This window comes from Mastigoproctus giganteus, chromosome 2, assembly GCF_048544385.1.
Source record: "Mastigoproctus giganteus isolate SK-2022 chromosome 2, ASM4854438v1, whole genome shotgun sequence".
NCBI classification, from domain to species: Eukaryota; Metazoa; Arthropoda; class Arachnida; order Uropygi; family Thelyphonidae; genus Mastigoproctus; species Mastigoproctus giganteus.
Window position 1 is genome coordinate 156,178,025 of NC_143576.1, and position 121,896 is coordinate 156,299,920.

At 38.6% G+C, this 121,896-nt stretch overlaps 1 protein-coding gene across 1 annotated transcript; it reads left to right on the plus strand.

The window, feature by feature from the left end:
• The first annotated feature begins 60,490 nt into the window (after positions 1–60,490).
• Positions 60,491–119,600, plus strand: LOC150089682 (homeobox protein MSX-2-like). Its single transcript, XM_090368729.1, has 2 exons — positions 60,491–60,652; positions 119,148–119,600. The coding sequence occupies exons 1-2, from the start codon at positions 60,565–60,567 to the stop codon at positions 119,564–119,566; spliced, it is 507 nt and encodes a 168-aa protein (XP_090224855.1). The 5' UTR covers positions 60,491–60,564; the 3' UTR covers positions 119,567–119,600.
• Positions 119,601–121,896: the final 2,296 nt, after the last annotated feature.

Genomic DNA, 121,896 nt, shown 5'->3' on the forward strand with positions numbered 1-121,896 from the left:
AAATCTCCTCGAGGAGCCAGTATATTGTGCTTTTAATATCTTGTATTACTCGATCTGTTTCCCGTTTGTTAGACGAAACCACCCTCACGTTTCTTAAAGATCGAACCCTGCAACACGCAAGTCAAACGTAGAACTGGTCAGCTATCACCGACCGCAGTTCTATAAGGCATCTCTGAGATGCTCTTATGAGAAACTGCTAACTTCCAAGTGATCTGAAGGTAGACTATATCCCTTAATGACTAGCAATTAGTAGACCATCTACTTTTGCTAGTTCGTCATCCATGATTTGTGTATGGGTATGCATTATCATTTTGCCATTAACTGTAATTACTGAAATTTCCTGTCTATAGTACCCATTAAAGATCATCTACTTAAAAAAAAAAACACCTTTCTGTCAAATATTTCCTCTGATTGCTGCCGTCTAAGTTTAGTGAATCTGTTATCATGAATGGTCCATGAGTAGTTCAATATGGATCCATGATAACTGCAGGCGGATTAGTAGAAGAATATTCATAATTTTAGAATGTCCAACAGACATATGTTAGCACACAGAAGACCTAGAGTATTTAGATCTCTGTAGCCATTTCATATTCCGCTAAAGGACCATAAGGAGAATCTCTGCGAGGACATTCATTATCGCCCTTAAATACTAGGGACAAGTTCCTCTTACAAGAGGACCATGATCTCATTTTATCTTACAGCTGAAGACTTTTAGCGGAAATACATGAAAACCTGCACCGCCATTTACAGTTATTCCAGCTTACACTATTACACTACCATAACCAAACGTGTCTCCTTTTGTGATTTTAGTTGAATAGAATAGTCTTGCTCTCAAATGAAACTGCGTCGACAATCGACTATCTCGCTACTCATCAGTAAGAAAATCAGTACGGCCGGTTGCTATTGGTCCACATACTGTTCGCACAGTTTCTTTCGTATATGGGATTGAGGGAATATATATATATATATATATATATATATATATATATATATATCTTTCGTATAAGGACAACTAGTCGATGTGCATAAATATCCCTCCAATGAAGCCTTCTTTAGATAGAAGGCTTAGATAACTCTTCATGCAGGCAACAATCCCTGTAACAAGTTGCCTACTGTGAAGTCTCTGTGATGCTCTCTGCTTAAGGCCAGATAACGGTCATCTAGTGAGGGAACACGCGAACGGCTTCTGCCAAGTCTGTTTTTTTTTTTTTTTTTTTTAACTGGTTCCAGGCTGCTAATGTTGCGAGTCACATTCAGTCACCTAGCTACTTCGGTTTGACTTTTTCCAGTCATTGTCAGTTATCATCCAAGTGGTGTCCTCTTTTGGCATTTTCACAATGAGTCTCTCGAAATCGATAACACGAAATACAGAGGTTTCGAAAACAGGCTGATTTTATCTGGTTAACCGATTTGCATGTTCAGCAGACTCTGCGCGACTCTGTTTCCGGTGCGAAATATGATATGACCATATAAAATGAAAGATGAAGAATGGAAGATCTCAAAAATTATTCTCTCTCTCCACTTGTGAAGGTTTAATATCATACACATGACATAACGTGGCTTCCTAACAGCCTGTTTACGCTTAATGGAAAAGTTGATGTCAAATTTCTATATTTTGTCTGCATTATTTATGTTATGTATACAACTGCCTTAGCTGTATATTCATTCCGGTAATGAAACTACAAATTCTGTACACCTCGCAAAATTCTCGAACGAACCCCCTTCCCTTGTGCTCTTTAATAATAAAAAGGAAAAAAAAAAAAATCTGTCATGTGATCCGACTCTTTCTTCCATGGACTGATTCATCCCTTTCTGTAAACACCTGATCTCCGTCGTAACGGATATTTGCTGTGGGAAATCCTATTATAATTCATCAGTAAACAACAATAACTCTGCAGCCATTGTGAATCCACTGCAGGATGGAGGCCTCGTCAACAATTAGGGAATGGACCATAATCTGCCACACAGGTCTAGTGCGGGTGGTAGATCGACGTTATTTAGCAGTTAGGAGCTTGAACCCCGTCTACTCAAAAGATATTGAAATATCAGTTATTTATACGTACACATGTTCGTATTAATGCTATCGATGGCAAAAAATAATATATCCCAAAATGCTGTAGGTATATTTGTTACTGGCGCCATCAACCTACCAATTATGAGCAGTCACCCTACAGTTCACCAGTATGCCATTAATCAAAGAGGAACAATACTAATATTAATTTAGTCAATCATTCTAACTAAACGATTTTTTCCATCAAGAAAATAATTCCTTGCTTCTCATCTAGAGATTAGAGAGCCTTCTTTCAGTTTTTGGGTGTCCCCCCCCCCCCAAATTGCGAGTCTCCTTTCCACGGGAGACTATCTCCCGTGTAGGGAAAACGCAAGCTATGCTGGTAAGAGTTCCAGAAGAAATTCATTCGCCACATCACCAGAGAGTTCAAATGTTCTTTTACAGGGAGAAAAATCTTCAAATGCGATTAAATCGTATGAACTTGGAAGGTTCAGCGTTGATAATAATTCTCCATAATATCTTTTCAAGCTGCTTTTTTTTTTTAACCGTAGGCTTTGTTTTCCGGGCTTCTAACTGGTTAGTAGTCGTAACTTATAACTAATAATCAGCTCTAAGATGATTCTTAGGGTATTTTTAAATAAGGCGCAACAATCAGTTGACCTTTTAGCTGGTCGGAATGTTTTTGTGAATCCATTCGACATTTAATGAAATAGTAAATTTAGCTGTAAGCTTTAAAACAATGACTAATTCTTTTCTGAATAGTTATTTATCCACTTAAGTAATTTTACATTTTGGCAAAATTACACCTTAATCACCACCTGGGCTCTCAACCATATGCGAATAATTCTCGTCATGTTTTATTGACATTATCAGCAAATACAATTCTCGAAAAATTAAAAGAACAAAAAAATGTTTTTTTCATGAATATTTTATTGTAAACAGTGTCGCCGAAGGCGAACATTTGATATAACAGGCATCCAGGCATGCAAATTCCAAGTATCCAGTATAACTCGATCTACCACCTGACAGAGCCGAACATTATGCAAATTATTGATGCCTATAAAAACACAGATTGCGACCACATCACTTCATTCCCATTTTTTGGCTTTCTCAGTGGAATAGCTCTCCAGTACTCAGGATGGCAAGCGATCGTCGTTTAGATGATTCTCTCAGATGGCGGGCCGTTGGACGACTTGAAGCCGAGCAGTCGCAGGCGGCATTAGCTTAATGTGGCACGCAGTGTCGTCTCGGCACTACGGAAGCAGTTCCAGAAGACACGTATACGCTGAATGCCCAAACAAAGATCAGGAGCCAAGCTGTGCTAACTGCAAGCGCCGTAAGCGGGATTTTTGACATACAGTAAGGGAAGTTAGATGCCAAGAATATCAAAGAGCACTGGAAATGGTACGAACTCGGACTGCTAATGAATAGTTGTAATGAACGAAGAGAAAGGGGGTTGGAAGAAGATCCTGAGTTAACTGAAGTTTTTTATTCTACAGGAATTAAAATAATGCAGATTAATGGACAAAGATCGAGATTGGTAGCGGACGAGATTAGGAAGATTAGTGAGGATTTTCAAATTGATTTGGTGGCAATACAGGAACTTTATTGGGCTATAGTTCCAGGTGAGCAAACATCTAGAATATTTGGTTATCCCTTAACGTCACGAATAATACAACCGGTGCAGGAAGAGCCTAAAACTGGAATTGTGGTCAATAATAGAGATCTAGACGTAGTGGTTGTTCATAGGTTATGCAACCAGTTCGCTACATGTGTAGCGAACTGGTTGCATAACCTATGAACAACCATTTTATATCTCTGTATTGTAACGAAACAGGCCTACGCGCTCTGGATTCATTGAGGAATTTATTGTAGCTTAAACACAGAGCGTACAGATAAAGCAGAAATATATGAGCTTTCGGCTATATGGTAGCCTTCGTCAGAATTAAAATACATGAATGGCAGTTGGAATGAAGATGTGCACTGCCAGGTGCGTGAGACGCGAGGTTTAATTGTTTGTTGACATCTGTGGCTGTGACGCATGATGACGTGGCCAGCGCTTGTCCAATGACAGAACTACTGACTCTGTGATCGGGTTGACTTGGTAACCACTGTTCCTGTTTAAGGATTTATCCGAAGATTTTATATTTAATGATTCCAACCAGGTACGCTTTAGGTAATGGTGGGATCTGTCTACCACCACGACATCGCGGTGTGGGTCGATGTCGTGGTGGGTTGTCCAGACATGTTCGGCGATAGCTGAGTGTTCTATATCCGCTAAACGGATCGCTCTTTTGTGCTCCGAGAGACGTTTCTCGAGTCGACGTCCAGTCTCTCCGAAGTAGCAGCTAGTGCAGTCACGGCAAGAGATGCGGTAGACTAAACCGCTCTGCAGAAGGGTGGGGACAGGTGTTTTCACGTTGGAAATGAAAGAACGCAGTTTCCTGCCTGGGAGCTGGATGCACTTTATTCCGTGCGTTCTCAGGATTCTGCCGATCTGTTGTGACAGGTTGGGGTAGTATGGGATGAATGCCCTTGTGGATGGCTCGTCACTGTTGGTGTTGTAGCTGGTCGTCACGATGTCACGTGTCTGTAGATCACACCTGTCGAGGACGTCAATGGGGTAGCCACACCTCGTAAGGTCTACTTTGACCCTAGTGACCTCTTTGCGTCTTTCATCAGCGGAGCTGGAGTGTGTCCAGGCGCGAGTAAGCAAGGTTCGGGCCGTGGAGAGGAGGTGGCCTCGCGCGTGTGCTGACCGGAAGTTGGTAAACTGGCCAGCACACATGGGCTTACGATAAACTGTAGTCCTCAGGTATGTGCCTTCACGTCGGACAAGTGTGTCTAAGTATGGTAAAGAGTTGTTCGACTCCAGCTCAATCGTGAATTTTATGAAGGGCGATAGTGAGTTGAGGTATGATAGAAGTCGCTGACCTGAGTCTCTAGGGATGACCACGAACACATCGTCAACATAGCGACACCAAAAGGCGATGTGATCAGGTGCGTGTGCAAACGCACGTCCCTCTAACTCCTCCATCACGATGTTTGCTGTGACTGAGCTGACCGGGGAACCCATGGCCGTGCCATGTATCTGCTGGTAGACTGAGTCATTAAATATGATCGCACCCCCTGTTAAGCACAGTCTGAGGGCGGTGGAAATGTCATCGGGTGTGAGACCAGTTCTTTCGTTGAGGGTTCTATCATTGTCCAAGAGTTGTTTTGCACAAGAAATGGCAAGTTCCACAGGGATGGAGGTAAAGAGCGATATGACGTCGAACGATGCCATAACTTGATTCTGCGAGATGGATACAGTGCGAATCCTCTTTATGAATTCAACACTGTTGGAAACGGTGTGGGTGGTCTTGCCAACCAGAGGAGAAAGAAGTCTCGAGACAAATTTAGACAGCTCGTAAGTCGGTGATCCACAGCAGGATACAATTGGTCTCAGTGGTGTGTCTTCTTTGTGCACTTTCGGTAGGCCGTAAAACCGTGGGATCTGACATCCGGAAGCACGGAGGTGATTACGGGTTGACTGTGTGATCTTCCCTTGTTTCAGCCAACTGTTGACGAGGATATTCACCTCTGATTCCCATCGTTCTAAAACTCTGTTGGGGTTGATGGTCAGGGGTTTGTATACAGTAGTATCCCGTAAAAGTAGTAGCGCTTTCGCCATGTAATCAGTGTGATCCATTACAACCGTACGGCGGCCTTTGTCTGCCGGTAGAATGACGATGGACGAATCCTGTTTCAATGCCTTGAGGCAGTTCTCTGCCCTCAAGGCATTGAAACAGGATTCGTCCATCGTCATTCTACCGCAGACAAAGGCCGCCGTACGGTTGTAATGGATCACACTGATTACATGGCGAAAGCGCTACTACTTTTACGGGATACTACTGTATACAAACCCCTGACCATCAACCCCAACAGAGTTTTAGAACGATGGGAATCAGAGGTGAATATCCTCGTCAACAGTTGGCTGAAACAAGGGAAGATCACACAGTCAACCCGTAATCACCTCCGTGCTTCCGGATGTCAGATCCCACGGTTTTACGGCCTACCGAAAGTGCACAAAGAAGACACACCACTGAGACCAATTGTATCCTGCTGTGGATCACCGACTTACGAGCTGTCTAAATTTGTCTCGAGACTTCTTTCTCCTCTGGTTGGCAAGACCACCCACACCGTTTCCAACAGTGTTGAATTCATAAAGAGGATTCGCACTGTATCCATCTCGCAGAATCAAGTTATGGCATCGTTCGACGTCATATCGCTCTTTACCTCCATCCCTGTGGAACTTGCCATTTCTTGTGCAAAACAACTCTTGGACAATGATAGAACCCTCAACGAAAGAACTGGTCTCACACCCGATGACATTTCCACCGCCCTCAGACTGTGCTTAACAGGGGGTGCGATCATATTTAATGACTCAGTCTACCAGCAGATACATGGCACGGCCATGGGTTCCCCGGTCAGCTCAGTCACAGCAAACATCGTGATGGAGGAGTTAGAGGGACGTGCGTTTGCACACGCACCTGATCACATCGCCTTTTGGTGTCGCTATGTTGACGATGTGTTCGTGGTCATCCCTAGAGACTCAGGTCAGCGACTTCTATCATACCTCAACTCACTATCGCCCTTCATAAAATTCACGATTGAGCTGGAGTCGAACAACTCTTTACCATACTTAGACACACTTGTCCGACGTGAAGGCACATACCTGAGGACTACAGTTTATCGTAAGCCCATGTGTGCTGGCCAGTTTACCAACTTCCGGTCAGCACACGCGCGAGGCCACCTCCTCTCCACGGCCCGAACCTTGCTTACTCGCGCCTGGACACACTCCAGCTCCGCTGATGAAAGACGCAAAGAGGTCACTAGGGTCAAAGTAGACCTTACGAGGTGTGGCTACCCCATTGACGTCCTCGACAGGTGTGATCTACAGACACGTGACATCGTGACGACCAGCTACAACACCAACAGTGACGAGCCATCCACAAGGGCATTCATCCCATACTACCCCAACCTGTCACAACAGATCGGCAGAATCCTGAGAACGCACGGAATAAAGTGCATCCAGCTCCCAGGCAGGAAACTGCGTTCTTTCATTTCCAACGTGAAAACACCTGTCCCCACCCTTCTGCAGAGCGGTTTAGTCTACCGCATCTCTTGCCGTGACTGCACTAGCTGCTACTTCGGAGAGACTGGACGTCGACTCGAGAAACGTCTCTCGGAGCACAAAAGAGCGATCCGTTTAGCGGATATAGAACACTCAGCTATCGCCGAACATGTCTGGACAACCCACCACGACATCGACCCACACCGCGATGTCGTGGTGGTAGACAGATCCCACCATTACCTAAAGCGTACCTGGTTGGAATCATTAAATATAAAATCTTCGGATAAATCCTTAAACAGGAACAGTGGTTACCAAGTCAACCCGATCACAGAGTCAGTAGTTCTGTCATTGGACAAGCGCTGGCCACGTCATCATGCGTCACAGCCACAGACGTCAACAAACAATTAAACCTCGCGTCTCACGCACCTGGCAGTGCACATCTTCATTCCAACTGCCATTCATGTATTTTAATTCTGACGAAGGCTACCATATAGCCGAAAGCTCATATATTTCTGCTTTATCTGTACGCTCTGTGTTTAAGCTACAATAAATTCCTCATCTCTGTATTGTGCTAAAGATATTTTATATCTCTGTATTGTGCTCCTTCAATGGACTTTAAATAATCCACGCAATTATTAGAGTATGTGTTGCTCATTTTAAGACCTAAACAAGTGATTATTTCGACAGACGCTAACGCAAAGTCTCCGTTGTGGTATAGTGCAACATCTGACATGAGAGGTTTATTGCTGGAAGAGTTTTTATCGAGCCATAATTTATTTGTAATGAACAAGTCAAATCAACTGTCTACTTTCTGTGGACTAATGGGTGAATCTAATATTGATTTAACTATAACAACTTCTGGTATTAGACATTGTATTTGTAACTGGAAGGTAATGCCTGATTGGACATCAAGGGATCATCGAGCCATATTGTTTTATGTGAAGAATGTGCGGGATTTAACTGGTACTCAAGATCGGATACCGCACATTATACGGTTTTCATTGAAATCGTTTGATTGGTCCATGTATGAAGCTTCTGTTCTTCGGGATTTTTCCTCGGATAAACAACAGATAGTTCGTGAATCTGCAATATATTTAGCTAATACTATAGAGGATTCAATAGTAAGAGTGGCATATAAGTCAGGTAGGAAGAAGGTAATAAAACTAAAATCCTGCCCATGATGGACAAACGAACTGACTGTCTTACGACGGGCTGTATATCGAGCTAGGAGACAGTACCAGCGGCATCGGAACTGGGGTCATTCTGAGGTAGTTAGATTGCATGAAAATTACGTATCTCTTAAGAATAATTACAAGAGAACCATGGCAACTCGGAAGAGAGAAACCTGGCGATTGTTTGTAAAAGAATCGGGGAGAAATGATCCCTGGGGTTTGCTATATAAGTTGTCAAGAGATAAACTGAGAAGTTTGGAGGTATTTAAAACAATTCAAGAGGATTCTACTGAGACTATTGGCTGGGAGGATTCAGTAAATGCAATATTAACTAGGCTGTTCCCGGTTGACGATCCCATCTTAGACTCACAGTGCCAATCCGAACTGCGGAGAAAAAAAAATCAGTATTATGTAGCTAGAGGTAATACCATGGCGTTTACAATAGATGAACTGGCAGGGGTGTTAAAGAAACTTAATTTTGCAAAATGTCCAGGAATAGATTTGATTGAGAATGCATTTATAGTGAGGTTTTTTAAGTTGATACCCAACATGTTACTTTTGTTATATAATAAGTGTTTAGAGGAAGGACTGTTTCCATTGAAATGGAAGATTGCTTTATTGAGGCTAATTAGGAAGCCTGGGAAACCTTTAATTGAGCCTAAGTCGTACCGTCCAATTGCTTTATTGGCTAATCTGGGGAAAGTGTTAGAGAGGTTAATGGCAATACGTTTACAAGAATTGTTAAACGCCATGACATGATTACACCTAATCAGTATGGTTTTACACCGGGGAAATCGTGCGAGGATGCTCTTCTGGACTTTCATACATACATTTCAAACTCTGATTCAAAATATGAACTTGCTATATATATAGATTTTGAAGGTGCGTTCGACTCAGTATGGTGGGAGGCAGCTCTTTCTCAACTGTGTCGTGCTGAGTGTTCTAAGCAGTTATACAGTCTGTTCAGGAGTTATTTTTCTGAGAGATATGTGACTGTAAGGTCTAAACATTTTCTCCTTCAAAGACAAATCACGCGAGGTTGCCCTCAGGGCTCTGTATTAGGTCCTTCCATTTGGAATTTGGTGCTACAGAACTGGCTGGTTCGACCACAAGTAAATTGTCACGTGATAGCTTTTGCTGATGATGTCACATTAATTGTGGCAGGTCGATCACGACACGATTTGGAGCAAAATGCAAACCGTGTAATAAATGATATTAATACCTGGGCACAAGGATTTAAGCTTACCATTAGCCCCCAAAAGACCAAAATGATGCTTTTTAAAACAAAACTTGATTTGGGACGACCGCCGCAAATAAAATTAAATGGGAGACAGTTGACTATGGTTTCTGAAACTAAATACTTGGGGCTCATTATTGATCAAAAGTTGTCTTATTATGCGCATATAACACATCTACATAGCAAGATCAGGAAATTTGCCGGTTATATTATAAGAGTATCAAGAGGAGATTGGGGTGTGTCCAATAAAACTTTATTTTTATATTATAAGGTGGTGTTTCTGCCTATGGTTACGTATGCAGCGGGAGTTTGGTCTCACAGAGTGGCTCTTGTTAGATTTCAGGCTAAATTAAATTCACTACAAAGAACAATGCTTCTCAGTATATTAAGGGTATGTAGAACTGTAGCTACGACTGCACTTCAAGTGGTGGCTGGGGCAGTCCCCTTGGATTTCTTCGTGGCTTATCGAGGGCTGTGCTATGGCATTAAGAAGAAAATATCTACTAGACTTCTTGGTATAGAAGTTGACATAAATTCTGACATTAAGAGGGAGAAGAGAAGATGTTTAAACGAGATTGTTAACTTGTGGCAAACAAGATGGGACACTGTATCTTCTGGTCGAGTGACAAAGAAATTTATTCCTGATGTTACCTTTTTAAGTGACAGAACAGTTCGAAGTTGGTTTACACCAAGTTTACAAACATCATTTTTAGTAACAGGTCACGGCTCGATGAAAGCGAAATTATTTCAGTTGGGACTTTCGGATACAGATCTCTGTTTTTGTGGTGAGGCTGAAAGTTGGCACCATATATTATATGTGTGTACAATTTATGATAATGTCAGGGAAATAATCAGGGAAATCATTGCTGAAAATGAGTTAGGTCGGGAAGAGGTGTTCTTATCTAATAGGAGTGTATTTCAATTATTCCAGGATTTTGCAAAGGGAGCCTTTGAACTGAGGAAACGCCTGTTAAACACTTGAACCAAAATAGTGTGTTGAAAACATTACCGAAGTGTGTCCAGAATGCCCAAGAGACTAATGGTGATGATGAGGAGGATTTTTTTTTATATTATTATTATTATTTATTTAATTTTTTTTATTATTATTTTATTTTTATTATTTTTTAATTATTATTATTTTTATTTATTTTATTTATTTATTTTCTTTTTATTTATATATATATATAAATTTTTTTTTTAAGCTCTGGATTGGGCCCCCAGAGGATTTTTTTTTTTTAAGTGTTGTTGTCTCATAACCTGAGACCTTATGCGTCCCATCTACTGGAACTGGCCCACCTTCCCGTGGTGTGGACGAGTATCTAGAAGCAGCCTTCCTGGTGATAGCTGCTTCTGGGTAGCCAAGAGGTCAGCATAACACAACAACATAACATGCATTAAACTACACGAACATTTCACTATATTACACGCTGGCCTGTTTTGCAGAGTCTGTTCAACGTACAAAGAAACGAGGTGGATTTGAACGGACGTTCTAGGAGCCACCCTACCTATACACACAAAAAAAAAAAAAAAAAAAGTTCCAGAAGACAGGAACCATTACAAGAAGAGCTAACCAAGGTCGCCCGAGGGCTACGTCAACCAGAACAAACCGCTATCTGGCTCTAACAGCAAGACTGAACCCTATGATATCCTGTCATCAACTGTCTCTTGAGGTTGCTGAGGCCACAGTGAAAACATCTTCAATGGGACTGTGTTAAGATTCAATTCGAGTGGACTCTACGAAAGGAAGCCAGTTGTTTGTATCCCATTAACTCCAAATCACCGCAGAACTCGTTGCAATCGGTGCCATGAACCTGTGACCTGGAGTCCTGACAAATGGGGTACAATTATTATTATCTTTATTTCTTCTAGGAAAAACCCGGTTACAGCAACTGGCCAGGCGTGAAGATACATACTCTATTATGCTACAGAATATAAGACTACATACAATTTTAAAATACGTGTAAAATTGTTATCGGATTTATACAATATTTGTGAAATTTGTTATCTGGATTATACGATGCTAGAAATACCTGTTATCTACTTACCACTTAATATAAACGGGTAAAAAACTTTATACTGCTACATTTAAAGCATATCTTCTGAATTGACCCACGTAGTGAGAGATTTACAAAAGCACTAGTATTTACAGCTGAATAGGGCATGACATGTAGCATGAAACAACGTAACTTCAAGCATGACAGTGATACAATATAATACAAAAACTTTTTTAAGGTTCATTTTATTATTATTAGTTTATTAATCAAACACCCCTGTACAGAAATTACATATAGTAACATAAAATAAAATATCCGTAAATAAATAAATAAGAATAACTACAGTCGTTTTACACCTGAATTGAATGTCAATCATTCTGCTGAACGGAATATTGTCAGTCCTATAAGAGTTTTTTGAAGACACTATAAAGCGGTTCATTTCAGTTTGAGTTCATGGGCTTTTGAAGTCTTTTGCTATGAACAAAAAAAACTTTTCTTGAAATGCATTATTCGTTATATATGTAGTTTAGTGTACAGATCCGCTGCAATGAGCTTTCTGTAGGTTCTGCCATGGCAGTATCTGTCCGGGTCTATTTTGAAGGCTAAACAGCTCCAGAGTATTGGCAGGAAACAGCCTGCCTTAATCCGTCCGAGTGATGGAGAGCGCTACGAAGTCTATGAGGGTAGTGGAGCCGGGCTCCCAGGCGGGGCCTGACCACAAGATTTTAAATTTGAGGGGTATCTAAGCTCTCTGTCAGAAGTTGAGCCAGAGTGCAGATGTTAGGTAGGGTGACCATCTCAATCCACGGAGCTACGTTTAAGTTTGTATACAGTATGGATTTTGAAATTGTAAAGGACTTCCCCGATACTCCTATTTAGCCGCCGGAGCAACCTAAGGAATTTTCTAATATAAGTATTTGGGGCAGAGGACCAAATTTTCGAAGCATCTAGGGATACAGGAACGATAGATCTTTGGATATATTGGGTCACTAGTTGCTGGTTTCGAGTCCTAGTTATCTCCTGTCTTACAGCCCAAATGCCAGCGAGAGTTTTTGATCTGGTGTTCTACTGTTTCCAGCAGCCGGTTTCTTCTGTGGGAGTCGGTGCGATAGGTAGGACAATCTTGCAATCTATTTAATGATGAGGTTGGGATTTCTAAAGACAGTCGGCTCATGCCGGTGAGACGAGGGCGCTGTATCTGTTTCCTTACATCAATACCTGCAGGTAGGAGTTTGAGCACAGTATTCTGTTCTCTGATGAGTCCAGTTTTAGCCTACAAGCAGATTCTAGACGTTATTTCATCTGGAGAAAACGAGGAATGAGGTACCATTCCCCCAACATAACAGAAAGAGACACTTACGGTGAAGACTGTTCTCCTGTGGGCGAAATAATGATAGACGACCGCACCTCTTCATGGTTTTGATAGGATGTACTGAAACTGAGCAGAGGTACTGAGAATAGATTCTCTAACCTGATGTGCGACTTTAGGGGTGTGGTTGGACCAGGTTTTGTTTTCATGCACGACAACTCCACTGCACATAGAGCTCAAGTGTTAGATGAACATCTTGAAGCACGATCGAACATGTGCGGGATGCCATTGAGCGTCGCATTGCATGCCGACAGCCAACTCCTCGGTCACTTGGTGAGCTAAGGTCTGCGCTGAGAATGGGATTTTTTGCCACAGAATCTTATAGACACCCTTATATCGAGAAGGGTTCACTGCCGTCAGGACTGCTTAACCGTTGCAGGATATCATAAGCGGTACTGATGTCATGTGACCATATTTTCGAGCATCTTGTATCGACTTCTATAATGTGACCTTTTTGGTAATTCTTATACAGCCCCTAAAATGTCCCTTATACCTGTCGAAAGTTTCTCCTTGTCTCCTCATTTCATCATTATTCTATGGTATACACGATATCAAATTCTATTCCGCTTCATCGCAGTGTATTTAATAACACATAAAACACAAGAGACCCTACTCGGCCCAGCTCAAACAAACAAAAAATTATCATTGGAGAGCGATCATTTAAACTCGTGGCGGGGACGGGCATCACACCCTTCACCAAGAGTTGCTGTCCCTACGAAGAGAAGGTAGGTCACTACTACCTAATCACTGCTCTCCTTTGAAAGACTCCCTTAACAAATTTATAAAACATGCATTAGTAATCTTTATTGTTCGGGAGTTCACAAAGTTATCTTCGTAAAGACTTCGTGTCCCTCAACTCCAGCCAAGGATATCCACATAATTTGGACGATAACGCATGATGAAAGCCGATCTCTGGCCCTTCAGAAGAGCAGGTGGTCTGGAGGCGCTAAACCCAACTCGAACAAATTTGACTTCAAGCAGTGTCTAGTGAAGACGCAACAGGCAGACAGCCTAAGCTAGCCATGGCAAAAGCTTTTGGCTAACAGTAAGAACGGAGAGGAAGAAAACAGTTTTTCATTCTTAGAGTCTATTAGTCTTGCCAAATGTCAAACTCATCACTGATGCATCTCCGCTCAGATTTTTTTTTGAAGTGAAACTTCTTTAGGCAGGCTCCAGGCAGTTTTCAGATGGGAATAACAAAAAAAAAAAAAAAAACGCAACAAAAATGTGACCGTTGCCATAAGTAAACCGTTACAGGAACTCTAAAAAGCCAACTATCGTACTAGGTTAAATGTTGCGATCACCGAAGTTAAGCAGTGTTAGACCCGATTAGTAATTTGGAGGGTGACCACCTGCGATTACACTGTGTAGTTGACTCTTTGCCTTCCTTTGTTAACCTGTGAAAAATATTCTTCCGATTTTCATGTATCATTTAATTGGTAAGGTAATAAAGTGCAAATCTTTAATTTTAAATATAGCCTGTGGATAATCCTCCGCCTATTTTCGCTTATTAGAATCGCTGTTAATAGAATTAAAATTCAATTCGTAAAAGTGATCACAATAACCGTCGCTTACTACATGTCGTATAGTGAACGGTATTTTGTTATGGAGTGTCCATCGTAGAGTGATTTTTTCGTACAGTGAGCCAATCGCAAAGCGGGGTCCACTGCAGTGAGCGTTGTAAGGCGTATAGAGCACGTATACATTCAATCGTCCGTGGATTGACAAAAATCACCAAGAAAATGCGACACGAAATGATTCATCCCCCCACCACCATTGTACCATTCCATACCAGGTACGAGCGACGCATGACCCAATCAGTACCCCTACTGATTGCATGATGCCATTTCTTTCGTCATTCTCCACAGTATTTAATAAAAAATTTCGATGGAAAAGAATTTATAATTCACCATTCCAAAGTGCGACCACCGAAACCACCTCCATCGAGTACAAAGGAAGAATCTAAGCTATTTAAAATAAATTGCAGCGTGTGACGGTGTTGAACAAAGAAGCTGGAGAAGGTCCATTGACATCTTCAGAAGCCTTGCATCTCCCCAGAAATGTTAGAAGTGAATTTGGAAGGAGTCATGAAAGTTGAAACTGCAAATGAAAACGACGAAGAGTCCTCGAAGCCCAGTCGTAAACGAAAAGCGAAGAAGCCAAAACCGACTGCCAGAAGTACTCCAACAAATCGTTCAACACGTAGCGGGAGTAAGTAACAGCATTTTAAGAAACACCAAAGCATCCACGCACAGTTTAAGCGTACATTCCTGAATAATGATTTACGTTCAGTCTGCTCCGTGTTTGATCGGCTTTGGTTCAAGAACGATGTGAAGATTGTAGCAGTTCGAGATCACGCTCTTCAAACGGCATTTCCAAATGAGGATGCAAGTCAAATGTCGGCCTGTAACAGCTGTCGTGACTCTCCCAAGAACAAAGTGATTCCGGCTCCATCCAAGTCAAATGGTTTTAAATATCATCCGATACCACAGCACTTGCCGAAACTAGATTTGGTAACGGAGCGTCTCATATCTCCGAGGCTCCCATTCAAGTGATAAATGTTCGCTTAAAGAAGTTTCACTGAACTTCCGCTATGCATGCTCGGGGAACACTTTTTTTTTTTTTTGTTCTCTTTCGTATCAGAAACATATTGCGCAGTATATTTGTCTGTAAACAGCGTATGTTCTGTGGTCGATTTGCTGTTTTGCTGGACAAAAAACCCAGTTTCTGGGAAAAGAACCCATGCTACCCACATTGAAGAAACCACGCTATTCAGCCACGTTGTGAAAGACCCATAGAAAAATCCGAACTCATGGCTTTTCTAACCGCTGTGGGGAAGGCGGTGATAATACCAACTGTGTTACACACGAAGGCTCCGCTGAGATGACAAAATCAAGCTATCGGCTGTCCGCCCAACTGGACACCCAAAATTTCTCTACGAATTCCTTTCTGTAGAGCATACGTCAAGCAAGTCCGCAATGTTCTTCCCTGCAAGGACACATAGCCTCTCCGTGGCCACTGTTCCGAAAAGTTATTTATCCACTCTTAAGTAATATACCTTTATTTCTTTCTAAACAATTTAATTTCTCTGTCTCGTTTTTCACTATTTTATCCTGTTCGTTTTAACCGCTGATAACTCCAACCTTTTGGTAAAAATTTGGAACGTTCCTGAATTTTAATTTATACTTTTTTTCAGGAAACTTAGGCTATATTGCGCCGTATATAATATGTATATAAACTGCTAGTGTTCTTTGGTCGATTTTTATTATTATTCAGTTTGATTTCGCCCCCTGTACAGCTGGCTGGCTAGAAGGGTGTACATGTAATTACAAAAACATATTTAGATTTATAAAAGCATAATTAGAAAAACATATACATTAAAAAGACAATTGACATTGTTTTCTGGAGGGAAAGTGATGTTACCCTCGCCTGAGACCGACTAACTCAGTCACATTGTGAAAAAGGCCGATAAAAATTCCTCGCGTCACTGACGGGATTCGAATTCAGGTCTACGTTTTCTTAAAAGTAGACCTTGTTCTACCCAGGTCTACTTTTGAGGAAAAGGCCAGTTTTTCGGGTTTCTGAACTTTCCTGGAGATTTATAAAAGCATAATTAGAAATCAGTGAGATGATGTCACTCGACTAACGTTTCTTTCTGTTTTCCATATACTGTATATATATATATATATATATATATATATATATTCAGAATTTGCGCTAAGGAAACTAAGACCACGAGGCGGAAATTATTCTGCCTATAAATTGAATTCTGCGGATAAGTACCCAAGCCTTCGGGAAGAAATTCGTGACATCCTCGTTCGAGAACGACTAACTCGGCTATGGCGTGAAAAATGGCCCATAAAAGTTCCTCCTGACCTTACGGGAGGTTGGATTTTGTTGTTGTTTTTTTTTTTTATAATGGCGCAAAACAACTAGATTATAATGGGCCATGGCAGACCCTACGGGAGGGATAAAGATAAAGCGTTCGCGGATATACCAACCGCACACTTGTTGCGAGGTAGGGGGAGTGTAATTTATAATCCAAGTTGTCTTACATCTAAAAGAACGCCACCTGTCATCATTTCGGGTTCCCCAAACTCATTAGAGGCTCTTTTTCCCTTGCCTCCTAGCAACCGTATACAAATATACTTATCCCAACTGCTCTCATCGATGTCTGGTAATGTAGCTGTTCCCACACTATTGCTTCTAACAGAATAATAGCGAGATGCTTTTAGCGATGATTATAAAGTAAATGGGATAGTTGAGGGGTAGACGGCCTGGCGCGAGACAGTAGTCGGTGTTATATATGACGCCGATCGCTAATGAGCCTACTGCGATGGCAGCTCACATAACTGTTACGGGTCGCATAAGGAAGTCGCCGGACCACACACGATTGCGGTCTCGCTTGATGCTGCTTCAGGTAAGACGACAATGTTTGCTGTGACCTGTCTAAGAATGTAGTTAATGTTCCACGTGTTGCTGTAATAATGTGGTTTGCCATTTGTTATTTAGAAGGACAGAATACGATTAGTCATCATACAAGTGATAAAACTGTGTGTGTTTTCTATTTGGGCACCACCACGAACTCAATTAATCGTCTTATATTTTCTCTTAAAGAAGTAATTTAACACTCAGGGTCTGTTTAACAGGGTGGAGTATGAAAGAAAGTGAATGATTGCCATAGAAACAATAGTCTTGCGCTAGCTTGTTATGCTTCGTGTCTACAATAAACTAGAGTTAACCCAATAAATCATAGCGTAATTTAACGATGCCTGCAGGGAGGAGGAATTTAGAATTGGTTTGTTGCGATATTCACTAGAAAATGTCTACGTAGAGGAGAGTCCTTACAACTTTTATTATTTATTAAAGAAGGATGTTTACTTCTCGTAGGTAGTTTTTCAAAACAGTGGGCAATGTGATCTGATACATTTCACTCAGCATAAAGTTAAATGGAACACTACACAACGTTAAACGAGGCAGCTCTCGTTTAACGTTGCTTCACTTTATGCATACATTTCGAAAAAGTTGCGGAATTCATCTTAACTGATTAAAATATGTTCGTGCCTTCCGATATTACTGTGGGAGGAAATCCAGCCTTTTCATTAACTGTAGGTTAAATTCCGATTATTTTAAAATATTTTAAGTGGCATAAAATAAACTCATCATTACAGTTTGTATCATTTACCTGATCTTTGATTGGTTCAGATAATCATGTCCCGCCGTAATGAAATTTTTGTTTTTCATTGCACATAACCTGAAAGTGATTGCTCAAGTATTTCCTTAACACTTTATTATACTTTTCATTTTCATTTATAAAGAATGGTTCAGTATACTACTGTTTTCTGTACTATACAAATTTTAGCTCTAAATGCTACTTCAAACTGTTCCAGAAATTTATTTCAAATGATCGTAGTGGCATTGTCTATTATCACAATATCCATCGGGGATCTCAACAACGAGGTGCGTTGTTTCTTCTGCTCTTTGCAGCCGTACCAGAACTGTTATGCCAATAACATTCAACTTTAAGTCACATCGGATACTGTTGACAAAATTCCTACAATCCAGGAAGGGGCAAAGCTAGAGATCAATAATGATAAATCTTCAAGCGAATTTGACGAGGAAAATGACGAAGAATGGCATCAGGATCAATTTTCAAAATACTTCCATTAGGAAAATGTCATCATAAACTCAAGTGGGTCAAACTTGGAAAAAACCTCTCCTTCTAAAATCATTTTACTGCCACAGAAGCAAAATTCTTCGTTGAATGTGACTAAAGCTGGTGGTTGTAACAAAGACGAAAAGCTGCTCCAGCACTTACAAAAGATGCCTTTCCCACTTATGTATATATCTGCTACAAGGTCATTCGTTCCAATTCTATATTGGAAAATTCCATACTATGTAGTACTGGGTCTTCAGATTAATGGAGTCTCCAGTCCAGTTCTCTTTGTAACACTCAACATCAACCAATGTAGACAGATCTTAACAGATAAAAAATATCACTCTTTCTCAACTTCAATCCCTTCAAAATGAAAGTACCAAATGGACATTATTCCAACTACAAGAGGGGGAGGCATTAAAAGACTTTTTCCTTGACCATGTTCTAGGTGTACCAGGAAGTTGAAATTTGGAACACATTATTCATTCTCTGTATTCGCCACCCAAAGTGACATTTCTGCCATCTTTTAGGGTACTTCCTTATGCCGTTTTTTGAATGTCTCACTTTGCTCTTGAATCCATGTCTGTCCTAGAAATTACCTCTGCATTGCCAAAAAAACAAACATTCCACGCAAAAGTTATTTCATCTGCGGAAAGAGGAAGGAGCTACGTGCCAAGTCAGAGGAATAAGGCGGTGTGACAAGATAACAAAAACAGGAATTTGATAACGGATTCATTTTGCCTTCATCCATGATGACACTCACACATTCAGCTCTGTGACAAAAGAAACAAAGAGTTACAGTAATGAAACTTTTGGCATGTATTACTAGATAAACAAGCAATGCAGTCAAAACATAATAGAATCTACAAAAAAAGAAGGTCAAGATAAAAGTTTTGATATCCCCACGTAGAAGAGTTTTTGCACGGACAACGTCGGGTTTTCAGGCCTAAAAACGCCGGGCTGAGTGATCTACAAAGAATATTTCCCAAAAACAACTTGCAAAGATAATTTTATCTATCAGTTTTATCCATTCTAAAATAGCATTTTAACATCCAAGGGAAGCTCCTAGAAATCGAAGTCATCCTTAAAAGGTGGGCAACCACCTTGAAGGATGACCTTTAAGGTCCACCTTAAAAATCCACATTACATGAACTATACTAAATGAAAAATTGATAATATTATCACAGTTAGTCTGCTTTTTGTTCTTGCATATGAAGGGTGTGTTTGTTAACAATTAACGAAATACAAATCTATATTAATTTTGGAATTGTCAACCTTCTATAACAAGAATTTGTAAAATAGCCAAAAAATCAACTCTACATTGTTGTGTCCTACAAGGGGTGAATTATATAACTAAAACGGGTTATTAAAAAAAAAAAAAAAAAAAAAAGTTCATACTCCGGCACAACCACCAGGTCAGGGAAATTTACAATAAATCCTGAATACAATCAGTCATATTTAGCTGTCACACAAACTTGAACCACGGTCCTCTCAGAGCGTGTGCTACTGTACTCTTGCTGCTGATCACTCCGTTAGGTCACGCCTATAAACTTTGTTATAGTTCGGGGGAACCACACGGTCAGAGGAGCTCACAAGACAGAGAGAATACAAGAAAAAGCACCATATTTAGTAATCATGCGGACTTCGAACCACGGTCACTCATAGCACTTGTAGTTAAACTCTCGAGTTTGACCACTCGGCTACAGCGGCCTTTTAAATAAAAAAAAATAAAACGCTGCCATTGCTTGAAAATTCCTTTAGAAATTCCTGACACCACCAGGAATAAATCCTTCCGGTCGGGTGAAGGGAGTTGACCCCTGACGTTTACAAATAGGAGGAAGGTGTCGTAGCCACAACACTGTCCTGTTTACAGTTATTAGCCTTTTGCGAAAGGCGAAATGGCATCCAGAACCTTATTTTTGAGAAACTGGTGCTGACACGAAACAAACACTGCCTTATTATGATCTATTTATGGGTTAATCGCACCTGGTCCTTGCTTGTCACAAAAAAGCAGGCGTATATTTTAAAATAGATAAAATTCAGTTATTGCATAATACTCGTTGCCACGTAACAAGGATGCGTCCTTTTTATGCTGTTTCCTGTCTACCAAATTGGTAATAATGACTCCAAACTCGAACGGAGGAAACTTGCTTTGGGAAAAAGTCAAAATTCTAAACTCAAGTTCCCTCTCTTTCTAGTTTGAAAGATGTGTATTTGTGGAAACAGGAAAAGGGGCTGACTAGAGGGAAAAACCGAGAACCCCCACAAAACAGAGCAAAAGCGGGCCATGTAAACTAATCGGGACCCTTTGTAAGAAGGAAAAAAAAAAGGCACAAGTTTATTCTCACCTTTAAGAGGAACCTACCATTTTATATTTCGGTACAATTGCGTGACAGTTTAAGATATTTTCTACGATATTAACGAAGCTATACCCCCTCGCCCTAGATACGGGATCACTTGCAACGCGGAGTCTTCGAGGGCTTCTGCCACATCACTGAAAAGGGGACGTCAGATCTGTTTGCTACGAAATTGTAACACCATAAACATGTCATTACTTATGTTTATACATCTGGACTACTACTTGATTCCAACACATAGAAAAGTTAATTCTAAAGTCGCCGAACCTGTCAGGCAGGTTAGTGCTCGAATCACGTGTCACCGGCCTCACGAAGCCGGAAAAGACATGCACGGCGGAATGAAGGTACGAACTTGCCTTGTCTTTCATCGCACATGCCAAAGAGAAACAGGAAGTACAACTATTTGCTGCCGCATATACCTCCATTAGCTCGCACTTTACTCGTGCGCCGTAAGGCATTCCTGTCGCCAGTCCTGACAGGTGACACGAAAACACACCGCGACATCCCTTCCGCCCGGCGTTCCAATCCGACACATGCCAGTATGGACAGAAGGCGGGAGCATCGCCAGCGCCGGCAAGAGTGGTGACAGACGCATTCAAAGCGTAAATCCGGCGGCTCGTGTTCTGTAAGGGTCTGGCTACCAATCAGGACAAGCAAGGGACAGGATCCGTCCAAACAGTTAATTAACACCAGAGGGCCCACTTAGTTACCGAACTGGAGATACCAGTGCTGCCGCTTTGTAAGTCGTTTAGGTGGAAAACCAACTGCTATTTTTAGCACAATTTGGACTTATTTGTACTAAATGAACACTAACGTACACAGAAGTGCCCTCTTCTCCCGTTGTATTTGACGTCGCAGTTTGTTTCTAACGAATTTCAGTGTGTCATCTTCTCGCCCCCCATTCTCTCATTTATTTTGCATACCATATTATCGTTGTAATCTGACTACAGTATAACTCTTGTACATCTAGAAAATTTAATAGATATTTCTAGGGCAGAAATATACAATCGTGATATCCCTTTTTTCCTATCTATCTCAGCACTCACTGCCAGGTGTTCCTCAATGTAATAGATACCAAGAGATCAGTAATGGCTTCATTTTATTTTATTTTCTATTAATCCTGTCATGGGGTGAATTGTCTTACCATGTCGTTTTCCTTCCAGTGGTGATCTTGAACGTCATAACGATAAACTTGTGTATCTATCCATTAGTTTTAGACATCTATACGCATTCTGCTGGCAGAATTCATGAAGATCGATGGCCAGATCGTTCATCAAATCTGTTTCCTGGAAACATGCGTCTCGGGCATTGGAGGTTGTTGAAACTGATTCCGAGTGGGATCCTAGGGTTCACTTGACTTCTTCTAGCAATTCTGGAAGTTTTAATCAGGTCTGATATCAGGGGCGTAGATGCATCCTGTGATTAGTCTGGCCAGTGCAAGAAAGTTAGCTGCTACAATCTGTTGTTTCCATGGGGTGACTTAGAGGTTGATGTAGAGTCCTAGAAATAGTCTACTGGTTGCCAGTCCGCCGGTTGAGCCATTTCAGGAGCCAGTATTCCAGGCTGAGGAATGTTGAAATGTGTTGTAAGGGCAGTGGACCAAATAGTTGCTGCATGAAGAGATATGGGATAGAGACATCGAAGGACGCATTTCTTGATCAGTTTAGCATTGTGAATCCCCATTAGTTCCTGGCGGATTGCCCACATAGCAGAATACAACTTTGTGCTCAGAAGGATAACCCCAGGTCCTTGTGCGGTTTAACTTTTTGAATGGGTAACCCACTGATGGTAATATTGTAATCATTACGCGACTTTTTCCAGATGAAAGATATTTCAGCTGTCTTTGCTTGGTTACCTGTAATTTGATTGAGGCCAGATATTGTTCAAGTTGATATATCTCTTTATCTGCAGAGTAGTAATACGCTGATGACCTGAAATTTTACCTCACATCTTTGGTGAGAAGATGCGAGGCAGTTTCAGGTCATCAGCGTATGATTGAAAGTCAGTTTTGGATGCCAGGAAGGGCTCTAGAGCTGCGGCAAAAACGGTTGAGGATAGAACTCCCTCGTGGAACATAGTAATGCATGTTCTCCGAAAGGTACGATGTGAGGAGATGAGATGTCTAGGCTTCAGGTTTAATTTAATTATACTGAGAGTACCCTGTAATGTTGGAGAATGTAGATTAGAGCTGTTAAGTCCAATTTGTCATAGACAGCATTTAAAAAAAAAAAAAAGTGTGCGCGCGCCGAGCACGCATAGTGGAAGTTAAGTGAAACTTTCTTAGGCGAACATTTATCACGTGACCGGGGATCCCGTATTGACCATACAAGAGCCGCAAGCGATGAATCTGCATGAACAGGAGCCTCGGAGATATGAGACGTTCCGTTATGAAATTAGTTTCGAAAGTGCTGTGGCATCGAGTGATGTTTAAAACCATTTGACTTCGATAGAGCCGGAATCGCTTTGTTCTTAGGAGAGCAACGACAGCTGTTGCAGGCCGACATTTCACTTGCATCTTCATGTGGAAATGCTGTTTGAAGAAGAGCGTGACCTCGAGCTGCTACAATCTTCACATCGTTCTTGAACCAAAGCCAATCACACACTGAACAGAAATCATTACCCAGGAATCTTCATTTAACTGTTCGTGGACGCTTTGGTGTTTCTTAAAATCCTGTTGCTTACGCCCGCTATGTGTTGAACGATTTGGTGGAGTACGTCTGGCAGTCCGTTTTGGCTTCTTCGCTTTTCGTTTACGACTGAGCTTCGAGGACTCTTCATCTGCAGTATCAGTTTCCATGACTCGCTCTTCCAAATCCACTTAACATTTCTGGGGAGATTTAAGGCTCTTAATGTGGATGGACCATCTCCAGCTTCTTTGTTCAACTCCGTCGTACACTGCAATTTCTTCCACTGTCGAAATAGCTTAGATCTCTCCTTTGTACTCAATGGAGGTGGTTTCGGAGATAGTCACATTGAACGTATACTTGTTCTATACGCCTTATAACGCTCACTATTAGTCTTCTACATGTTGAATTATCAATGTTTTTTCCGTCGACATTTTTTTTTATTTTATTTAATACGGTAGAGAATGACGAAAGAATTAGCATGACGCAATCAGTACGGGTACCGATTCGGTCATGCGTCGCTCGTGCCTTATACGGAGTCGTATAACGGTGGGGGGGATGAATCATTTCGTGCCGCATTTTCTTGGCGATTTTTGTCAACCCACGGACGCATTGCACGTATACACAAATTTGCACTATAAAAAAAAGTAAAGTGCAGCCATTATCAACCCACTGCAGGATGGAAGCCTCCTCAACAATTCATGCTGAGGGAAATGGACCATAATCTGCCACGCTGGTCCAGTGCGGGTTGGCAGATCGACCGTATTTAGCAGTCAGGGGCTTGAACCCCGGTCCACTCAAAGAGCGTGTGCTACTGCACTCCCGCTCCTGACCACTCGGCTACGGAGGCCGTAATATATACATTGCACAAATTTTTTAAATTCCGCTTTGATTTTTGACAGTAACTAACTCTGTTGGACAGACAAGTCAAAATAAGAATCCGTGGCAAGTTAAAATAAGAACAAGTTAATAAATAAATAAATTCTGTTTATACTCCGGGATGACCAAACGGTCAGAGGAGTTCACAAGATAGCCAGAATACAAGAAACAGCACCGTATTCAGCAGTCACGGGCTTGAACCCCGGTCACTCAAGGCACGTGTATTTATGCACCCGCGCGTCTGACCACTAGGCTGCGGCGGCCTCATATTAAAAAGCAAAGCGTTAATTTTTACAAAACCTTAATTCCACAAAGAAACCCCACTAACTAATACAGGACCTCGCGTGTATTAGGGATTCACAGACAAAAGGGATAGGGACCTCAAACGCTGGAAGTGGCCTGGGTTTCTAAGAGTGCCTGAAACGCCTGACGTAGGCCACTGGTCTACGTCAGGCGTTTCAGCTGAATTTTATTGTATTCAGAATATCCAAAACTCCTGTAACCTTATGTGGCCATTCGGGATGTTAATAGAATTTGCTTTGTGATCCGCCACCCGCAGCTGACTACTTCGATACTTCATTCGGAAAGTCTTTACTGGAATGCAGTAATACACGCGTTTTAGTCGGTGTGACGTGACTGCTAAATACGGATAAATGACTATTATTGTCAAAATGATTAGTTATAACTAATATATATATATATATATATATATATATATATATATATAGTTATAACTAATCATTTTGACTTATATGCATACACACTGGCAAAAACAAACTTCTATAATACGATGCATTATGTCTTCGTGTATAAAACTTGATCAAATTATGTCACATGCTACTACGCTTATGTTATTGAAGCAAAGAAATAAATATACTCTTTATTGCACAATAAAAGAAATTGAATAATACTCTTGTACAAGGCCTTCACACCTCCAGAAAGAGGCCAGTGGTTGATAAGGCAAAGTGGATTAATAGATTAAAATAAGAAAAGCGCAGATAAAGTAAAACAATTAAATTATAGTATCACAGAGAAAGGGCAAAAAAAAAAAAAAAAAAAAATGCAACAGTTTCAAAGAGTCAGTCACACAAGGCGTTAGTTTTATTATAGTCGGAACAGTCAGCCCGTTACATGATACATTTTTTTCTTTAATCAGATCGTTACATGATATATTTTTTAATCCATTACGAATCTCTGGAGATTGCAGTCTAGCTCCAGAATGATGGGAGGAAATGGATTTGGTATTAACGTGTCGTTATGTGCATATATAATATCTTATGTACAGAGGCTCCGGTAGGTTAGTTCAACTCCGCCCAGGTACTTTGTGATGATAAAGAAACTCTGTAAGACGAGCAGAAATGCGTTGTAATGTTATGTCTGTGCAGTGTGTTGTTGTTTCTGGCCTCTGTCACCAGGAAGGCGATCACCTGGAAAGCCTGCCCAATGTCCGTCTATACCACGGAGAGGTGGGCCACAACTAAGTGTATCCCTAACCACCAGGAGATGGGCCCCTTACAGTCTTTGTCTGTCCTAGGAAGGACGAAAACCACACCCACTGGAGGTAGTGTACACCAGTGGGTGCCAGCAAAACCCGCACCTAAGATGCCCAAACTGAGATTTGGAAGCAATGTCATAAACATTGCTTCCAAATGTATATGACAAACACTTTTCACTGTTCAAGAGAGGAGAATCCTCTTCACAGTGAGTGCATGCACGTATGAGCATTGGCTTGTTTCTATTTCCGCTAGTAGAAACCGTTTTCAGTCACGCGAAAAATCATGATAAATAACAGTTCAGTCTTCGACCTCCTGTTTTAATGAATTGCACCTTTGCTTTATTGTATGTGAAAAATGAACAGCCATTAATTTAAACAAAGAGCCTGAATATTTATTATAACGTAATCGTAATTATGATTTCAACTGGAACAGGTATGCGTAACATGTCACATCCTGTGACATGTTATGTGTACTAAATGGAGAATTGTCACTGACGATTCATTTGCGAGTTATGGCATTTTGCTTGTACTTGCTGTCACATGTATGCAGAACTCTTGATGTAAGAGATTAGTCCTATTTGAAAGATGTGTAGAGAGAGAGAGAGAGTAATGACCTTAAATAAAAAAACACTCAGTATACAGTTAGGAGATATTTAACTGGGGGGGGGGGGGATTTGAATGATACTCCAGTGTCAAATTCTATGACGGGCAACGCTCTCCCCGAAATCGAGCCTCAGGATTGAATCTTTCACTGCAGAAAGATTCAGATTCCACACCGCTGTAGAATTAATTCACAATTCCTTATGGGATTGTGAATTAATTGTGAATTCCAAAACGGAGTAACAAGACTGTGTACATTAACTTTAGACTTGGGGAAGCTGCAAAGGGGAGGGGGCTGCCTAAGGGGAGGGGGCTGCCCTAGTTATGAGAAAATTTGTTTTGTAAAGATTGAATTCATTTCGAAAAGAGGAAATGGAATGATTTTTGTTAATATCATTGAAGAGGCCTTAAGTGTTCAGGCGAACTACTAATTCGGGGCTGGGGGGAAGAGTGATAGGATAGAAATAGTAGGCGTGGGTCAAAATTAGCCCATGAGTGGAGTTCCGTTGAGTCTATGTGTAAATGGTACGTATACACAGATAGAGGTGCGAAATCCACCAGCAGTCAAATACCACTGGGAGAGAAAAAACAAAAACTATTTAAGCGTACATAAGATGTGCATCAGGATTGCGAAATACTATGAAACACAAATTTCAATTTTTCTACAGAATAATGGCAGGAGTATTGCAAATAACAAAAGAATTTCAGCTTTTTATTAAGTAGACCAACGCTGATATAGTTGAACTAACAGAGACATGTTACCATCCAGAGATAGGGGTTGAAGAATCACCATAGCGAATGCAGCGTGTTCGAGGTGATAACAGTGGTGCAACCAAAAGTTTTGTTTCTGGGGGAGAAATAGTACGTTTCAAGTTGGTAGCGCTTGCAAGCATAAACACGTGGCAGTACACCTTAAAAAAATGGGGGTGCCTATAGTGGTAGTGAGGGTCGAAGAGGAGTCATATTTCTTATCAAGAGCTCTCTGAATGTGATCAGCCTGTACCTAAAGTCAGATAAAGTCCAGACGGACGTCACGTCTGTGTATTGTAAGATGACTTACGGTAAAGGGAACATAATGGTGGGATATGCTACAGGCCAGACTAACCCGAGGAGTGTGACAAATATATCTCTTTAGGCAACCTGAATCAGCAAGCAATTGTGACCACCTCATCACGGGCAACTTCAATTTACCTCTTATAGATTGTAAATCACGGATTAGAAATATGCTTTAGGAAAACAGATTACTAAGCTATTTGGATGATCGTTACTTATTCCAACAAGTCAAAAGAAAGTACAAGGGTTTCTAATACCTAACCTCAACTTGTTCGTACTAAGGATCCAAACCACATCACTACTTGAGAGTGCAAGAACCAAAAGCGGTTAGTCACTAAAATATCATAAAATGAGTAGTGTTCAAAGAGAGATTTCTGTGTAGTAATATGGGTATTGTCCAGAGAGATTTCTGTGGTCAAAGAAAAGGCGAGAGCTTAGAGTTCAAGAGAGAATACTATAGTGGATCAGGGCATTGTTGCTGGTGTAGTCTCTCCAGTTAATAAACTGGAGAGAGACTACATTTTCACAGGATTTGTCCTGAAAGCCACAAACGCATTCGTTCCAATGACGAAATTCCGCAAAAGAAAGGTGGCACAGTGGATGACGAAAAAAAAAATAACAGTCATTACGATTTATTGTCACTGATAAGGTTTTGTTACATAGGCGAAAACTGAAAAATCGCTAGCAAAGAAAGCTACAAATGGAGATAAGGGAGACGAGTCCTTGTACAGAAATACAAGGAGTGTGTGTGTGTGAGAGAGAGAGAGAGAGAGAGAGAGAGAGAGAGAGAGAGAGAGAGAGAGAGAGAGAGAGAGAGAGAGAGAGAGAGAAATCAGATGAGAGCCTTGTTTGACAGGAGTGAAAATTCACGGAAAACTCAACAGAACTAAGCTGATCAGATACTTTGCCACGATAGTTACAGTTAAAAGAGCATTCGAACTACGGATGAACAGGGACAGGAATCAGATTACTGTAAAATAACTGATACAGCTTATACCTTCCATTCCTGGACCCTTACTTTCCCTCAGCATCAGTAGCTTTACTCTGATACTCTTTTCCTCTGGATAAAAGTCTATCAGAGGAACTACTGAGGCGAAAGTGTAATGCTCCAGGAGTGGAAGGTATACATTCTGTTATATGAAACAAAGTTGCATATGAGTACGACAGCTTATTGGGAATGTTATTGAGATTATCAATAAATCCTCTCCTCCACTCGACTGGATGAGCGCTGATTCCCAACATGAAGGATAGAAAGGCACATGGTGTCCAATACAATTTATACCTTTGAAAATATGGAAAAGATATCATTATCCCTCTGCTTAAGACGGTGAAACCACATTTAGAACACGATGTTCTGAAGGCTACACTTGAAAGTGTCAGTTTCTAGAAAGGGTTCAAAGTAGGAGAACCAGATTGGTGAGGCATGTTAATCAATGTCCATAGGTGTTGATTTCAAAGCTTTACAACTAGACATCGGGGGAGGGGGAAGCCAGATTAAAGATGTGTATATAAGGGTCTGAAGAGGATAAATTAACAAAAAGGGCGAGGTATATTTCCACTTGAAGAAGAGATGAGAATAAGGGACACCAATATAAATTCTTGAGGAATAACAGAATGCTAGAACTCATGAAGATTAGCTTCGGCCAGTTGCTATAGATCGTTGAAATAAATTGCCTGCCACGGTGATCGAGGCGGAGAGTTTAGTTAGATTGACCGTAATATTGCGTAACCATTTTTTGGCGATGGGGAAAAGCATAATTGATTGTGGGACTTTTTTTTTTTTTTTCTTTTTGTCAGATTCAGGAAAAGTCCGCTTCCTTGCATCATTTAATCAGTGTAATACTGCTAAAAATTAAGATCTTAATTGTTAATTAAGATATATTGATTATAAATAAAGGGATCAGGTGGTTTAAATTACTTACTAATGTATCCCAATAACTTAATCTAGCACATTTCGAATTTACTTTAGGTTTGTTTTTAAGTCGAAATAAAAGGAAAAACAAAATAGGATGAAACTAAAGAATTAATTAGCTTAAAATTTAATCAATTGTGTACAACTGATTTTGTATTATACTCTTAAAGTTATACTGTTGTATTGAAATTTAATTTCTTATAAAAAAAGAAATTTCTTTGAAAATTTATTGTGATTGTGTTGAATCGAGTTTGTTAAAACAGTCATATAATATATGAAATATTAATTTTCACATAAAATAACTATGTGCTTTACTTATTTTGAATTTACATAATCTGAATGTCATTGCGAAATCAATTGTCCTAGTATATTTCATCTCTATTTAAATTAGTTAAACCGGAATACTCTATGCTTTGCATATAAAATTTTAGTACTGGTTACTTAAAACTCATCCAGACGCTGATGGGTTCCGATCTGCATCTCCATGCTGTTGCAAAGCAAATTTCAAGTTGGGTCAACATGTTATAATTTTTTAAAAACGAATTACATTCCACCTGTTAATTGCACAAAAACAAATGGAATAGAATTGATTTGTACACAATATAAAACATCATTTCATTTTGATTCCATGTTTCAGGTTGTTATTTTTTTCCGTGGCAGCTTAGTCGGCAGATACAGTTCTCTCTACCACTCGTTTCGATCCCTCGTGAGTAGCACCGTTCATAGAATCGCCGTCCTCCCCACACCGAGTGGGAAATACCCGAATTAGAGTCCCGTCGATGAGGAATTTTTATGGGCTTTTTTACAACGTGGCCGAGTTAATCGGTCTCAGGCGAGGATAGCATGGTTTTTCTCCCGGAAACAGAAAAATAACCTTAGAACACACCCAATTTACAGACAGTTTATACGAAGCAATATGGCCTTAGTTGCCGCTGCTCCTAAAACCTTATAACAACAACAAATCGTTTCGAGAAGTCTGGATTCGATTCCTGTCGAAGACTGAAAGAATTCCTAAAGTCCACTCCAATCAAGACTGTAATTAGCCAATTTGATGTAGCCGGAGTAGAAGCATCCTGTGGGGGCTTCTACTTTTGGCTCCACAACGTGTAGATCGACCCGCGTACGTAAGCATGTTGACCTCGCATGGGGTGGGGCGTATTTAATTTCTTAATACTGTTTTCCCCAGCAAAAAACTGAATACGCGATTGTTACAATCATTATACAGAATCTTATATTTGCGAGGTTGGAAATCCTTACATAAAACCGCTACATTTCATGAACGGATAGAAATTCTTAGACCGCTTGGAAGATGCGGAAATTTTTGTTAGGATATTCATTTCATTTCCTTCACCGTTATTGCAATATCGGGCATGTTGTTTCGCTTGGTCTATTTAGATCTTCTCCAACCATTGTGTTCTAGCTTTGGTAACTTAGAATTATGCTTTTCATCAACTTAACTACAAGACTCCCTTGGACTCATGCCAGCAACACCAGGTTTACTTTCCGTTAATATAAATCTCCTTAAGGAGATTTATATTAACGGAAATTTATTATATTAAAATCCAACTTTTCCTTATTCTTCCTCACAATATGAAAGAACACATAGTGAGGAAGAATAACGGAAAAGCTCGATTACAGTCCTTGCAAATTGGGAGAAATAATTTATGAGATTGTTTCAATCTGTGGGCGAAGTAGTCTCGATAAGGGTTACAGCTTTTTTTGTAATCCTGCGAAAAAAAACAAATATACACCACTTACAAACAGAAGATATTAACTCTTCATGGCCTTAGCTGTCTTGGAGCTTTTCCTAAATAACCGAATTCTGTTGAAATATGCAGTTTACTATTAATATTTGATTGATATACTAAGTAAACGAAAGAGCAGTGCTATTATTAACAGCATATAAATACCATTAGATTATATTGGGCCGTATTTGTTACATCCTGATTATCTCTACTCTATCAATCACTTTTTGCTAGAAACTAGAAATATAACTACAAAATAAATGAATTAATTCCACCGATTTGTTATAGAACAATTACAAAAAAAATAAATAACTTTATTTACTGTTTTTATTATTAGAAGCATTTATATCCAATTCAGCGAATCTGAGCGCCATCTCCATGCACTCCTAATCCTAATGAAAAGAAACTTATCTACCTGTAATCACCTGAGGAAAGGAATCTTTCATTCTTGCTCGGTTTATTCAAACAATAGAACTCTCCAAATGAACTTCCTTTGGGTTAACAGACTTACATTAATAGAAGAGTGAGGTTTCTCTTTTAATCTCTCAATCACCACATTAACTTGGGGCTTCTCAGGGACGATAAGTCCCAGGCTTGTCCTGTCCTTCTCCCAGTACTTTTCTCACATATACTCTGTATATCCTTATTTTCTGATACAAGGCATTTCATGCTGCGTGAAACAACTTATGAAGTACATTGTAATATCTATGTATATTTGTAAATGTAACGATGTATATTACTCTTTGTAGTCGCGTACAGTACTGTGTATCTCTATTTTCTGTATTTCATACTGTGCGAAACAGTATGTATATACACTGAGTGATCACTGAATTATGACCACCTACCTAATACTTCGTAGGTCCTCCTTTTTCCCACAGTACAGCAACTATCCGACGTGGCATCGATTCAACAAGATGTCGGAAGCGTTCGGGAGGTATGGCCTACCAAGCTGTGTGTAATGCAGTCAGCAATACAGGTATGGAGGTGATTGGTGCATCCAGACGCCTGATATGCCTTTCCATATTGTGCCACAAGTGCTCTACGGGATTGATATCGGTGGAGTTCGGAGGCCAATCGATATGCTGGAAGTCAGAACTGTGTTCCTCAAACCATTCCTGCACAACAAGTGCCCGGCGCATTGTTATCTTGGAAGACAATGCACCGCAATTCGGGAAAAGGTGTAACATAGCGGGGACACAGTCAGCAAGCAGTAGACGATAGCGGAGACCAGTGATACGTTGTTCCACATGCACCAGGGGTCAAAGTTCCTGCCAGTGAAACATGCCCCACACCATAGAACCGTCTCCACCGGCCCGCACTTTTGATACCATGCATGATGGATGAAGAGCCTCATGTTGTTGACACCAAATCCGTACACGACCATCCACGGTGAAGTAAATAACGTGACTCATCCGACCAGCACACCTTCTTCCAGTCTTCTAACGTCCAACTTGCATGGTCTTTGCACCAAGCGAGTCTTTTACGCTGATCAACCTTAGTTAGAAGCGTATGCCGTAGGGGTCGTCTGCTAGTATAGTCCATACATGCAAGCGTGCGACGCATGGCCATGTTAGATGTTGTTCCGGGTTGGCCCATGTTAATATTGGGTAGTCAACTCAACAACAGTGCTGCGCCTGTACGAGTCGTCGGACCCGGCGCTCACCTCTAACATGAACCTTTCGCTGACCTTTGCAGTTTTGCCGTCGGGTCGTTGTTTGACCATTTTGACGCTAGTCCTGGTACACTTTAACTACGGCGGCTCTCGAACATCCCACCAGTTCAACCGTTTGAGAAATCGAGGCACCAGCTCGTCGAGCACCCACAATCTGTCCTTTATCGAAATCCTTCCTTTTACCCATCACGCTCGGAATTTTACTACCTACTGAACCACTGACACCTTATCTATGCTACGTAGGTCGACTAACTCGGCACTCTCGTACCTCACGTTGTCAACGGGTCGCATTCACTTTTCATAAGGGTAGCCATAATTCAGTGATCGCTCAATGTATATTTATGTATATTTGTAAATGTTATGCTGTATATTTGTAGATACAAATATGTACATTTTTACTACACATTTATTACGTATAATTGTAGCCCACCAGAAGGCTATATTCGGGCAAGCCTTACAGCTAATAAACGGATTTAATAATAATAAATGTGGCGTGATTTCACCTATTGCATCTTCCTATTTCATCCCAATAGTGTGCTCTGCCGCACTGCTTAAATTTTTCCCCATGAAAAAAAAAAAAAAAAATTCTTTACGGAAATCTGGTAGCTCTGAAAAAAATCAGAGAAGCTGAAGAAGGAAAATCGAATTTATTATCTTAGATATTACATTAGCTACGCCAAATGACACAACGAAGCGAACTTTTTCTGCATCCCCAAAAATAAATAAATAGAACAAACAGAATATTCAAACTACTATATTCCCAATACCACAAGGTAATCTCTCATCCAATTCTTCTTTAAACTTAGTCAGACTCATTGCCTCCACCACTTTGGGAGGCATCTTATTCTAATTTTCGACAACCCGTTGCCTATAGATGAACTTCATGCGATCCAATCTTCTGTTATTCTCTGGGATTTGATATTTTGTCTCCTGGTTCATGTCTCACCAAAGAAGGAGAACAAAAACTTTTCTCAAACTTTGCAGTCCACACCTTCTAAGCCCTTCATATGTGCATCGATTGGCGCTGTCACTAATCTCGTCTCGTCAGCCTTCTCAAACCCTCTTCAGCTTTTTTTTTTTTTTTGGTGCTGTCTCCAGACCTGAATACAATATTCCAAATGCGATCTAACCATCACCTTGTTAAAATAGGAATAATGATGTCCTTTTCGCTCCAGCAAAGTAGGGAGAAGAAGACTGGAACCTTACCCTGTTATAAATCAGAGTACCGTGTGGCTTCGTAGCCGCTTGTTTACACTGCATGGAAAATTTCATGTCAGATTGAATCAAAACACTTGTCTTTTTGAAGCAACATGGCCTGGCTCGAATTGTTAACCACTCTTCTCACCCTCAAATAATCAGAAAATTGACATCTGACCTTGTATACTCGAAATAGGACGAGGGAACAAACACAGATCCCTGAAGAAACCCACTCATTGTGAAGATCTACCCTGACTTTATGACAACTCCTCTTCTATTTTCAGCCAGCCTGCGTTCTATCGTGAATCTTACTATTAACTCAAACTTCTTACAGTTTATATAGACTTTCATGAGGGACAGTATCAAAAGCTTTACGAAAATCTAGATATATAATGTGAAAACGTTATCCGCATCCAACTGCTAAATGAATACATCGTAGTAATTTGTCAGATTGGTCTGGCATATCCTTCCCTTAATGAATCCATGCTGAATCTACTCAAGATGACATTCTTGTCGAGATGGTCCTGAAACGCATATTTAACCTTAGACTCCACTATCTTCCCCATCACAGAAGGTAAACTCACTGGTAGTTACTTAACTTCTCTTCAGCGCCACCTTTGTGGACTGGGGAGATATTAGCATTTTGTCAGTCGAAAAAAAATCTTCCCAGTGAGAATGTTAATGATGCTCTCATTAACATTCTCACTGTTTGATACACTCATATGCAGACTTTAATTACAATTGAACACATACTACCTTTTCCTGGAGCCTTATCCTCCTTTAACCTCAGTACTTTTTCACAAACTATTCTCTAAGATCATTATATCACTTAATTTACAGTAATCTGATTCCTTAATGTCTCCCAAAGCTTCAATGTCGCTTTCGACTGTAAATATCGACGAGAAGTATCTGTTGAATTCAACTACCACTTCTTCTGGACTTTCTATGGACCTTCCATTGCAGTCAATTAAGAAACCTGTTGGATTTACTTTTTTTTTTTTTTTGCCTTCTCGTATTCATGCATAAGAACTATCCCCATCCGGCTCTTAGTTCTCTTTGATGGTGTTTTCTCCATCGGTAGTTTTGTTACATAACATATTCTCTTATAATGCTCATACAAATCATAATCGTGTGATTGTCTGTAAATAAAACCCCTGTTTGTTTCTTTTGCTCAACGAAACTCTTGACCTCACCTATCATCCAATTTGACATGATATCTTATGTTTATCCAATATGACAACTGGTATGAATACGTTTGTGGCTTCGAAGATAAATCCCTTGAACATTTTCCACTGAGACATTTGTAGCTGACACCATGCGTTTGTCACTCCAGCTAATAGAGTCCCAAGAAACATCTCATTATAGTCTCTTCTCTTGAACCTCTTTACTTTAACTACACAGGTTTCTTTATATACAACTCATGTTATGGTATTGTGATCACTGTCTGTTATTGTTATCGATACTCAAGTGTTTGATACAGTTATGCTGCTTAATGAGAACCAGATGTACGATATTAGAGCTTCTTATAGTCTCTCACTCTTGGCAAGATACGTAGCAATCATCCAGTTCGTTCAAAACCTGTTACCATATATTGTATTTCCATTCCACGCATCTTGGTCTATAAGAGGTAGATTGAAGTTGCCCATAATGATACAGTTGTACTTCCTAGACTACTCAAATTGCCAAAAATGATTTTTGTCATTTAGCCTATAGCATACTTCTACTAACATCTTCCTTTTACTGCAAGTCATTTCATACCACACTGATTGTGGTCCACGTTGCCTTCATGTGACTCAAGAAAGATCTTTGCCACCTTCGGGCAGTTTTCTTTTTAAATCAAAAGTATCTCCTACACCTCTCCTAACGCACAGTATTTGTCGAAATGAAATTCTTCATCTCGAATTCGAGTAGCACACTCTCCAAGTCCGACTACAACAGCAGCATTAGTTAATATGATCAAATTCATTTAATTTGTTTACGGTACTCCTGTTTGTCTGTACTACAGTACAGACAAATTAAGTTTTATACTTTACTTTTTGATAACCCTGGCGTGACCCTTATATACGTAAGTGTTTTTTTTTTTTTTTTATTATTTCCCCCTCCCACATATAGTCGTCGATTGCTCGTGGATTTTGTTTCTATTACTTTCCCCTTCGGTGTTTAAGATAATTGACTGTTGAACATAAGCTTCATAAAAGTTGTATAGTTGTCAACTTATAATTTAAGTTAAATTTTTCTCCTACGCCGCACTGGTGGCAATGCTCTAGGTACTCAGAAATGTGAGCGGATCAAGAACCAGAAAAAAAGAAATTATTTTTCAAAATGGAAGAATAAACAAGATAACTTTGTGGTTTGTATACAAAGTACATCCTAATTTGTTTCTCTATTTCAGCTCGAACTTCCGCACCACTCTGAACTCCTAAAACTAGTTTCTCTTTCTTATTAATTGGCAATCTCGATCTCAGTATGAAATTACGTTTGTTCCACATTATGCGTATACAGAAAGGTGATGCTGTAATTTCTATTATCATAGTGCAATCTATAATTACTTTTAAAGGTTTATCATCGTGGATATACAGTATCATTTTGGTAATGAACTGTAATCATTTACTAACTGTCCACGATAAAATAAGCTTCTATACCTTTTACTAAAGCATTATTATGAAGTTTCAAAAAACGTATTGGAAAGGTGGGACACTTAATTTAGCATTACAAAATAAATAAATCGAGTAACAGGAAGTTTTGAGGAAGGAATTACATGATTGTGTTAAGGACTTTGAAAAAATAAATAAAAGAAAAAATTAAGTTACCGCAGTCGAGTGGTCAAAGTACACAGTTACGCCGCATGCTTAAAACAAGAATTATATTCGTGTGGCTTATCTTAAGAAAAACTTTGAATTAATTAATTACAAATAATTGTTTCAGATCTCTTTCTTTAATAAAAATATATAATGTCTTCAGACTTGAGTTTTTCAACTGGAAATAGTACTGACGTGTGTTGACCTTGACTGGAAATCTATGAGCACGTTTTCATTCTTCGGGGAACTCTGGCATGGAATGAAGGGTGGGGAGAGAAAGAATTTCAAAATCACCAAAAAAAGATATGCATCAGCTACCTAAGATAGCCACGTGTACCATTTGTGAACGATGAGGAGCTGACAGGAGCACAGAGCTTCCAGTTTATATTTCCCAGTTTGTCACCTAACTGGTCGTTACAAGCATTCACTTTGTCACTTACTTCTATCCATAGATGCCTAACTAGCAACTGTCTCGAAGTTTCTGCTGATTAATCACTCCTAATAAGTCTCATTCACGCCAGGAGGCACTTCCATCGTTTCGCCATCGCAAGAAGCAGATACTAATGATCGCTCTAATGAGTTAACAAAACTTTGTGACATCCGTAGAAGGGCTGTCTACCCCAGGCGCAGAGAAAACGCGTAACTTAAGACGCCTGACACCTTTTTCCCGACATTGCCATCTCAGCCAAAGTGCCAAGTGATTGGAAAGGAAGTTCCTATACCCTCAAGATTTTTTTTTCTTCTTCTTACTCCTTAAGTCTTTCATGGTCCGTCACACGAAATGACTGGGGAGTAGGACTGAGTGAAAACCGTAATTTGAGTACGAAGGGACATGGCGACATGGAATGACATGTGTAAAGCCGAAGGAGAAAGCATCAGCACGAGTGGAAGACTCCTCGTTTTGCTGTAGAAATATTTTGGGTAAATACAGTAGACGGAGTAGTCTGTTAATAGTGTCTGGTTGTAAATAATGAGTGCAGAAACCAGATATGGCAACAGTATCACATGACCAAACTTCTAGTTATAAACATTTACTGTAAAGCTAGACGAGAAAATCGGAGGATGATTAATAGTTGTAATTCGGTAGCAAAAATCTAAGCGGCTTGCAATTTTTTGCACGCATCTTCACGCTTATAAAATTGCAGCGTGGATATTGTAACGTGCCGAATTTAGTTAAAGTAAAGACGAACGAAAATTCAGGATTTGTTTTGGTCGGATGAGGCAACATTTAATGGTACAATGAACTAAAGTAATTCAGTTTATTGCTTTTAACATTTACTTATTGTCCAGAAGGGTAACAAATAAAATAGTTACGTGTGTGTGTATATATATATATATATAAAAAAAATGGGTCATTTGTTGAGTTATATTAACGCTTGTACAGATTATTATTTCAAATGAATAATGTACATTCGTATATACAATGAAATTAATAGAGACAGAATCGAATAAATGAAAGTCTAGAAAAGTGAGTATCCTAAATATCCGGGTAAGTTGAAATAGATTGTACATAGACTTGAAAGTATGTTATTTTTGTGAGTTACTAAGTCTTTATTTTACTCTCTGGTTATACAAAGATGAAATGGACTTCAACAGTTGGTTCTCCATTGCCAAATATCCTCTTATGGGTTTAAATAAGAGTCAAGCAAGACTGCGATACAGCTCCTTCTACATCGTTTTTTCAGTAGACTTTATTTTCAGTTAGTTCGTGAGGGTATATTCGAAGTTCACTGACGTATTACACGATGTTTCCTGGAAACATGCTGTCAAGCAGGCAATATTGTTGAAAGCCATTCTCAAGGGGAGTTATAAGGTTCTGCGCAATCCTGTGACGGAATCCAGGACCAGGAAAAATACCATTTATGTAATTACGTTAGTCCAAGTTGGCATGCCATAGACTACATTGCATCCTAAATAATCTTGTTATACTGTATATAACAATATACCTGTTAATTCCTGCTGGATTGCCCAAAATGCTGCAGTTTTTTTTTTTTTTTTTTTTGCAAAGACAACTAGATACGTACCTCCACTTGCTTAACTTAACCATTGTGACTGCCACTACTGTATCGGAATGAAATGATTTACTACCAAGAGGTCGGGGTATCTACACATTATCAAGATACTGATATCATGATGGTATAGGCCGACGAAGAAGCACGGAGTATCTTCACGTTCACCCGATTTAATCCCGCTTGAATTCTATTTGTAGGGCTACCTGAAGGATGCAGTATATGGTAGAAAACTAGTCAAACTTAAATAAACAAATGATGAAATTAAACAAGTGTGTGAAGCTATTCCAGCAATTAATATTGGACATTCAGCTAGTCGCCACTATGATAGTGCCTAGAAGCAAACTGTGGACAATTTGAACAGTTTGTCCACAGACTATTGCTTCTGTATACACTCAATAATAATAGTTTGAGGTTTCCAATTAATATTATTTTCAAAAATTTGTGCATATCTTTTTTGAGACATTATGTAGGGTTACCTATACAGTGAAAGAATGGTTGAAGTGGATAACGGCCAAAAGCTGTTCTTTGTAATGATTGGTTAAACCAATTCGCAAGTATTAATATATTTTTCAATCGGTAGTTCGTTACCCTCTGTACTCACTTCCTTGCTGATAACACAATGGTTACGATCATCGTCCTTCCACATCGTGGAAAAATGCTTGGGATCGAATCCATTCAAACGCTGAAGAAATTTTATAGGCTTCACACTGTGACCCAGTTAGTCTAGAGAAAGAATAGCACGGTTCCCCCACTTCCCACCCCCCAAAACTAGGGGACTTTTTCAAGCAAAACAGGCAAACTGACTGGAGATCATACGCAAAAAATAAGTATTGTAGTTCAGAACTTGCCTAACAGCAAGTTCTTTAGAAACGAAGCACCATAAATGAAAAGTCGGAGAAATACTTCGTAGCGAATGCTTGCAGAATGAGTTAAGAATCTCCACAGTGGCTAAGGAGAAGTTGATCATTGTAATGTAATCGGAGATAAGCAGGAGCTAAATATTCCATTAGCAGTAAATTACGCAAAAAAAAAAAAAAAAAAAAAAAAAATTGAACGTCCGAAATTAGCAAATGGAACTTAGCAGGGTTTTGATTCCCATTGCGTGAAAAGACCTACATTGTATTTTTCACTCTTGTGCGTAGCGTTTTTTGCCCCTTCATATTTTAAGCATTATTTCCATCCCTAGATAATTATTTTATTTCCACCCTGTTTTCTAAATTATTTCCATCCCTGGATATTTTCGAATGAGATCCGCGTGTATGTCAGTTTTTTAGACTGTTGCCCACCAATATATATATATATAAAAAAACGTCATGAAGTTTCCTCTTACTTTAATAATAGATTTTACCTTAATTTAATAGCAGATAAAATTTTATTTTCTACATTAATAACTAATACAAAGTGTCAAACAATGACCACAATAAGTAGCGTACAAATAATTATAAAATTACTCCCAACACCGATTCATTTAATATTTCGGACAATACTCCAAACTCGTTTAGGCACGTATATTTAATTAACAAGTCAAAATTTAATCTCTACCTATTTTATGATGTCAGTCCTAAATCAAGGGACAATAATTTATGTATTCTGCATTAGTTGATTCTGTCATAAATTATGGAGTTAACATCTGGACCAGACACTTTATTAGCACCATGGAGAATCTATGCAAAAGTAGCTCACTTTATATGTGATATGTGCAGAAAAACGCCATAAAGTGTTTGATCTTGCCGATTATTGCCTAAATCTGTGAACGTTCAACGAGGAAGTCCCCCAGAGGGGGCGCCTCCGTAGCCAGGTGGGAAGGAGCAGCAGTGCGTAGCACACGCTTCTTGATTAGACCGGGGTTCGAGCCCGTCACCACCAAATACAGAGGATGCGGAAAGGTCAAGGGAATGACCACCGCATATTCCCAGAGCAATATGGCCTTAGTTGCTAATGCTCCAAACAAACAAACAAACAAAAAACCCCCAGAGGGACTTCCAAGAGGTATAATTCTCGGAGCGCATTTAGTAAGTACTACTTTAGGGAAGGTCGGCTGCACATGTTGAGCATTCAAATACTAGTATCATTCAAATCTTCAATGACTGGGGAAAAAAGCCCAGAAAACATCAGCGAACAGGCCCAACTACGGCGGAAAATGTAAGGTGAAAGAGTGAGGTGCTCGATGTCTGGAGCGGATAATCAAGTATATTTGCCACCAACCGCATTGAATAATCACTATGTTGATGTTGTAATAGGGTTTTAGGAGCGTCAGCGACTATTGCTCTGTGTATACTGTCTGAAAATTGTGTGTTCTGTGATCGATTTTGTTTTTCTGGACGAAAAATCCGAATTTCCGGGTATAAAACCATGCTACCCTCACCTGAGAGGGACTAACTTTTATGAAGAAAGATTATACGATTACAAAAAAATATTAATCAGCCATGTTGCGAAAAAGGCCCATAAAAATTCTTCTAGTCATCGACGGAACCTAACTCAGGTCTTTTCTCCACGATTCTCTCAGGACAATCAGTATACAAAGTACTACGGAAGAGACCTTCAGAACCCATGATCTCGGACCAATGGAAAATACAGCTGATGGTGCCATAATGCAAAGCTGGACGCAGAAGACTTATAGGTAAGTTATACAGCTTGACGAGTCCAGATGGAAGGACGCATATACAGAAATAACTACATACAGAGGTAACCAAATACAGTATTTGGCTATTAACCTGGCACTGCGCTACAGTGCCAGGTTAGTAGCCAAATAATAGTAATCAATTCATTTTTGACAGGTTCATTGGCGAAATATTCAGCCCATTTTAAGAAGCGTATTATAGTCAAACTCAATGATAACCTCACTTAACAATTTCTTCATCACTTAATGAATAAAGGTATCGTAATTTTTATAATCGAATGGTATAAACAATAACAATTTGTTTTATGGACATGAAGGAATGTGTTTTATGAAAAGATTGTAGTCCGCATTTAAAAATAATGAGCTGCATCTAAAGAGTCCCGAAAAAAAAAACAATGTGGTATAGAAAATGGAAATTAGTAGCAGATGCGGGATATACACCATTTCGGATAGCACAGTAGATGCAATCACCGAACTCCCTACATAGGGTGGGAAAAGGCCTGGGTTTCGAATCTCGACGCTAAAGCGAGGTATTTATGTGCCTGAGTTAGTGTTAGAGTTTGCAAATGATGCAAGACAATACGCTTATATAGCATCAGCAAAAAAAAAAAAAAAAAAAAAAATACAGCCCATTTATTACCTGTCCATACCCTCTAACAGCTTGTCTAATCCTTCCTTGAATTTATTAAAAGTACCTACTTCAAATACCAGATGGAAGTTTATGCCAACAATCAACCACAGTGGCTGAAGGGCGAACCTCCACACATCTATCCTACAATCATCCCTCCTCAATTTGAATTTATGCCCACTCGTCTAAGTCTAATCGGCACTGAGCTTACTCAGTCTATTCAGAGCCTTAAACACCTCAATCAGATCTCCTTGCAATTATACCTAGTCTCTAGACGCTGTAGTTTACAGAACCGAAACTTTTCTGGTAAGAGCACCCTTTTTTGTCTCATTAAATCTTCTCTTCTCCTCTCCAACAGTTCCACATCCATCTGCAAATGACGATTCCAGAATAAGTGTAATACTCAAGATATGGCCTAAACAGCAATGGAATCATCACCTCCTTATCCCTACTGGCAAAATTCCAGTATATTGCTGACAAAATCCCCATGGGCTTTTCTGGCAGCACTTCTCAGAGAACTTCATATTTGGATGCACAATTACCACCAAATCTTTTTCATTCTCCATGGTACCACACAGTTGGTACGTTAATCTGGGATTACTGTTACCAATATGCAGTACCTTGCATTTGTCAATGTTAAACTTCAACTGCCATTTCTCAGTCCATCTGCCAATTTTATTTATCTTTTTGTAGTAGCTTACCCTAATTACTATCATTAACCACCCTGACAACTGTCGTATCATCTGCAAACTTGGACATCGGGTCCGATATACCTCCATCAATATCATGCATAAATACTGAACACAATAATGGGCCCAGCACTGAACCGGTAACAACCTAAGTCCAAGAAGAGCAGTGTCCATTCATAACAACTTTGTCTTCTCCCACTCAACCAACTGTTTATCTATAGGAGCAACTTGCCCTTAATGCTACACTGCTCCAATTTGTGCTCTCGTGGGTAGCAAAGTTGGTATTAGCAGCGTCCTCCTCACACCGGGAGGAGGAGACCTGTATTTGAATCCCGTCAATGACAAAAGATTTTTATGGGCCTTTTTCACAACGTGGCTGAGTTATCGGTCTCAAGCGAGGGTAGCATGATTTTTTTTCTTTCGGAAACTCGGGTTTTTCGACCAGCAAACAGGCAAATCAATTATATAACACACACAATAGAGATAATACACTGTCGCCTCACAGCCTTAGCTGCTTCAGAGCATGACGCACACACAAGATATATGCCATAATCCAAACAAGTAACTTCTAAAAAGTAAGCGTTAATTCCAGAGATCGCCTGACAAGTAGAGAGCAATGTCAGTTGAATGTAAAATATAACAGGCATGCACACTCAATAACATGTACATAAAATAGAATGGGATGGGAAAATAACGAGTATGAATTCTCATAACGGGCACGTTCATTTGCCACCCAGAAGAGTGGGACACGCAAAATAAACTGTTGGAAACATCGTAGACAATAGAAGACAGAAGATAATACGACCAGTGATCACAAGTCAGGCAGACTACCATCAAAGATGCACAGAGCATATGGAAAATCACAACGAATCCTCAATCAGCAGCGTGAGACTTTACAAAAGTTGAATAAATGTAGCAGCAACCACCATCAGAAAAACACTTTATAGAATGGATTACGATCTCACAACTGCTCATAAGATGAAACTGTCACTCGGCAATGCATCTCACCGACTGTCTTTGTGCATAGAACAAAAACACTGGATATTCCAGCAGTGGCAGAGCGTAATGTGGAGTGACGAATAGCACTAATATAGATGAACAGTGCTCTGTTGAGTCAGTTTGGTGTGAGATAAGCACTGCAAAAGGAAAAATAAGAGTAGGAGTGTGTTATAGGCCTAATGACTTGAATGAGTACAATGAACAATTGTACAGAGAAATAGAGTGGGCCAGTAAATCAGAATGTCTTATAATGGGGGATTTTAACTTCCCAGATATTGACTGGAACTTGTGGGTTGGTCACTCACACACTAGTCAGACTTTTGTGGAGTTATTGGATGATTGTTTTCTGCAGCAGCATGTTCGAGAGGCAACCAGAGAAAGTAACATTCTTGATCTGGTTATCAGCAGTGATCATTCGTGTATTAAGAATTTGCAGATAAAGGAACCACTAGGTAGCAGTGATCACAGTGTGCTGAAGTGGGATTTACTCAAAGAGGTAACTACCGTCAGGGGTAAAGGAAAGGGTTTTTGCTTCCGTAAAGGGGAGTACAGTGGTCTCAGACAGTTTTTAAAATTCTGTACAGTGGGATCAACTGACGATGTTACAAACAGTAAATTCTAAGTGGGAAGCATTCAAAGAATTAATCGTGGAAGCTACTAGACTTTATATACCGATTAAGAAATATCGTTCAAGGTTTAGGCCTAAATGGTTATCAAATGAACTAATGAGACTCGTGACAGAGAAGAAAAATGCATGGGATGCATATAAATTATCAGGTGACGCAGAAGCCTGTGGCAAATATAAGCTAGTCTGTAATCAGGTCACAAAGGAGGTTCGGCAGATTACGAGAAATCTTTGGCAAAAGATGCTAAGAAAAACAGCAAGGATTTCTTTACTTATATAAACTCTAAAAGGAAGGGGATGAATATGATTGGTCCACTTGACATCGATGGTTCGACTGTTGATGATCCTGCTCAGATAGCAAACAAACTGAATGAGTATTTTGCATCTACATTCACACGTGAGGAATTATTACAATTTGAAAATGGAAGAAGGTTATCAAGTTGTAGCAGTGTGCTTAATGATTTTGTAATAACTGAGAGCAAAGTGGAGGAGAAATTGTTGAAGTTAAACATAAGAAAGGCACCTGGGGTGGATGGGATCTATCCAGTTATTTTAAAGGAGGCGGCAAAGCAACTAAGCAAACCCTTAGCCATAATTATGAGAGCATCCTTGGACTCAGGGGAGGTTCCCACGGACTGGAGATGTGCAAATGTGTCCCCAATTCACAAAGGCGGATCGAAGGGTGACACGAGTAATTACAGACCAGTTAGTTTAACTTCTGTTCCGGGTAAAATAATGGAGTCGCTGGTTAAAGATGCATTGCAGGATCATCTAGACAAGACTGCAGCAATAATTCAAACACAGCATGGGTTTGTTAAGGGAAAGTCTTGTCTGACAAATTTGATTGGTTATTATGATGTGGTCACAAAGGAACTGGATGCAAAAAATAATTTTGATATCATATACTTGGATTTCAGGAAAGCTTTTGACACTGTTGCGCATGGAAGACTACTGTACAAATTGGAGCAGAATGGTATTAAGGGTAAGTTGCTACAATGGATAAAAGGATGGTTAAGTGGGAGAAGACAGAGGGTGGTAATCAATGGGTGCTGCTCTTCGTGGACTAATGTTATTAGTGGAGTCCCACAGGGTTCGGTGTTGGGTCCACTGTTGTTTTGTGTATTTATCAATGATATTGATGAAGGTATACCAGGCTTAATGTCGAAGTTTGCATATGACACAAAGGTTGGCAGGGTTGTTAATGACAGTAATGGCAGTGTGCTACTGCAACAGGATCTAGATAATTTGGGCAGATGGGCTAAGAAGTGGCAACTGAAGTTCAACCTTGACAAATGCAAAGTACTGCATATGGGTAGAAATAACCCCAGAGAAACGTACCAACTGTGTGGTACTACACTTAAGGTGGTAGAAAATGAAAAAGACCTGGGAGTAATTGTGCAGTCAGATATGAAGTTTTCTGAGCAGTGCAGACAGGCTGCTAGGGCGGGTCATGGGGTTTTGTCAATGATATATAGGAATTTTGCTAGCAGGGAAAAGGAGGTGATTGTCCCTCTGTATAAGGCAATGGTCCGGCCACGCCTTGAGTACTGCGTACAGGTCTGGAGGCCTCATTTTAGGAAGGATGTAGATTTGCTTGAGCGTGTACAGAGAAGAGCAACACGATTGGTGAGGGGAATGAAGGGATTCTCTTACCAAGAGAGGCTTAAGTTCTGCAAATTGCAGTGGCTGGAGACTAGGCACCTGCGCGGTGATCTGATTGAGGTCTATAAGGCCTTGAATGGGTTGAGCACGCTGAATTCTGATGTGATCCTTCCACTTGTTCAGATTACCAACCTACGGGGACATAAGTTCAAATTAAGAAAGGACAGATGTAGAATAGATGTGCGGAAATTTGCCTTTAGCCAGCGGGTGGTTAATTGCTGGAACAAACTTCCATCTGTCGTTGTAGAAGTTGATAGGTTAAATAAATTTAAGGAGGAACTGGACAGGCATTTGGAGGGAATGGTGTGATTTTTTTTTTTTTTTTTTGGCTGATGCTGCATAAGCTCCTACACTTGCTTTCTTGCATCATGTGCCACTACTACTACGCAGCCTAGTCATCAGATGGACGCACATGACCAAAGAACGGTTTTACATAGATTAGAGATTATATTGCACCAACAATGCAGTTCGGTAATTGTATTGTCCAGTTTACGTGGTTTGGTGCACTTGGCTTCTATGAAACCATGAATGCAGCTGTTTCACTATGCCATTCAGAACAATTTTGCCTGACCTGCACTGTAATAATTCTTTGGAGAAAGTTCTATTTGTATCAGCTTGATAACGCTCCAAATCTCTAGATATTTCTCTATGAGGAGATACTCTACATTTTTTTTTTTTTTCTAACCACACGTTTTTTTGTTTCAGCATACAGTGTGTATGTTGGTCTGGGTTCTGCTGAACGTGAACACATGTAAAGAAGGTCATCAGGAGTTATATTATCATATGATATAATTTGCGTCTGTTCTAGGCCAGTTGTTTTTAGTGGTAGCACAGTAATTATAATCACGATCCTCTCCATACTACGTGTAAAAGGTCCCGATTCGAATCAGTCAATGACGCGAGGAACTTAAGGGATTATTTTTTTATTTATTTATTCCCCACTCTGGCTGAGTTAGTGTCGGTCTCAGGCATGAATAGCACGGTTTTTATCCCAGGAAACTCGGGTTTTTCATTCAGTAAAACAGGCAACTCGACCAAAGAATGCACGCAATTTATGGACACAATACACATGGACAGAGAAGACAGCTCTTGGGTGGTGGTCTAATTCTAGGCTGGTTTGCGTGTGTATGACATTAAGGATACAAGACTAATTATCAGCTCAGTGTATGCTTAGAGATAGATTTTGAAGGGCTATTTATGCCTTTTCAAAATCTGTTTTTCTAAGCACACACGGGGCTGAAGGCCTCTCAATTCCATCTGTTAGCATATTTTGTACACCAGTGCCTCCATGTGGACTGTTACTTTGTGTGCGAGAGAGAGAGAGAGAGAGAGATATTTACACATCATCAGCACCTCTGAGGCCATCGAGGTTACTTTCTTCTCCCATTCAATACCATATAAATGACATTGAATGCACATGTCTTTTATCGTACTTTTAATTGGTATTGCGATATAGATATCATTAGAATTACCATTACTTCCCTTGGGCGAGAGACCTTAAATATTTTTTTTGTGGGGGAAGGAAGTAGCGTATACACAACAACCATTATCCCTTCTCCAGAAGGATCTGGTTAGCATTAGTTATTTTAGGGATTAATCATATTATATCATAATCCAAACGAGGAGAAAGAAATTATATTTCTTTCTATAGTCGTTGAGTTTTAGGATTAGAACATATTACACCAATTTGCAGAAGTGAGTGTTTGTTTCCAAGGGCTTATATTAGCATTAATAGTAGCAAATGATGTAAGCAAGCTTATACAACATCAGCGAAAGGGAAAAAAAAAAAAAAAAAAAAAACACCTCCCATTTCACCTTTTTATTCCCTCCAAAAGTTTGCCTAGTTCTTCCTTCAATTTATTTAAGCTATCAACTTCTACAATAGATGGAAGTTTATTCCAGCAATAAACCACCCGCTGGCTAAAGACAAACTTCCGCACATACATATTCTGCAACCGTTCTTCCTCAGTTTGAATTTGTACCCCCAATGTGTGGTCTGAGCAAGAGAAAGAAGCCCATCAACATTGAGCTTGCTCAATCAATTCAAAGATAAAAAAACATTTCAATTAGATCACTTCTCAGGTTCCTATTCTCCAGACGCTGCAATTTTCAGAACTGAAGCCTTTCTTGGTAAGACACCCCCCTTTGTTTCCCCACGCCAATCTCATTGCTCTTGTCTATACTCGTTCCAGGTTCCACATCCTTCCTAAAATGAGGCCTCCAGACCTGTATATAGTACACAAAATGTGGCCTGACCATTGCCTTATATGCATGTTGCTGCTGAAAGAACGCCGAATGGCCCATAGAGGGAACCTTACTTCCTCCTCCTGAGATGACCCGCAAAAGCCTTAGAAATTTCTCTACTCAGATTTTTTCTTAAAAAAAAAAAAAAAAAAAAAAGAAAAGCCTCCATAACCACTTCTGCATCTCCATCCTACTTGTTTTGTAAGCAGTTACAATGTTAACCTTAATCACATTGATATATGCAATATGGCCTAAGTACCCCTTGGACCAGTAACCCTCATAACAATGACAATAGAAATTCTTCCAATCTACTACGGAACTCGAACTTCTGCAAACGAGTGAGAGGAGGACGAAACTCCCTATACTGTCACGGAATACAGTAAGGCAGTCAATCTGTATTAATTACTTGTCAAATAAAGTAAAAAAAAAAAAAAAAAAAAAACTTGGTTTATAGGCACTTTCCCATTATCTCTAATTATGATTCACACGAAGTTATCATCACAAATACGACATGCAACCCGGTTCACCAACAACGGGTACCTCTTTCGTCGAATTCCTTCTGCCCAATTTGAAACCAATCACAAAACAGCATGCCGAAGTTGGGCGATAACTTTAAAACATCTGAGGATATGGGGAGCACAGGGAAGAGATCTGAAGCGCAAGGGAGTACACCAACACCTCCCATCATATACCACAGTAGTTAGGTCTGCAAGTAGGGTTGTGAGGAACACTGATTCTCTGCGAGAATATGTATGCATTTGTTTTTAATGGCCCGAAAGCGTTTCTCTGTATCGCTAGACATTGACTAACATTTCGAGTTTCTCAAAAGTTTTATCGATTACTGAAGAAGGAAATGTGCACTAACCCATCACATATAAAATAACTGAAGAAATTTCTATAAGGACATTAAGTTAAAAAAAATTTTTCATAATATAAGAACAATCTCAGTCCTAATTATAAAATGTGGAACAAAAAATAACCCATAAACAATATTACTGGGCTGAACTAAAGAGATGCTTTCTCGCACATGTTATTCAATTTAGCACTAGAAAATGGTGATAAGAGAAGCGAAGAAAGGAAAGAGGAAAACTTTCTTCTTCTGGGATACGTAAATGATACTGATATTTTGTGGGAAAAGGAAGATTTACGTGGCTTTTTCCAACCTCTTCAGGATTCTTGTTTTGGTTAATTCATTGTTAACCGAAAAACAGAATATTTAAGTTTCATGAAATAGGAGTACATCCAAGCTCCTAAAATCCCTTTCAATAACATGAAGCTCAAGATATTTTCAAATATTTTTGAGCTCTATAATAACTTATGAAGCATTAGCACAGAAAGCAAGGTTATAAAAAGAGCAGGAAGCCGATCGTACCTTCTCTTATCTAGAATGCTATCGCGCGGATCAAAATTTTATATCTACAGAACAAATACTCAGACCGATCACCCTATACAGTGCAAAGACATGGAATACAACTAAATGCGAAGATCACATACAGTAGTGCTGGAATGTCGAGCCAAAGATCTCCAAGGAAGTTTTTTGGCCCAATAAGTGGAAGAGGACAAATAAAAAGAACTCTATAAGAAACGATTTTGAATGAAATGAAAACAATTAAAACAAACAAATTCAGATGGCTGGGCCACCTGGAAAGAAAGGAGAAGATCAAATAATAAAGAATGTGTTTTTTTTTTTTCTGAAACAACCAGGAGGGGCCTCGCGAAAGATGGGTGGATAACGTTAAAAAGGATTTGGAAAATAAGAGGACTGGAAGGAGATGGCCAAGAAATTTTTTAAATTTATTCTATTAAAAATAAGGATTTTTCTGTTTACACTCCGGGATGACCACATGATCAGAGGAGCTCACAAGAAAGAATGCAAGAAACAGCACCATGTTTAGCAGTCAAGGACTTGATTGCGGTCATTCAAAGCACGTGTACTTACGCACCCTCGCACATGATCACTCGGCTATGGCGGTGGTCCATGTCAACCTTTGGCAACGCTGCCGTGTGTATACAAAATTCAAATAAAAGCTTCTGATCAGGAATGTTGAGATAGCTAGATGATATAGCCCGAGTAAGATCAGAGCAGTTCCTCGGGTTGCTCCTGAGAGAATGGAGAACGGCAGTGTTCGCAGTAAAAAAAAAAAAAAAAAAAAAAAAAAAAAATGAGGTTTGCAAAACTGAAGAAAATGGTTAAACAATGTGCGAGGCCAAATTTGATCATAATCAGCTATTGCTTATAAACAGTAGCAGATTATGCTTAAATTCGGCCTCCCATGGGTCACACAACTTAATTATTCTATCTTAACTATTGACTGATAGTATTAATTACACTGATATTCTGGAATTTTCTGCTCAAAACATGTCTATTGAACATATTTATAGGATTTCTGAGTTTCCATCGCACGATCTTCAGTATCCCCACTATTATATATTGTAGGACTATCCTAATAAATAAACAAAAATCTTACGGGGGAGGGAACAATATGCAACTGGTGGAATGTACCATATTATAGTGCACTAAATCCTGATGATTGCGATTGACCACCTAACTTCTGTATTTCAAGAAAGCATGAATTTGGCCAAGCCTGAAACAATACACTATAGAAATAACTTCCCGTTGAGAAAATTCAATGTCCTAATGAAATATTTGTTAAAGGAATGATGTACCAGACAACGGCAGCAAAATCTGAGAGAAGTCTCCTTATGTTTATTGGGATATGCACTGCATGTTCCATTACGAAAGCCTACTCTTTTTCTTTCCCTCTCCTATATAAGCTATACAACCTCAAGACTTCATGGATGATATATTTTTAAACAAATAATAGCACAGGTCATTCGTCTTTCCAGCCCATCCCAAACTGGAAAACTTTAAAATAACTTCTTTAGGATAACACAAAAATGGAAAACTGCTTGCACATCAATTTCGTAGCAAACTATTGGAAGAAAGAACTATGATGACACCAGAAACTCGATATCAAGCAGCATGAATTACGAACTTGGAACTACAATTCAAGCGAATGTCTCGATATCAAGAGTATTAGCCTTTGGTATTATACTTAAGATATAGTAATTTGAGGTCCCCTCCTCCTAAATTCTGAGGACCTGAACGGCAGCTTACCTCACTTACGCTAAAATATGCCACTAAAGAGGATATCTTCAGAGTAGGTATTTTTGAGGACTAAATTTGTACTGCATACCATCATCAAATGGGTTCCCACTACTTCTCTAATGAGTTACTATCGGCATTTCTGAAAATGCTGATATTAAGGAAGGGCTGAATATTAAGCATGCTATGGACAATCGTTAATTGCCGTTTCGCTCCATAGTAGTGTCAGTGTCCGTTTAAGTGAATAATGCATTTATAGGTACCTCTCCCGACATGCACTGCATAATTTACGTAAGTCAGCAATCCATCATTCGATAACCAATAGATACAAAATCATAGCCCGCAAATACTTATTGCGTAAACCAGGAATACCATGACTTTATCACGTGTCTATTGCTGCTAGTCTTAAAATTGTTCTTCGGGCTACTTTACCTTAAGATAAGCTACTTCAGATAATCGGTGAAAACAATGGAAATGGGATCAACAGACAGCACTGAATGCGTGGTAGCGTGACGGACAGACATTAAAGAGTTATACCCAGTGGAACGTTGATTATCGGAACTAATTGTAGATTGACTATTTCGATAACCGGTATTATTCGGAAGTAAATTTTAAAATTGACTTTTTTTTTTGGAAATTTCTAAATTGCGGGTTTCAACTCCATATGCGGTCGCCAACCTGCGATTAACGCTTTTTTTCTCCATTTTTAAAATTAAATCAGTTTTTATCATTGATAGACATAGAAGTATATTTACGTTTCGTAGATTTTTTTTGAAATATAACAGATGAAATAAAGCGATATATTTCACTTAACTACAAGGCGAAAAAAAAAAAAAAAAAAGTACACCGCAGTACAGGGAGGCCTCGCTTAATATCGCCTTATTTAAAATATTCAGTATTATTTTGAATGCACTTTAAAATGTTACTTTTATACTCCAGCACGACCTACATAGTCGTATACAACTAACTAATCACTTTGAGAATGAATACTGTCATTAACCGTATTTAACAGTCATGTGAGCTCGAATTATCGTCATTAAACTGCGTCTCGCACTAATCACTCGATACATATGAGATTATAAATGTTGCTATCCTTATTCACAATACCGAATTAAAAACCAAGCTCAAGAGAGCAAATTCCTTGGCCTGTAACCGAATTTCATGTAAAACAGATTCAGAACATCAAAAACTTCCCTACACACCACAAATATAACACGAGAAATTGTAAAACTGCAAAATAAAACTTAGCTAAAAGGAGTAAAAACACTTACATTTGGATTCTTACAGCTGGTAGTTCTTAAAAAAAAAAAAAAAAAAAAAAAAAAATTAAACTTTAATCTTCTGGTGAGCTTTACATATTTATTTTGATAACAACACGAATTTAACCGATGTATGCACAGAACAATTATCCGAAATTCGAACCAGTCACGGAAATGGTTCGAATTTCGGATAATTCAAGACACAAATTAAGTTACTGACACTGCTGTTAGGATAAGGGGATCATCGAAGGGTCGCAGTAGACGGGTGTGACTGCATGATAAAATTTGAGAACCACAGATATAAAATATGTATATTATAAATAAATATTGTGCTGTTTGAATGTAGTTTATTGGATTTTAAAATTGTATACTAATAGAAAGTAATTGAAATAGCTACAATACTGATTCCATATAACTGTCAGACGTCGTTTGTGGTGATGTGTTGCTTATCATTCCTGGAACAGTGAAAAGAAGTCCTATGAAATGATAAGTAGCATTGTTTAAGTCTTCGGATGAGATAAATGCTTGGGGATTGCTATCTACCTAAAATGACGTTCGGAGGAGACGGAGTTCTTGGTGTTGGGGTTGCCTCTCTTTCGCGGTTTGAACTCTGACCCTTGGTTGTAATGACAAAAACCACCAATGCAGAGCCGTACACTGACGTCTTGCACAATTCTATAAAATTGCCGGAGTGGTGTTCCCTCTCCGGCAGCCCTATAAAAATGGGCCCTGAATGTTCAACTGATATTGCTCCATTCCATATAGTGAAGGGTGTGAAAATCTGGTTTGCTGAAAACGAAGTCCAACAAGTCGTCTGGCCAACCTAGAGTTTGAATTGGAATCCTTTCATCCTTTGGGATGAACTAGAAGGACAGGACCGGATCCCGGTCTGGAAGGCTGGAGGATGCTGTCAATATACCTCTCCACTGCAGCTAAAGTAATTATAAATGAAGAAAGAATAGACAGATCCCAGGTGCCTGCTACAAGGAACTGGTGGAAAGTATTCTGAGACCAATCGATGCTTTCATTTGGATAAGGGTGATCTACAACTTATTAATTTATTCATTAAGAAACTTTTTTTTTTTTTCCCAAACGTGATGGTATCCTAATACTTTTTATAGAGTATATATGGTGGATTGTTGCATTTTCACTGATACAGATATTGAATACACAGTACACAAGATACTTCACGTAATTATTTTTTTTCTTTAAATGTATGTCGCAGGTTTGCGATATCAAAAAGAATCTATTTAGAAAGCATACAACGCATGGCCCCAAGTTACGTTGATTCCAAATGGTTGTTTATAACCAAGCACGATTTATTATATAAGATAATTCGTCGATATCGGGTCAAAGGATTCTGATGAAGGTAATTACAGAAAAACATTTAGATTAGGCGAATATATTAGTTAATATTTTAATAATTAATAGGACTATCGTGGCAAAAAAAAAAAAAGACGGAAAGAAAATAAGTTCCATAACAGTATTTTAATTCTCCAAGGCACCGTTTCCCCAACCCTTTTTTTTTTTCAGATAAGGACCATTTTTATATCTGAGGAAGAGGCCACAGACAAAATATTAAAAACGACACATGCAATACATTAATAACCACTTTTTAAATGCATTGTCATGTACTCATGACAAATGTATTTAGTATACGTCAGTCTTTATATGCATACTTTTATCTCCCATCACTACTAATCAGACTTTGTCTAACACAAAGAAGCCCTGTTTTATTGTCAACTCCCTCAGACCACTTTCATAAGTTACATGGGCCATTTAGAAGTTCGGTGATAACCATCAAAAAGAAGGCGCAGATACTAAAGCTAATCAGTATCCGACAGTTCTGAGAATTAGTTTCTTGTGGGTCCAAAAATAAACTAAATTTCATGGCGTCACTTTCGAAAACCATCTCAACCGTAATCTTCTGCTTAAACCGTGTAACTATTGAAAAGTACCACTCCGTATTCGAATTTCATTCGTTCAAATGCTATTGTAGCCGACCCTGTTAAAACTAAGATTGCAGGAGGATCCTTGTTTTCACCTCCACATTCATAATAGAATATATGGCTGAACTCTGAGCATACAAATTTTCCTGGTGAGTAACGCAATGAAACTCAGACACGAATAATCACAGTTCAAACCCGCCGATTTTCACCGAAGAAAGGTTAGAGGTCTATCTTATCTCCCACCATCGCGTTTGTTCCATCACTGGCGAGTCCAGCTACTTTATTATCTAGACGGCCGTATTAAAGCGTTAGTGGAAAGCGTGGTCAGAAAATCTCGATGTGGGTCGCGACTTTCCCAGGTTGGCTCTAATCCAATTTTGGGAAAGCAATAAAAAGAAAAGTGAAAAGTTTTCTTTATATAAAAAGAAGATTTATCATTCTGGAAGCTCCATTTTGAGTTTCTGAAAGGCAAGTTGTTAAAAGTTCGCTGCGGAAGACTCGCTATATCTAAAATCATTAAATAATTGTCTCGGTTCATCATCAGAGACGCCATTTCAATAACAATTTCAACATCATTCACAGATCCTTCAACTTGTATTGAGGTTATACACCGCATGATGCAAACTAACTTCAATTTTTGTTTCCTTTATGTGTCATGATAGACAGATAGTAATAGTGTTTTGCCGTCGATATCTGGAGAATTCGAAATTTCTCCGAAAGCTGCACATCAAAAATTTGTTTTAAAAAAACTAATATGCCAACAGTAACGTAAAATCTATCAGTATTGCGCCTAGAAGACAAAAATCCTATAAAATCACCAAAGCACGTTCCTTTCTCGATACTCGCTGTATTTAATGAGGCGTTTACTATCCCAGGAGAGCAAATGGCATTAACATATCGCAAACTAGTTGTATTATAATACAGATACCATCGCCTGATTTCGTTAGGACACCTGATCCTTCCTTAAATTTAGAAAACTCAAACTCTACATTAGATGCCAAGTTGTTTCAACAGTTAATAATTCATCCTTTGGCTGAAAGAAAAAAAAAAAAAAAAACTTCCTTATATAAAGTTTGCACCGCTCCTTCGTTAAGTTACATATGTACGTGTTTGAATACATAAAAATATTTAGGAATAATTGTATTATAAGCAACTGCCATAGGTTTTTGCTTACGAAGTAATAAGATATCTTAGGATTACTTTTACTCTTAAATTAAGGTAAGAGTAGCTGAATGAATAAATGAGGAAGAAGAAAAGTTTGGTTCTGTGAGTTTGATGTTGGGCAGTAAAAGGATATTGACTGGTTGCTGCACGCGTGCGGACTGTTTTGGAAGAGATAGCAGAATTACAGAAGCCAATTCAGAAGAACGATGGAAGTATCTATAGAAAGACATACAGCAGAAACAGAACGTCTATGAGACAGAATCGTTTAGTACTACGTACTAAAGCACGTAGCCACTTGGCACGTTCTTAGAAATAATATTTCGAACCAGTCTACATATCTTAATAAGCACGGTTTCCATCCCTGCCTCGTGGAGGCGGGCTTCTATCTAGTATTCTAGAACGTCTTCGTAAAACAGCATCAACATAATTGTTAAAGTAGGTGAAAAGTCTTTTATTAGTAAACGAAAAGACGATCCCTCGCCAAAAATACACCAACAAAGCTTTCTAAACTATTTCTCAAATCAACATTGTATACAATGTAACATTATATGCTCTGAAGTTTCTACATTGCCACAGAAACAAAGATCAGAATCACTTAGTCCTAATTTGGACAATTTATAAGCCAAACCATGACCAGTTAAATAAGAACGTAGCCTTAAGACCAAATTGTAGCCATGGTTAGATCTTGGGGTTGATACTTTCCACAAAGGGAAAGAAAGGAAAAGTTTGTCTTCCTTCTTCAGACATTTGCCATTTTTCTTGCCACAGACCCGTGATATCCTCTTCTTTTCACTTTTAAGATCTCCTCAAGAATATACATAATTGTCTTGTGGATATGAAGTAATGCCAAGGATTGTCTTTCTTATGTTGTTCTTAGTGTAATATAGCAAACCTCTAAGCAAAAAACTTCATATTGTTCAGTTTGTTCTGATGCCCTGCAACCACCTGCAGGGCATCAGAACAAACAGTCGATTTGTACAGAGTGAACAGCTGTTTAGAAGAAAAGTAACGCGATTGGGTAACTAGTTGTTTCTCTTGACGGCTCACTGCATGCGATTGTAAATAGCGCAGTAATATAGTTGGGGAAGGACTAAGTGGTTCTTTTCCATGAAAATTAATTACTATAATTAATAGCCACCCTTATACCACGTGAAATTAATAATATAGTTTATTAAGCTTAAACCCAAACCACTATACATTTAAGGTAACGTTTCACGCATCTTAACGATACCCATCATCCTACTAGACCATGCTACTATCAGACTCCTGCTTGCCGATGCCACCAGATATGCACATCAGGTTCTGGTAGCATCGGCAAGCAGGAGTCTGATAGTAGCATGGTCTGCTGTTTGTTATTTTGGTTTTTAGGAGCATTAGCAACTAAGGCCATATTGCTCCTGGGATATGCGGTGGTCATTCCCTGACCTTTCCGCATCCTCCGTATTTGGTGGTGACGGGCTCGAACCCCGGTCTAATCAAGAAGCGTGTGCTACGGAGGTGCCTCATACCTTCCCACTTGGCTACGGAGGCGCCTCATGGTCTGATGATGGGTATCGGTAAGATGCCTGAAACATCACCTTAAATGTGTAGTGGTTTGGGCTATAATAAGCTTAATAAACTGTATTATTAATTTCACATAGTATAGGAGTAGTTATTAATTGTAGTAATTAATCTTCATTAATATTAGAGTTCCCCACAGTTCTTTTCTTTCACCTACTGTTTTACACATTAATGAAATTCTTCCATTATCTGCAAATCTTAGTGATGACAGCACACTACATTCCACTTTCCAGTTCAACAATTCCTGCTCTGCCTTAATCAGTTACAGCTGTCGAATATCCATTGCAGGTTTCATAAAATTCTCATCTTCAGGTAATTCTTCGGGAGAAAGGATGCGTTGGAATTAAACCTTAGTTGACTTAAGTTCTCTAAAAACCCAGTCTGTCTTATTTTTCTTGAGAGAGAAAGAGAGAGAGAGAGAGAGAGAGAGAGAGAGAGAGATGGACGGTCTGTTGCCCCTTGCTCATTTTCAACAATACTCAGTTTTACAAGATCGTTATTTTTCCTGGGGTTAACCATGGTTTTTGAGCTTTCTTGGCATTGTCCGAATATCGCAAACATTGCTTTTTCTCCATCGATAAAAAGTAAATTATCTTTCGCTGTATGTGTCACTCTTCTAAATAATTACCGACTCTGTACCAATTAAAAATCAGCCTTATTATGGAATAATTATGCCACATCCGGGGGTAATGCACCAAGAACTCAAATGGTACTATTTATCTAAATCAGCATCCATAATGCCACCTCTTTCTTCCGAAAGTAGTGCGAAGACCTGATGAAAATCAACTCCATACTTGCCAACTATCTTTTCTTCTTCATTTATCCTCTGTGTTCCTTGGAACAACCTTGCTTCTCATGTATGAGAGTTCTGAAAATTACAATCTAGGAAAATTCGACAGGTGTCGAGTCCAATGTCTCTAAGTATCGCGTATCGTCTGAAATTTCAACGTACAAACGCTAATAGAGTATGGGATCCAGTATCTTTCGTGTTCATCATTAAAAAAATAATAATTTTCCTTGAAGGAGAAAAATATATACATCAGTGCCCTTCCCTTAAATTTTGACATCAGGCTGTTTCTTTAGAATCCCACATATGCGGGTTTCGTAAGAAAATATTGAGGAAAGCCTCTTCAATTAAATTTGATTATTCATAACGTGAAACGAATTGAACCTCTGTTCTTAAATGGAAAGTTATACGACTTTTTTTATTGATGAAATTGTTTATTAATCACAACAGTTGGCAGAATGTGCGAACATGCGCAATTATTTCACAATCTAAGTTTAATAAACTTTTCGTATTCCACAGAGTGTTTAATTTTGACAAACTATTTCGGTTTTTAAGAAACAGCTGTTAAGAATACCTAGTTCACTTTGATAAACTAAATTTATATTCCCGAATTTCTTACCTTTAATTTCACAAGCAGAATTTTGAAGCCACAGCTAAGAACTCAAGACATCGTTTGAAATTGTACGTCGCTCCCTCGTCCTTAACTTATAAAAACAACCGGAACAGATGAGAAGGAACAAAATGACTTCTGTTTAGTCCTAGGTCTTCTGACCTGTTGCACGGCCCTTACTACGGCTGATTTCTCGTCGTCTTGATCAGCTTAAATGTTAAAATGAGAAACGTTAAAAGATCTCGGAAAACAAGACATATTTATAGTAATAAAATGAGAAAGTTTATCATTATAAACTTAAAATCGATGGTTTTAAATGCGATGTCCAAGGCGAATAATAAGTTTCCGTGGGTGTACAGTTTCATTAGAAAAATACCATCAAAATGAGACACTCGTTCATCAGGCATTATTTGGGATTTGGAATCGAAGTGAAAATTTCATAGTTTTGGAAGGGGGGGGGGGGGGTGAAGAGCAAGAGTTGTGCGTAGCTATTATTCATAAATCAGAAGCATAATTTCGTTAATTAGGTGTTCATTTGTCTGTATGACAAATATAATAATAATAAGCATAATTTGTCTGTATGATATTTGTCTCTTTGTGAAAATAAATCCGGCCCAATTAAACTGTACTGAACAGAAAAAAACAAATAGATAAAACGAAAATTCCTTAAGGTCTTAGAATAGCTTCAAACTAAACTATGTTCTTTCAATCAACGAAATAAGCACCTGATAATTTATCCTAATATGAACACTTCATATTTCTCTATGCGTCATTGAAGAAAGTTTACCACAAGCAAGTTCAAAGATGCTTTTTTTTTTTTCCTATGAACTGGATAGCATTTATTTATGTTAGTAAGTTAAACAATCTTTCGAATCAATTACGCCTGTGATTCCGCTTATTCGACGTATAAATGAATAATCTACGATAAACAAATAATTCTCGCTATTCATTTCGACGACTTCCCATCAGTTACTGATAAATCCCAGTGTTACCTATAATGGCAACGATTATTGGCCAATGAGGATAGATGAAGAATTTCCTAACCACGCCCCTTGGTCGGGAAAGAGGAAGGGGCGGAGAAGGTGGCTGAGAGCTAGTTGTAAGGGGTCTTCAGTGCTGGCACGCGACTTACCGACGAAGCACGGGAGCCATAACGCATTGCTTTTGCTTTATCAGTGAGAGGATAAATATGTCTGCAGTAAAAACATCCGTTGCAGATAACGGACTGCTGATTCGAGATCTCGTTGCCTCATTGAGAAACAACGGTCTGGAATCTTAAAAATAATGTATTCTTGTTGCGCTCGCTTAGCAGTATATCGCATTATCCCAGCGAGTTCAAGTTACTCTGCAAGGTGAAGTTCGTAGTTTCATTTACATTCGTTTTGATCACTTAAAAAAAAAACATGGATTTGACTCCGTGCGCTAGCAACAGGCTAAGACTTGACGATCACTCGATTTCATGTGGCAAAACATCGGACAAGACGTCTTCCAAGTTAATCTCCTTCTCGGTTGCTTCCCTCCTAGCTTCCGTGACGCCAAAAGATGACGAGAAGTTTAACACTTCCGTGGAAACCCCTCCCACTACGAACTCTCTATTCTTTAACATCTCTCGCCCGTGCAGGAACTTCACCGTGGAAGACATCCTCCGCAAAACGTCTTGTAAGCATCACGAAGAAGCCTTTTCTAAACCTCCGCCGCATGTGGACATAGCCGCAGCAGGAGGCATCAGATTATCGCTCGTTCCTTCTGCCGCCGGCTGCTCCATGTCCTGTAGCAGCGTTTCGAGCTCTCCGCCTGCGGGGCTACCGTGGCTCAGCGAGGGGCGAGTTTCTTCCGTGCCATCGAACACAAGTAAGTGCAGCATTTCAAGTGTGTAGTAAGTTGGTAGAAATAACCCGTTTGTAGATTATTGAATAAGCTCTTCGCAACTCACCCTTATCAGACAATTAGGTTAAGCTCCAATTCTGCTGTAAACGAACCCGTCTGGGCACATTTAAACTCCCTAATAGAGACTACTTCGATAATTCTCAAACGGCGTAAAAAAATGAATTACAGCAAAGTGGAAATAGAGAAAACGGGAAATATATATTTGTTGAAGGTTACCTGTTTATTTATTTCCGATGTCCTTGCGACTATTTTTCATATCTTGGTCCGGCTCTATCTTATAGATTCTATATTTGCGTGTGTCGGAGTGTGACTGCACTGCCACCTGTTCATCGCAATGTACGCGCAGCAGAGCGTAAAATTGTGCACGTGCGTGAAGTCAAGCGTACGTCACGCTTAGTGTACTAGGCAACCAACTCAGAATTCTGAAACATTCGGCAGTGTTCAGAAGAAGCACAATACTCTGAAGTAATCACCGCTTCCAAATTATGGTAATAAATTAATATTTTTTTGTATTTGTGCGAAAGTTAGTCATTGTCTGTGGGTCTACACTGTTATGAGGAGATGCATTTCATTTCGCGTTGTTTTAAATTTAAAAAACATGGCAATTTCTGCAAGTAAACAGGATTCATTGATTATTTTGGAGCATCGACTCCAGTGGTCACAGTATGCCAGTTCATATGGTTTTTATTGTATATTATTTCTGTACCACGTTCCTGTATACATACAGTGAACCGATTTTCATGAAAACCTGGAATAATTCGTGGGAGAAGACCTACTCCTTCAGTATGAGATTGGTCTAACTGCAAGCTATGATTGAAGCGGCCTTTAAAGAATTCCTCCACTCTTCCAAGGGATTTGAACTCTGACAACTGATGAAAGCATTATACTGTCATGGAGACAGTAAGTAGGATCCTACCAATAAAGCAATCGATAGGCAAGTCAGCATTGCTTGTCCACCTGATCAAAGCTGTCATACAGCTGTCTACATGCTGTGAGAATAATGGCGCGTGAAGTCCTCTGGACAGGAAGCAGTTGAATGTTACGAAATAAAGCTGTAATTGGAAGTACACTCGTAAATTGGTAGTCGAAGAACATGTGGGCTGTCACAACCAGTTGCATGTGACCTATGCTCCACGTTTACAAAGTTAACCAATCATAATAATTATTACTTCATTAATGATATACTGAAGAGAAAGACCAATTGACCTGCTGAAGTTAATTTGTTTCAAAAATCACTTTAAAGTGATCACTTCTATTGTTGATTATTTTTATTAACATTCGACGCATAGCAAAGTTGGCAATCTCACCATCTCTTCAAGAAACCGAGGCATCTGTGGAATAATACACCTATCTAATAAATTGAGTGATTCAGCGAGAGGTTTTACTTTACTATTATGAAAGGCATACTTAAAAGTCCCCATTTTAGCTTCTCTTATAAACAGATTTTCTGTTTATACTTCACGACGCTACATAGCGCCAGAGGTGTTGACAACTATAGTGATTGCTGAAATCACTAGTCAGCGATCGCCATAGTGGTACGAAATAAACCAGCGGAAGGCTTAAAAAAATAAATTATCTGTATTACGCTGTACTTCAATATGGTTTTACAGTGCTAATATATATACACAAACATTAATTTAGTTACAGAAATAAGCAACTATTATCGTCCACAAACTGGAAACATTGCGATGCAGCTTATTAACCTTTACGGTACTCTGGCCAGATGAGTTTAGAGCATTGAAGGCATATTAAGAGAACATCAAAACTAACATTACAGTAATCGCACGTAAACGCTACTATTGGCACCTTCAGTAATTATATTCTGTCATGTTAGATTCCTTTCAGGAATCTAACATGACAGAATTTAGATTGATAGATTCCTGAAAGGAATCTAAATTCTGCATGGAGTTCTAGGCCTAGAAATACGAGCTGTGTGATCTAGACCTTTTAAAATGTCACTTTTAAACAGTTACAATTTTATAAACTAGGCCCTATCCTAACTAAACCTATAAGGCATAAACTAAAAACGGAACAAATAGCAACTATTCATGGTCCACAACTGGAAACTGAGTCTTTGGAGTATTCCTGTGCAATTATTTCAGTTTACATGCTATGGATCCAATTAAATAAAGGTGGTGTTTGAACAGCAAACAACCTTCTTTGCATTTAAAGGGGTCGGTAGTCGAGTAATTAGCATGCTAGTAACAAGATGAACACTTTGGCTGTTCGATTCTGCCCCCCCTCACCAAAGTTCATTATTATCAGCAATCGTTCTGTACAGGTTTAAAGGATACAATATAGCTGAGATGAATTATTGTTAAGACATCTAACGATCACACTTTTCTTGCTATAAAAGTTGACTGCATTCTCTCAATTCTTACTCTAAGCTAATCTAATCTAAATTTTTACTCCAAGCATCTTAATTTTGACTATGTGGTTGTTTCTATTAAGTATAAACAATCTTTCCGTTCATCTCTTTTTAACTGTTTCCACTTGTTCGTGCTTTCTTATCAATTTCTTTTACTATAAACTCGGCCTTCCAACAATTCCTTTTTAGTCCTATTCCTCAATAACCGAATCGAACTGATTTCAGTATTTTAAAAAGTTTGTTGACTACTATTTATTCTGTAATTTAAAAATCCCGGCTGTAGGAATAACCACTGATCGCTCATTACTTTTACTTAGAAGAATATAACACATCCTAAAAACGAAATAATTGCGATACTATTCTGTTTGTCACAGTTTCAATTCTTTAGGAATAACCACCGATCTGTCACAACTAAAAAGGATGTGTATAAAAACCAAATACTTGCTCTTCTATTTTATTGTCACAATTTTAATTCTGTATGACATCTTTGTTAACTCCCTACCCATATTTTTACCTCAAAAAAGTTTAAATAATGATTTAGTTATCTAAATATACTTTACCGAATATTTTAAAATAAAATGGCGCCTTTGTCTTAAATAAAGCAAAGTTCCAGAATAGATCGATTATGGCAACAGAATCAAATTTATTTTTTCATTCATTACCAGTCAGAGAGTAAAATTATGAGTACAGTCTGATGATTTGCGATTATCCAAGCTATTATAAGGTCCTAATGTGAGAACGTTCAATGCTTTAGTTGATAAAGTTAGCAGCTTCATCAACATTGAGATAAATAACAGATTAATGCTAATTAATTGTTTAACTAATGTGACATGCGCTTTAAATCTCTGCTTATCTACCCGCTGATTAGAGTACAATATATTATTAGAATCTGGAAGTAAACTCCTGCGGTTAGCTATAAAAGTTTAAGTAATCAGATTATACAACTTTTTGTGTTGGTAATATTGTACATCATATGTACAACATCTAGGTAATTTTGCTTTTTTTTTTTTCTGGCAATTAATAATTAAATTAATAAGAAAATTATAAAAACATTCAATTTCTAGTTTATATCAATAAACTAACAGTGATTAAGCTCTACACATACAATTACTAAGGGCAAATTTAATTTGATACAAAATACAACTCTTCATTGATGCATCTTTATGGCATTTGACATTTGGAGACTTATCATCGCATTGAGATTATGAAGGTGATAGTTCATTCGAATTTTGTTATCAACCTGCATCGATCTTGAACTTCATATAGTACGTATTTCAAATAAATAGCAACATACTTCTCCTTCGGCAGTAGTGCTGTGTATGGGAAGTGAAAGACCGAGACAAGTCGTGGTGACTAGCTTCACAATATGAAATTTATGCATTTTGTAGAAAACTTTATTAGTTACATACATAATGAACGCTTGTGCCAACACATGTACAGTAATATTTTATAGCTTCTTACACCTCAGTCTTAAGTGACACAGCTGCCTTAAGGTGACAGTTAATATTAGCGTTGTCTGTTTGTCTATTTCTTAGTTCATTTAAGGAATAAAAGTGAACAGAAAATATTTACTGGATCTTTGCTTAGCAAATATTAATGTGTCAGTCCAGTTAAAACAGTTTTCAATTTCATTAGTGTTTCTTCAAGTCAATAAACCCACATTTTTTATATTCTAGATTTTCAGGGGACAACATTAGAAAAAAAAATTGTTTGTTTAATATTAATAAATATTTTAATTTACCATTATAATGTGGTGCCAATCACTGATACCTATAGAAAATTTTCTTGGGTTGTACACATTTTTTCGCACATTTCACCTGCGCAGATAATCATGAAGAGATTGGGGAACAAAACAACAGCATTCCTTGTATTACTACAAAACACAATTGGACAATTGCTGTTACGCATGAATAGTAAGCGGTTGTTTTTAAACCAACTCACGTAACACTCATTTGGCTGGTATTTCCTGTATCTCACTATGCATTTCAACATAGTAACGTACTTCTGCGTTTTTCAATTTTTTAAATTGTAATATAATTTCATTTCTTTTTAGACGTAAAAATTGTTTAAAAATGAGTACGAGCATCATCTGTTGTCCCAGCTAAAACTTCAACCGGCTTCAATTTGTTATTATTAATTCTCTATAGATAAATAACACTAGCAAACATATGAAAAGTTTGTTTTATATACTCATCGGAAAGAACAGTTTCACAGGAGGTATCAGTAGTTTTCCATATAGTGATCAGCAGAAGCTAGTGTGGACACGAGCAGCCTGCCAGAACTACCTTGAGCGTAGATTTAGTAATGTGATACTTTTGATTTTGTTATATGAGCGAATTTACACATCTTTGACAATTTTTTCGTGAGGAGCAGACGAACCTCTTTAAACAAGAACAGTAGTCGGTTATCATTGCTTCATTCCATCACCATGGTATCGTTTTTCTAAGTTAATGATGTCTTGGTGAAACCTTTCACCCCGATCTACACTAACTGTACCAAGGTTCTCATGGAAGTCAAGGTAACTATATATAAAATGAAAGCGCGATCTCATATCGCAACCTAGAGTTGCAAAACTAATTAGCATACTGTTGACAGTCTTTAATATTGTTATTACTTATATTAGTAATTCAGCTAACAGTTTATTTACGCTTATCAATCCACTGTATAGAGAGTACAGCAAATTATGTTACATCTTCAAACTTTCTCACTGTTCCCATTATAGAGGTCGTTGGCCCATTGCCCTTATAAGTAGCCGACATATCCAATTGCATAAGTATAGTTTTGAATCTTACCAGTTTTTTTTTCCTTTCCCCTCCTCTTTAACCTTAATTATTTCAAGAAGAATCGCCAACTATTGTATAATCAAGCCTCGTACTGTGAATTTCACATTTTAAATGAACACGCCTTGTATTAAAACGCAACTTCAAATCAGAATCCCTTCAATTCTTAATTCAGTTCTGTCTGTAGTTAAGAGAAACACGTGAAACCTGTACACAACACGGATTAATTACAAATATTAAAGTCACCTTCTGGATAGAATCTTGGAACCAACCATCGTTAATACTTTCGTTGTTCGAATTACTGTTACTATTGAGTTTTCTCTTGATGTGTCCTTACATAAATAATTAAAATGCCCTTTAATTTATTACCTTCCACTCTTCTTAATCCCATTTAAGAATTACAAAGTCTGTTTATGCTCCAGAACGATCATATAAGTCAGAAAAATGAACTAATCAGTTTTTATAAGTCGTTACTGTATTTTGCAGTTTAGTGTGCTCGAATGACGGTCAATTGAAAAACGTGTGGTACGAGCACACCCGAGCCGCACTAACCACATCTTTGCCATATTGCGGAGAGCAGTCTTAAAATCATTACACACTGGCGAAGATCGCTGTCCCACTCAGCGGAAAAAAGGTTTGAGTACGAATCCTGTGAGGACGAGGAGGGAATTTTCATAGTTTTTTTTTTTTAAACACCGGGACAAGCTACTATTCCCACAACAAATTCCACACCTCCATCGAGAATAAAAGGACATGGTCTACTACTCTGTGACTGACTTCAACCCTGAACCTGCAAAAGGGACGCATGGACCTGAACCATGCAACTTCGCTGCCATCAAGTCTCGGAGATCAGAATAGAGCACCTGACTCGATTGGTTTCCAACCCTAACACAGCGGGGGGGAGACATTTTGTACCCCCCCCGAATCCCCCCCTTTTCTTCTCTGGTGAGGAATGGGCACGTCTCACTGACCAACTGGGGGAATCTCCTCTATCACTCCCATACTTCTATCTTAACCCCCAGTCCTCTGTCTCCCCCCTAATACGCCACCTATATACAACACGAACGCCACACACTAAATTTAACAACACTCAAAATAATCTTCGCCCAGTCTCGGCCTATCCATCAACGTAATACCAAACTCCCCAGCGGTGTGTACGGGCATACAATGTATGCTATATGCAGACAAGCGAAATGAGTATATACACATACATTATTTTATATAGGTCCTAGTCGCCGAAATCTCAGGAAATTAAGCGGCGGGACCTGCCAGAGTAACTAAGTCTACTGGGTTCCTGGTCTGCCTCCACGGGGAAAAGGTGGGGCAACGTCGGGCTCAGCAGGGGTCCAGCGGCTAAATGACCAGATGAACAACGGTACACGACATTACATATGTACAATACCCACATACTTTTAAACCACTGGCATTCACAGCAAACTGGTACGCCTACAATGAAAGCAATGCGGAGATGGTGGAAACCCCTGGTGCCGCATGACATCAATATACCTTACACCTTATCTTACACCATGGCAGAGATATATAAAGTCGAACCACACTGCACAGTTTTAACTCCGGAATACTTGGATATTGCATACAGAAAAACAGACCTTGAAAACATTAACCGCTAATAATCTCAGGCGTCAATGTATGCAATGTCATAACTGAAATAAACACTCGATTCCATTCTTTACCACAACGAACGCGCACAATCTCACTACTGCACGGGGAGAAGTCGGTAAAAGTTGCACCCAGACTCAGCACCATAAACACTAAATGAACGATTGTGAACATTCTGTAGTGGTACAAAGTTGTTTTATTTGTGTTTGCGACCATAACGGTTAATCTCAGTGACTGTTTACTGGTAATTCTTCTTTATTAACAAAAACAACAAGCGGCCCCTAGCCAGAAACTGGCAAATCCGCTATGTACATATATACAATGATATACATAATCATGCTAATTACACTGTCATAAGTTTAATGAACCTGTACGGGTTTACAATGCAAACCATATCAATATAAATTGTGGCACAGGAACCACAAGGCAGCAGTCTTTTTCTGTCTTAGGAAAAACGAAAACCTCACCCTCTGGTGGCAGTGCTATACCAGTGGGTGCTAGCTAACCCGTACCCACAGCTGTCCAAACTGGGGTACCAGCTAAAAAAAGGAGATAGCAGGTGATATCAGTTTTAAGAGATATCGATAGACATTGCGGGTATTGGGTTGGCTCCTTGTTGTTGATAGACTTCAGAAGAGTTGCTTTCTTTTGGTGAAAACATCAGGGCAAAATTGTTTTAGAGCTGAGAACGATTGAGAATTTTCAGTCAGTGCCACTTCATTTCCTTCAGAGAAGTTGCTGACAGCAGCTTGTAGTGTACATCTGTCGTCGTGGTACAGGTTGCAGCGATACAGAATGTGCGTCCAGGTTTCCTCAGCACCACACAAGCAGAGATTGGTGTCGGACAAGCCAAATTGAAATAGTTTGGAGTTGATGGAGCCGTGCCCAGTAAGTATATACGATGTTACTAAGATGGGAGAAAACTACTGGCGGACGTTTTTGTTGAGAGGGAAGGTAACTGCAGGAACAAAAGAGCGGGTAACTTGACCAGTAGTACCGGAATCCCATCGTGATGTGATTGCTACACACACAGATAAGTTCATTCCAGATTCTCCGTTTCTCGTCTTTGATATTAGCAGTTAAGTTGCATGAGATGCCGAGAATCTCGCCAGGAATTCTGTGCTTTAGACGATAGTATAGTCCTTTGAAGATGACACGCAGGTCTAGTGGTAAGACTCCAAGTAAGGACCTGCAGAGGACACTGTCCTGCAGGCTCGGAGCATGGCCAGCAGCATAATCCGTTGAATGGAGATGAGCTTGGAACGGAGTTTAACATTAACGGCTCTATGAAACCAGACTCCTGAAGCATATGTTGCTATTAGTACGAATACTGCTGTATAATATAGTAAGACAGTCTTCTTATTTAGTCCCCAGTCCGATTTGGAAATGCGGATAATTGCCAGTGAACTTTTTAATCTTCGAGGCGAGGTGATTAATATGAGAGAAGGTTAACCTGTCATCTAAAATTACGCCAAGATGTTTTAATTCAGGTACAAAAGAGATTTGCTTTCCGTCTATCATTATATTAGGAGGTCTTCTGTGATCTAACTTGCCCTTAAAAACCCTCAGTTTTGTTTTTGTGGCAGATATTCGCAGTTTATTTATACTTGACCACTTGATTAGTTCTCATTCTACTTACTATCACTATATTGTCCACCATCAGAAGATATTAATTTATCACAAAGATATCTAGAACAGGTGTTTGCTACTTTAAATCCCATATATTTAATAATTACAACTGATTCTAACTCAAAATCCTTCTTATGATTCAGCAGTGTCTTGGACAACAGAGGTAGGATTTTCGAGGAATTTTTATTTACCTACAATCTAAATCTGTTTATTGGTAATGGTGAAGGTCACGGTAACTTTCCTGGGACTCTCACGACGTCCTTGTGTATTTTCAAAATGTTTATAGATGTGAATACCCATTGGGCTGCGTATTTCTGAAAGAAATAAATTCTCAGAAAACAGCCTGGACTATTGAGCCGTAGAACACAGATTCTGCATGGTGTTGTTGCTCATAAGACCATACTGCTTCGTATATACTGTCCGTAAATTCCGTGTGTTCTCTGGTCGATTTTTGTTGGCTGGAAGATAAACTCCAGTTTCCAGGAAGGGGGGGGGGGAACACCATGCTACCTTCTCCTGAGACATGCGAAAAAGGCCCATAAAAATTCCTGACGTCATTGACGAGACTCGAAGTCGGGTATTTTCCACCTAGTGGGGGGGAGAGTGGGGAGAAGATGTTACCCACGACGGGATTTCTCATGAAAATGTAAGGTTCCTGACAGCGCATGTAATCTACAGATACCACTAATTATTCGGGGTTGAAGTGCTTAAACATCCTCCCTACCGGCCTCACTTCCCCCTGGTGATTTTCGTTTGCTTGTTGCACTTAAATAACAGCCTGGCGAAAGATTGAATATGATATGAGTCATTGGTTACCACAGCAACTGACGTTAAGCAAGGAGTGCTAAAACAGTGATGGGAAAAGTGTACCAAATAACTTAGATTTTTTTTTTTTTTTTTTTAATTTTCAAAAGTAAACTGTCGATTTTGAAAATTTTCAAAATAAAAAAATTAAATTAACTGTCGAAATCAATTTCCTGCTTAAATTTTTTCTTTGTGACTTACTAATTCCTATCAGTCCAGTTTATAGCAGCATTTAATTATGACTACATAATAAAATTTTCCTCACTCATCTCTGCCTAAATATTCATAATACATTCTGGACTGTCGCTCTTATTTATCACACCTCGAAAGAGACTAAATATTTAAATTATAATATTGTTCCTATTATTACCTTTTTTTTTATCGTGATCTTACACATCTACTTTGAATACTATACTATATGGTTGGATTTCTCATAACTCCGGGTGATTTCTTCGATGACTTCGAAGTAGCTGACATAGCCCGGTGGTCAGGAGCGACAGTGCATAGCACGCGTTCCTTGAGTGGACCAGGGTTCAAGCCCGTGACTACTAATTACGATAAATATTTGTATTGACGATTTATTGTAAAAACTCTACTGACTTGGTTGTCGTGCCGGAATATAAACAGAAAAAATTATTTAGCTGATCTTGCTTTTTTGCATATGATGCAAGAAAGCAAGCTTATATAGCATCAGCCAAAAAAAAGAAAAAAAAAAAAAGAAAAACCCTTCCCATTGACCCATCCATTCACTCCAAATGTTTGTCTAGTTCTGCCTTGAACTTATTTAAGTTGCTGGCCTCCACTACAACAAATGGACGTTTGTTCCAACTATCAACCACCCGCTGGCTAAATACGAATTTCCGCACATCTATTCTACAACTGTCTTTCTTCATTTTGAATTTATGCCCTCTCAGGTGAGTAATCTGAGCAAGAGGAAGAATCCCATTAGCATTAATATTGCTCAATCCATTCAAGGCCTTATACACCTCAATTAGATCATCTCGCAGGTCTAGTCTCCAGAAGCTGCAGTTTACAGAACTTAAGCCTTTCTTGGTAACACCAACCCTTTGTTTCATTCACCAATCTCGTTGCCATTCTCTCACTCGTTCCAGCAGCTCTACATCTTTCCTAAAATGAGGCCTCCAGACCTGTATACAGTATTCAAGGTGTGGTCTAACCATCGCCTTATACAAGGGGACAATCACCTCCTTATCCCTGCTAGCAAAATTCCTGCATATCATTCATTGACATGACCTACTCTAGCAGTCTGTCTGCACTGCTCAGAAAACTCCATATCTGACTGCACGATTACCCCCAGGTACTTTTCATTCTCCCCCACCCGGAGTGTAGTACCAGCCAGTTGATACGTTACTCTGGGATTACTGCTACCCATATGCAGTATTTTATATTTGTCAAATGTTAAACTTCGGTTGCCATCGGGAAAAGTTGAGCCAATCGGCTCAACTTTTCCCGATCCTGTTGCAGTAGCGTACTATGATTAACAACCCTGCCAACCTTCGTATCGCCTGCAAACTTAGACATTAACCCTGATATAACTTCATCAATATCATTGATAAATACCGAAAAAACAATGGGCCCAACACAGAATCCTGGGGGACTTCACTAATAACATTAGTCCACGAAGAGCCGTGTCCATTGATAACCACTCTGTCTTCTCCCACTTAAACCATCCTTTTATCCATTGTAGTAACTTGCCCTTAATACCATATTGCTCCATTTTTACAGTAATCTTCTATGTGTCACAGTATCAAAAGCTTTCCTAAAATCCAAGTATATGATATCAAAATTATTCTTTCCATTCAGGTCCTTTGTGACCACATCATAGTATCCAATCAAATTTATGAGACAAGACTTTCCCCCTTAACAAACCCATGCTGTGTCTGAACTATAACTGCATCGCTGTTATAGTTTAAACACAGCTAGATGATCCCTTAACCAGTGACTTCATTTTCCCTGGAACAGAAGTTAGACTAACAGGTCTGTAATTATCTGTGTCACCTTTCTGAATTGGGAACACATTTGCACATCTCCAGTCCATGGGTACCTCCCCCGAGTCCAAGGAAGCTTTCATAATTATGGCTAAGGATTTGCTTACTTCCTTTGCTGCCTCTAATATGACTGGATAGATCCCATCCACCCTAGGTGCCTTCCTTATGTTTAACTTCAAGGATTTCTCCACCACTTTGCTCTCAGTTATTACAAAATCACTTAGCTTCTTGTTAGAGTTTGATAAACGTCTGGCATTCCCCTCTTTGAATAACTCATGTGTGCAATGCAAAATACTCATTCAGTTTATCAGCTATCTGAGAAGGATCATCAACATTCGAACCATCGATATCAAATGGACCAATCTGATTCATCCCCTTCCTCTCTAGAATTTATATATCTAAAGAAACCCTTGCTGTTTGTTTTTTTTTAGCATCAGTTGCCAAAGATTTCTTGTAATCTGCCTTCTCTTGCCTAAATTCTTTTGTGACTTGATTATAGACTAACTTATATCATAGACTTCTATGTTGCCTGAATTTATATACATTGCATGCATTTTTCTTCTCTGCCACCAGCCTCATTAGTTCATCTGGCATCTATTTAGGCCTAAGCACCTTGAGCAGTATTTCTTAATCGAAAAGCCTAGTAGTTTCCACGATTACTGCCTTGAATGCTTCCCGTTTAGCATTTGCTGCTGGTAACACCATCCGTTGGTGCCAGTGTATACATTTGAAAAACTGTCTGAGACCATTGTAGTCACCTTTACGAAAGCAAAAACCCTTCCCTTTACCCCTGATGGTAATTACACCTTTCCCACATCACACAATAAATCCCACATCAGTAAAACTGTGATCACTGCCACCTAGTGGTTCCGTTATCTACAGATTCTTAACGCACGAAGAATCACTGCTGATAATCAGATTAAGAGTATTGCTCCCTCTGGTTGCATCTCGAACATGTTGCTGTAGAAAAAAATCATCCAATAAATCCACAAAAGTCTTGCTAGTGTGCCAGTGACCAACCCACAAATTCCAGTCAATATCTGGAAAGTTAAAATCCCCCTTTATAAGACACTGATTTACTGGCCCATTCTATTTCTCTGCACAATTGCTCATTATACTCATCAAATTCATTAGGCCAATAACACAAACTACTCTCATTTTTCCTTCCCCAGTGCTTATGTTACACCCACTGTCAACATTGCATTGTCCACCAATGTCAATTGAATGCACTTCCTTAGATTTTGTTTCTCTTAAACAGAATAACCCCTCTTCCCTTCCTGTACACATTGTACTCCCAAATTCCAATTCTACACTGCTTATATCCGTGTGGCACCACGTCTCTGCTAACCCAACAATATACGCTTTTGCTTTCTTGACCAGCACTTGAATTTCATCAAATTTATTAACTATACTCCTAGCATTGGTGTATACACTTCTTACTCTTAGTTACCCTATTCGACAACTGCTTTATCAAATGAAATATTCTTATCTTTATAAATGCTGCTCCAACCACATAAGTAAAACAGAACTATTTGGTTCTACAAACATCAAAGTGATCTTCAGCAATTCCTTCTGGAAAGAAATATTCATTTTGTTGTTTAAAGCTATTACTTTCAATACACTGTGTCCATAAGCAGTCAGTCAGAAAACGGAGTATATCGTGAAGTATTCGACTTTAGTTTCTGAGCTAGGTGATGTGGACTGGTAAATAGAAAGTGACAGCTGATTTCCTTAATGGCAATTAATATACACGCAAGCACGGAGGATACTTTATCAAGAATGAAATAACGGATGGAAAGTCATTTTCGATTAATGGATCGTATGATCCTTCTCCCAACTGCATTACAAGACTTACAGTAATACTACATTCTGTTGATAGGGTTATCGAGAAGTTATTTTTGGGTGTTAAGCGCATCAGAGACTTATGCCGTAAGTCTCTGATGCGCTTAACACCCCAAATATATAATGCCTGTAAACTGCATGTGTTCTGTGGACGAAAAACCCAAGTTTCCGGTAAAAAAAAAAAACACCATCTTATCCTCGCCTGAGATCGACTAACTCAGCCATTTTACTAAAAAGCTCTAAAAAAATTCCTCACCTCACCGTCGACGAGATTGAAACTCAGGTCTTTCCATCCGGTGTGGGAATGACGGCGATTCTACCAACTGTGCTACAAGCTATCAAGAAGACAGGGTAGCAATGAAGGCTACTGGTTGAGAGCGATTTTAAGGCTCCTACAGAAATTAAGGTGGTCGGATAGTAGAACTACGTCTGTCAAAAGAGTCCCGAACAATAACAGAGGTCAGAAGCTCACACTAAAAAGCCGCACGGACAATTGTGTTCATCCATAACGGTTATCCAGTCTGGTGCAAGCTGAAGAGCATTATCGTTCTGCAGGATGAAGTTTATCCCCATTATATTTGAAAGTAGTACTCCATCCTACCAAAAGTTATGGGATACATTATGACCAAAAATGTATTTATTTAAAGAAATTAATCGTATGTCGTCCCACCTTTGACCCTAATGACTGCTTCAATTGATCGTAGAATGCCTTCTATTAATTTCTGGTCTAAAGCGGATAACGTTGTGTCCAATCCTCCTTTAAAACATCGTTGAGTTTCATTAACGATGATTGCCATCTTGGCCTTGCCTTCATTCTAGTTCATTCCAAGGAAAATCAGTTGAGTTGGGGTCAGCGCTTTGTACTGTCCCTGTAATGTTCCGATATTATTCTGTAATGTTCAAACCATGCATGCAGTCCTTGCATTGTGATATCAACCGCTATCTCGTTGGAGAATATAAAAGCAGCTTCCATAAGATTTTTACGATGTAAGACATGCACAATTGTCCAGAATATCTGCGTAAGTCGCAGCATTCATGGTCCGAAGCACTACGACAAATAGACTGACGTCTCTTCCTATTTTAATTTCTTCCCATTCGCTGTAATTGTCCAGTTTGAAGGGGGTTTAATTCCTGAGAAACAGTAAGCACAGTCATTTCCCCCACACGACAATGAACAATTATCCCTCTCTGAAATCCTCTTTAGTCTTTCTTGTACGGAATATTCGGTGTGCAGGCTTTGAGTTCAATTCTGAAACCGCTTATTCACTTGTACAAGCCAAAATTGTATATTTCGTGGACACGCATTCAAATTCGAAATGAAAATCGAAATTCAAACAGTAAAGAATACACATCGGCCCTGATCTTGAGTGCATGCAAGGATATTGAGGAGGAAAGGCAGACCGATCCACTGGCCTGGGCCTCTCTAAACATTGTATAGAAAAGTCGGTTCCGGCAAAGAATAAATTGATGGGGAGAAGGGAAGACAGGCTCACCAAGGCCGTTTGTCCCTGGGACGGGGTGCTCGTCCTCAACACTGAGTCCACGTAACATATTCTTTACACTAGTGCTCTCTCTCTCTCTCTCTCTCTCTCGGGACGTGATGGAGAACACATCAATCGTATGGTATAGAAGCCATCCTAGAGGTAACTTCCTTCGTATGACAGAAACAGACTTATACGGCTGGCATAAGCGGTCGAGGTATGTCTTCAACCAAAGTGGTCCTATGTGTATCTCTAGATAGTCTTCTAGTATTGTGTAACATTCTCTAAAAAGGTAGTGGACAATGAGATTCAACACTGCAACGTCTAGCCATATGTTAGAGACTGATGAGCGTCAACTCTTCCAACGGCTGTCCAGAGCAAATATACCCGTACAAGCAGATAGTTCGTTTCAGATAATTTTAACAGATTGGCAACCCTGACGTGACGGCTTGGTTCTCGGAACGAAGAATAAACGCGCTTGCTGTCTGTACCTCATGTCCCTAACCCATAAAATGCTGTTTCTGAATCGGCTCTCAACAACTACCTCACCATGGGATCATGTCATCTTAATTTGCATGTGGTATGTGAAATGTGTGTGAAAAATGAGATTCAAATCAGGTGTAAGCTTTGAAACAAGTTTCGGGGGTAAAAAATGTAATCGCAAAACGAGTTTATCTTTACCTTGTCCGTCCATATGTAACAACCCGACTTCCAAAGGACGCATTTTCATGAAATTTTATATTTCAGTGTATGCCACTAAATTAAACAATATCTCCTGCATCACATGGTTAGGTTTTTATTATTGTTGAGTACAATATAGAATTTTTTAATCCATGAGAATTAAAAAAAAAAAGCCTATATAAAAATGAGGATTAAAAGATTCTATACGTTAACTGATAATCGAAAGTGCCCGAAATATTTTACTTAGATCGGTACCAGAGTTTGTGCAAAAAAAAAAAGAACTCTTCTGTCAGATTTTAGTTCATTATGAAATGTGTTTCCAAAAGTCTAAATTAGTTCACTCTTAAAATACCGATAATTATTTAAAAAAAACAATTTTAGAAAAATTGGCGTGCAGTACGGCTCAACTGCCCTTCTTACAGATCTCAATTAATTTAAATCAGAGATAACTCAGAGGAAATAAGTCTCACCTACAATCAGTTTATTTAGAAATCGAAGGTCAATTACTTCTCTCCTTTGCCTTAAGGATAACAGATTGAAACATCAACACAGCTGTTATGTAACTCAGTACTGCTTTTTGATATCTTACTGATTACCTAGATTGCGGCCCATGCAATACTCGCCCGAGACGAGTAATTCGACAACCATGTGAAGAAAAGCCAATAAAATCTTCTCTCTAGACGGAACTATAATTCCGCCTTTTCATCACGATGAAGAGGACGGCAATAGTAACATTAGACTAGAAAGAGGGCTTGTGAGAATCCTTTATATCTTGACGCTTCCAAAGAGTTCCACGTATGCGTCAACGAGTAACAGCATCTCAAAGATCAGGCAGTTCAGTAGAAAGAAGCCACGTTGAATCTCAGGGAACTTTTCGTCTTAGTAGGTGCTGTATTTTGTAAGCTTATCCTCACTTTCTTCTGGCACCAATAATTCAGTTATGTACATCAGGGAAATATTTATCTCAAATTAAAGCGGTATGGTTTCGTCACAGAAAAATAACAGATTAGGGTAGTAGAAAATTAGGGTTTTGTTTTTTTTTTCAAAATTAATAAAAGTTGAAAGATAACAACAAGTCCAAGTTAGCAGGAAAAATTGTCTAAGAGGAAAAACGGGTATGTAGTATAGGAGAAAGTCTTCAAGCATTTATTTTTCCTATACGGTTTATCCGAGGAACTCCCATTCAGGCGGATTGAAAGGCGTTGCAGACTTTGTATTTGAAGGACACGTCTATTAAGTATACACGAGATTTGAGAATTTACTCTTATACATTAAAAGATCCGCAGTTGCGCATGACAGGTCAGCTAATAGTGAGCAGCGAGACCACAGTATAAACCAAGGAAGGTGCCATTACTCGAGATCAAAGAGTGTCTTGAGATGAGTGAGAGGCGCAAATGATAGGATAACAAACAAACACAAACGATAATCGTATACATTTATTAAAATAAATACCACTGGAAAAATCGTGAATGATCGAGCCTAACTATTTCCTGCCCGATTTTTCACACAGCAGTATAGAATTTGATTGGGAGTATTTAAATGGCAAGACAGATGTAAGGTTTTGATCCTAGATCAGGCTTAGAGCTTTATATTCTTTCAATTTCTGAATCGGGAGTTTGTTGATTTATTGATCTGTTTGTTGATAAAGGTTTGTTTTCTTCTTAGGCCTATTCTGTCAGAGCGATCAAGTGACTTTGGTGTTACCCTCAGTAATAACCGCTTTTAGGAACACATCCATCTGAAAATTAAAGCTTTCAAAACAGATCGGTTTCATAGAAAGACACCTACAGATTCACTTACAGAATTGCTGTCCTGCTCCATAAAGTATGCGTACCTTCCGGTATCCACTTCGGTTCGATCGCTGGGAATCCAAAGAGAAATAGTTGCGTTGAAGGCGAGCTTCAACAAACTGGAAGCTATCCAGCGAAACCTTGTTTGATATCTTAGTGTGCTGTAACCCGCTATTTTATAATTCGCTGCAATCTGGATTAAGAGGAATTCTGAAATAATTTTCGAGTATTTCAGGTTTGAACGAGCACAGCACAAGAACTTGGCAGATAAAGAGTCACGAAAAATCACCAACCTACTTCTCATGTACAACCTTCTAACAGTGACATCAGACAATGACCTGGACTACTCACGTAGTGTTGATGAGATATAACGTAAGGGACCGAACAGCGCGTACAATCCAAGAGAACATTAATTATTTGCGAGAGAACTTCCTGATCATTTTCCTACGGCCCTGACCCTAGCCATTTCCATTTGTTTGGTCCCCTTAAACAACAGCTTGGTAGGAAAGCTTTTCTGACGATGCAGAGTTTGAAAATGATGGTGTACTCCACTGTTTACGACACAGCAACCGACCGACGTATTTTTACGTAGCGGTTTTTCAGAATTCCATAAAGCAACGTGGCAAGTGTAGAGATCACTAAGAAAAACAAAGTTCAAGGTGTACAAGATAGTAACTTGACCTGCTTTGTAATATATATCACGAAGACATGGACATACTTGGGAAAACCCTTTAAAAGGCAGGGGTATAGAGTATATCATAAATTCTAACTTACAGACTTCGAAGAAAACAATATAAAAAAGGTAAGTATCGATCTCTAATGTAAACAAATAATAAAAAAAAAAATATATATATATATATATATATATATATATATATTACTAGATATAATAAAATAAAATCACGCAACTTAGATATTTATAATAAACAAATAAAATAATAAAACCATAAATTCGATATGTGGCCCCCACTCCTCCATAACTACATCACTATTCTCCTTAAAAATAGAACGTACGTGGTCTACGTTTTGGCTGGTGGTCACGTGCTTCCCATGAAGGCCAAGTGTGTTTTAGCATGGATGTTCGTTTGTTTTGTTGAGGAGGGTGGTCTTTTTAGGGCGAACTAGCAGCACTGGTCACAGTGTCTTTTTTCAGAATACCACAAGAAAGCAGCAATACACTTAAGAAAAAGTGTTGTGTACAGAAATCTACTGCAGAATTTGTGATCTTCTCGACCGCTTTTTATTTGTAAATACCTGTGCTTCCAGATTGAATCTTCAAAGTCTAGTTGGTATAAGCTGGAATTTATGACGTAGACATTCGTATACTTACAAGGAGAAAATAAGTAAAGTTAGGAAGAACAACAAACAATTCCCAAAGGAACAAGATGAATGTTATATTTTTATATTCGAGGAGAGCCCTACAACAAGGAGTGTTAACAAATCTCTTAAGGTGACTACGCCCGGCACTCATTTAACAATAGCAGTGTAATTGTGTATTCGAAACCCTAACTAAACCACAAAGTTTCGCGAGGGGTCGAATACACAACATTCATTAGCTACAAAACAAACCAAGCATGCTGATCAAAGAGTCTTATGGGGTTGAATCACGAGGATGGATACAAAGTAATTTTTAATGTTATCAATCGGGTGAAACAGTTTTTTTTAATAAGAAAAATGATATTAATTCTAGTTCAAGAGACTTACGAAAGTCAGTTTTTTTTCTCAAATTCAAGAAAATAAGGAATCAGTTATTGAGTATAGATGAGACAGTTGAACATGATTTCAAAAATACAGCCAGTGTGGATAAAAACTAAAATGTGGCTGCACAACCAAATATTCAATAATAAAAAATAAACTGCATGTGCAGTATAATACCAATACACTTGCTGTAATATGCGCGTATAGCAACATCGCACGGTAATTTTTCTTTTTTTCCCCCTATTATTCAATTTATAATTACAAAACTTGGCTGTTGAACGTGCCGTTAGAACGGCTGTTATTATCAAGGTATGAGTTTTATAGAAGCTATTAAATTAATCTCACTTGTTTATTTAGACATTATTATTATTCTGCGTATAACTGGAGTCCTAGCTGCTACGTTAGTATATCCTAAATTAGGCATTTCGAAAAGGAGATGTAGTCAAATTTGTTTTTGTAGCCAGTTGTTTCCTGCCTACGCATTTTGTTACGTTATTATTGAGATTTGTTTCTGAGATAGGCTTATTGGCATACTGTTATTTTATGTTTTCCCATCCTTTCTTTTCTGTGTATTGCTTACTATCGGTATATTTTTCTCAGCATCTACTTTTTAGAATGTTGAATATACGTAATGTGTTTGCTAGGAACATAGCATTGTGCATTCCAGGTTCTTGTGCTGCATTTATCTTGGAATGTGTTATTGTTCCGCTACATTTCTTGAGTTATTCTTTAGGGATCTGATTAGCTCATTTACATCTGGTATATGAATTATTTCGGTCATTAACGAACATCGTACAAATACTCTTTGGGCCCATGTCTCCATCCTGAGGTTGATGCATAACACAGATTTCGAATCATTGAGTGGATTATTACTTACCTGTTGAACCATCTCGAGATCCAATTTTCCGTGCTATGGACCAGATCTCACAGGCATAGACGGAATTGGCAGTAAGCATCTTTCCGTGTTACTTTATTATGTTTTGATTGCTATTTAATTGATCATAGAGTTCTATATGCTTTCTTCTTTATGCCAATGATACAATAGGTCTTAGTCCTATGTTAACCCTATTCTACGTCTGATGTGATACTGTATTTTCACTGATAACCTTCCACGAACAAAGAGAAAGTTAGGCAAGGTGTGAACAAAAATGTAACACCGCCATAAGACTCACAGGAGGAGGGGAATGAAGTATCACTAGGTGCATAAACAGATTTCGCCCTGAAGAATTCACACAAAAGAGTTCACATAAATAAACCAGTACGTCTGCATGGTTAAAACTAAAAGAAATTCTTGAATAACTTGAAAACAAATAACTATGAAAAAAAAAAGATAGTAATAAATTCTTTTACAAAAACAAAATCGTCTAACGAAACCGCTATTTATGACAAGTTTTATAATAGATTTAAATAATTAAATTAAATAATTTTCTTAAAAATTACTATCCACTTACAATATTTTAATAGCTGCGAATAATTTGTTCATATTTCTTTCCTTTTTCAATCTTACATGTACAAGACAAGTTGCGTTCACGAGGTTGAAGCCATTACGGAGAAAGCACAAAGAACTTTTTCTTTTTTTAATGACAGTTGCAGTGAAACCGTGAAAACATTAGCAGGCTTCCCGGTGCTTCGTTTAATTTCTTTTTCCCCCTTGAGATTGCCACCGTTTCGGCACATTCAAGGAGTTACGAGTTTAGGGATTCCTTTTATTTATTTTATATGAGAACTATCCATCATGACAATCGCCACTTGAATCGCATTCATCAACTGTTTAGACAGTAAGCGAGCTGAAATACGTTCATATCGCTGCCAGAGATACCGGTGATTGATCAGCCAACGCTGGAGAGGAAAATGTTTTTGTTTAAACAACTGATCAGTGATGTTGAGTGGGACACTTTCTTTCAAACAACCCCTATAAGTTTCAAGGCCATTAATTTGGCTGAGAGTTTCAATAAAATTCATGCCCACGGCAGGATTCGAATCTTCAGCTTTTACGTAGTAGCAGACTTCAACTACTGGCGTTGTTTAATACCTCATTGGAAATGAAACAGAAAATGATACCTAGGAGTCGAAACATTCCCATAAAGACAAACAAAGGATAAGGGTTTCTAAAATGGTGAAAAGAAATGCGCTTAGCCATTATTTACAGGGAGCTCAGGAGCTAATATAATACTCTTCCAGTTCTTCCTTCCAATCTGCAAAAATTTGTCGTCTCTCGTCGTAGATATCTCAGGAGATATAAACATTGATATTCAACTTATTTGTGTATGTGTGTTCACATAACCATTTATTTTCGAAGACCTGGCATAATTTTAAACTAAACACATTATTTTTACTAACATGTAAGAAGTGAAATTTCTAATTAAATGTGAAGCTATTAACATTAAAATATGACTGCAGTGAAAGAAAAAAAAAAAAAATTATGCTCCTACATTGCCTCGATTATTCCCTCAAGTAAGTTGGGAGAATTGGTACTATAGAACAGAGTATCAAAAGTTTTATTTCGAGAAGATTCAAATCTGGAAATGCAACAGACCCAAACGTACCTGTAAAAATGTGCCAGCTTATTCATAAAACTATAATGAGAACATATAACGGAAATTATGTAATGATAGGTCTATAATTTTAGAAGGATAATATCTGTGTCATAGAATATACAGCTCACTAGTCACTACACAGGATTACAGCCATAGCTGTAATCCTGAAAAGTAGGAAAGTTTTTAAAGTTTTAATATCCCCCCCCTTAAGACATCTACCCTTACGAATTTAGTAAATATACAATTAGTGAATAATAATGGCTTTAGTGAACCATAAATGAACCTTACCAAATTGGCGAGGTAACCTTTCTTTAAACAGTCCATAATTCACACCTCCAAACAGTCATACTTGTCACTAAAAATTAAGAAACAAGTGAACGTTCTAAATCGATAAATCTAAAAAAAAAAAAAAAAAAAAAAAACTTGGGCGGGGGGGAGAAGGTGAGGATACAAATGCACACTGAAACAGAATGCTTTTGCTTCACAACACAGCCTCGATTTTTCAAGATGTAAATCCTGAATGTTAATACCACGAAACAAATGCGCACAACTCTACCGTTTTTAGTAGTAACTACATTATTGGAAAAAAATTACCATACAGAACCTTAAATTCATAATAAAACCAAGATTTAATATACTCCATGAACACCTTAAAATTGAATACAACAAAACGACTAGAACTGTTTTTAAAGGGCGCTATGGAAGAATGAATACCACATTCAAATGAATACCGAAACCTGGCCAATAGTATTGCGAAATTGAGACAGTTCAAGAGAGAGAGAGAGAGAGATACAAAACATGAGTGAGAAAGAACGAAATAAAGCATATATTTACAGGCCAAAAAAAAAATAAGCCAAAGAAACGAAATAGAAGACAATAGACAAAAAGAATATTGAAATTATTTAAAGTTACGCATTTAATTATTTCCCCTGAATCTGTCGAAGTTTACTTTTTTTAAGCGCTTTAAACCTAAACGTTAACAAGTTCGCCTAACCCAGGCAGTACTTTAAATCCCAGAGCCGAATATGACAAAAGTACTGCCTTGAGAGGATTTAATTAGCGATAAATATTTTTGAAAAGTCGACAGTATTGAAAGATATTTTAGAATGCCTGTTATAATTTTTAGTAGTGCAATTACACATTTATTATAATCCTGCAACACATTTTATGCGGTGCTTGCTTTTGTGATTGACTTGTTTATTTGGAGTATTGATCACAAAATATCGTGGAGGTTGATTATAAAAGCTGGCCTGACGTTCAGCAGTTAATTTATTTAATCAGCAAATTTCCTTTCTGGTGACATGTTTTTTTTTTCCTATAATTTATATTACTCCTTTCAAATTTTTCTATGCTTAAGTCTAGATTTGACACCCAAAATAATAGAAATACACGCGAAGCTGTTCTACCCATTGCTAATACTTATAATATTCTCATTTACAAAGTCAGCTAGTCATTTACGGAAACGCCATATTTAAAGACTACTTTTAATTAAGTACTGCTTAATCGTGTTTTATATACCACTTAATGTCGTATTTAAAATTAACTGATTAAGTTCTGTTAATATAAACTCGATTCCCGGGTGAGGCTTTTCGAACGATATACGAATTTCCTTTGTAGGTGTAAAACTAGAGTTCAACATTGTGACCACATAATATTAAAAAACAGTTTTGATGGTGTATGATAGATAGACTCCTCTGACAAAATCTGCGAATGGTATCCGTTAAATCGAGGGTTTAGTATCAGCCAACGATAGAGGGTTTAGACACCGGCAAACCAAGAAAAAGTTATTTGACATTTTCTTGGTTTACCGGAAACGTGCTTATAGCCCAAGCTAACTTGTAAACTACTAGAGAAAGACATTTCTATGGAGAATAGCTAAATCACTATCATCTCACGGAGACTGACATATACAGGAATGCATCTGGATATACGAAGTCGATGACTGGCTTAGGCATCCGCCCTCCGTCAGGAAGAAAAAGTAGAGTGTGTCAAAAAAAGAAAACTGATTTAAAAAAAAAAAAAAACACGCCAGGATCTTGTCATTTGAACAAAAATGACAGCGTTTATGCGTCAGAGAAGATATTGTTTCTACTCCAGCACGATCACCAAGTCAGTGGAATTTACAATAAATCAATACAAACGTTAATCGTATTTAACAGCCACGGGCTTAAACTCCGGTCCACTCAAAGAGCGCGTGCTACTGCACTCACTTTCCTGACCACTCAGCTACCTCAGGCCTACATCGTATCTGCATACTCCAAGGCCATTGGTGTGGTCTTGGGGTGTGTGTGGGTAGTTTTGAATGCCCCACATTCTGTTATAACTAATTTAACAAAAAAAAAAAAAAAAAAAAAAAGTTTGGGACCCGCCTCTGCACTGGAATCTGGGTGCTTTGCATCCAGCGCACTCCTCGTTTGCAAAGTCTCGGTCATTCTTACAAGAACAAACTTTGATCTGTGTTTGTAGTTCAAATTATAGTTTATTACTGTAATTTTTTATGTTTCCAAAACAATGGTTTAGGTAAGAAGTTTCGTTAAGACCAGCAGCAAACTGAGAACCTATCCACAATTCACCAATCTCCGCTGCAGAAGCAGTAATATGTACCAACAGACGATTGCACAAACGACATCGACTTAAACATCAGTGCAGGAACGGCGCAGTCAAGATATTTTTGTCACGAGATATGTAACAAATGACTGCAGCCTTTAATCGCTGAGAAACATGAATAACTGCTATAGAACTATCCGTTTAGTATTTCATAAAAATATAAAACAGAAATGATTTCCTGAAAAAGACTGGTGGCAGTGAAACCCGTTGTCACTACTTTGAGTCACAGTCGAAGAGATTCAGCGGAAATTCCATTTTTTTCACCAAGCAAAAACGTTCAAAGTTCAAATCCCATCTTCTGCCATTTTCAAAACACAAGTGTACCTACCTCTATACTTTAAGAACTGGAGTTTCTATATACCTTCCAAGCGATAGAGAAGCAATGCAACGTTTGTACAACCAATAAGAAATAGGTGTGATCCCACTTTAACCTTTGAGAGCTCCGCACATTATTATACGATTTATGGTGTGCTTGTTTTTGCTTAATAAATAACAATCGCTTTTATCCGCATGTAGGGATTCAATGAAACTTTTACGTGGCATTCGATATGAGGTGACGGTGCATCTCCCTTACAGCTCGGATACCCTGGTTTCCGCATATTCAAACCTCTAGGGAAGGAAAGGTCCTGAAGGAGGTAGAGTCCAGTAGGGCTGAAGTGCAACAGGCTGGGCGACTGGTTTCATCAGGGGCAGAAGGAATTTTAAGAGGAAGGCGTACCGCTCTTGGTGAAACAAGAGGATGCGTGACTTCACTGCTAAGGGTCACTTTGAATGAATCAACTTGGAGATCTCAAAAGAAACTGCTCTAGCACGGAAATTCTCCATAAATTCGATATGCCTCTTAATTGGCTGAGGCAATTGATTTCTTTCTTGTAGTCTCCAACTGGCTAGCTCAGTCGGTACAGCGCGAGACTCTTAATTTCGGAGTCGAGACCCACGCTAGGCGTTTGTAATTTATATTTTTAATTAATTTGGAATATTTTTGCCTCTGCAGACTGTCACGAGAATAAGTTTAAATTTTTAAGATGTTTCTTGTATTCATGGCATTTGCTTACAATAAAATTATTTATTTGTATTATCCAAATTGCATGAGAACAAGCGAGCTAGAGAAAATTCAAAAGACATGCAACCCATGTTGAAAGCGTACTCCTTCCAAATGTAAGCACGAACTCTTTTCACCATGTCCGAACAGTTATCGTTGAAATTTCAAATTAAATATTGATATAATTCTTCCAATATGTGAAAACTGGTATATACCATTTCTTTTAAGTAATCTGAAAGACAAAAGTCCGGGAATCGCGAATATTTCGTTTTGAGCATGTGTAGTGCTTGAAAAAAAAAAAAAAAAAAAAAAAAAACGTAATGCATTCTTTGTAAACAAAACATTGCTGGTTAATGACTGAAAACGAATACTGGTTAGTGACATATGACAACTGATGGATTTCTGGGGGTGACCAGTGCTGCTAATGTAACATTTAGAATTCAACCCGATGAAGTTGTCAATGATAAATGAATACTTACCATTTGGATTCCATGAATTTTAAGTATATCTTGTATTATTAGACCTATTTAAATCTAAGAAGTGGGCATTTAAGTTTTTTTAAGCCAAGACACAGGATACCTGCCGATTATTTTAAATTTGTCATGTGATTACTAGTGAAAAATGTCCATCATAAGATGACAGACTTATTTCTACCGTTCACATCTGTACTTAGTTGAGGTATCTTTGTGGTTTTAAAAACTCAGAGGATAACACAGGGATCACCCGAAAAGGAACTATCAATGCTAAAAAACAAAAATATAACTGGGTAATAAGACTTAATAAAACATACAATAAAAAAAGGAAACACTATAATAAAACGTAATAAAAACTTGGTAATTTTCTGCAGTTTATAACAAGACCTCAACATCCCATCCTCAAACAGAAAGAACCCTGTGCATATGCGCCTGTTAAGAAAATATGGTGATACTGATTGGGAGTAGAAACTATCTACCTGTAGACTTACTTGGAAGCCACTTCTCGATACTTGTTTGCAAAGTGAAAAATTTAACAAAAGGTGACAATGACTTAGCGAGTAGCAAACATTTAGTAATAACAATCACTCTGATTTCAAAATTGTTACATTGCGCTGCGCATAGAATATGTTTAGCCTCTTTAACACTCAACTTCGACCTCGTTGGACGAACAGAAATTTTACAAAATACGAGATGGGCAGCTGTCGTGTTCAATCCTTCAACCTTACAACTTCTACCCTTCGTGGTCCATGCCGAACCATGAAGGGTAGAACTACTGCTGACACCACCCCTGGTGCAGGATGCTTACCCACACATAAAGGCTAGGATTCTTTACTGGCACCATCCTTGGTGCAGGACCGCTCACCCATTAAAGGTAGGATTCACTGCTGGCACCATACCTGGTGCGGGATTGTTAACCCATGAGGAGTAGGATTTTCTGCTGGCACTGTTTAAGATGCAGGATGCTGGCATTCCTCGGAGTGCGGGATATATTATAGACTGGGTCAATGGAGCTCGCACAGAAGCACCTGCTTCTGAGACTAAACTCCTCACCCCTCCCCCACTTTTCGCCTCTATTAGGGTGGGCTACCTCCTTATCTATCAATGCTCCATCCCCTTTCTTCGCCCAACTATGAATGGACTGCCTTCCCTATTTTTTTTTTTTATCGTATGATGTGAGCAATACACGAAGGAACCAGTTTTTTCCTGCTTCCTTCATGTATCGTGGCCATGAGGTCCAACTGGAGAGTACAGAACCATCGTAATATCCAAATCCGAGGCGGGATTGGAACCCGCGACCTGTGGGTTGCCAGGCAGGCACTTTACCCACTCGGCGCCTTCCTTATTGGTCCACTTCAACTACTGTTCCTTGGCGCCTCCGTAGCCAGGTGGGAAGGAGCAGCAGTGCGTAGCACACGCTTCTTGATTAGACCGGGGTTCGAGCCCGTCGCCACCAAATACGGAGGATGCGGAAAGGTCAGGGATTGACCACCGCATCTCCCTGAGCAATATGGCCTTAGTTGCTAATGCTCCTAAAAACCAAATAACTAACTAACTAACTACTGTTCCCCACATTCTGACCTCTTCTTATTCCCCCATATGCTCTCTTCAACATAAACCTTTTTTTTTTGTGGCCTCTGTCAAGAAGTTCATGAGACCCTGGCAAAGACGAGCCAGAGTATGATGGGTAGCCTGGCTTACCTCCCGGTGGTGGTAGCGGACAACGCTGGATCCCACCAGGGGCCTGGCGGCCAAGCAACTAGAAACAACAACAGAACATAACACTATTCTGACACAAACCAGACATTACACTTTTCTGGCTTTTACAGAGATTTTGTACTTCTCTCAAAGTACTACGGCGAAGATGTCGGGAACCACCAGTGGTGCCTTCCACCGGTGGTTCCCTCTGTTCAAGTTGACAATAGTAACTATGCCACTATGTGGTGTTCAGGTCTCTAAGAGTCCTATGAGGTTTCATCAGTAGATACCAAACTCTCCCTCTTTCTCTCTGATATAAAGAAATTCTCAATAACTGTTCCAATGAATTCAATAAATAATTTTCGCTAGGTTTTTCCTCTAGTGCAAAGTGTATCTTCAGTTCATAGCGTAGAACAATTTCAGTGAGCATGTATTAATGAGAATAATCCAACTCTACGACAAGTGCATTTCTTACACCATCCCTGGTAAAACAATTGAAGGTTTTAATAACATCACTACGCAGTGTATATTAGAGACTTTATATACATCATATTATACCTAAAAAATGAAAAATACTTCACTTCATCCGACCCATGGTTTCAGATTGGGCAGTCGAGCTTTGCATGTCAGAAAAATTGGATCCCGTGACTACTAAATATGGTGCTGTTTCTTATATTTTCTCTACCTTTCAGACTCCTCTGACCGTGTGGTCGTCCCGGAGTATAAACAAAATTTATATCGAATACTTAAAAAAAAAAAAAAATTGTTTTGGTGCCGGGTGAAGGCACTATATGACCTGGTCGGGGTGCATTTCTTCGAAAAGGCGAGAAATGTAATATCTACTATCGGTACAGTTATTATTATACAGTCTTTCTGACCTGACAAATATAATGTTAATGTAACGTTGTTTTTGTGACGTTTTCGGTTACTTAGGCCTTATTGCGCTGTATTGTGCGTTCTGTGGTTCATTTGCCTGTTTTCTGAACGAACGAAACAAGAGTTTCCGGAAGAAGAAGCCATGGAATCCTCGACTGAGACCGACTAACTGATTCATTTAAAAAAAAAAAATGCCCATAAAAATTCCTCCTGTCATTGGTGTGACGCGAACCCAGGCTTTTTCCACTTGGAGTGAGAAGGACGGAGATTATATGCACTGTGCTACCCAGGATTGCAATTATCTACTACGATTGACTATGCAGAGTTACTCGGGCTACCAAAAATAGGTTTTCCGTCTAGTGACAAAACTAATTCTGTTTTCTTGAAGGGTTCCTTACAGCTAAGCAAACATACACTTATTAAAAATTTCCGACGATACCATCAAATTACAACCAGAAATCTAATACCTAGGCGTCACTTTGGACATGACACAGACTTTTCACCCACACCTGGTCTACATCTCATCTAAAATCAGAAAGCACACTGCTATGATTGCCCGAATCACCAGGGAGAAGGAAATCAAGCGAAGGGCGCTGGCTCTAATTTATAAATCCGCCTTCGTGCTTATTACCTGCCATGGCGCTGAAGTGTGCGGTATTATCATAGGCGTGCGCACAGAGGAGACCGGGTGGGGCATGGTCCCACTAAAATCTTGAAGGGGGCCCATCGTAGCCTCACGTGTCAAACATTTTTGTTAAATTATAAAAAAAAAAAACTGAATTTTAAAACTAAAGAATTAAAATAAATATTTAAATAATAAAATATATTTTTTATTTATGTTTTTTATGTGAAAAACATATTCCGATATTTAAATTTTCGCGCTCATTTCATTTGAGACAGCCGTCCGCTGTGCTGCGCGATGGTAGCCTCCATAACATATGCACTATATCGGTACTGTTCACAGCGCATCCCCTCGCTAAACGACGCTTTTCATATATCCCTACTTTACGCTTAATCTCCTATTTTTTTATTTTTTTTGTGATTCACGGAATTCTTAAACGCAAGAACAGTTGACTACTTATTTTATTAACAAGGTACACAACAGGTAACCATTAACAGTGTATCTGAGAGCAGAACAACGAACACAATTGATAACAATAATATGAAATCCAACAGGAAGATAAACATTGATATAGATTTAAAAATTAAAATCATATGTACAAAAGAGGATTGCATTAAGTTAAGTAAAACAAATCATAAGTTAATTAGTTAGAGAATAGAAAAATAAACTAGGATAATTAGATGAGATCTAGTCACTTTGCAGTTTAAGAGAAGAGGCAAACTTGTGGATAGAGTTCAGTGATTGGAAGTTGTCAAAAAAGTCAATGAGAGAGTCATATGCCGATTCTGTTCAGTGGACTGAACTTCATAAAGTCCGTGGTGGCAGAGTCACGTTGAAACATTGTAAGGTTCCTGACTTGTCTACAAGGAGTATTGATGTTTATTTTACTAAGGATATCAGATGCTTCATAAGTTCCTGTGATTACTTTGGCTAGAAGAGTGATGTCAGCAATAACTCTTCTAGTGCACAGAAGCCTCAGATGAACGTAACACAGCGACTCATAGTACACTGTGCGATAAAACAGGGGATTACGGAACGTAAGGTAACGGACAATTTCTTTGGACTGCTTCAATTTTGTTAAAGTTTTCGTGTGAGGATTCCAGATGGGTGAGCTGAATTCAAGGATTGGGAGAACTATAGTTTTATAAAGGATGACAGCATATCTGTAGTTTTTGAACTTGTAGGTGTTCCGTTTGATAAATCCCAGTGTTTTGAATGCTTTTCTGGTGATTTTAGGGATATGGTAATCAAATTTCGCACTGCTGGAGAAGAGTCCCCAAGTCGTTAACTTGGTCACACCTTTCAATGATCAGAGTTACTGGTGTACTCTGTATTTATTAGTTGTGGAGATCTGCAGGATGAAAAAGATTACTTTGCACATCGAGGGGTTAGCAGACAAGCCATTCAGAGATAGCCACAGAGGAGAATTTATTGAGAGCGCATTGAAGCTGTTGAGAATCGGTTATCTCCTTCACTGCTGAGTAGATCTTAAGATCACATGCATAGAGAGAAACTTGAATATTGGAGGTACAGATGAAAGAAGGAAGATCATTTATGAAAAAAATGAAAAGTAGGGGACCTAGGGGAGAGCCTTGAGGTACTATGTGTAATATAGCTGCGTAGCCATGAGAGCAAAGGGTCACGGATACCATATTGCTTAAGTTTCTCCAGAAGTTGTTCGTGCGGGACTTTATCAAATGCCTTAGATATGCCTGTATAGACTGCATCAATTTGAAGGTGGTTATCAAGAACTTCAGAGGTTTTTGCCATAAAGGAAGCAAATTTGTGACTATAGACTTTCGACTGCAGAAACTATGTTGGCTCTGATCAATGAAAGGCCTGAAGAATTCAAAGGGATGTTTGTGTACTGCTGTGTCGAAGAGTTTAGCCAGACTGTTTTGCACCGATATGGGTTTTTATCACCTTTCTTGAAAACTGGAACTACAGGGTGTCCAAAAAGGTGTAACCAATTTAAATGTTTGTAACAAATTTAATTTTAATGATAGAAACACAAAACCTGCGCTAATTGTGAGAAAAACAGTTGAAGTTTTTACTGATATTCAACATGTGCACCCCTTTTCACCAGAACAAAAAGGTGTAACCAATTTTAAATGAGCAATAAAAACATGTTGGAGAAAAATGGAACAAGATGAACGTGTAATGACACGGATTTGTTTCACGGACGTGCACATTTCATGTTTCGGGAAAGGTGAATAAGCAAAATATCAGAATTTGGGGGACTGAAAACCCACACTGCGCGCAGGAGTATCAGCGAGATAGCCCAAAGGTGAATGTGTGGTGTGGCATCATGGCTGATCGTGTTATTGGACCCTTTTTATTTCAAGAAGATACTGAGAGCGGATAATTACCAGGTGTTGCTTGAGCTTTATGTGTATCCTCAATTGTATGAACAGCCAAACAGGGTTATTTTCCAACAGGATGGAGCGCCGCCACATTGAGCTTTGAGTGTGAGGAGGTCTTTTGATGACAAGTTTCCTTTGGATTGGGCTGATGGTCCCATTGCGTGGCCACCACGTTCACAGATTTAACCCCTTGTGATTTCTTCTTATGGGGATTCATTAAAGACACAGTCTACAAGACCCCTTGTTGTAGACATCGCAGACTTAAAGCGCAGGATTACAAATGCAATTACCATGATTAAGCGTGACATCCTTAAAAAAAAAAAAAACACAACATGGGATGAACTTTATTACCGATTAGATATTGTTCGTGTGACAAGTGGTGCACATGTTGAATGTCAGTAAAAACTTCAAATGTTTTTCCTCACATTTAGGGCAGGTTTTGTGTTTATATCATTAAAATTACATTTGTTACAAAAATTTATAATTGGTTACACCTTTTTGGGACACCCTGTATATTGACCTTCTTAAAGTGCTTAGGACACTTCCCCTGCCTGAGAGACAAGTCGAAGATCCGCAGTATGAGGGGTTTTAAGGTAGCGACAGTCATTTTCCAAAATAAGCCAGGAATGTTATCTGGACTTCCAGTATAGTCATTTCTCATGCTTTTTAATGCCAAATTTAAATCTTCATCAGTAATAAAGAGGTTTACTGATCTTCATCAGTAATAAAGAGGTTAATGAAGATATCATCTTTAACAGGTGTGAAGTCTCAAAGTATCGTTTGTTTGGATTCTGGAAAAATGTTTGGCAAACTATTGAGCAATACTGAATTCGTCTGATAGGAGAATTCCATCTGCGTTATAACACTCTACTGGTTATATTCTTGTGCTTCATTAAGTTGCAGATTGGTTTAATATCTTTGTGAGTAAGTAGACTATCCTGAATTGATTCTGTATACATGTTGCAAGATTTTAATACGAGGGTTTTCACTTCTTTGCGGAGTTGGCTGAATATTTCGTAGTATCGACTGTCACCTGATTGCTTATACTTGTTTCTATAGAATTTTTTGAATTTAATTTTATATATTAATTCGCTGTTATACCAGTGCGGGTAGGTAGAGCGTGCCGTCAGATGGGATTGAGGAACAATGTCAGCTATAACTGAGTGGACACAGTTGATCAGGTTATTGGTGAGCACATCGATATCAAAGGAGCTGTTGATGACATATTGCTCAGAGCTAGGTTGAGCAGAGGCCATTCAGCCATTCTGAAATTGAATCGTGAGAACGGGAGCTGCATTTGAAGTTATGAGAAGTCACAGTGATGTCAAAAGTAATTGAAAAATGATCCGAGTGGAATATAGGATTGTCTTTGTGAACCTCTATGTCAGTAGAGGAGAATGGTTGGAAAATTTCAAAAACTTGTTCGAGACCATAGCTGTGAAGCATATTAAAGACAGCCCTAGTCTGCAGTGGTGGAAAGATCCTAAATTGGCCAGTTGACATTAAATTCACCCAAAACCATTGCCTATGTCAGCAGTTTGAATTAGCGGGAAGATAGATTCCAGCCAGCGAGTTTTCTAAGTACTGAAGGTCACTATTAGTTACTTTTACCTTGCTAAGATGGAGAAGGCAATATAATGATTCAGTATTTGTGAAATTTGATGCAATTTCACAGAGTATATGGTTAGAATGTATAATAGCTACTCTTATTGCTTTCATACGTGGAACAAGGTTTAACTGCTGAGGTCACTGTAGAAGTAGTAATTGACGAATTCGTCGCCTTTGTTCCTTTTGAACTTAGAATATTATAATAAATAAATAGACCTAAAAACATTGTAAACCTAAAAAAGGTTGAATATTTATTAGTTACGAACTATTATAATGTATGTTTTTTAAATAAAAAAGTTTTAATATATATACAAAATTGTATTTATAAAAATATTTATTTAAAAACAAAATATTTGATTTTTTATGGGAGGGCACAAAATGTAGTTGGCTCCCTTCTTGTTTTAAGCTGCGCACGCCTATGGGTACTATAGCCACCCTAGACCAGAACAAAGGCGCCTCCGTTGCCAGGAGCAGCAGTGCGTAGCACGCGCTTCTTGATTAGACCGGGGTTCGAGCCCGTGACCACCAAATACGGAGGATGCGGAAAGGTCAGGGAATGACCACCGCATATCCCCGAAGCAATATGGCTTTAGTTGCTAATGCTCCTAAAAACCAAATAACAATAACCAGAACAAAAAGGTATCAGAATCCATACAAAGAGCGATGCCCCTCACGGTTACCAGAGCCTGCCATATCGCGAGCACGCCCGCCATTCAGGTCCTAGCTGAATATCTGCCCCTTTACTTAAAAAGGTATTTAAAAGGCATTTTCCAGATGCTCAAGAAAGGCAAGCCCACAGAGATACTGAACATACAACTGGACCTGACTAGCGACCCAAAAAGGAACGTAAACGAATTGTTGAAAAGTTGCATGAAATCTGGCAGGACTCTTGGGGAGCCATTACAAAAAAAAAAAAAAAAAAAAAAAAAAAAAAAACTCTTCCTCCCTTCTGCTGTTCGCTTTAGCCACCTCGCTGGTTTTCATCGTGTCTTCAAGTGACATTTCTACTCAGAGGACGTGGTCTGTTTAAAAGCTAACCGATCTAGGAGTTGAACTGGATCCTCTCTGTACTTGCAGTAACCTCAAACTTAGGAACTCTTAATGCATTCCTGCTCTCACTACGAGGAATATAAGACCAGACTAATCTCCAGAGTCCAGAAAAATCAGCACCATCAAAAGCACATCTTCTTGCAAGATGAGTATCATTATCTAGCTCTCACAGAATATGCGCAGTTGGTGTTTCAATTTGGACTTTAAAACCTGAGAAGAAATATTCAGGCAGTTGACTGTAACATTCTATAGCGTAACTTCATCCCAAAGTTACAAGGAGTGATGAAGATCTACACGCGAATGACGCCATCCTGTGTGAACCCATTAACAAGCCTTAGTATAAGCCCAACACGACTAAATTTACCCACTAATATTGAACCCCTAACTTTAAACCAACGGCAGTGATATTCAAGACCACAGGTACGAAATCGGAATGAACAATTTACCAGCACACTCACTGTCACCTCATATCTAGATTGTTACTATTCAAATTGGATGAGTATAGCAAGACGAACGAAGCTACGCTCATAACTTGAATTGACATAAGAAAACGTAAACATTACTCCTTTTTGAGATAGGACAAGTTGCAAATCCCATCTGGGAAAAAAAAAAAAAAAAAAATTATTCTCTGTCAGGAAGCCCAGACGACCCTGGCAGCGAGCAGCCAGAGTATGATAGACAGTTTGACTAACCACCCAGCACTGGTCATTCCCACACCAGGTGGACAAGACCCAGGTTCAAATCCCGTTGATGATCCGAGGAACTTTATTGGGCTTTTTTCCTTCCGTGGAAGAGTTTGTCTGTCTCAGGCGTAGATAGCGAGGTTTTTTTTTTCTGGAAAAACGGGGGTTTTTGTCCAGCAAAACAGGCTGATCGACCAAATAACACGCGCAATTTACAGACAATACATAAGGGTAGATGAAATAATTATCCTGGTGACTAATAGTTTTTTTTTCTTCTTTAGGTGCCCTTCGGCCAAGTAGCCAGAACACAACAGAACCGAATACAACATTATGCTCCTATGGTCGAATATGCAGTTATTCGACAATATTGGAACATTATTCGACCATATATGGTTCCTATGGTCGATTAATAATTGTCCACATGAATCAAACACAAGGCCCTTAGATCAGGAGTCTGTGACATATCAGGATGACATGGAGTCACAACATAGTGAATCCCTGGATCCACTGGCGAATTTTTGAAATGAGGAGTTCTGTGCAAAGAGAAATAACTGTTAACTGCTATGAGGGATGCAAAAATGGGCGCAGGCGCAGAATGAGTAGCGAGCCTTTGAAATTAAGTTGTAACACGGGCATACTTGGCCGTTTTGTGATGAGTTCCGTGGTAGGTTCTTGTTACAGCGATTAAATAAAATCGTCTCAGTGCCACTGAGGACAGTCTTAAGTGCTCTATGTTGCCAGTTCCTGTATTAGATCATTAACTTGTTTAATAAAAACAAATTAGTAAAACCGTCAGTTTCGGATTTCTTCTTTCCACCAAGTTAAACTGTCAGAATGACAATACACTGCATTGTTTGTCCTCTAACAAACTGGCTGACACTGAAGAGCATTACATAATTTTGCCTAGTTAGCTCTGGCAGCCGCTCAAGGTGAGACTTGTCTCAGCACAGCTGTCACCCGTGTTTAATTCGAAGAATATCCTCTTCCTTTTTCTTTAATATTTCTAGAATCACCTGCGCTTATTTGTCTATTTTATTCACAGATTATAATTGTGCGAGATATATTACAATGTGTATTAGAATATTAAAAACCTCGCGTTCTCATCAGAATTTTCATGCTTGATGATTAAAGATGAGGAAGCAATTAATAACAGTAATTACAAGATAGAATCACAGAGTAAGCAAGAACAATTCGATACTTTTCAGTGTCACCTTGCTCTTGTGTGCCAATTACCAACGATGGATAAACGAATTGTTTTTGTCTGAGCAGTGCGTGGGGGAGACGTCTTGAAAACTGAAAAATTGCTGCTTACGGCGATGAATGGCTTCTAAACTTTCTGCCTCGTAGGAATTCTTTCATTTTGGACACGAGCCAAAATTCTCTGGGGTTAAATCGGGAGGATACTAGGGATGCGTCAATACGTTCATTATGGTTATCCGTGAGGTAAGCGAACAAACATCCAAACAGTGGCGAAACTAGCGTACCGCCAGCGCAGTCACCGAGGAGAGTCCAAATAGCGTTTTCGTTGAGGTTAAGGATAGAACCATTTTGGATAAACAAATTTTTGCAGCCGGTGTATCAGATTAATAGTTAACAATAAGCCATGTATTTTGTGGCATGCGTACTGACCGATCTTGGAATATACGTAGTAGTGTCCGCATACGTTAACCAGGACCACACCAAACCTCCACACAGGAATTTAAAATATAAACTGTTTCAATACGCAGTTCCACTCTGGCTTTTATGTAAAGCCAGTGTATTCAAGTGCCTGACGTAACTTAGTGAGCTCATGATCGCTAAATACGGTATGTCCTTGTATTCTCTATTTTATAAACTCCTCTTATGGTTTGTAGCATCCCTACATGTAAAGAGAAATTTTATTTGTATAAATCAGTTAAACTGCGAATTAACGTTTCTTATTAATTATTACAGCATACAATAAAACACAATGTAAAGGCATTTTCTGAGGTTGCATGTCTGCGATGGAACCGTTTACCTACGCTGAAGCTTTTGTTTCTAATTTTTAGAATTAAGAAAATTCGTATTTTGTGGATGTCTACTACCGTAAAGGTTTCCCATCTAATCGGAAATATGTTATGTGAAACTTTCAGCTTTGTTTTGCCTGCTCAACTTTGGAGCATTGTGAAATGCAACAGACCCCACCTTGTTCTCTTTATTTCAATAAAAAATAAAGTGCGAAGGTGAACAACCAGATAATATATTATTGAAGTGAAAGTAGAATTCGATAGAAAAAATACATGCGAGTATATTGCTTTATAAGGTCTAGTCTATTTATTGTTCTTTCCTCAAGATTCTATAGTTGTGCTCTCTGGTTCTTGTCTCATTCACCAGTGAGAATATTCTTCCCTCATTCATTTTATTAATCCCCGCCTCAAGCCGTATACACTTCATTCAACCCCCAAAAGTTGCTAATCTCTGCAGACCACCTTTAAGCCGTTCCTTATAAGTAACATGCTTATTGCTCTTAGCTAATCTTGTAGCCCACTTCTTTGACCTTCGCCAGAAGTTCTACATCTTTCTTTATATGCACCCTCCACATATGGATACAATATTTATTTTTGCAGCCGGTATATTAGCTTAATAGTTAACAATAAGCCATGTATTTTGTGGCATGCGTTTTCGAGATTAGTCAAATGGAAACTGAACTTCCAAAAGTAGAAAACGCCCTCACCATCGTCGTGGAGAAGAATAACGACTTCCTTCTCTCTACTTTCAGAATTCCGATAAATCATAGGTACAACACTGTGCCCTTCTTGACGCATACTTATTCTGAATGTTGAATTTCATGTCTTTCTGTATCGTAATCTCGGAGTATTTCTCATCCTGGACATTCTTTAATTTGTCATTGAACTACTCCTGGGTTTCTGGTCCCAAATGTATGATTCAACTTGTTTTTCATATCCGCTCTTACATATACGACGCCTTGCTCAATGGGCCTATGAAAGATAGGAGTTTACTATTTAACATGGGTGAGTTATATCAAACTCAAGATGGGAAACAGTTTTGAACATTTTTACATTGTTCTTTTAGACAATGTATTTCCCCTTTGGCTCTAACACAGTATTTGTGTAATCGATAATCCCCACTGGATCAAGGAACTTTTGTTTCTCACAGTTGGCGCACAGCAATTGCCAGAGAGTGATGGAGAGGTCTTTTTCTACTCTTAGAAGTTCAGTTTCCATTTGACTAATCTCCCTCGGGGCACTTCTAGCATCCCCTCCCCCATTATAACAATTTCGATTGCAAGACAGTAAAGTTTATCATATACTATACGCAATTTACAGATAAAATATGTCGATGCCTCATGTTCTTGATTGCCTCACTAAACAATCCAACCCAGTTAACTTTTTACAGTAACTGTCTCGGTGTCTACAATAAATGCCACAACAGTTATCCTGACTGTTTAGAATACATGCCGAGGTAACTAAAGCCTTCAGCATACAGTACGAAATCTTTAAACTACATGTATTCTATGATCACTGTTTTGTGGGATGAAAAAACCAGACTAACAGAAGGGGACGTTGATAATAAACTGTGTGACTTTCGCTTGCAACACGGCTATAATTCGAGGGAAAACATTCGCATCATTGCGGGCATTCGAACTTGGGCATTTCGCTAGCTACGGGAGAACGACGAGAATAACCACTGGTCTAGCTTAAAAGAACTCTTTGGGTTTCACGCTCACAAATGTTAAGCATAGTGTACTGATGCTCAGAAATCATTTTTCTTCTCCAAAACATGCAAAAGAATTTTAATTAATTTGATTTCCTTTTCCCCTTTCGCAAAACTGGGCGAAGTGAAGCTTGTTCTGAGAACAGGCTTCACTTCCAGTATTGCGAATACACGTACGCTCATAAAATTAATAGAAAAATTATACAGGTTATACAAAAGGAATGTGATTAAGGATCTTTGTTTCTTACATTACTTTTAAATTTACGTTTAACTTCGCACTAGATTGGTTCCGAAATGATGATACATGCTGGAATAAATAGACCTCTCACTCATGGTTATGCATCCAGATGATACTAAAATTTATTTTCTCTCTTTCTCAAGCTGTTAATAAGTTAACTGAAAACAGTGTGAGAAGGAAAGAGATCGAGTACCTAAAGGACTAATTTAATTTTAAAAATTATAGACAAATTACCTATTTCTTTTAACGTGATTCACTTCCATTTTTCCACCCTATTGAAAGTTGTGTATCAGTATTTTCGGCCAAGATCGTAAAAAAAAAAAACTTAAATTAATTCATTTATTGAAATAATACTGTTGCAATATGAATTTTACAGAAAGAAACAAATCGTTTTTCCGATTTCAAATTAAGGGGGGGGTGAATTATTAAAATGAAGCATGATGTAATGAGTTTTATTTTAGTAAAAATAAAAAAGTGACTTTTCGCGATAAGTCTGCCAAAATGTTTTTCCTAATTGTACTTTTTATTACAGTGCATACAGTATATACTAAGCGGCCACTTCATTAGTTACACCTACCTAAAAAGAGTGGATAAACAAACTGGATCGGGAACAGGCTCAACGTGGTGTCCAAATTGGGTCCACAGAACTACTAGTCCACATCGACTCGACTGCTTTCCACAGTTCTTGCAAATTGGATGGCTTGCGGATGTCTACTTCGAACAGCTCGTTCCACCTCATCCCAAAAGGTGCTAAATTGATTGAAATGGGATAGCTAGGGAGACCACAGCTGAATTCACTCTTGTTCCTGGAACTAGTTCTGTACAATAATGGCCTTGTGACATGGCGTGTTAGCCTGTTGGAAGAACCCATTCATAGGTGGATACACCGCAGCCCAGAAGGGTATACCTAGTCGGAAACAATTTCCAGATAGACTGACAAAAACAAACGTTGCTCCACCGGTATCACAGGGCTTAATGTGCACCCCAAAAACGCTTCCCACACCGTTAGACTGCATTACTAACTTGCATTGTGAACATCTGGTAGGATAGTTCCATGGACTAATGCTGTTTTCAGCATAATCTGGTCCTCCTATCAACGTGAAATAGCAAGAACCGGATTCGTCAAATCAAACTAAGCAACGTTTTTCCAACCTCCACTGTTGGTGTTCCCGAGTCCACTGTAATCGTACAATCTCGTGTTTTGTTGGCAGCAGCGGACCTCGGTTCGGTCGTCTGCTGCGGTACCCCATCCTAGATGTCGATACAACGGAGACACAGTCGTAAGCAAAAACTCCACCAGGGTTGCAGCAGTTTCTGAGATAGTCCAACCTACGCATCTGGCGCCATGTCACAGTTAAAAATCGCTTACTATTCGTCTTACTTATGTCTCACTGCATTACAAACATACCTTCGTATTTGTCCGCCTCTTTTACATCGCATGATACGAACACGTGATGCTGTTACTGAAGGAGCGTTCTATTTCATGGAAAGGGTGGTAACCAAATAAAGTGGCCACTCAGTATAGATAAAATATGCATCGACATTGTCTTATAATTTTAACGCAAAGATAATTTTGCAGAAATTTTAAGGAGGTTATTTTTCTTATAGTATTTATGCTGTTGTAGTAATAGGGTTTTAGGAGTATTAGCGACTAAGGCCATATTGTTCTGTGCGCATTGTCTGTAAACTGAGTGTGTTCTGAGGTCGGTTTTCTGTTTGCTTGACGAAAAATTCCAATTTCCGGGAGAAAAAAAAAAAACATGCTACCCTTGCCTGAGACTAACTAACTCAGCCACGTTGTGAAAAAGGCCCATAAAAATTTCTCCTGTTATCGAAGGAACTCGAATTCAGGTCTTTTCCACCCTGTGTGGAGAGGACGACGATCCTATCAACTGCTCTCCCCACAATGACTATAGTATTTATAAAATTATAAATATCTGGAAAGTATTTTCTCATAACCTATTCTTTTTTTTTTCTTTTAAATTGGAATTTAAACACTTCATAAAGCTGAAATTTATATTGTATAATTAAATTATATTGAACAACTGTATTGTTCAAGCCATAAAAAGATGAAAAAAATGGTCCCATCAATCACAGTATCCGAGTCTCATTGCAAATACTTTAAGCAACTATAATTCAAATTTCGAAGTGAATCGCTTCGAGGTAACCAGCTAACAATAAAAATAGACCCCGTTTAGGATTAGTAAAGTTTTCTTGATTGGCCGATTTGTATTTCGGTCATTATTTTCTTTATCGTACATGTCCCCGTTAAACTGTAACCTACATTGAAATGAACAACTTTTGCCTCTATTATGTATACCTTTCCTTAAAAAAAAATCAAAATTGTTCTTGAAACGTTCACGCATATGCTGACAATAAAAATGTCCTACTTTGAGTTTTTACGCAAGAATCATTATAAATTTGAGTTTATATTTTCTACATTTCCGTGCACAACAACCTAATGGACTCTCTCGTGAGGATCCACAAGACTATAAATAATAGATTTCAAATAATCCAGTGAGTCCTGTAGATTAGGTACCTAATCATAAAACATCAAAATTATAATAGTACATGTACTATTAACAGAGGGGAAGTACAGGGTAGTGTTTTGTCTGGGGTCCAGTACTAGAGCCATTCTAGGCATCCCAACCCGATTTAGTATTAGTAAGGCCGAATGATGGAAAGAAACGAACATTTTCTGAATCAACCAAAAATAAATAAAATACATATAATAACAATAATTATAAACTTAACCGGACTCACTACATTGGGAGGCAACTTATTCCAATATTTAACAGCCACCCTGCTATAGGAGAACTTCAATTAAGTCTTCTTTTATTCCCTGAGATTTTATAGTTGTGGTCCCTGGTTCGTGTCTCCCCCACGAAGGAGAATGAATCTTCCTCATTAGTTTACCTCGATCCCTTCACTGCTTTAAAACTTCATCACATCGTTTGATCTAACACAGTTCTCCATGTGACGCAACTTGAAAATTACCTAACCTCATGGACCTGAAGTAAATAAAACCAAGCCTTACCGAATGTCGTTCAGCAGGAAGAGACTGCACAATAACATAAAAGGTAAATATTAATGGCTCAACTATCAGAAAAGTTACATCACATACAGATGTAGGTCTGATATGGGATAAAGGACTAACCTTTAGAAGCATCTCATCAACACCAGGTCAAAAGCCTTCTCCGTAATGTGGGCCATAGGACAGCAGTTAATTGGCATGTAAGGCGCACAACTAATCATAAAATATGTCCTTCGATGTCTATACACATACCACTTTACACATGTACCGTATGATCATCTGCCAAAACTATATTTTACCACATACCTGTGCCTAGTTCCTGAAATGGCTCACAGGTAATTAATGCTCCATATCAAGGGCCGGTATGTATGTGAACCTAAGAGAAACTTCATGGAAACAGCCAATAGCAGCTGGAAACGTGCTGTCACTAGACAGACTCTTCAGTGGAAGACTCAATGCAAACAAAATAACCGAAGTCATTAAATATTCCAGGATGGCCGGAAAAAACAGTCAGATCCTAGGCTACCACTGGAGTATAGACTGGACAACCTCAATTGTTTGGAACATATATTCTCGGGAAATACCATAGACCTCATCACTAGTAAGAACACACAGTTCTGCAACTATAATTGGTGTTATATCAGTAGAGAGTCCCACAAGGACAAGTTCTCGGACCATTGTTGTTTCTGATTTTTTATAAATGACATCAACGAAAAGCAGAAAGCGTGATATCAAAATTTGCAGGTTATGTAAATATTGGGAGAGTCATTAATGATCAGTGCCAAGCAGCCCTTCTTCAGGATGACTTGAACAGGTTTCACAATGGTCAGAAAAGTGGCAGCTATGTTTTAATGCAGCAAAATACAAGGGTCTTACACTTGAGGAAGAGCAAACCCAAAATAACTTATACCCTCGATGAGGTTAAAAGCAGTAAAAGAATAAAGGGATCTCGATTATAGTACGGGCAGATATGAAGTTTTCTGAGCAGTGTAAACAGGCAGCCAGGAACGCGGTGTCCTGTCGGTGATTTATCAAGCAATGGCCTATAGAGATAGGGAGGTCATAATCCCAATGTATAAGGCAATGACCGCAATTAGAACACTAATCAGTATGGGGACCAATCAAATTTTTTTTGGTCGGTGCAGCAAAAGCCTATGGGCTACCTTTCACTATATAGAAAATACCAATACTATAATAATAAACAGTAAAAAAATTATGAATAATAATCACTATTATTTCAACAAAAATGCTAATTATACATTATAATAAAAATGTATAACTTAATCTGAGATCAGTGAAACAAGATGAAGGACCTGGAAATGAAAATTGTTGAAATAATTGTTTTTATTTCATCAATTTCCATTTCTTGATATACTTGCGCATATATATTGAAAATATAATGATAAATGTATCATCGCAGGTATGTATATCAAGTGTGGTGAAATCATGTCCGAAGTTGATCACGCAAGTTGTATTAACAACTTGTGTTATAATTATCCACCAAGTTTATGGTTGTCCTGGGGGGGGGGGGGAAGTAACTAAGGAGAGCAATGATCTGATATTAGACAAAAACCTCATAGAGGTATGCGCACTGATTTTTATTCATAAATTAATATGGAATTAGTTAATGTAAAAAAACTGTAGAAACAACGTACTTGTACGCTCAACTATTGAATTATTTACGCTAAATTTTCACTGAGCTAAACCTTATTTTGTCATTTATTCTAAATCGAACAGCTTGGCGTATAATTCACTCTTTTCCAGTTATTCAGTCTTTACAATTTTGACGATGCTCCAAAAGTGATCTTGCGCCGCTTGTAGTTCTTTAAGATGTAAATATATGCAGAGGCGGATCTAGGGCGGAGCAAACGAGGAGTTGCTGCTGGTGCACAGCTATAGAATCAATAATTAACCGTTACTAAAAAATTCCCTATCTTCTAACTGGGGGTGCACAAGATCACGAGCTCCTTATTGTCTGGCAGTATTGCTTTTTTTTTTTTTTCACGGTTGTATAAATGGGACGATGAGGGCAGGAGAAAAAAGGGTTTCAGTTCGTGGAACTCGTCCATGCAAATATGGAGTGTTCTTTTTCTTTCCTTTTATTACACAAGGGAGGTATGATAACTTACAGTAATTTAATTTTGAATGAATTATAACACACATTCACAACCTTTAACATCTCCTCCTTTCAGCGGGAACTGTATCATTATAATGCAGGCCGACTTGCATTTGTCTTTAGTTGGCCGTCCTCCGTGGTAGCGCAGTTACTGCTTTCACCACTTCTCTCTCATTAGAATTATAGGAACTTTTATGGATTTTTTTTTAATAGTGGCTGATTTAATCAGGTTTTTGGAACGAGATTGCATGCTTTCTATCTCCTCTGAAACTGGAGGAGGGGGGTTGACCCCGCCAAACAAGCAACTCTACCATAGGATACATGCAATTTCCAGTTAACTCGACGAAAATTTCAAAATGCAGTATCGCTGTTTAGACAATAAGGCAGCAACGTTTCGTAAAAAGATCACGCTGAAATTTCCCAATAGTCTCGCATATTTTTCCTTCAGATCAGCCAAATTCAGAAGATTATCCACTAGATAATCTTCTGAATCTAGAAAAACCTACCTAGGATCATTTTTTGATAGACCTATTGGAGGCATTACTCCCAACTGGTGGCCCAGGTATTTTCAGAAGTTGGGATAAATCTGCATTTCTGATATGGCTTCAGAGTTAAAATCTTGTGGGGGCGGGGAGAGGAGCTGGCACTGGTCGGACAAGGAGTGAAATATGCCCTCCATGCCGTATACTTTCACATCTAGCTTTTTTTTAAGCAGATGGGAAATCAGCTACAACTCTGGAGTATCGCAGTACATTGATTGTTAGTTCAGCAAAGAAGAAGAATGGATAGAACACTTTCTAGGCGACAAGAGCACAAAGTATATAAAATTTTAGGGCTAATTTTTGATATTTTAGTATTAGCCATATAGTATTAGCTTGTTGTTGCACCAGCCAAAAAAAACAAGAAAGTATGTGTTTCATTCCGCATGTAGTTGTCAATCCGCTGACCTTTTAACTGAATTTCTATAAGCTGCCAGCCTTTACTATCCATGAAGACAACTTATACCAATAATTAGTAATTCATTGGCTGAAAGAAAACTTCCTATAATCCAGTCTAAGCCCCCTAATTTAAATTTATAACCCTTAGTTCTAGAATCATTTATAACAGTGAAAATTTCGCCTTTAATCATTTTACCTCACAGCTTTAGAGACTTCAATGAAATCTCCTAGAAGGTGCCTATCACCAAAGCTCTGTAGCCCACATTTCGCATTCTTTCCTCATATAGGGTCCCTCTTGTCGATTTTATCAAGCGCCTCGTCTGCCTTTGGACCTTTTCAAGAAGGCTCGATGTCTTTTTTTTTAACGTGAGTCTTCAAACATAGACACAGCATTACAAATACGATCTCGCCATTGCTTTATGCATTGGGATGATTATTTCCGAAGTGCAAACCTTGTAATTTTCACATTAAAACACAACTGCCAATTATTTGGCCATCACTGAAGCCTATCTAAATAGTCCTGAAAAGGTGTTAGTTGACGCTCATCATTAACCACTCTTCCAATGTATACATCATCTGAAAATTTTAACACCACCGCTGTATACCTTTGTAAATGACATTTAAGAAAATCAAAAGTAACAGTGGTCAAACCGATCCTTAAGAGACTTCACTTCCGGTACTAGCCCAATCAGAAGAGTAACCGTTAAGTACAGTTCGCCTACCCCTCCGTGGCAGTCGGCTAAGTCGGAAAACGACGATATATTACGAGTGTAAAAATATCGTAATATATTACAATCGTTTAAAGCGGTCTGGTTTCGATTCTCTTCGAAGAATAGAGAATATCTAATGTCCTCTTCAATCGATGTTGTATTTAGCGGAACTTAGGCAGAGGGAGTAGGGTTTCAGTGCCCATAATATGCAAATCGATTCTTGAACACACCCATCTACAGACAAGAATACACTTGTCTGGATATGGGCGACAAGTTCCGCCGTTAAAATAATAATTGGAATCTGCCTTTTGCCCTGTAGCCATCTTACATCCATCTGAGGATCTTACTCATGATACTAACATGGTCCGTCTTATAGCCAAACTCTCATGCAGAACAAAGTTGAATGCTTTGCTAAAGTCCAAATAACTTCCTACATCCGGCTCACAAGTGACTTTCAAAATAACTAACCAAAGGTCATGTACTTTTACAAAACCTTTATCTGCTGCTTTAGAATATCATTTCTGACTAAATGCCCTGTATTACATTTTAAATCATCGCCCTATCACTGAAGTCAGACTGATAGGTCTGCGACTACTAACTTAGCTCTTAGAACCGCTTTTATGGATTGGCGATACGTTGGCACTACTTCAATCCAGAGGAACCTCCTCGTCTAATGATGCGCCCATGATTAATCTTATAATACTCTTCCTCGCCCCCTTCTTCAATATTACTGGATTGGTGGTTTATACCTATAACTGGATGTTGTCAATCTTGTGGGGGGGGGAAGGTTACTTGTCTTTAGGCTCGGAAATTTTTCGAGTAAGAAACAATTTCCGTAATTTTAATATCAGTACTCTCGCAGCTTCACCGCAAAGTTTCTCCTCGTCACGAAGGGTGTTTCATCAGTGAAAATCGATGCAAAGTACCAGTTCAGTTCATCAGCAACATCTAGGTTGTCTACAACTTTCCCGCGCCCAATTCGTAACGGTCCGATCAGGTTTCGTAATTTTAAAAGTCGGCATACGCAGATTTTCACTTTCCAATATATGAAGACCTGCGCTTGTCAACCTTTCTACCAGAATTAAAATGTTGCTTCATCAGTGAAACACATTTTTTACCGGACAGTTCATATCGTTTACTTCGTGTTATTGTAACACTTGAAGTTTGAAGGGGTGAGGAGCAAGCCTTTCTACACAGCAGTGTAGAAAGTTCTAATAAATGTTCGTGACGCGTAGCTTTCTTTAGTTACAAAAATGTTCAAGACGTTCGTTTCAAAAACCGAAGGAATGACAACTGTTTTTCAGAAATTTAAAGATTACATCAGGAATAGAAAACATCAAGAAATTACGTCTAAATCAAACATAACAATAAATTAAAGTCCTCTTAAGACTGTTAATTCTTCGGCAAGAGGGTCCTTATGGACTCATTTACAAAATCAGTCGCACTAAGATTTCCCTTGGGAATACACGGTTACAGAAAAATATATTGAATCTTTAAATTGGAAAAACACGGTTAATAAGATCCCGTATCGATTGCTCCACAAGATGATGTCATTTCTGACTCTCCTCTTCAGTCTCAAATTAGAAAGCCCAACGATGATTATACTTCTTCGAGCACTTAAAAAGTAAATTCGAAAGCGTACCCGGAATACAAGGGCACACTTTGTACCTTCTGACTGTAGTTTTCACGGAAGACTTTAAAAGAAATACTATGTATCAGGGTATTTTCCGTCTACTGATGCTTCAGAACCTTAGTTGCCTTGATGGAAATACAAAACAACCGAACTCAACCTGCTTGATAATTAATCACGACTTCCTTACATCAGCGATGGGATTCTTATCAATGCTTCCTCTTATGAATTATTTTCATAAGCTACCCTTCCGAATATAATTCGTAAGAGGATACGAAATGTGTTTCATGAATTATTATTTTCAAATAAAGTTCTGGGAAAAGCAATTAAAATGGACCAAAAAATCAACTAAGAAAGATGTTTAATATAGCCTAGCTGTGGATAACACAACTAAAGATTTCTGACAAAAGAATAATTCACCATGCATGAAAGCAAAAGATATCGATACAGTCTAGAGAATGTACGTGGAATGTTTGAGCTTATTTTTCTTATTGTTTTATATGTGAACCTTGCATAATTAATACATTTATTTTTGGATTCCCTGAATGTTTAAACCAGTTAAGCAGCAAGCCACGTAAGGAAAGGCATTTCTATAATCTGTCATTCAAGAACTGTGACAGGAGATCAAGATCGGCTTTAGGTATCGAAGAGTACCCAAAACACTTCCATTTGGAGCATACTTCTTCAGGGGCGAAACTATAATATGCAATCGCTTACTACAGTAGCTCGATGCGCTGCTTTCTTCACTTACCGTCTCGATCCGGCTATGCTAACGATTAAACAAGGTTAATCCTGGACTTGAACCTGTGAGTATCACAGTGGATACCATGCGTGGAAAGAGCCTGGATTCGAATCAGTCAAGAAGGGAAATATTTTAATGGAATATTTTCACGCCATAATCGAGTTAACCGGTCTTGAGCGAGAGAGAAGCTTTGAAATGGTGCGAGTTCAAACCTCCTTAGACTACGAGAGGAATTTTTTAAAGACTCACTCGCAGTTTAATTATCTCTCTCCCAGGCAGAGGTACTGAATTTTGATGAACAGAGTAGTTGCTCTGGCTGTAAAATAAAGAAATAATGCGGGGGAATTATTATTAATATTATTTCCAAAGAATTAGCCCTCGTAGGTAGCACCGTTGGTAGAATTGCCGTCCATTCACCTCGTGTGAAAGACTTGAGTTCGAGTCCCGTCGATGACGTCAGGAATTTTTATGGGCTTTTTTTCACAATGTGGCTGAGTTAATCGGTTTCAGGCGAGGGTAGCATGGTTTTTATCCTGGAAACTCGGGTTTTTCGTCCAGCAAACAGAAAATCGACCACAGAACACACGCAATTTTTTGACAGCATACACAGAGCAATATGGCCTTAGTCGCTGATGCTCCTCAAATCCTACTACAACAACAGTAGAGAAATTATAAGACTTCAATTCGAATACGGAATGATGTTTAATATTACAGTAAAAGAGTTTATTGTTCACGAAATCTAAAAGTGCAGTTCTAGAAATTGAATACCTACCTATACGAGTAGGCAGATTCCTTGATCCGCTTGCGTGGAAGTTAAAAATACGACGTGTCACTATAAAGCTCCTGTTTATACTCTGGCACGACCTCCAGGTCAGTGGAGTTTACAATAAATCATTAATACAAATGTTAATCGTATTTAGCAGTCACGTGCTTGAACCCCGGTCCACTCAAAGATCGCGTGCTACTGCACTCACGCTCCTGAAAACTCATAACTACATGATACATCAAGCTTGTAGTTATAAGTTAAAACTTATAAAATAAGTTAAAAAGCTATGTTAAAGTTATAACTTTTAATTAAAAAATTAAGATAAAACAACTTTATAAGTTGAAATTGAATTTACGAATTATTTGCTTTTTTTCGCCTTTAAAGTAGTTCACTTGAACAGCTTCTATATGCACCTGATGCTTCTCCTAAAGACAAAAATGTGCAACTTTCAGCAATTTAGAGTTAATTTAATTTAGAGTTAATCAATTCATGTAAACAGAGCATGCGAATAAGACGGAGAGCAATGAAAATATAAGGAGAGATTGGATAAATATAGAGTAAGCTCAAAATCACTTCTCATGATGAATTTAATTTTTTATTAGATTAATATTAGCTACTGACATGCAAAAATCCATGAAATGCAAATTTTATTTAAAGGGAACTTATAAAGAAATATTAGTGCTAGACTAGATATGTATTTTATGTAAGGCGACTCCCAATCGCTAGTTCAACTCAGCCGTGATACACTGTGATGATACAGAAACTCTACAGAAAGGACAGAAACGTGTGTAATGCTATGTTTGTGTTGTCGTGGCTCAGTTAGTCGTAGGCGTAGATAGCAAGGTTTTTCTCCCGGGCAACTCAGGTTTTTCGTCCAGCAAAACAGGCAAATCGACCTGATGCCCAACTACGCCACGAGGAGGTGAACCAAGCAATTTACGGACATAATACACAATGCACGGCAGATGAATTTAAATATTCGGGGGGGGGGGGGTCCTGATATAATAGTTTGGTTTGGTTTTTTATGTTTGCATTGTGCATAAGTTGTTATCTTGTTTGGTTGACCACTTTGCTACCAGGAAGCATCAAGCACCAGGGAGATTGTGATTGTTGTTGTAGGGTTTTAGGAGTATCACCGATTAAGCCATATTGCTCCGTATATATATTTTCTGTAAATTGCATGTGTTCTATGGTCGATTTGCTGTTTGCTGAACGAAAAACCAGAGTTTCTGGGAGAAAACCATGCTATCCTCGCCTGAGACCAATTAACTCAGCCACATTGTAATAAGGCTCATAAGAATTCTTCCCGTCATCAATGGGATTCAAACTCAGGTCTTTTCTACCCGGTGTGGGGAGAACGGCGATCCTACCAACTGCGCTACCCACCAGGGAGGAGCGCCCTGATGCCCATCTACGCCACGAGAAGGCGAGCCAAAACTGAGCGCAAACCGTCGAAAACTTAATGCGTCACGTACTGAAGGTCCAAACCATTCAAAAAATGGGTAAATCAAATAAAATAAAAATGATACAAACAAAAGGAATTAAGAATTAAAGGAATTTAAAAATTAAACATAAAAAAGCGAAATAAAATAAAATTAAAAAATAAAATAAAAATAACGAATAGATAGCAAACTACAAAATCCAGAAAAAATAAAGAAAATATAAAGAAAGATAATCACCTCGTTATCCCTGCTAGCAAAGTTTCTGTATATCATTGACAAAACCCTCATGGGTTTTGTCAATGATATACAGAAAGAGTTCTGAGCAGTGCAGGTAGCATGTCTGCACTGCTGAGAAATATCACGTCTGACTGCACAATTACCACCAGGTGTTTTTCATTCTCCACTACCCTGAGTTATTAGGGGACTCCACTAATAACATTAGTCCAAGAAGAGTAGTGCCCATTGATAATCACTCTCTATCTTCTTCCACGTAACCATCCCTTTATCCATAGCAGTAACTCGCCCTTAAAGCCACGCTGCTCCAATTTGTACAACAGTCTTTTATGTGTGACAGTATCAAAAGTAACACATATATAAACAACAGATGGAAATCAGTTCCAACAATCAACTACCCGCTCGCTGAAGGCAAACGTCCACACATCTATCCTGCAACCATCCTTCCTCAACTTGAATTTATGCCCCTCATGGGTATAGTCTCGGCAAATGAAAGAATACCATTAACACTTAGCACACTCAATCCATTTAAGGCATTAAATTAACACCTCAATCATATCTGCCTGCAATTACCTGGTCTCAAGACGCTGCAATTTTCAGAAATTGAAGCCTTTCCAAGTAAGAGCACCCTTTCGTTCCCTTCACCCGTTCCACCAGTTCTACATCCTTCCTAAAGTGAAGCCTCTAGACCTGCATATAGTATTCAAGATGCGGCCTAACCATGGCCTTTAATAAGGCCATGGTTAGGCCGCATCACCTCGTTATCCCTGCTAGCAAAGTTTCTGTATATCATTGACAAAACCCCATGAGCCGTTCTGGCAGGCAGCATGTCTTAACTGATCAGAGAATATCATGTCTGACTGCACAATTACCACCAGGTCTTTTTCATTCTCCACTATCCTGAGTGTAGTAACACACAGTTGATAGGTTACTCTGGGATTATTTCTATCTATGTGCAGTACCTTGCATTTGTCAATGTTAAATATCAATTGTCATTTCTCAGCCCATCGACCCAATTTTTCCAGATCTTGTTGTTGTAGCTCACCCTGCTGACTATTGTTAACCACTCTGTCAGCCTTTGTATCATCTGCAAACTTAGACATTAAGTCTGATATACCTTAATCAATATCATTGATAAATATTGAAGACAACAATGGACCCAGCACTGAATCCTGGGGTACTCCACTAATAACATTAATCCAAGAAGAGTAGTGCCCATTGATAATCACTCTATCTTCTTCCACGTAACCATCCCTTTATCCATAGCAGTAACTCGCCCTTAAAGCCACACTGCTCCAATTTGTTCAACAGTCTTTTATATGTGACAGTATCAAAAACCTTCCTGAAATCTAAGTATATGATGTCAAAATTATTTTTGACATCATATACTTAGATAGGCTACTATGATGCAGTGACCAGTTCCTTGGTCACGGCATCAGAGTAGCCTATCAGATTGGTTAGACAAGACCGCCCGTTGAAAAATCCATGCTATGATTGCAGGTCTGTCCAAATGATCCTGCGTTACTTCTTTAACCAGAGAAGCTAATAGGTCTGTAATTACTCATGTCGCCTTTTGATCCCCTTTACGAATTTGAGATATATTCGCACTCCTCCAGTCCATAGGAACCTCCCCCGAATCTAAGGATACTCTCATAATTATGGCTAAGGGTTTGCTTATCTCTTTTGGTGCCTCCCTTAACATAATTGGGCAGATTATATACGTCTCAGGTGCCATTTTTATGTCCATCCTCAACAATATATCGTCCACTTTCCATTCAGTTATCACAAGGTCATTTAGCTCCTCGTTAGAGCTTGATAAACTTTTGGCATCCCCTAAAATAATTCCTAATGTTTGAATGTAGATACAAAATACCAATTCAATTTATCCGTAACCTGAGCAAGGTCAACAATAGTTAACCCATGAACATTAAGTGGCCCAATGTGATTCATTCTCTTCCTTAAACTGTTAATAGTACTGGCATAAAAGTTTGTGCAGTTTTTCTTTGCATTCTTTTCCAGAGTGGTCTCATAATTTGCCTAACCAAAGAGTAGTATTTCGAAAGAAATGATAAAAATCATAGGATAGCGTTATCTAATGATTGGTTAATGTATTTAGAAGTGAATATTAATGCATAGAGTGAAAGTAAAATAAATATCAAAATAAGATGAGTTTAAAATAAATGTTGTAGTTAGGGATAATCGAAAACATTTTCATTATTAAGATTAAGTAGAGGAGTTAACTGAGTAGAAAATATTGAATTGAATGAATAATACGTCCCTTATGAATTATGCAAGATAGGTATTGCGAAATTTGGGTTTATGAATTATAGGTATTTTGTCAGGTAGGAACTGCAAATTTATGAATTTCAGTATGTTTTTATCCAGTGTAATAAGAACATAAAAGTAGAATTAATCGTGCAACTTTAGTGTGAACTATTTGATATTTATTTGAAAGACTTATTTCTTTCTCTGTTGAGAGAGTATGATTAGAGAGCATTTTAAATTGGCAAGGTTTTTGTTACACAGTTATAAGAACGAAATTAAGTTGGGGCAATACCGTTTTAATGATAATAAATATTTTCATTAGCTTGTTGTATAATAAATGTTTCATTATGCTATTTTGTGTGCCAGCCTCATTTGCTGATCAGATGTACACAGTTCTGCCCAATACACACTCAGTAATCACTGAATTATGACCAAACTGCCTAATGCAGTGTTGGGCCACCGTTCGCATGGAAAACAGATGTCTGAAGACGTCCGTAGGGATCTACAGCCATGCTACCTGCAAGGCTTTCCACAGTATAAGAATGAATAAAAATAAATAAATTTTCTGCTTATGCTCCGGGACAACCACAAGATCAGAGGAGTTCATAAAATGCAGAGGATATGAGAAACAGCACCATATTTAGCAGTAATGTGCTTGAGCCCCGGTCACTCAAAGCACGTATACTTACGACTACTCGGTTACGGCGTCCGTTAGATAATAGATGATGATATATGCGCACTTGCCGTTCCAAAGACTGTTTATATTTCCACAGGTGTTCGATTGGATTGAGATCAGGTGAATATTGAGGCCAATAAAGATGGACGATATCTTCACTGTATTCCTCGAACCACTCGTGCACATTGCGAGCCCAATGACAAGGCGCATTACATCGTCTTGGAAGATCCGGTTTTTGTCCGGGAAAAAAATGCAACATGGCAGGGTGCACAGGATATCCTAAGAGCTCCCGATAGATTTCACCAGCGAAACTTTGCTCCATATGCACCAGGAGTCCTAGTTCTAGTCTGCAAAACATGCTCTATATTAAGCAACCGCCATCACCTGCCTGAATAGTGAGTACCATGCACGATAGGTCCATGAACTCGTGTTGCTTGCGCCACGCATGAAGGCCTCCGTCAGCATATTGCACCAGGTATTTGAACTCATCCGACCATCACCCTTTTTTCCAGTAATCCAATTGGTGACTAAAATGTTTACTTTGCAAGCAGGCTCTGAAATACGTCTTGACAAAGAAGCTGTTTTAACACTTGTAATGAGGATTAACTTTTATCAAAAACAATTATTTAACAAAAGAAAAAAAGTATATTCATATCAGACTATACAGCTATTTCCTGTAACATCAAAAATAAAAGTAGCAGATATGATAACGAGTGACTTTTCTGCAGAAGCAACTTACGTAAATTCAAGTGGTCATGCATTAACCTAATTCTGAGGACATACTCGTAGACTGGACCTCATTTAAAAAAAAACAGTTATCGAAGTTTACTGTAGCTCAAAAAATAATAAATAAATTCAAAGCGTAGTGCCAGAAAAGATTCTCAAATGAACAAGAAATTGCTAACAATTTTGCCGATTATTCAATTTATATAAACTCAAGTGAAGTGCAAGGGCATCAAATGTTCAAATACAGGCCCATGTTCTTAGCAACTTCGATTTTAACATCAATATTCAGCTTCCGTATAATGTTTGGGGGGGGGGGGAGGAAATCCAAAAATTTAAGACAATTCTAATAACGAAAGCTCAGATTCATAGGTACATCAATAGGTACTGTATCTGATTTAGGCAAGCATTACCTCAAAGATAGCCGTCTTTTTAGCAATTTATATCAGACACGGTGGGTAGTGGCGGATAAGTACATGTTATTCTAACATACCGTGTATATGCATTTGATACCGTTTCGCACAAATTTCTTACCAATAAAGAGTATTTTGTAATTTTGGATCCTACTGATTCCATCAGGAATTATGAAATCCAAAATTAACTATTTAAACTACTAAAATAGTAAAAAATAATTATTAAAACATTATGTTTCCTTTACGAGAAAGCATAAATTTGCATGCAGTGGATCTCAGTCACTTGAGTTTGTCCCTCGTTTCAGTGTTTCTTTCTGTCTGGGACCTTTACTATTCGGAATTTTTATCAATGACCTTGAAAGCGTCAATGTCGATGGCGGAGTGCAGTTTCTAACGTTTGCTGAAGATATAAATTTCTATTCATCCATCAAAACTAACTCGGATTCAAGAAAAGTGCTGCAAACAAGAAAAAAGTCCTTCAAGAGTAATCCTGCAACATCTTCATATTTGCTCTGTTATTAATTAAAGTGTTAGTGTTGCTTCAGTCCAGTCGGAATTTGCCTCCCAAATTCAAGTACATTCAGAGCTCATTTAATCAACCAAATTGCCAGAGTAGGGAGGGAGGAGGATTATTTAGTGTTATTTTAAATTCACGCAACTTGGAATTAATCATTTGCTTTAGTAGATACTACTTCTTAGTAGCATCTACGCTAAAGCAAATGATTATTTTCAAGTTGCGTGAATATAGCGGCTTCATTATATTAACCATAAAGCAAACGTTAAATCTAAAAACTTTCTTTCATGTTCATACATGTTACCGCTCTTTTTATGTTCCATGCGTAGTTTAAAATTATGCATGAATATAAATATCGTAATTCGGATAAATGATTTATTACAGGTTAATAATGATAATAACTACTATATACATATAACTGAGTATAAATAGAAGTAAGATTAAAACTGATTAAATTAATACATACATTTTAAGTACAGAAGCTTTCAGCAATATTTAGCTGCTTTTCATAGCTATAAGTCATGAATGATGCCGCAATATGGTTACAATATCAAAAAAATAAATAAAATAAATAAAATTCTGTAAAATCCAGGTACATAATGTGTCCTGCCACTAGCATGTTTAATGTGTTTTGCATTTAAGAGTCATCAGCAGGCGTCAATGCTTAATTTTAATTTTCAGATATTAATAAAATTCATGAATAATAATATAACAATGTTTTTATTTTATTAATAATAACTAGGGACTTCGCCCCCTGCTCGCTTTTTCTACGTAAAATGTAGAGGTATACGGAGTAAGTCAAATCTTTTCTACGTAAAAGACACACCTGTCGATATCTAATCAGGAAATGACCTATGTAATAATTTACCTGTGCATTTTTAGTGCGCGGCATTCTCAAGGTCGAATAAATATCACGGTAAAAGTCCAGAACGGTGTACACCCTCCAACATGGCGGCAAGCAAAACAGTGGGAAAGCAGTGATTGGCCGATGCCACTGCTTTCCTCGCCCACTGTCCTCCTAGGATGTTTCCCCCCACATTTGCCGCTGTTTTTAAATCGGGAGCTCGTTTTCCCATTTTAAAACAGCGCGATAGAGCGATAAACATCCTACCTAAGCTAAGCTGCCCCTCCTCGACAACACAAAACAATTAGAAAAGGGAGGTGCCTTCACCTGTCAATTATCGCCGTCTCCCTCGCTTTCATCGAAGTACCTGCCGGTGTATACTATACGAGACTTCAGCCAATATCACTATGTAATTATTTACCTGCGTTTACATAGGTCACTTAGGAAAAGGCCTTTTGCTTCACGTTCCATAATACATGAGGAACATTGGACTAAAATATTTAACTGAAATAGTTATAAACTATACAAATATTTAAAATATTTATAAAATACTAAAACTACAGTATTTAATAATTAATTGCATTTGTAGTGACGTAATTGCCTCGCCCTCTTCTCCCATTGGCTCGAATAAATATCACTAGAAGTGAAAACTTTTTTAATGTATAGATAGATAGATTACATATCGGTTACGGAACGTATTGGTCTGTGATGACTAAAATAGGATATATAATTTTTACATTAAAGAGATTTTAGTTCACGACTAGAGGGTCAAGTCACATTATTATAACCACCTACCTAGTATCCAGAATATGCGCCTTTCGCAGCATGCACCTCAGCCAGCCGCCGTGGGAGAGACTCAATAAGTCCGCGGAAGGTTGCTACAGGTATCTGTGACCATGCAGACTGCAGTGCACCCCGGAGTTCCTGTAGGTTCCTTGGTGGAGGATCCATCCGTCTGATGTGTCGATCGAGGTGGTCCCATAGATTTTAAATGGGGTTAAGATTCAGGGAATTCGGTGGCCAAGGGAGTAGCTTGAAGTCTTCGTCGTGCTCCTCAAACCACTCACGGACAATTCTGGCAACGTGGCATGGCGTATTGTCTTGCTGACAGATATCATCGCCCCCAGGGAACACGGTCAGCATGTACGGGTGTACCTGATCAGCGACGATCGATAGGTAACCATTTGCGTACAGGGTGCCCTCCAGAGGTATCAGCGGACCCAAGCCATGCCATGAAAACATTCCCTGGACCGTACCGCCGCCCCTACCAGCCTGCTTTCTGTCAAGAATCGTGTCCGGGTGACTGTTCTCGGAGGTTTCATGACTAATACGCCAACGTCCATCCACTCGGTGGAGCAGAAACCGTAACTCATCGGAGAAGGCCATCCGTTGCCACTCGGCTGGGGTCCATTGTCGGCATTGCTGTGCAAACTGTCGGCGTTATTTGCGATGAACGGCCGTCAGCATGGGTGCTGTCACCAAGCGTCTGCTCCGGAGCCCAATGCGCAACAGGGTTAGCTGCACTGTCGTGTTGGAGACCTTTCTGGTGGCCCTACGGTTCATTTGGACGGCCAGTTGAGCAACAGTAGCGCGCCGATCGGTCCTGACCAACCGTTTAAGCCGACGTTCACCTCTGGGATCAATGGCGCATGGGGCTCCACAATTGGCACGGCGGGTCGTCAAAACTGTCCCATTCGTCCAGCCTTGATACACTTTCACTACTGCAGTACATGAGCATTTCACAAAGTCCACTGTTTCGAAAATGCTGGTACCCCTGGCCCGATAGCCGATGATCATGCCTTTCTCCAGGCCTGATAAGTCGCGTGCTTTGCCCATGAGAGAGGCTGTTACTGTATTCACGGATACCGACCATCAAGCCTTATATGCTTACGGCGTGTGAACTTCACACGTGCGCTGTATGATTCGCTAGGCGTGTGTGATATCTGCATTGGGGGGTGGTCATAATATTGTGACTGGACTTTGTAAATACATGGTTGTTCTATGTATTTTAATACTAAATCTATAGTTGTTCCATTACGTGTATTTATCGGAAGACATGTCCAAGTTGAAGAATGTTTACATAAATGTGCACCACTCTTTTCCAGCCTCATAGTTTAATTGTAAAGAAAAAAATTACATTCAATCTGAAAACACCAGGTGACTTGAAATCAGATGCGTTTTCGAATTAACGCATTTCCCAGTTTCCGAAAGTTTCTTTGTATCTTAACCTTAATATTTCTGTTTCTAAATTCCTTAGCTTTCCAACGATATGCTACACGTTCACATTATTACGTTAATTACGTGAGAAAATTTCGTTGATCACATGTTCATATTTTCCACTATCCTGCAAAAACTACTGCGATTTTCAGAAGTTTGAAAGTTTGTCCTCCAGTATAGAGCTAAGATGAAGCTCTGTGCAAAATTTCATTAAATTTGGCCCAGTAGAAGATAAATTAAACTGGAATAAATTTTCGTAACGCTTTTCGCATGACGGTTTTTATTGCAAAATTTTTAGAATAAAAAACAAGGAAAAACGTTTTTAACGTTAAAAAAGTGAGGGAATTATAGTCCAGTTTATACACAGGTCAGTCACAGATACACGCTTAATATCCAAGTAACGGGTGCCATAAGGAGGGAGGTAAAAGCGAGGAGAAATAGTAACGCCGCATACTTTTATGCCCCTATTTTCTCGCATGGATGTCCCTACATTAAATTATTGGTACTTTTAGTCCTGCTGTAACGTTATGTACATCAGTGTTTCTCAAAGGGTGTGCCGCAAAATTTTCCAAGTGTGCCGCGAAATCTTAAAAAAAAAATTAGCGTCGTTTTTATTTTAACATCATTGTCCGAATATTTTATTTTGGTTGTAAGAATTGTTTGCATAACACAAATATAATATAAGTATAAATAAAAAAATTGTTAATATTATTTTTCGTTCTATTTATTTAATTTAGAAATTTCTTCTTCTATGACTACGTAGGTGTGCTGCGAAATTTTTCTTCTTTTGAAAATGTGCCACGAGAGTAAAAAGATTGAGAAACACTGATGTACATGTATGAAGAGGACTTCATTTTATTCTGTTTTAAATCTCATTCAATATGTTATATATATAGCATAACTTATAATATTTAACAGACGCTGCATTGCAGATTATTTGCTAAACTTTGTACATGACTTGTAAATTTACTGTCTGGAATTATATAGAAAAAATTGTATTTTTCAGAACCCCAGTTAGAGGCGCCTAAACTTCCCCCTGTCAAGTGCCAATTACGACGTCATAAGAGCAATAGAAAACCAAGGACTCCTTTTACAACTCAACAACTACTCACTCTGGAGAGAAAATTTCGAACTAAGCAATATTTATCAATTGCTGAAAGAGCAGAATTCTCCAGCTCTTTGAACCTTACAGAAACACAGGTTAAAATTTGGTTTCAAAACAGGAGAGCAAAAGAGAAAAGACTAAAAGAAGCGGAAATCGAGAAGCTGAGAATGGCTAACAGACCACTGATGCCTAGCTTAAGTCTTGGATTTTCATCACTTAATCCCTTTTTACCTTTAGGATCTACAACATTCAACCATCATAACTTCATGCCGTCCAACAGAGGTATATTAGGACCTCAATGCCACCACATACTTCTTTAATTGATCACGATTTAAGTGCAAAATTAAAAAAAAAAAAAAAAAAGCACGCCATAATATATACATATATATAATATAAATACAATTATCCTGAACTCCAAGTCCTGAAACTAAAATGCAATAATTAAATTTTATATAAAAATGTTATTCCGCATCAACTCAATTTGATTGACCCAAAATATATTTCAAAAAATAATGCAAATGATATAGATTAACTACTTTTGTACTGTTAAGACCAAAGTGTGGAAATAAAATATTATAAATACATAATCTGTGCACCTTCATTTTGGGATAAGTTACCTCACTCAAAAAGAAAAAACAGCGAAGTTCAATAGCAGTTATTTAATAAATTATTAAATCTTGATACTCCTATGTTAATCACACTCAAGATATGTGGATCATTCTATTTAAAACATGCATTTAATTACGATTCGAAATATTTCCATTATCTAGCCAGATAAATTACATGTTAAATTATAATTACAGGGCTATCCAATAAGTAAGGAAACTATTTTAAATAAAATAATGTAAATATGCATTATTTATTTGAAAAATAATTCATAATATATTTTTTTATTGTTTCAGAATATTTTGAACTTAGGAAAAGTGCTATGGGTCTTATAGTGAATGAGGAAAGCATTGAAAGTATAAAATGGATACAAAAGATCAAAATACTGCGAAAGTTGAAGGATATTTTTTGACAACAAACCACCCCCAATAAAGACCATAAAGCAAAATTGCGAGAAAGCCTGATGAAGTGGGAACAGTCCATAATCTAAGAAAATCTTGTGGTAGTAGTTGAAAATTATGCAAAAAGAACAAGCTTATATAGCTGCCGTCAAAAAAAAAAAAACTTCCCATTTCACCCTCCATAATTTGTTTAGTTTTTCCTTGAATTTATACACGCTATCCACTTCCATAACATCAGGTGGAAGTTTATTACAACAATCAACTACCCGAAGGCAAATTTCCGTTCAACTAACTGCAACCTCAATTCCTCAATTTGAATTTACGTCCCCTCAGGTGAAGAAAACCATTCACCTTCAGCTTATCAATCCATTTAAGGCCTTAGCTACCTTAATCAGATGACACCATATGAGCCTAATCGCCAGACACTACAATTTGCAGAACTGAAGCCTTTCTAGATAAGGGCATCCTTTCACCAATCTTGTTGCTTTTCTCTGCACCCGTTCCAGCAGATCTACATCCTACCTAAAGTGAGGCCTCCCTACCTATCTGTATAAAGTTGTGGCCTAATCATGGCCTTGTACAACGGCATAATCATCTATTTATCTTGCTAGAAACGTTACTGCATATCGTTGAGAATACCCCATGAGCTGTTCTCGCAGCATGTCTGTACTCCATGGAGAATTTCATATCTGACTGCCCAATTTCCCCCAGGTCTTTTTCATTTCCCATTACCCTGAGTGAGCAATATGGCCTTAGTTGCTAATGCTCCTAAAAACCAAATGACAAAATGACGCACTACCCTGAGTATAGTACTACACAATTGATAAGTTACTTTGAGATTACTGCTGCCCACATTCACTACCATGCATTTGTCAATCTTAAACGTCAGCTTCTATTAGTCAGCCCATCGGCCCTAATTTTCCTAGATCGTGTTGCAGTACAAACTTAGACTTAGTATCATTAAGCTTAGTATCATCATATCATTAAAAAATATGGAAAACAACAATGGGTCCAGCACTAAACCTTGGGGAGCTCCACTAATAACATTAGTCCAAGAACAGCATTAGCAGCGGCAACGATGCAAGAAAGCAAGCTTATACAGAAAAGGCAAAAAAAAAAAAAAAAAAACCCGATTTCACATATTTCTTCCCTCCAATAGTTTGTATAGTTCTTCCCTGAATTTATTAAAGATATCAAGTTCGACAACGACAGATGGAAGTTTGTTCCAGCAATCAACCAGCCGCTGGTTAAAGGCAACCTTTGCGCATCTGTTGCGCAAAATTCCTGTATATCAATTTGAATTTGTGCCCCTCGATTGTGTTCTCTAATCCCATTGGCATTGCGCTTGCTCAATCCATTCAAAGCCTTAAATACCTCGATCAAACCACCTCGCTGGTGTCTAGTCTCCGGACGCTGCAATTTTCAGATCTGAAGCATTTCATTGTAAGAGCAATTCTTTTTTTCCCTAAGCAATCTCGTTGCCCTTCTGCATACCCTTACCAGCAGTTCCACATCCTTCCTGAAATGAGGTCTCTAGATCTGTATGGAGTATTCAAGATGTGATCTGACCGTTGCCTTAAACGATGGGATAATCTTCTCCTTATCTCTGCTAGCAAAATTCCTGTATATCATTAACAAAACCC

Excerpts from the sequence above, each read along its gene's own strand:
- LOC150089682 (XM_090368729.1), top strand. The coding sequence starts at position 60,565 with ATGTCCTGTAGCAGCGTTTCGAGCTCTCCGCCTGCGGGGCTACCGTGG. Across the intron at positions 60,653-119,147 it reads TTCCGTGCCATCGAACACAA|AACCCCAGTTAGAGGCGCCT; the intron begins GTAAGTGCAGCA and ends TGTATTTTTCAG.